Here is a 144,179-nt window from a genome sequence, read left to right on the forward strand (position 1 = left end):
CCAGCAGGAGCCGCGTCCGCTTCAGCCGCCGTACCTTCATCCCCTGAAGACGGGATGATTTAATCCCCAAAGCCACTCTCTCTCACCCGGCACCCAGCGGCACATTAGGCAGCTCATTCCTCAGTTATATGAGAGCAAGATGAGATGAAACTCATTCGTGCCTGTCCATCATAAGCAATCTTCTCTGTGAATGAGTTCCTGCTACCTTGGAGTGAGCCAGGTGAACTCTGAGACCAGAAACATAGTTGATGCTAGAATGCAAATGCAGATGTGAATGTATGAGCAATCAAGCATGCTGTCTTTTTGTGCATACTTACAAGTAGGGATGCACAATTAATAAAATACTATACTGTCGTGATTTGTATTTGTTATCTATTTTAATTTTAGTTAAATAATGTCTGAATTTATTATTTCTGTTTAGGTCTTTTTTTAAGTTTCAGTTTTATTTGAGTTATTTTAATACTTCAACAAACTAAATGAAAATGTTTGTATGTGTATTTGGTTTTCACTGGTGTGGTCAAAGACAAATTTCAACCATGGTTGATAATAAAGATGTATTGTATTGTGTGTGTATATATATATATATATATATATATATATATATATATATATATATATATATATATCTCAGTGCCGTGAAAAGGTTTTTGCCCCCTTCCTGTTTTTTTATTTTTTGCATATTTGTCACACTTAATGATTCAGATGATCAAACAAATTTTAATGTTACAGAAAGATAATACAAGTAAATACAAAATGCAGCTTTTAAATGATTATTTCATTTATTAAGGGAAAAAAGCTGCCCAAACCTACCTGGCCCTACGTGAAAAATTAATTGCCCCTCCTGTTAAATCATGAAAGAACTGTGACTAACCACATTTTAGAAAAACAGGTGCACATAAGTTTTTCAGTCTGGTTCTCATATGAGTACCTGGAGATTTGGTTTGGTCCTCACACGGGCCATGGCATGGAGTGTGACCCATAAAATATAAATATAAAAATTTAATTAATAATAGTGATAATAAGATCATTGCACTTTATTTTATTTTTTAATATTTTTAATAATAATAAACTAAATAATCAAGTGTGATAATACTAATTTATTTTAAAAATAAAAAGGGAGTATTACATACAAATGCAATTATTTTATAATAAACTTAAAAATAAAATGCTAATATTTTTATTATAATTTTTATTATTAGTATTTGAATTTTCATCATTTTCAAACATAAAATCAGCGAGCTTTTATTTTGGCAGGTTGCCGGCAAGTGAGTATATGCACTTCTGGGTTTAGCGCTGCTGATGGAGGAGCGTCAGTGTATGAAATGTCACAGTTTTGCTTTGAAAACTGCAGCGGCTAGCCTAGATTATGCTTTCAGTTTGAATAGAAATCTTATACAGTACAGTTCGTCTATCTAAAATTGTAACTGTGCATTAACAGCTGTCATCCATGTCATTCAGCTGTCAGAACTTATTTACACAGCGCATTTTTTATTTTGGTCGTGCATGCGGACCACTTATGTGCACCCAATTAAGATCTGTGTTCATGATTCAATAATAAGAAAGAGACTGGGAGAGTTCCAAGGCAAAAGCCATTGCTGACCGAAAAGAACACAAAGGCTCGTCTCACATTTGCCAAAAAACATCTTGATTATCCCCAAGATTTTTGGGCAAATATTCTGTGGACTGATGCGACAAAAGTTGAACTTTTTGGAAGGTGTGTGTCTAGTTACATCTGGTGTAAAACCAACACAGCATTTCATAAAAAGAACATCATACCAACAGTCAACCATGTGGTGGTAAGTGCAGCTTCAGGTCCTGGATGACTTGCCATAATTGATGGAACCATGAATTCTGCACTCTATCAGAAAATCGTGAAGGAGACTGTCAGGCCATCAGTTTGTGACCTCAAGCTCAAGCACACTTGGGATATGCAGCAGGACAATGATACCAAACACACCAGCAAGTCCACCTCTGAATGGGTTCAATAAAAAACTAAATTTAGGTTTTGGAGTGGCCAAGTCAAAGACTGGACATAAATCCGATTGAGATGCTGTGGCATGACCTTAAACAGTCCATTCATGCTTGAAAACCCTCCAATGTGGCTGAATTAAAACAATTCTGCAAAGAAGAGTGGGCCAAAATTCATCCACAGTGATGTGAAATGACTCATTGCCAGTTATCGCAAACGCTTGATTGCAGTTGTTGACGCCAAGGGTGGCACAACCAGTTATAAGGTTTAGGGGGCAATTACTTTGTCACATTGGGCCAGGCAGGTTTGGACAGTTAGTTTTTTTCCCCTTAATAAATAAAATCATTATTTAAAAACTGCATTTTGTATTTACTTGGGTTGTCTTAGTGTAATATTAAAATTAGTTTGATGATCTGAATAATTTAAGTGACAAACACGCAAAAAATAAAAATAAAAAACACAAAGGGGGCAAAAACATTTTCACAGCACTGTGTATATATATATATAAGGGATAATCAATGGCATTAAAGGATTTATTAATTATTAAATTAAAATCCTTTAATGCACAGCTAGCCATTGATTATCCCGTTTATTCCATGGTCATTTGCCTAGTAGCCTATTACACACGTTAAAACTTGTCTTGCTCTTTGCAGCGCAAAATTTGATCGAATGGGTAAATTTTTTTTACGTTTTGACTTATTTTTCATTTTTAATAACTTTGTATCCTGACCAAGACAAAAATAAACAAAACACTGGCAGTTAATTCAATTGATTGTTTACATTTTAATCAAGCATGGCCAGTGCAGCATCTTGGCCCCGCCCCTTCATCTACCCTCAGAAGTGTTCTGAGAAATCCAAGCAACTCCTCAGACAGAAGCAGATGAAGGAAACACCAGAAACACTGTTTGCTGACCTAGAACACAGTGTCCTGACTAACCTGCTCTTCTACTCCGAACACAGCCTTTTATGGCACATTGCTTTGTCAACATTTTCCCTTCACCAAGAAAAGAGGCATCTGTAAAGGCAGACAAATCCTAGTATTTGAAGATACTGAAAACAACAACAACGAAACACGATTCTTGACCTTAAACCTGTATCAAAATGGCAGTATCATCATACAAGGATCAAAGTCTGCTCTCAAAGTCTTCATTGAAGAATTTGAAGAAATAAAAACACTTGCACTGTCTGATGATGAAGATGATGATCCCACACAAGTTAACAACAAGGATCCAAACACTTATACCTCCCCTGGAAAATCAGACCAAAAGATCGCAATGACTCCAACAACTATAACTTCAATGTCAAGAATGAAAGACCGTTTTTCACTCCTGGAGGTAGAGGTAGTAGAGCTAAAATAATTAATTCTCTCCCACCTAAGCAACAACAACATGGAACAACTTACAAATGACATATTGCATTTGAGACAAGATATTAAATATCTGCAAAGAGACAGAGAAGAAATGTCAAAGGAGCTTCAACAAACTAAAGATGACGTGAGTGAAATAAAATCAACTTTAGGAAAACAGCTAACAGAAGTCAGAGCAGAAATGCAAGAGGAGCTCTCTGCCTTGAGGTCAATACTCCACACCAAGGATGAACTCATTAACAGTTTGAAAGAAAAACTCAGTTCTGTTCCAGCACTTAAAGAGTCTTCTCCTGAACCATCAATGTGCCCAGAGATCCTCATGAAAAATCCTCAAGCTGAACAATTAGCAATGAAGAGAGAGTCTCACAGCTCGACTGATCCAGCAAATCAGATCGATATCTCCGCTGAAGAGGACCCGAGAGAAACAGGTTCTTATCCTGATCGACTCGAATGGGAAATATGTCAATGAGAAACTTCTATTCCCAAATATGATGGCCAAGAAAATCTGGGGCCCAAATACAAAAAGTGCTTTTCAGGTCCTGTCTGATAGAAACCTGAATGAAAACTATAAACACATCATAATTCACACAGGGACAAATGATTTAAGGGCCATGAAGGGCCATGTGGCTCCTGTGATCAGAAAACTGGCAATGAGAGCCACTCAACGTTTCCCAGAGGCAAAAATAACTCTGTCTGCATTACAACCACGCACTGATGTACCATTCCACGTGATTCATGGAAATAATGTGGAACTGTCCAGAAGCTGTGCGCTTATTCCTAATGTTCATCTCGCCCATCACAAAGATATACGACCACATCATATGTATGACCATGTGCATCTCAACAAGCAATGAGTGAAAGTCTTCGCCAGAGTGATGAAAAGCACAGCCCTTGGAAACTCACCTGGAAACAGCAGAAACTCCAAGAACAAGAGAAGCTCTCAGCCAACAAGAAGCCCTCATCCTCCAACAGAGCCCAGAGCAGCTACCGGACCACCATCACAACACAAGAGCTACGCAGCGGCAGCTCAATGACCACAAAACCCTGCAGCTGCTGAACTCAACCAGATAAGATGTCTGCTGAACACTGTCTGCTCCAGACTAATGATATAACTCACACATATTTGCATATATGTACATATACACACACACACACTTTACAGACAAACCTATTCATGAAGTCTTTTAAAAGTCTTTTAAGTCACTCTTCTACTTTTGGTAACAAAGTCTGCAGACCAAGACTTACACAGCAGTGTAACAGATATGGAAATTTGTATCTTTTATGAAACGTGGTGTCGCAGTAATGAGGCTTTACATTGTCCAATAGGATACAAAATTATACAAAAGGATAACAAAATTAAATATGGCTGTGACTCAGGTGGAATACGTATTTGGCACAAAGACAATTTGAAGCACTTGATAAAAATAGTTAAAATTGAAAATTCATCTATTTGGCTTGAAGTGAAATCAGTCATATCACAGCATAATCTTTACCTCTGTGCACTCTATATTCCACCTCATGACTCTCCCTATTACAAAGAACAAAGCTTTCTAAAGTTACAGACTGACATTTTACACTTTCAGTCAAGAGGACATATTCTCATATGTGGAGACTTAAACACCAGGACCGGAAGAGAAATTGATTATGTAAATATTGTAGATAATAATCACATATCCAACGACACCATGCTTCATTGTTCATTAATTATCACACCAAGAAACAGCTATGATAGTTTAGTCAACACCAATGGAAAACAAGTGTTAAAACTTTGTAAAGGTTTAGGGCTACACATCATTAATGGCAGAACCAGAGGAGATAGATTAGGTAGATTCACCTATTGCTCCAAATTAGGAGCCAGTGTAGTTGATTACTCAATTACAGACATTGATCCAAATTTTATTAATGCCTTTATAGTTAGACCTCAACTTCCCATTTCTGACCACTGCCAAACAGTCCTTTACCTGAAACAGTCATGTGACAGGGTCAGTACTCCTCCCCTCAAACATGAAAAACAGTTCCCTTTAAAACCAAAACTCAGTTGCAACCAATCTAATGCTGAAAAATTCAAAGAAAACATGAGCAGCTCTGTTATATTAAAAATACTGGATGACTTTGTCCACAAATTTCCCTCCAGATACTAATGGAATAAACTCAGCAACATCCAATCTTAATTATATATTTCAAACTTTGGCCACTATATCTAACATTAAACAACCAAACAAACATAGAATAAACAAACAAAAAATAAAAAAGAATATGTGGTTTGATAATGAATGCAACTGTCTCAGAAAAGACCTTCGACTTGCTAACAAAAAGCACAAAGAACCAGTCAATCAGATGCTACGGCTCGCCTGCTCCAACTGTTTGAATTTGCTCATTTGCAACAAAAGAGATCAATATTATGAAGGAAAAATTGGATGAAATCGATGAATCAATAGACCAAAACAATTTCTGGAATCTCTTTAAAAAAATTGAAAGTCCCAAATCAAACACATTACTCCAGTGCGGCAAAAAAAACAAAACAAACAAAAACAAAGAGAAAACTAGAGGATTTAAAGAAAACAATAAACAATTACCAAAACCCATTGGACATGATTACAACATCAGAAATAACAGAGGACATTAAAAATCTCAAATTAAAGAAGGCATGTGGACAAGACAACATCAGTAATGAAATGCTCAAACTCAGCAGCTCTTACACAATTCAAGCTCTGGCAAAATTTTTCAATCTGATCTTATCCTCTGGTGACTTCCCTGAGACCTGGGGCCCGTTTCAGAGAGGAGGTTAAGTGAAAACTCTGAGTATGTTAACCCCGAAATCAGGGAAACTCTGGGTTTTCTGTTTCAAAATGGGAAGTTTGTCAAACCCGGGAAAGCAGGGTAAGTCAAGCCCGTTTCTGAAAGAGAGGTAACTTATACTCAGAGTCAGTTACCGTGGTAACTTACTCTGTGAACCTAACCTGGTCGGAAGCAGGTTTTCTTTGGTAAACCCAGAGTGTCTTTCCGTCTCCTCCCCCTTTTTAAAGTGTAAGCGATGTTTTAATACCGCATTCATTCATTCACGCTGCAAAATAGATTTTCTTACTGAGTATTTTTGTCTTATTTCAAGTACAAACGTTAAAAAATTCTTAAGTTAAGATGCATTTTCTATAGATGAACAAATATCTAGATATTTAGTCTTGTTAAAATATAAAATTGTTCTCCATAGGGTAAGAAAAAATAATCTTAATGCAAACGGAAACAAGAATAGGTTATTTTTTTATTTCTTACCCCATTTCCAGATAATTTGGAAAATAAAATAATATTTTAAATATATATATTTTTCCCTTCATGGAAACAAGACTAAATACCTTATAGCCTATTATTTATGTTATTATAATTTTTTTTTACACCGTATTTATGTGCATATTTATTTGAGCGGTACCATTTTAAATGGTAGTTTTCTTTAAAACATCGGTGATGCAGAGCACATTATTAGTCCTGTATGCAGAATTTAAGGAAAGTGTGCATCGCTCTCTTTCTGATATTTTTTTCCTGCACAAATCCGCCAAAGAGGAGTTTTCACAGGACTGTAGGTCAGTGGTGTAGCAATGGGTTTAAATGAGGCTAATCTGATAAATTATGTTCACTTGATAACATCTTTCTGTGACCTCTGGAAGTAACCCGAAATAATCAGAATTTCCTTCAGGATTTCCCGTGTGGTTGGATGCATCGATGACAAACATATCCCCTCCATCGCCCCTTATGAAACTGATTACTGTATGAAATGGAAGGATGCCAGATGGAGGGGTAGTACGAGCCATAACCACCATCACAGCTGTTAAATAAACAAATTATTCACAATTGTTTGGTCATCTTTATTTCCTAATACAAAAATTATTTTTACTTTTGAATTTTAGAAATCTTCCAATACTTGACCATCTCCTCTTCATCTGTCAGTGGTGCAGGTGCAGGTTCTCCCTCTGCCTTCTTGCTGTCAACAAGTCAGTAGTTAATTTTATTACTCTAATTAAGAAATGTAACAGGTTGGATTAGAGAATATTTAATTATGTGAAAAGAGTGTTAGACTATGTGGAAAAAGCTGCAGCGCATTGAAATAGACATTGAATGATATTTAATGTCAAATGTCTGTAAAGTCATTTAGCCCACACCCATGAAGCTTTCATGTTTAAAGCTTTACCATGATTGAATTGTGTTTTTATTGTGAATTGTGCCCTGCTGGAACAGTACTGTGAGGAATCGGCTCTGACGGTCAACCTGGACAAAACCAGAGTCATGGTGTTCCAGAAGAAGGCCAGGTCTCAGGGAAGCAGATACCAGTTCAGTTACGGAGGAGCAGTCCTGGAGCACAGCACCAGCTACACTTACCTGGGCATCCAGATCTTTGCATCAGGGGACTTCAGTCTGGCTGAGAAAGCCTTGAATGAGAAGGCCCGGAGGGCATTTTATGCCATCAAATCACGGCTTGACCAATTAAAATGACCAATTAAAACATGGATTAAATTATATCACGCAATCATTAAACAAATTGTACTGTATGGGAGTGAACTTTGGGGACCAATGATACATTTTTAAATTTGTGATAAAACTTCAATAGAAAAACTACAACTAGAAGTTATCAAAAACATTTTAGGGGTCCATAGAGGTATGTCCAATGATGCCTGCAGAACTGAATTAGGCTTATATCCACTGAAGATTGAGATCCAGAAGAGATGTGTTCAGTTCTGGCATCACCTCCATCAATCTGATCCTGATTCAATCCGATATAAAGCCCTCCTCACCAACGAAACCTCAGCAGAATCTCATCCTCTAAATACACTCGCTCTTCAGCTAGTCCATAAAACCCAACTCCTCACTGACTACAGCTTCAACCCAAAAACCATTATTAAAGAAATTGACAAAAATCTAAAAGACACTCATGATGAATCTCTAAAAATACACTTTGACCTTCAAAATAAACTCCATTGCTACTCAACCCTAAACAGAACCACTAAATATGCCAATTATTTATTAATGAAACCATTTAAAAAAAGACAAATCCTCTCCAAATTCAGATTAAGTAACCATGATTTAGAAATAGAGAGAGGAAGACACAGACAAACATGGACAGAGCGAGAGCAGAGGATCTGTAGACACTGTGATCTACAGCAAATAGAGGACGAGAAACACTTTCTTCTGATTTGTCCTAAATATCACAATGTGAGGGAAACATTTCTCCCCAGATTTCAAGCCCTGATCCCATCATTTACTGAACTTAGTGATACTGAGAAAATGCCCTTCTTACTTGGAGAAGATGATAACACAGCTGCACTAGCTGCTAAATATGTATTAACCATTCATAATGTTAGATGTTAAACATGATTAACTTGAAACTGACTTACTTTATCTTTTCATTTATTTAGATGGATTTTATTTATTATTTATGTTGTTATTTATGTTGTTGTTGTATATATGTTAATGTTTTGGCAACATTGTGTTAACACAGTCATGCTAATAAAGCTGAATTGAATTGAATTGAATTCAGAGAGAGAGAGAGAGGACAGTTGTGTGTACCTGCTTTCTGTGTATGCGCGTCTCCGTACAAAAAAATTACTTCAAAAACAGCGATTTTATCACCTCGTTGCTGGGGAATATAATGTACAGATCTAGTATCTAACTTTATTTTATTAATAAAAATGGCGGGGAAGCGTTGGAAGTTTATGTGTGTGTGCAGCACTATCTGCGATCTCACTCTCTCTCTCTCTCTCTCTCTCCGTGTGTGTGTGTGTGCGAGTGAGTGATGCATGTTGGTTAGTGTGCATCAATTAAAGCAGCGCATTAATATAGAATGGTGATTAAACTGACTTGGAACTACCTGTGCATTAAACGGTTATATTGCATACCTGCCAGCCAATTAGAATCCAGTATTCAGACAGACCATGGAATAAATATAATATAAAAAGTTCTGTCATAACGGTATTTGACCTGAAACTGAGTATAGAAGAAACTAATTTGCAGTTGCTAAGAATTCTTAAACTACTCGGGTGTTTAAACTATAATACTGGAAAAAAAAAATTATATGTATTTATTAATTTTTTTTTTTAATTTACACTTTTAATGAGATATTACAAGAAAAAGATTGAAATGTCCATTTGAATAAAAATCAACCCCTGGGAAATAAGTCACCGAAGCACCGAACACATGAAATTTGAGCTTGCATAGCTAAAAGCATCTGCGTTTGTATACTTGTGTACTGTATAGAGTCCTCAACTGCATATAATGGTTATTATATTGTAACACTTATCCCAATCCTGACAAGACACGGTATCGTTTTTTGTTACGGACTGAAAAGCCTGAGCTTGTCTTGTCTCAGCAGATCAGCTCTGTCCCACCAGAGGCATCACTGTCTACCCCACCACGGCCCTAGTCATCTGGGTTTCCTCTGATGAGTGGACTGCAGTTGGGGAGAGTGATTACATAGGAAGAGGGAGCCCAATGAGCTGGAACCTCCTATCATGTTCCAGGCAGCCCAAGGGATCGATGGCAAGAGGAGAGGGTCTAAACATCAGCGCGAAGGGCTCCGATTACACACCTCTCATCTAATCAATCAGAACGGCTGTTCAAGCAGCCTGCTGTCCTCCTCCTTCTCTTTCTGCAACCTCATTCTCTTGCCGTCTCCTTTCATCCTTTATTTCCCTCCCCCCTTTTTCCTTTTTTATCACGGGGTGAGACAAAAGGTATCTTCACTCACATTATTGTCACACCCAGAAAATGGGTCACTGAACACTGAATCCTGAGCTGCCCCGTCCTCACTGTCTGTAGTAAAGCGCCACACTGTCAGCAGTCCTGCTCTCGCCCGCACTAAATCACTGACTTATCCAACCAATGGCCACGTACTAAAAATCTCCTTAAGTGTGCTGACGAGCAAACAGAGCTCAGGTGAAAGCCCAGTCGAGTGATGTAGCGAGGACAGAGCCGGCCTGCCTGGAAGATAAAGGATGTGTAATCACAGCAGGCCAGACACGTGTGCTCCTGAGCTGTAAAGGAGATAAGAAAACACACTTAGGGGGAAGAAAAAAAGCAGGGAGCGTTGTGACGATGAGTGGACTGGAAAGGCTGATTTTTGCACTTCTCGCTCAAAGTGTTCTGCAATCACTCCGCTCCACTTCCGCTTCAGGTTTTCTACTTTGCATTTCTCTGTGCTCAAAGGTGAGAGAAATCTTCATGCTTTCAAGTGTGATGGGCTGTTCACACCAAGGATGATAACTATAACGATATATAATCGTTGCAATGCTATGAGAAAAGGGACGTCCACAGCACAACTACAATGGCACAGAGGAACAATATATTTCCAATCACTTTCAAATTTTCTCCAGATGATGAACAATAAAAACAATGATAGCCAATCAGAATCCACCTGAGATTGAGCTTTTCAAGAGGCACAATCTGTAAAGTCTTATAGGAAAGTCCTATATGCTGTTTTCAAAAATATCTTGAACTTCTATAATGTTTTTGTACTGTTTTGAGCATGATGCATATCTATCAGTAGTTTCAACCTGTTTGACTCCAAGGCCCCCAATAGATTAAAATAATTTTAGAAAATTACAAATGATTTACATAATTTCAAAACATTCCAAAATTTGATAGCTTTCAATAGCTAAATATTCTTCAAGGTTTACATTCTTTACACATTAATTCTTTTTTTTTTTTTACTCAAAAATTGCAATTTCTACCTGATAATATTACTAGGAAATGATTTTTAGATTTTTTTTTTTTTCAAATGAATTTGTTCTCTCACATATCTAGGTTTTCCAAGACTGTTGGAATCCTGGTTCTTAAATAAAAACTATATTTGTTGAGGGAATTACAAAATATAATGTCACTTTACATCTTGTTTTTTTGTTTTATATTATTTTATAGCTTGTTTTTGATTTGTATTTTTATAATATTTTAAAGGTGCCATAGAATGCATTGATACAATATCTATATATATCAATATCTACAATATTTAAATTGTTCTCTGATATTTACATAGAAGGTATGTGGTTTAGGTAAGGGCAAAAAATCTCCAGAATGTCCATTTAAAACACTAGGATTTGTCCCGAGAATGAAATGGTCTGTTATTACCTTATTTGGAAGGGTCATGAATAATAATGTTGAGCTCTGCTCTGATTGGCTGTTTCACAGTGCGGCTCATTTTAGTAGCTCACACAGCAGGAAGGAGACACAGGGAAAATATATGCTTCAATACTTTCTCGCGCAATTATATCATTGGGTAATTATACTGTAAATAAAATGCAGGCATCAGGGAGCCGCTATTAATATGTGGGGCACTGAAACTGCTTTGGAATGCACGATCGCTTTTTAGTTTCACTTTCACTTTCGAGATTTGTGATCGCACGTACATTTCAAATTTGCACCTAACATACCTGTACATCCTGAATTGTCTATTTTGTATATTGTGTTTGTGCTATTTTGCATATTGTCCATTTCGTATATTTGTACAAGTATTATTTTTATTTTATTTTATTTTTTTAATTATTATTATTATCTGTGTCCTGTCCTGTTGCTGTCATTCTGCCGCACTGTGGAGCTACTGTCACTAAAACAAATTCCTCGTATGTGCAAACATACCTGGCAATAAAGCTAATTCTGATTCTGATTCTGATTCTGATTAATAGACTGCACGTCTGAAAACAGAGAATAGTCTGGTTTCCATAGAATATTTTATGCAATTTATTTGATTTATGCAGTATAAAAAAATCGCACAAGTGTTGTATTATCTGTGGACCCTAAACTGCAAGTAATTACATTTAATAAAAAAAAAAAAAAAAAAAAAAAAAATCCCCAGAAGTTATGTTTCTTTCTTTCTTTGCTTACATTCCAATTTTTCAACTTCTGGTGTTGTAGTAATAAAAAAGAACAAAGAAAAAAAAGAGTTTTTGTAAATAGTCCACAATGACTATTTAGTTGTCTCTACACCTGCATACATCTGTCTTTGATCTCCACTGAATATTTTGTATTTTTGATAGTTTTCTGTCCATTAATAATATAATCTATATATGTTTATTTTCCCATTCTGGCTGCTATTACTTTATTAATTATTGCATAATGGCCCGTTAAAATGATATGCACAGCTGTATCAGAGCAATCCTGGAGCAAGAGAAAAAACAGGCACTCTGACTTTCAACCAAACCACTCCTTGCTCCAGGCTAAATCATGCAACTCCATTTCCACGCTTCTACTCTGTACTGCTCATATACTCTAGTGGGTGGAGAGGGAATCTGGTAAAGAGGATGTGCTTTCAGCTCCCAAACGCATGTGTTTAACTCTTCTTGACTTTCACCTGCAGAGCACATCCAACTGGCAATCCAACAACTGAAACGGATGGCAGAGTTTACACTGAGGCAGTAGGATCCATTTTCACCTGCTGTTTTGATGGAGAATATTAGAGGGAGGGAATATTATAGACGAGCCAGTGTCTGCAACTGCAGGAGGAAATGAACTGAAATCAGAGCGCTTATTGTGTGTTTTGGAGACCACAAGTTCCTTAGGTAACATACTTAAAGTGCAACTCTTATGAGCACAATGCATCTAAGGAGGCATCCTGCTGGAAAGAAAATCACAAATTAGGTCACTTTAGTGTATCAGTTGTTTTTTATACACCACTGAGATTAAATAGAGAGCAAATGGATACTTTTTTAAAAATATCCTGCTTTTCAAACTTTCACTTCAGTAAAACACACCAGTAATTTCACGTGTGTCCGTTAAAGCAGGTGTTTTCACACTTTTTAATGTTAATCCCATTATATTTACTAGATTATATTTTTATATATTATAATATTAATATTATAAAATTAAAATTGATATATTAATATGTATATTAATGACCCGGTTTCACAAACGGGGTTTAGCTTAAGCCAGTACTAAGCCTTAGTTAAATAAAGATATTTAAGCAACTTTTACAAAAATGCCTTAGAAGAAAATATTACAGGTGTACATCTTGACACAGAACAATGACACTGGCATATTTTAAGATATGTCAGAGCAAGATATTTTCAGTTGCGACAGCTCAAACATGCATTTTAGTCTGGGACTAGATTAAGCCTTGTCTGTGATTCCGGGGGAATATAAACTATATATAAAATGTATATAAAAAAAGTGTGATAACTTTAAAAACATGTTTAAAAATTTAACATTTGGAATTTTGTTGTCATTATACTAAAGTAAAAAATGATAAAATATTTATAATACTTAGTATTATTAGAAATATTTATTATCCTTAAATATTTACTATACTTAGTATTAATTCATATTTATTTGTATAGTGTCATGATAATTGCCTATATATATATATATATATATATTGCCCTTTTTTTTATTTTGAAAACCTCTCTAGAGTTTTAGAAGAGATTGATTAACTGTCACATTAAAATAAATAAATAAATAAACAACTTACTAGTGTGAACTGACACATTAAAAAATATATATATATATTTGTTTTTGAAAAGTCACTTATATGGAAAGGGTTAAGGCCAAGCAAAAAAAAATAAATAAAGCCATCTCGATTAAAGTCATTACAATTTGAGAAAAATGCATTAAATTTCGAGAAATGACTCAAAATAAAATTGAGAATAAACTCATTAAATTTTGAGAAAAAAGTCAAAATAAAATGTTGAGAACAAACTACGAGAGTAAATTACGAGAAAAAAACTCATTCAAAAAAAACTTTTTTCTCATGATTTAAGTTTATTCTCAACGTTTTATTTTGACTTAAAAAAAAAAAAAAATCACGAAATTTAATTACTTTAATCTCAAGAGGGTTTTATTTTTTTTATTATTGCTTGGCCCTAATCCTCTTTCGTACTCTTATGCTCGCCGAGACTGCATTTATTTGATCAAAAAGACAGTAAAACCGCAATATTGTGAAATATTATTACACTTTAAAACAACTGTTTAATACATTTTAAATTGTAATTTATTCCATTCATGGCAAAGCAGCAGTGTCACGTGATCCTTCAGAAATCATTTTAAAATGCTGATTTGATGCTCAGGTAACCTTTTTAAATAATTATCATCAGTGTTGAAAACGGTGGTGCTTAATATTTTTGTGCAATTTATGATAATTTTTTTTTTCTTGAATAGAATGAATATGGCATTTATCTCCTCATTCCCACCATATTCGACTCGTTCTGTACCCTCAAAATTTGTATGCGTTCTTAAAAGTCAAACTCAGAGCCTTTATAAATATGTATGGAGCTCTTATTCTATATTAACACTTGTCTCATATGGTTCTATTTTTATGTGTCCTAAGAGGGAGATGTGTGCGTGAATTTGAAACTGGCATTGTGTGGATGTTGCATCTTGGCTGACGTGTTGTGGCGGAGTGAGAGCTGGGGTGTGAGCGCTATGACTCAGCAGAGTTAGCGTGACGCTACAGGAAATGATGGCCCGAGCCTCGATGCCAGAATGAGAGTGGCATAATGCTTTTAGAGGACGCGGTGGAGTGGGCCGCAGATGATAAACCAGGCAGTCTTCCTCCAGCGGTGCACCCTAGAGCTCTAGAGAGGGTGACACTGGCCAGCGGCGGGTAAGCACTGCTAACACATTCTGTCAGCACAGCCTGGCATGAACCTGTACCACAAGCTCTCTGGTCACAGTGCAGCGAGACTATCACTGGCCACCAACTGCGCTTCAGACACAAACGGAGCAGACAGTCAGTGGTCGGGGTAAAAGCTAGTGAACAAGACTGTCTGAAAGCTTCATCTCTGCAGGTATCATCTGTCTGTGGCTGATTATAACAACCTGTCTGGCAGTCTGCAGGGGTCAGAGGTCAGTCCTGGGGACAGTGAGTAACTGCATCATCCATTCTGGTAAATCAGAGTCGGAAGGATGCACAGATAATCACAGGGTTCCTTGAGGGTGTAAGAGCACAGCTTGAATCAAACTGCTCCTCGTTATCTGCCATATCATTATCCCTAAATTTGGAGTATGCTAAATGTGCACCGAAGAGACAACGATTTAGATCCTGAAGTGTTGAAAATGCAGGTCTGGGTACACTCTTAAAAATAAAGGTGCTTCACGATGCTATAGAAGAACCTTTTTGTCTAAATGGTTCCATAAAGAACCTTTAACATCTGAAGGACCTTTCTGTTTCACACAAGGTTATTTGTGGTGAAAGAAGGTTCTTCAGATTATAAAAAGGTAAGGAAGAGATGGTTCTTTAAAGAACCTTTGACTGAATGCTTCTTTGTGGAACCAAAAATGGTTCTTCTATGGCATCGCTTGAAGAACCTTTTGAAGCACCTTTATTTTTAAGAGTGTACCCGGGTGTTGCACAACAAAGAAGCATTCACACATACAGAAGATGCTGATAGAGGTTGCAGAGTGGCTGTATTGGACTACTAAAAAGTAACATTTATTTACTTATTTTTAATTGCAAGCGAGTATTTTGATGTTTTACAGGCTACAATATATAAGTTATTTATTACTTATAACTTATTATAAGCAATATAATATGGTAAGATACCCCCCCCCCCATTTTTTCTTGGCACTCTTTTGTTGAATTTCATCTGAATATCAACAATTGTGAGACACAGTCAGTCAAAAAGTTTTTAAGTTAATTGATCTGATTTTGTGTGTCTGGAAAACAGCCATCTCTGACACTGTATTATGTTTAATATCAGTTATAGTTTTTGAAGTAAAAAGATAAAATTAGACCCTTGGGTTAAGATGACCCCTCCCCCTGTAAATTTTTATAATTTATATAATTAATTGACTTATTATTCAATATTTCCATTAGGGGTGGGCGATATACTGGTAAACACGTTTAACCGAAATTTGTCAACTGATGGAGATTTTGGACTATCATTCTTAAGTGAAAGTAAACAGCTATGAAAGTAAACATGTATATTGGATCCAGGCAGCTCTTAAAGTGACAGCAGTCTAATATTCCTGTCATTCATGTTAATCAATCAACAAAAGAGAGAAAATCTCTCACTGCTCTTGACTAATTCAGTTTTGTAATTTTAATAAGAAGAATTATATATTTAATTTACACAGTGAAGAATATGCAGTGTTTTTATACATTTAATTACTTTATATAATGTATGTAGCATTTCTTTATTTTTTCTACTGTATTTTTTGACCAATTGCTTGTAATTTCTTACTCTAATTTAATCGCTGACTGTTTACTTGTCTTCAGTGAGCTTGAGTGTTTTTTTATTTATTATTAGTTATTTTGTGATATTGACACTGGTGACAAGAATTATGAAATATCTATGGTATTAAAAATTTTAAAATCATAAAGATCTAATTTAAAGCAAAGAGCCTTGTCTGTCATCATGTAATGACACTAGTGTACTTCAGTGTATTCACTGTTATTGATAGAAGCGTTTCTTTTCATTTGCATGAGGTTACTTTTTTCAACTTTTTTGCTTTGAAGGACACACCCATATTGCATCCCATCAGGATTTGCTGTCACTCACATCTCTGGAAACTGCAAATTGCTGAAATCTCAACTATGTGTGAACGCCCCATCAGCTGTCCTACAGTGTCACTTTGAAACTAAACTCATATAAGCAAAACTGAAATAAGCAAGAGGCTAAATGCTGCTCATGCAGAAGAGATGCTGATGGTTAAGTGTGCTGAACCGAAAATGCACCGTCTGCAAGGCCACGTGATACCGCTTGATTACTTCCATCGTGATGAAAACCGATGCAGATCGATGCAAAAATGCACATTTAACTCACCACTGCAGTAGTTCACTCAAAAATCGAAGTTCTGTCATTATGTACTCGATTTGAGATTTAATTTGAGAAAATAACAACATATGGATGTAGAACAACATGACAGCAGCTTTAAGTTTTGGATGAATTATTCTTTTAATCTAACACCAACGATTTTTTGAAGCCTGCAGTTGTGACAGGTGAAAATTTAACTTCAGATTGAGAGCTCATTCCACATACGAGCTACAGTAGGGGGTGGCAGGGTGTGAGACAGCTCTTCCTCTGCCCCCTAAAGCAGGAAGTCTCTCTGACGTTCCCTTCCTGCTTTTCAGATAATTATAGCCGTCAGAGTTTGGACTGTCATTGCTGTTCTTCATGGAACGCTTGATTGTGTAATACGAGACTGAACAGTGGAAAAGAAGATGAAAAAGACAAGAAACATCCCTTAAGTCAGTGTATCCATCAACAAACTGCTGTCTGCTGAGAGAGGACAGGCTGAGCATTTAATCTGCACACTGATGCCCAATTCTACATTTTTCACCATAAATCAAGAGGCAATAATGTCTACTTTAAATCCAGAGGGCATTTCTGGTGACAGGCATTTAGAGCACCTAAACGTGCATTAACAAAGCCATAGAATCTTTCACACTGAGTTAGGCTTTTGTCTGTAGTTCAGACGCTCAGATCTCCAACCAGCCTGCACAGCTGAATGGGAATTCATGATTCATTTATGACTTTTTTTTAGACTGCTATCATTATCCTTCCTGGTCTTCAAAAATCAATTTCCCTCACATTAGCAGCAGTTCCTTCTGGCTGAATGTTCCTCTTATTTAATGGCGTGAGAAAAAAAAAAAAAAATGCTTTACGACTGGCAGTATGTTGAATACTGATTTTATAAAATCTTTGTGTCTGCATTGGAAAAGCCAGGTCTGGAATAGAAGCACATTTTCAATCTTTTATTGCTCACTTGACAAATTTACCATGAGATTTTGTAAATGATCTTAATAAATATGATAATGACTTCACAGATGAGCATTAATTCCCTAAAGTTTCAGAGCTTAATTTGAAAAGACATCATTAGATATAGATTTTTTTTTTTTTTATTGTGTGTTTTATATATATATATATATATATATATATATATATATATATAGCCATCAGAACCATTGATTATTATAGCTTTTATTTGACATGTTTATTTTGTTTTGGGGTTTTAAATATATTTTAATTTGAGTTAGTTTTTATGGTGCACAAGTAGTTTTTATTTTGTGTGGTGTTTTTTGAAAATTACTATTTTTAGATTTTACTTATTGCAGGGTTTCCAGGGTTTTTTTTTTTTTTATTAATTTTTTTTATGGTGCACAACTAGTTTTTTATTTTGTGTATTTGTGTATAAAAGTTTTTTTTAGATTTTACTTTTCCATTTGTTTTACCATCAATATTTTATATTTTTTGTTTACTTTAAGTTTTATTTATTTACTTATTTTAAAATACTGGACAAGATTTGATTTTTTTTTCAAATTCTTTTTCAAACATATGCCCCCCCCCCGAAGATGAATCATACTTAAAATAAGACCAAATTACTTTTTGAAGTTGAAGTTTTATGCATCCAATGCAAGGCACCACAGCATACTGCAGTTAATTAATCATGCTATAAATGGGCCATTGCTGAATATTTAGCAGTAAATTGTAACTACCGTAACTCTGGACATTTATGATTCAGCAACTTTGACTGGTTCCACTCAGGTCTGGTGTCAGTCTTAGACTGCCCACAGAGAACAATACTCTCTGATTTACCAAAAAGACTGACACCAGACAGAAACAGTCATGTGTAATGCAGGTTTATCTCACAATTGCCTTTAATTGTTTCCTTTTCTTCCTGACTCAACTTTAATTTGTAGTTTTCAGTTTCAAAACAAAGAAGACATTGTAGTAGCTGGAGTTTCTATGAGCATTTGTTGTGCCTTTGTATGTGATAAAGGTTAATAAAAATTTCAGATATGACCTTGAACATTTAAATAACTGTAATAAGTTAGTGAAGTTAGCAAAAGAAAGAGTTGACCCAAAACTATGCAAAAACACTGCAACAGTCCAGACTGCAAATGCTAATGTTCTGGTCAGCACTCTTCTTTTGGGACAATATCTCTCAGCATGCTGGCAGTTTAAAATGAAATCAGGTGTTTTTTGGCTGCTGCCCTACATAATGAAACCAACCTGGCAGATAATACACCCCTTTTGCCCATCTGCTGAGTATCAGTATGAGCGGGATGGGCCCCTGGAGCTTCTCTGATTAGAGTGTGTGCCTGTGTCTCAACATGAGAGGGACGGGCCTCTGGAGTCCCTCTGTGAGTGTGTGTGAGGGAGTGTTTCTCAGCATGAGAGAGAATGGCCTCTGTGATGCTGTGTGTGTGTCTCAGTGTACTATACACTCACCTAAAGGATTATTAGGAACACCATACTAATACTGTGTTTGACCCCCTTTCGCCTTCAGAACTGCCTTAATTCTACGTGGCATTGATTCAACAAGGTGCTGAAAGCATTCTTTAGAAATGTTGGCCCATATTGATAGGATAGCATCTTGCAGTTGATGGAGATTTGTGGGATGCACATCCAGGGCACGAAGCTTGCCCTGGATGTGCATCAACAAGAAGTTGCTCTTCTATCAGCTTGAATCAGTCGGCCCATTCTCCTCTGACCTCTAGCATCAACAAGGCATTTTCGCCCACAGGACTGCCGCATACTGGATGTTTTTCCCTTTTCACACCATTCTTTGTAAACCCTAGAAATGGTTGTGCGTGAAAATCCCAGTAACTGAGCAGATTGTGAAATACTCAGACCGGCCCGTCTGGCACCAACAACCATGCCACGCTCAAAATTGCTTAAATCACCTTTCTTTCCCATTCTGACATTCAGTTTGGAGTTCAGGACATTGTCTTGACCAGGACCAAACCCCTAAATGCATTGAAGCAACTGCCATGTGATTGGTTGATTAGATAATTGCATTAATGAGAAATTGAACAGGTGTTCCTAATAATCCTTTAGGTGAGTGTATGTCTGCATTCTGAAGGACAATGGATGCTATAATATTATAACATTAACTGGATGCAACTCAGAATTTAAAGTGGCTTAAACTGCTGGCAAACAGAAATATTAGCAATGTTTAACCACCATTAAGATACAGCACAGTTTTTTTTTTTTTTTTATGCATAAACCAAATGAAAGTCCAAACAAATGGCTTCTGTAAGATGAATTGGGCTTACAAATGCAACTTGAAATAGAAAGGACATTTTAAGAAAATGTTTTATATATATATATATATATATATATATATATATATATATATATATATATACACACACACACACACATACAGTACATACATACATACACATTTTATATTATGAATATTCCCCATTTGCTAAGGTTTGTATTCAGTGCTAAATGCAGGTTGGCAAAGCATGTTAACGGCTGTGGATTGCTGGTTCATTTACAACAAAGAAAGTTAATGTGTATGTAGCAGGAAGCCGCTTGTGTTGGGCATAGTTCGGAAACGCTGTCCTCCCACAACAGCATCCTGAGCGCTGATGTTCTACGGGGGGGGGGGGGGGGGGGGGGATGGTTACAAGACAAAAACAGCTCTTTTTTTGCTGTCTTAATGCAAAACAGACCCTTACATGAACTTTTCCTCCGCTTAATCAGAATACGCAGAGACCCACTGCAGCGACAATATAGGGAAACATCCTCTTTAATCAATAGTCTTCCTGCCTGTCAATGATTCCTCGTACGAGAGGATGTAGCTCTAATTACAATTAATGATTGTTAGATAGTAGTGATTTGGATTTCAGCTGGAGTCCTCCTGCCTAACCCCGACTCTGTTGGCATGTTAATCAATTGGTTTATTGTGAAGAGCAATTAGGGGTTGCTGGAAGCGGTTGTAGTCGTCTCACGTAGCTCGCAGAAATGGGCCAGATGCCTCGAAGTGAAGACGATAAAAAAGCGCAAGGCTCTAAACCTGACAGTTCCTCGTATGAAGATGGGTTCATTTCTGTCAACCGCGTGTGTTATTGGACAAACAGTGGGAGCTCTGCTATCTCTCTTTCTTCACTTTCTTGCTCTAAATAATTTTTATTTCATTACGAGGTTGATTGGCATGTCCTGCTAGAGGTGGTTGGGTGTATTTAGAGGCAAATGGGGTGGCAGATAAACTAAACACCACTGCTGATGCAAAGAGGACTCTGCCAGACGGAAACAAGAAGTGACTTTAATTGTTTCTAAGTGCTCACAGGTGGCAATGTTTACCCACCTCAGTCTGAATAGAAAATATCATGTTATTCCAGCCTGCTTAAATAACCACTGTAGTCTAGCATGAATTTGTGAAGCATGATGACTTATTTTTTTTTATTTTTTTTTGTTGTTGCTCTGCTTAATCAGAAAGAAAAATTAGCTTGTGAAGCAGTTAGACTGGTTAAGCTGGTTAAAAACGTCTTGCTGCTTAAGCTAGTTAACAAATCCTACAGTGTGTATCTGATATGCAAATGCACATTTCTAAGGCCTCTAATTATTTACAAGCTATCGGAATTTTATCTTACTTTTTGCCATATAAATATCAGCAACTGCAGCATATTTTTTTTGCTCTGAATAAATTTGAGGGTTATATCCTCCACAAGCAGAAATATGAGCTCCATATTCTCTTATATCCTATCTGAGCCATAAAAGCTTGATGTATCAGATATACTGATACAAAAAATACACTTTTTTTATATTTAATATTTTTTTTAACACTTAAAATTTTTTTTATATATTTTGTTCAAAGTTTCAATAAACTGTTCCATTACATGGTTACCTAAAAATCACTCTCATAGAGACCTTAGTAGAATCTTAATGCTTTTGAAGAATTATAAGATGAAATTCTGATTTCCAATAATGACTGTCTATAAAAAAAACACTACAATGTTACTCAGAAAACAGGATACAGGAGGTTTAACTCATTCAAAATACTTCTGCTTAATGTTACACTGTTAGATATGCAAAATAAATCTCTCCTATCTCTTGCTCTGGATACTGTGTATAGACCGCCAGGGCCATATACAGATTTCCTAAAATAATTTGCAGATTTCCTCTCAGATCTATTAGTTAATGTTGATAAAGTGCTAATTGTCGTAGATTTTAACATTCACGTTGATAATACAAATGATGTGTTAGGACTTGCGTTTACTGACCTAATAAACTCTTTTGGAGTCAAGCAAAATGTCACCTGGCCCACTCATCGTTTTAACCATACACTAGATTTAATTATATCACATGGAATTGATCTTACCGATATAGATATCGTACCTGAAAGTGATGATGTTACTGATCATTTCCTTGTATCGTGCATGCTGCGTATTACTGATATTAATTATATGGCTCCACGTTATCGTCCGGGCAGAACTATTGTTCCAGCCACCAAAGACAGATTCACAAATAACCTGCCTGATTTATCTCAACTGCTCTGTGTACCCATTAATACACATGAACTAGACGAAATGACTAGCAACATGGGCACTATCTTCTCTAATACATTAGAAGCTGTTGCCCCCCTCAAATTGAAAAAGGTTAGAGAAAAACGTACTGCGCCATGGTACAACAGTTATACCCATTCTCTCAAGAAAGAAACTCGTAATCTTGAGCGCAAATGGAGAAAAACTAATTTGGAAGTTTTTAGAATTGCGTGGAAAAACAGTATGTCCAGCTATAGACAGGCTCTAAAAGATGCCAGGGCAGAGCATATCCGCAAAATCATAGGTAATAACCAACATAATCCAAGGTTTTTATTTAGCACAGTGGCTAGATTAACAAATAAACAGACTCCACCCGATCTAAATATTCCCTCACAGTTTAATAGTAATGACTTTATGAATTTCTTTACAGATAAAATAGATAACATCAGAAATACAATATCAAATATAGATTCTACTGCGTCTAGTATTTCAGCTTCATTCATCGCACCCAAAGAAAAACTGCAGTGCTTTACAACTATAGGACAGGAAGAGCTAAATAAACTTATCAGTGCATCTAAATCAACAACATGTTTATTAGATACTGTACCCACTAAACTACTGAAAGAGTTGTTACCTGTAGCAGAAGAACCGCTTCTCAATATTATTAACTTATCGTTATCTTTAGGTCACGTCCCAAAACCATTCAAGCTGGCGGTTATTAAGCTTCTTATTAAGAAACCACAACTAGATTCTAATGAACTGGCAAATTACAGACCCATTTCAAATCTTCCGTTTATGTCTAAAATTTTAGAAAAAGTTGTGTCTGCTCAATTGTGCTCCTTCTTGCAAAACAAATTATCTCTATGAAGAATTTCAGTCAGGTTTCAGGCCTCACCATAGTACAGAAACTGCACTTGTGAAAATTACAAATGACTTGCTTCAGACCAAGGCTGCATCTCATTGCTAGTATTACTTGATCTTAGTGCTGCGTTCGACACTATAGACATACTCATAGATCGATTACAAAACTATACTGGTATTCAAGGGCAGGCTTTAAAATGGTTTACATCCTACCTGTCCGATCGCTACCACTTTGTTCATTTAAATGGAGAGTCATCTCAATTATCACCAGTAAAGTTTGGAGTACCACAAGGATCTGTCCTAGGTCCTCTGCTATTTTCAATATACATGTTGCCTCTTGGTAATATTATTAGAAAATACAAGATTAGTTTTCATTGTTATGCTGATGATACTCAGCTATATATCTCAACAAGACCAGATGAAACTTCTAAACTATCTAAGCTAATAGATTGTGTAAAAAATGTAAAAGATCGGATGACCAATAATTTCCTCCTATTAAATTCAGATAAGACAGAGATATTACTTATTGGACCAAAATAACATTACACAGAATCTCTTGGATTACAATTTACAACTAGACGGATGCACTGTTACATCCTCTAAAATCTGGGTGTTATATTAGACAGCAACTTGTCCTTTGAAAATCATATTTCCCATGTTACAAAAACAGCATTCTTCCATCTTAGAAACATTGCCAAGCTTCGAAACATGCTACCTGTTTCTGATGCAGAAAAGCTAGTTCATGCATTCATGACCTCTAGACTGGACGATTGTAATGCACTGCTAGCTGATTGTCCTGCATCTTCAATAAACAAGCTACAGATAGTCCAAAATGCAGCGTATCATTCCGTATCATTTACAAAATATTATTACTTGCCTATAAGGCCCTAAATGGTTTAGCTCCTGCGTACCTAACTTGTCTTCTACCACGCTACAATCCAACCCGCTCCCTAAGGTCGCAAAACTCTGGACTTTTGGTAGTACCTAGGATAGCAAAGTCCACTAAAGGAGGTAGAGCTTGTTTACATTTGGCTCCCAAACTCTGGAATAGCCTTCCTGATAACGTCAGGGGTTCAGACACACTCTATCTGTGCAAATCTAGATTAAAGACACATCTCTTTAGCCAAGCATTCACATAATGCATCTTATAATCTTGTACTGCAGTTATATCTGATCAAATGTACATTATTATTATTCTTTAGCTTGGGTTGAACAAATAATTTTTGCTTAGATGGAACAGCAGCTATGCTAATTATGTCTCTATTTGTTTCTCTCTTTCTGACACAGGATTAACATTCCATGGTAACTAGGAATTACAGAAGCTTCAGTCTGGATCCAACCCTTAAATGATCTGAGATGACCGAACACCTGAGAAAAGATAATGCCAACCCCTCAAAGGACCTCAGAGGATGCCAACGCTCAGACAACATACAGAATTACCAAAGTTTGCACTAAGTTAAATATATTAAGGTTCTGCAATATATAAATATTTTGTGGAAACTTAATTTCCTGTAGAGCTACTTTGCAACGATTTGTATCGTAAAAAGCGCTATATAAAAATAAAGTTTAACTTGAACTTAAAAAAGATAAATGTAATCATAAATGTAACATGGTAACACTTTACAATAAGGATAATTAGTTAACATTAGCTAACAACATTAGTAAACATGAACTAAGAATGAACAATACTTCTACAGCATTTATTAATCTTAGTAAATCCTGAAATTAACATTAACTAGTGCATTATTAAAATCACAAGTTGTGTTTGTTAACATTAGGTAATGCACTGTGAACTAACACGAATAAGCAATGAACAACTGTATTTTCATTAACTAATAAAGAGTGTAATAAATGCATTGGTCATTGTTTGTTCATGTTAGTTAATACATGTCAATAAATGACACCTGGTTGTAAAATGTTACCTGTAACATTGATTACATAATTGTGTGATAATGTAATTTATTACAAAATAAATGTAATCTATACAACTTCTAAAGTAATCTGATAGCAAAATATAGGGGAAACAATGTTTAATCCATGATCAGTATTCACTACAAATGCTCCCTGCTGCAGCTCTCAAATCAAATATAGCTGTAAAATGCGTCACATCTTTTTGGTGGTTGACAGATGCAGTTGTGGAAAAGACCTCCAAAACTATTTTGTGAGAAAAAAACAGCATGATATGGTACATCATGAGGGAGAGTTTTTTTTTTTTTTTTTTTTTGAGTGAACTGTCCCTTTAAGAAGGCTAATGGGAATGCAGCATCCCATGTTTCTTAGGAAGCTGTGCTTTGAGTTCAAAGAAAGATAGAACCTGATATTTTAAAATTGCAGTCATAGTGTTTAAGTCACAGACATCCCACTGGTCAACAGCACACAAAGATATCCTGCATGATTTGTCTGTGCGGTGTGGAAAGTTATGGCAGTATCGCAGTGATTTCTATTGAACTCAACAGGAGGCAGCAGACCTGAGCAGACTATGATAACTGAGGCGATTGCGTCCACTGATGTTCCCTTTGAGGACAGAACAGTAGATGTCAGGTTATGTATAAGAAATATGACCGATAAGCCGATCTTAGAGAAGACATGAGGGATAAAAAGAGATTTAAAGAGAAGGATGAAAGAGTTTAAAGTCTGTATTGATGAACACCTGTTGTGAAGCAGGAAGTATGGGGTTGTCCTTTAAAAAATAATTAAATGGCTTATAACCTTTAGTTTACAGTATAGCTTGGTAAAAGCAGAACTGGATTATTTTCTCATGATTTTGTAATTCTAAGATAGTTAGAGGTTTGACATTTTCATTCCAGAAACCATTTTGTTTAGATAAATTTAGTTTAGATCAAGATAAAGAGATTGTTTAGATCTCTTTTTTTTCATTTTAAAATTGTCCATATGTGACCCTGGAGCACAAAACCAGTCTTAAATCGCTGGGGTATATTTGTAGCAATAGCCAAAAATACACTGTATGGGTCAAAATTATCAAAATTTATTTTATGCCAAAAATCATTAGGATATTAAGTAAATATAATGTTCCATGAATATATTTAGTAAATTTCCTACCATAAATATATAAAAAATTAATTTTTGATTAGTAATATGCATTGCTAAGGACTTCATTTGGACAACTTTGAAGGCAATTTTCTCAATATTTAGATTTTTTTGCACCCTCAAATTCTAGATATTCAAATAGTTGTATCTCGGCCAAGATATATATTGTCCTATACTATCAAACCATATGGAATGGAAAGGATAGCTTATTTAATGGAAAGCTTATTTATTCAGCTTTCAGATGACGTATAAATCTCAATTTTGAAGAATTGACACTTAAGACTGGTTTTGTGGTCCAGGGTCACATATAGAACAGTAATATTGTAAAATATTTTGCAATTTAAAAAATCAGTTTTGTATTTTATTATATTTTAAATTATTTAAAATATTTATCATTTATTCTCATCACAGCCATGCTGAATTGTCAGCAGTCATTATTTCAGTCTTTAGTGTCTCATGATCTTTCAGAAAACATTCTAATATGCTGGGATAATTATATTTTAATATTATTATATTTTTGGAATTGCCATTGTTTTTTGTATATTGCAATATTTTATCAATGTCATAAACTGCCGTTTGATTTGTCAAGATGTGTGGAATCAAAAGTAAGAAGTAAAATTTGATCTATTTTTGTCTCATTTCTGTTTTTCTGCTACTGTACTTAAATGAAACATTTACATTTGTAAATGTACATACACTTTACATACACTTAAATGAAGCATACATTTACATACACTTAAATGAAACGTTAAATGGTAACTCCATTAAGTCTCCTTGACTATCAAGAGAACAGTCTCTTGGAAATATTTGAAAGAGGTGAATATCATTCAGGACAGAAACTCCACACTCACTTGTTTTGGTGTTTGGAGCCCTGGAGATGTGCGTGATACTGCTCGATGGAGTTCAGCACCACTTTACATACGCTGCATGAGTAACTCCGGCGCAGGCCTGCAACACAAAGCAAAAAACAGATTCTGACTTGAAAGCAGAACGGAAACAAGTTCCAGCTGAAATAGTTTTGTCCCATTTATCGTTTTCTTTTGAGCATTATTGATTGCTTTTTGTTTTTGAGATTGCCTTGGCTGACAAAGAGCAGATAAATCTATATTTAATCCCTGTTGTTTTGCTTCTCTCGACATGACGAGGGTTTTGTTTGAAGACCCCATTCTCAGTGTGTCAGATAAAAAACGCACCCGCTCCTAATACGGCATCTCATTCTGAAGTCTTCATGGAATCAAGTATTAGCAATTTTAGCGTCCTTTTGTCCTGATGGCCTTTTGATTTGTGGTCTTATGCTTCATGATGGTCTTTTACAGTAGAGGAGCGCCAAGTGCATCAATTTGGGTGGGAGCGAAGCAGATGTGAGCTAATTAAAGGCTTTGCAGGTGGTACCACAAATAACGAACAGCGTCGGACCAAAAATAGACGGATGTGAAGAATAGGAGAGAGACGTAAAACAGAAATGCATAGAGGCTCTCTCATCACATGTGGAGAGACCATGTGTGCTCTTTCTGGGCAATATTTCTCTCAGACATCTGCAGAGTTATTTTTGATGACAGTGTTGTCTGTTCCTCGATCTGTTCAGATCAGGCTTCAAAACAGACTTTTCACAACCTTTACATTATATCGCTGTCATATTCACATCATCAGGAACAGTTCCCAGGTTAAGAAAGATGATTACATACAGGAATGCATATGGAATTAGTATATTAATCAGACAAGCTTTTTAATGCATTTTATGTATCAGAAGATTATACTTTTTGTATAGATCCAAATCTTAATTCTGAATGAATGAGCTGCATTCAAAGCTGAATGCATACTTGTTATAGCAAATTTTACTGTTTAGTAAAGTGACAGGTTGCTACAGTGCGTTGCTTGGAGACCGTAAACAGCTTATAGTGAGGTGTTTCTAACACCACATGCAGAAGCAGTGCATATTTTGGCACCCATATTAACAGTATCCATGCAGCTTTACTGTATTCATATTGCCAGTGAAAGCACTGCAAAGCTGCATGAAGAGTTTCGTTTCTGAGTATATTTTTGACTTGGGGGAAAACACAGATTTAAACAGATTTATCAACACAATTGACAATTGTTTTAAAAAATCACATTGTTTGAAAAGACTTCTGTCAGGCTTGAAGCTCCACATGCAGTGACAGGCACACAAACACTTTCTATTCAGCAAATCTGACTAAACACAGACAATTGAAGTAGTCTGTTAAATGTTCACCATTGTTCAGAAGTTTGTGATTTATGAGATTTTTTAAATGTTTTTGAAAGAAGTCCCTTAGGCTCACCAAGGCTGGATTTATTTGATCAAAAATGCAGTAAACAAATCATAATGAGCAATATTATTACATCTTAACATAGCTATTTTTTATTTTAATATGTGTTATGTACAAATGTAAAATTAAAAATACAGTGTGTATATGTGTGTATATACTGACCCCAAACTTTTTAATACTTTATACTACTACAACTACTACTAAAATATGTGTTGATTATTAATTTTGATTATTATAGTTTAAATAAAAATAAATGTACCTATTTTTTTACATTTGTGTATTTTGATGTTGTTACTGTTGTTGTATAAAAGCAATATCTATTTTGGTTTTGTGTTACAGTGACTTTACTATAGTTAAGGGAGCTAGAACACCCCTTAAACATGGTAAAAACACTGTGATGTTCATTCTCTCATGGACTAATGCTTTATTTGATATTGTGTAAATTCACAAGACACCAATTTTCACCAATTTGCTTCCGTCGATGTCTGGAACACTTGACAGAAATCAGCTGAATGGTCATTACAAAAGAAGACACGTCAGACCAAGACTTTTCCCTATTCTTTAGTCTTTCAAGGTCTGAGGAAATTAGAGGAAACTGAGCAAATTCTGAGAGAAATGCAGAGCTTCGATACCTGCTTAATCTTTGATGGATTATGTAATTTAAAGTGGATTTCTCAAGGGCATCTAGACTTTATTCACATTTAATTTTTTTATTGCCGGTGTTTTGTCAGCGTATTGATATGCCCCATATTAGTTTAAGGACAAAACATGTATTTATGACTTCCAGCAGCCTTTTAAAATGTATTTTTTAACATCTTTACTTCATCGTCACTGAAATAGAAACACACTCACATTGTAATGATTCTTTCTGAATGCTTTCTGTGAGTTGAGAGTGATGTGATGCATGTTCGCAGACAGCTTGTGGTGTCAGTACACCAAACATATGGTGACGCCAAGTATGTGTAATGAATCCAAAACACTATTCATAGCAAGCTATTAATATATGAACAGGATGTATGGCATGACAGATAATATTGCAATAAAATTTAACTGACGTTATAAAACACACTTTACAGGCTGCTTAAATTAGTCTGAGAACAGTTTTTTTCTGCTAAACTCTTGCTACTGTGCCATATCTATTAATTAATATGTAATTTAACTGAAAATTATTCAGCTATTATATCAGTAGCTGAAGGACCAGCCTCTTTCAAAGATCACAAATGTAAGACTTGGCCTTCAGACTTCATAAGTAGCTTTACCGAGTGTTTGTTTCTGTTAAAAAGCTCTGTGTGATGGGATTTTCCTTCATGTAGGACCCCTGATGTGCTACACATAAACCAGCCTCAGAAGACACTGTGGCGGCTTCTAATCCCAGTTAATTAAACCGACCGATATGCCAAAAGAACCACAGAGAGAGACAGATAGAGAGAGATGTGGCTCAGGGTGAGATGAATGTTTACTAGGAGGAGATTCAAGTTTGCTCCTAACTGCTGGCTTGTGGGAAAGAGGTCTCGCTTATTTCCGACAATAGGCCATCAATCAGTTTCTCTTCTCTTGCCCAGGAAATTGCTACCGAATAGATGAGACACTTGTCAAATTCAACTAAATTATTAATCGTGCCCAATCAGACAGAAAGAAAGACTTGATTGCTAGTGCTGTTTTACTCAGAATCTGAGCATTAAATTAGAACTCAGCCAAAAGTGTCTCTATTTCATTAAAAAAATAAGGAAACTTTGAAAAGTAGGTCAGAATATACATAAATATGATTTATGTGGAAAAGGATTATCGTTAGGTAAGATGAATTTTGCTTGTAAACTCTGAATCTTAAACCATTCCCTGATGACAAAACATTAGCTGGTTTATCTGGTTGTTTAGTTCTGAGAAAAGGTATTTTTGTTTCTATGCCACTTTGTATGATACATTGTATGTATTTATGCATTTGTTTATGTTTATATTTATGTATTCATTGATGACATTTGTTTTTCTATTTATGTTCGCAAGCTGAGTTAGCTGAAAATATACACTTATATATTGTTTGATGCACAATATATACTGTTCAAATGTCCGTAGTTTTTTTGTTTGTGTGTTTTTGAAAGAAAATAATACTTTCTTTAGCAAGAATGTTTTAAATTGACCAAAAGTGACAGTAAAGATGATTACAAAAAGTTTCTATGTCAAGTAAATGTTGTCATTTCTAGTCATCAAAAAATCCTGAGATAAAATGTATTACGGGTTACATAAAAATATAAAATTTCAACATAATAAGAAATGTTTCTCTTATTCAGTCACACCAATAATAATCCAGTATGAATGCCAATTTTAATCCTGCCTGTCAAGGTGGAAATGAACAGAGCAGGAAGGAGACGCTGGCTTGTTCTTGACTTTTTACAGATTCTGTGAAGCACATAAACTACTCTTGCAATTTTAAACAGGGCAAATCGCTACACTTTCAATATCCCCCTTCAGCGCAGAGCTGGTATTTACATCCTAAAGCTTGTCACTCTCCCTGCTTTTTTTGTTCAGGGGGAAATGAAAACCTGTTTGCAGAAGGAGAGGTCTGTGCTGCGCTTCAATTTTCTCAGCAACAAAATATAGCCTCAGTTGGAAGGCAATTACACTGAAGTGTTCTCCACGAAAATAGCCAAGAGTCTGGGCTGAGATCCGCTATAGCAGTCACCTCTCAGATGAGCCCTACCAATGGCTTCCTGAACCTGACGAGAAGCTTGACTGGTAATGAATAGCTGCATCCCTGTGAAAAGCCATCTTTGTATTCCTCCAATTTTCTCAGTCCTTTCCTTTTAAAAAAGGACATGTGTGTGTGTTTGTCTGTATGTTGCATGTACCCTGTGTTCGTGTGCAGGCTGCTAATGAGGATGATGAATGAGAGAGGACAGGGCAAAAGAAGTCTTGACAGCTCCCTGAAGGATGACCAAACCGCAGTCAGAGCTCAGGAGATCGAGGCACTCAAGACTCTGATACAAAGCAGGGATAAAACCCAAGGTGAGTCTATCCTTATTTACTCATCTCGATGCTGTTGTATTTTCAGTGTGACCTTGTCTGTCAAGCTCCAGAATGAACCAAAAAACACCATAAAAGAACCAAAATAAGCCCCGCATTTAACATGTGGACCACATGTGGAAGAATATTTATCATTAATTCGTTCCCTCGTTTTTATTAAATTGTTGCCCTGTTTTTAGTCAAATCCTAGCTAATATTAACTTTTCATTCCATCATTTTGGTTAATTTATGGCCCACAACTTAATTAATTCACTCATTTTAGTAAATCACGGCCACATTGTACTAATTTGTTCTCTAATTTTAAATGAAATATAACAAGGGAACAAATTTGTACAACATGGCCATGATTTTCTAAAACGGGGTAACATATTAATCCAACATGACCAAGATTTATTAAAAATTATGGGATTGCTTTTTTTTCAGGTTTGGAATGACAGAAAATTACAGAATTTTGGGTAAACTTTTCCAGTATCTTACATTATATGGTATAAGTAATAATATAATTATTAATAATAATAATAAGAAGAAGAAGAAGAAGAAGAAATCCTGTTATTCTATCATACACAATTTTGTGCTCTTAGTTGTATTTATTTATTTATCTATTTATTAAATAATAATAATAATAATAATATTTTCTTGGAATATTGTCTTTGCTCTATATGATTGTTCTGTAATATTTGAACAGTAATTACTGTAATGAACATTGTGTCATTTACATTACTCGCCCTTATGTTGTTCCAAACCCATATTTTTAATGAAACCTTTGAGGTTTCTGTAACCAAAATTTAAAAGTTCCAAAAAGGTTCTGTACAATGAGCCATACAATGAATCCATATGAATAGAGTAATTTAATCTAAGTCTTGTGAAGAGATACAATTGCCTTATAAGATGAACAGAAAACACGTAGCTTGATAAAACGAATCAGATTTTGTCCAAAGCAGAAAATTAGAAAAGGTTTGCATATTCCATCTGGGCAAAATTATGACTGCATTTACATAAGCTATACAACAAGATGATTCGACTCACATTATCCAGCATTACAAACGGCTATCCTTTGGGGTCCAAGAGGGATAAGGTTTTGTGGGGATTTGGCAGGACCGCAGATTAAGCTGAACTAACAGCACCTGTACAGAGCTGTGATGTTTGGAACAGCATGATGAAAGGCTTTTGTAATCAGCAGCATTTCTGCTGATATTTCAATAGAAGTGACATTTACAGAGAAAAGCTCCTGACAAGGGCACCCTGCTGTGTCGTGGCTGGGGAAAATGATTATCTCTTATGCAGAATGCAAGTATCAATGTAAGATTTTAATTTTTGTTGTCTCTAGTCTTGACAAAGACCAAAACAACTGCAGATTCTACAGGATTTGACTTGAAAGGAAAACAATGTGCTTCTCTTCTGCATGTAAAGCGCAACAGGTTTGTCCCCCAAGACCTTTTAAATGCATGACATTATGATAGACTTTACAGGCAGGATTGTGAACAGCGGTTAAAAATAAAACATGCCTTCTTGTCTTGCTCATCCTCTGCATTGTGATTTGTGTGTTTCTGTCTCTGTTACCTGCTGAGCCTTGGCACGTTTCCACATGCTGTTTTTGGACAATACTCTTCACTGTGACTGATGTTTCTTGAGACTGACGCTCCGATTACCCTTGGACTGATCAGTTTGCAGGTATTTAAGAGAACATTAGGCCAGTCTTTCAACCCTCACACATCGGTTATCTCCATCTCCTTCTTAATACCGTTGGCATTGTTTGCTACAGAGTTTTTGCTGCACATAATGCCTAAAATGTTTACTGTAAGAGACCCATATAAGTAAAAGTGCCTTGTGCACTATATTCACTATATATACTCTTCTGAGGCTATACAATAGCTGGAGCTCTTTGGTCGTATTCAGACTTGGGTTTAGTTTAAAAATGGCACTTAAATGTGTTGGTGCATGATGTCACATGATTGTGATATGGAAGCACTGAAAAACATACAGTCCTACTGTGAAGATAAATGATTAAATTATTTCTGTCTGTTTAATACAAAGATATTATGTGATTTTGAAGACTTAGAATATAGTGCATGAGTTCTGTGGACCATTTTAATGAGACTTTTATGGTGCTTTTATAAATCTATGCAATATAAATGACCATCCACATTTCTTACTTTATGGGAAACAGAAGAATTTATAATAGTTCACCAAAAAATTAAAATGCTGTCATTATTTACTCATGTTCATGTTGTTCCAGCCATATAACACACAAAAGAAGATTTTGAGAAGAATTTTGTGTACAGTATAAACGTTCAGTTGAGATGCCAATCAATCATCATTTTATGGACAAAAACATTTTTCTTTTATATTCCACAGGGGGGAAAAAAGTCATACAGGTTTAGAACAATATGAGAGAGAGTAAATTACATTTTTTGGTTGAACTTTCCCTTTACAATCACTTATTGTGTTTTTGATTGAATTAAAATAGGATAGGGTGCAACGGGGCTAAAAGCCCACCTTTAGAAAAAATGTGCTATTTCACTGCGTAAAATGTATAATTGCAGGAAAAATATATACGTTGTATTGATAATTAATGGAGCAACAGATTTTGTGTGAAAATAAATCATTCAAGTTGTTTATTTTGTTTAAAAATCTTATAAATGTATGAGGTCGCAACAGGGGCCTTTTACCCCACACACGGGGTAAAAGGCCCACCAGCATGGGGTAAAACGCACAAGATATTGATACAAATACTTCAGCTAAAATAATGCTTTGTTTAATAATATTTAAGTTAATACTTGTTCAAAACAATCAGCTTAGCAAAGTTTGTACTGTTTTCTGCTTAATTTGAAAAAACAAAAAAGAAAATTATTATTTTTGTTCAATAAATACACTGGTCATTAAAATATGTTACTATAAAAAACATATTTTAAAATACAGAAACAAAATCATTTTAATAAGTAAAGATTCTGAAAGTATTGAAGGAGATCCAATAATAATTGAAAATATATTTACAGCAGTAACAACAAAATATATTTTATTATATGATATGAATAATATCATGTTTTTAAATATGATGGTTTCATTGTAAACATTGTGATTATCTCTAATATGGACACATACATAATATATATGATATTTATAACAACATAATATATTATATTTACCATCTGAATCTAACCATGTCATGTCAAAACATGGAAAAGTCAGTGATCTATTAATTATCATGTTAATTACTGTACGTTTAGCCCCAACAGCAGGGGCGCTTTTTACCCCCAAAACCATACTTTTACATATTCTTTCGTTATTTAAAAATTATCTTAAACAAAACTGAAAATTGTTAAGAAGACCTTTGTCTCAAAATATATGCATTAATTTTAGCGATTCTCATTTGCTACTTAAATCTACAACATTTAAAAAAAACTAAAATATTAGATCAAGTAAGTGCAGAATCAACTTTGCGCTGTTGTGCGCAATCGCGTCAAAGATCAGACAAATATACACGTGCATCTTGAAAAGCGAATGTTTTGCAAAGTGCTAAGCCACGTTTTTGTGCTATCTAATGGTTTAGATGAAAATAATATCAAAGGCACCTTTTACCTCGGGGCGCCTTTAGCCCCGTTGTACTCTGTCGTCTGTTAGGTATAGAGCTCTAAAAAGTATTAACAAATGATTTTTGTCAGTGTTCAAAAATGTCCTTGTTTCCATAACTAATTTGAATGGTTATGCAGTAAGAATTGCCACTGAATCATTCTTAAAACATCTACAAAAGAAGCCTGAATCGAACTGACTTGTTCGTTTCAGTAGCAGGTTAATCAGAATCAAAGCGCTTTTGAGTCTTAGTTCCTAAAGACAAGTGACAAGCCTTTTGCTAATTTGCCTTGGGGTAAGTAACTCTCAAGGCTTACGGATCTAGTTTTTGAGATATATCCGAAGGCAATACTCGACTTGACCTTGTTCAAACCCTTGAGCAAGCACTGCAACGTGACTAAAGGTTTATTTGAACTGGCTTATGGGATCTGTCTGGATACCTGAATCACACACTGTATGACTAACATGTCTAGTGATTACAGCACTGTGAAGTATGTATTTAAAGAGCACAATGTCACTGACAGGATTCAACAGTGGGGAGCAGAAGTAGGGGAGATATTGAACTGAAACATTGTGGATGTATGCAGGTAGCATGAGTCCTACAAAGTGCATAGATACTGAATTCCTTGTAGCTCTATTGCCTTTTTTTAGCTTTAGTTTTTTGCCGTCTTGACTTTATTTAGTGTAGTGACAGGAAGCAATGTGGGATTCGAACTCGGGATGTCTGCGGTGCAATGGTAATATATGTTGGCGTGCAAGGCTATCGGCTGTGACAACTTCTTATATGTTTTTTTTAGCCATTTATTTACACAGCAACAGCGTTCTGGGATTCTGAACAATATTTTGATTGCAATATTTTGAAAACTGGTTTCAATATGCAAGTTTTTTAAAACAATACAGTTATCTTTTCAGTAAAAAAAATACAAAAAACATGAATTTATGAAAATGGTGCAGATGCATGTTCAGTCTAAAGGTATGTGCACAGGCATACAGTGCCCTCATTCAATTAGTGGTAGGAGTTTATATGAATGTATGTCTGAGGGGAACTTTCTGTCTTTAGAAAAGTTTAGATGGTATTTTTTTCTTTTCATCTTGCCTCTGTATAATGCATATTAAAGTCCATAAGTACAGCGCTGCTTTGTTTACAGCAGAAACAAGGAAATGCTTAAAACGCCACCTGCTGGCAGAGAGTGAATCTGCGTCTCATTCAGATCGTCTGCTGTTTCTGTTGCATGCAAATATTTTTTATGGATAGTTTCACAAAACTGAAGTCAAATCATTCTGTTTTTGCTTCAAATTTCGAAATTATACAGTCTAATTTAGATTAAAAACTGCTCATGTTGCATGTATGCAGCATCTTTGTTTGGATCATGATTAAAATGCAGTGGTTGCCTGCCTCTAATTTTTAAATGGAAAGAGCACAGACAAAGCCTTATTTTGTTTATATGAAGAGATTTCTTTTACTTGTGTTACTTATTTGATTTGGGGCATGTTTAAATTTCAATTTAGTTTTGTTTTTTATATTTACATTATATTTAATTTTTTTTTATTTGGCAGACGCTTTTATCCAAAGCGACTTACAAATGAGGACAATAGAAGCAATCAAAACCAACAAAAGAGCAATAATATGCAAGTTCTATACTGCCCTACAAAGGCAAAAGACATTTACTCGCTAGAGTGTGAAAGTGAGAAAAAATAATTTAAAGTTTTTTACTTGTTCAGCCAAATTAATTATAGGTAGGACACTGGAAATTTGGCAATTCGATGTTTTAGTAATGAAAATTATCTACATTAAAAAATTGTGAGCTCAAACTTGATTTTTACCCCTATTTTGAAGTTAATGTACTCTGCCTTTGCATTATCTGCAAAAAAGTGAGAAGTCACACCAAGGCAAAAGACAGTAACTTCCACATTATCACTATTTGATTGCTGATCACCATTTACAAAATCGTTATAGTAACACCTGTATAAAATCTACTGTTCATGGGCTATCTCATATTGGCTATTTCATATAGTAATGTGACTGTATTATTTATTTATTTATGTATTTATTTTTTGGACCGTAACAAGCAGACTAAAAGTTAAACATGTGAGTGGATAACGTTTTGCAACCAATTTATTTGCTATGCTCAGTAACGTAAAACAATAGCATAATTGCTTATATTTACTTGAATATAAATATATGAAATAGCCTAACCTAAAATAACTATTTGTGGATTTATGTGAACGCCAGCAAGCAGGCATCAGAAATGTGTGTGAATTAAACATTTCCGACGACGTTCAGCGCCATGGATTGATTTTATCGGGTTACAAGAAAAGGTAGGATATGGATTTAATTGCGAACTGTTAGGCTACTGATTTTATGATTGATCAGGCTACATGCAACGACATTCAAGTACACACGCATCCAACTAGAAGTGACAGCCTGGTGAATAATCTGCATTACTAAAAGGGAAAAAATAATCTTTAAAGGTTATTCGCGATTATGTATTGCTGCCAAGGTGTCTAGTCTTTACATTGCTTTGTTATATCGAGCGGTTTGGTAGATCACAATCTAATTATATATTATATATTGTGTATTTTTTATTTTTTTGCTGCTTTGTACATTGGTACAAATAGCCAATAACATTGGTTATTGGCTATTTCTTGTTATTTTGTTTTATTATCTGTGTCCTGTCCTGTTACTGTCTTTCTGTTGCACTGTGGAGCTTCTGTCACTATAACAAATTCCTTGTATGTGTAAACATACTTGGCCAATAAAGCTCATTCTGATTCTGATTCTGATTAGTTTGTCTACACCGAAATTAAAATGCGGCAGACTTTAATGGACAGTAAAAAAAAAGGCAGAACACCGTATAACTCCAAGCCGACCCCATAACTTCATTTTGACGCGCGACTAAACAAAGGCAAAATGCCGTAATTCAATTTGAGCATTCCAAACAAAGTGAAAGAGCCGTTACTGGTGTTATACGGTGTTCTGCCTTGGTTTCTCTGGGGCTTTTCGAAGTTACGGTTGAGACGACCCATTATTTTCTCGGAAAAACAACAAAATTGACTCAAGATACTTGTACATGATAAAGGATGTCTTGAATGTCCCAAAAATATCAATAACTCAATTTTGATTATATTGATTATATTATATTGATTATATTATTATATTTCAATTTCACAAAGAAATGTTCAGCATTTTGTCCAAGCAATAATAAAAGGACACATTTAATTTATAATTTGTCTTAAATCTGATTTTGTAAAAAAAAAAAATTGTGAATCAAATTGTGAAATCAAAACCGTGAATCGAATCGAATCGAATCGTGAGTTGAGTGAATCGTTACATCTCTAATCAAGGGTGCCAATATTAGTGGAGGGCACTGTACCTAGTATAAAAACAGTGTTTTTTTTTAGTGACATTGCCAACTACTGGCCTAGCATACATAAAGCAGCTTTTTTTAGTTGTTTTTGTGGGTCCATGTGTCCATTTTTTTTACTGTAATTATGGTCAATGCAGCCTTGGTGAGCATACAAACTAATAATAATAATAAAATAAATAAAAAATAAATGTATCAATCCAAAATTGAACTGTACTTTTTTAAACACACACACACACACACAAACAAACAAAAACGCAAACTGTCAATAACTGTTTTCCCAGTGAAGTATTATTTTTGGATGACTCTTAATAACAAATAACTTATTTTGTTTTATTTTATTAATTCATTTGTCTACATTGACATCACGTGAAAGGTTTAGAACTGTGTGTATTCTTGTGGCACCATCAGACAATCGGTGTTATCATGACACGTTTTTGTGACTCCAAATGTGATTAATCACATGACATTTATGACTCAGGCGACTGAAGACTGACCTGTGCTTTCATTGGCATCCAGACTGTCAGCCAGCTGCTCCAACAGTCGCGCCCGCGCCGCATTTCTCTTGTGTTTTTTGCCTTCGTAGTGTTGCTGTGCCATAAGTGGGTTGTTAAACCAGGCGCCACACAAGCAGCAGTACTTGCCCGCCTCGCCATGATTGACCAGTGGCTGCCACAAGGGAGGGGGCGGGTCTGTGGTCTGAGGGGTGGGCGGGGCTGACTCTGCACAGAACAGAATATACATTCATCATCTATAAATATCCATCAATACAGATGAGCTTGTGAGCCTATTCAATATCAAAACAAACAATAAAGATTCAGTTGAGTGCAGCTGAAACTGTCCTGCTGGCAAACACATTGATGGCTCCAAGCCAAATCTACTGAAGAGTTATGCGGGTCAAGAGAAGGTCAGCGCATGTGGAGATGAAAATTCACCCCTGAGTTAGGTTACCCTCTTCCATCTTATGAGGAAAAAGCAAGCAAATGGATTGATCTTCCAGGTGACACTCTCGAAGACACCATGGGACTTGTTACCATGGTTACCAACCCCACATAGCCACAGGCCACAGCAATGCCGCAGGTTAGAATGAGCTAAACACACTGTGATTGTTTACTGGACTTTTTAATTCAATAGATGCTGAAGAAAGCTATAAAGTACACAGAAAAATTTTTTTTTTTTCAGTACTTTTGTGTAATTTATGAAATATAAGTTTAGTTGAATATACTTAATTTACAGTGATAGCTTTTGTATCTTTTTTATGAGTGTAAAGAAGAGAAAATGCAACAGAATCTCAGCCTGATGATATACGGGCCAACTTTTTGAGCAATGTTGCCATCAACGGGCAACCAGGTGAGATACAGATATAAATTTGTTACCCATCCTCAATGGGAAAGTGCCCAAGCAACATTGATCAAAAAAAGTTGCTCGGCAAAATTGCTCAAAAATTTGCCTCGTGGATTATCAGCCCTACTCTTTCTCCCAAACTTGAGCATATACAGAGAGGTTGCTTTCTCTTAAATGGATAGTTCACCCAAAAAATTTAAATTTTATTCATTATTTACCTTCCCCCATGTTCCAAATCTTTATGACTTCCATTCTTCTGTGGAACGCTATAGGAGATATTTTTAAGAATGTTGGTAACCAAACAGTTTTGCTGACCATTGACTTACATTGTAAGAACTGTGACATTTCCCAAAATATCTTATTTTATGTTCCACAGAAGAAAGTTTGGAATGAGATGAGGGTGAGTCTGACAGAATTTTAAGTTTTGGGTGAACGATCCCTTTAACTCTCAGAGACCCATGTGTAGTAAAACTAATACTCTATTTAAATCAGTAGAGTAACACTTTTTTTAATAGCTATGGGCTATAAGTACATATAACAGCAGTTTCAATTCTGAAATGTATCATAGCAACAAGTTTGGCAGAAAAATACTCTGAATACCAGCATGCCAAAGTCACTCAACATGACACCACTGCTGTCTGTTTTGATCAAAATTTGGCAATATCCTTATTCTTCTTGAATACATACAGATCTCTTATGGTTGCATGGAATCTTAAATTGGATGATGGTTGCTAAGAAGTTGATCATTTTATTTTGTTGATTTGTCATACTTTAGCAACCAAGAACGCATACAGTAACTACACCTCCCTGTTCTCACCACCCACATCTCACTCGCATGAGCAAAGATGATTCAAATCACTGTGCATGGATCACTTAAAATCTGCTTTCAGTGGTCTGACAAAACCAGCATACACACATTAGATATGGTTTAGAAGTTTTTCTGTTAGTCTTTTTTATCTGTAGCATTTAAAAAAAAATACAGAGGGCTTCTCAAAAAGGATTTTTAGCTTGCTGACAGTGTGCTGAACTGCCAGCATGCTAAAATCCTCTCTGAGAAGTTGCGTCTCTAAATTCATCCTCTTTAAAGCACCACCGCTGCATCCATCAAAGCACCGCTTTTGTAACAATTCACAGCATTTGACAATACATTTCTAGGCAATTATGATTGTTTTTAGGAAGATGTCACGTTAAAAATAGTTCAACTTTTAAAAACATCTTGAGACCCTTGCGTTTTGTTTCATTCTGTTGAGCTCCTTTTAAAAGCAAGAATGCATGCTGTGTGAACATTTAGCATCTGATCAGGGTCTGGTGGACGTTTTAAAACTGGACTGAATATAAAACCGTTTTGCACATCACTAACATGCATCCTGAGCACCGTATGATGTGCAGAGACAGATGTTGTAGATGAACCCTAAAGCAAAGATGGTTTTAGAGCTGGAGTGACAAGATGAGCAGAAATGGACGGGGGATGGGCAGGTAAAAAACTATCTCAAGGGCAACTCCATCACATCCGCTTCCACTGTCAAGACCGATCCTCGTCTGATGAGTTTTCCTGAGCGAATAGCACTCTGGATTTTCACAAAGTTTCATTCATCTAAGACTAAAAAATGAGACATAAAGCTGAGGGTGAACCATGATGATTGCATGCTCATGCTCACCATTGAGCGCTTGGTATAATGTCTACTGTACATGAGTACCAGGAACATTAGTGGAATTAGTTTGGAGGGCTGTAACAAACACTACCCTGCTTGATTGAAATCATTTCCCTTATGACAGGAAATGAAATTCAATAGTCATCGACAGGCTAAAGATAGAAACATATGCCTCCTGTTTGTCCTGATGCCTGCAGTAGACATCTGTAATGTGGTTAAGATCATTTTAAAGTGAAGTGTAATTAAATATGGACAGAGAGATTGAAAACGTGTTTAGACTAATTTTGTTTGACACTGAATACAGCAGCAGTTTGAGTCCAGGTTTAGTTTTTATTACCACCCACATTGATGACTTTCCACACTGGCACATATCCAGTGACCAGAGCTCAGGTGATTGAAAGTGTCCATCATAAATCAATTTAGCTTCACAGTGCAAAATCCAATTGAGAGGCAATTTGTTGTTTGTTAATGCTGATGATAATGTATAATACACATCCGTTCAAAGTCTCTAATGAGGATATGCAGTATGAGCATTAATGCATGTTTTTGATTTTTTATATATATATATATATATATGTATATATATATATATATATATATACAGTATCTCACGGAAGTGCGTATACCCCTCACATTTTTGTAAATATATTATTATATCTTTTCATGTGACAACACTGAAGAAATGACACTTTGCTACAATGTAAAGTAGTGAGTGTACAGCTTGTATAACAGTGTACATTTGCTGTCCTCTCAAAATAACTCAACACACAGCCATTAATGTCTAAACCGCTGGCCACAAAAGTGAGCACACCCCTAAGTGAAAATGTCCAAATTGGGCCCTAAGTGTCAATATTTTGTGTGGCCACCATTATTTTCCAGCATTGCCTTAACCCTCTTGGGCATGGAGTTCACCAGAGCTTCACAGGTTGCCACTGGAGTCCTCTTCCACTCCTCCATGATGACATTCATTCATTCATTCATTCGTTCATTCAAGCTGTACACTCACTACTTTACATTGTAGCAAAGTGTCATTTCTTCAGTGTTGTCACATGGAAAGATATAATAAAATATTTACAAAAATGTGAGGGGTGTACTCACTTCTGTGAGAAAATGTACTGTATGTAACTATATATATATACTGTATGAGGGTGAACACTTTTTGAATTTGAAGATAAGGGTAAATGTAACTTAATTTGTCTTATGGGAAACATGTAACTATCATCTGTAGCCTCTGAAGGGAAGTACTGAAGTAATGAAAAGTAATGACAATATATGATATTTAGGCAAAATAAGAAAAATGTATACATCTCCATTCTGTTCAAAAGTTTTCACCCCGGATCTTAATGCATGTTTTTTCTTTCTGGAGCATCAGTAAGCGTTTCAACCTTCTGTAATAGTTGCATATGAGTCCCTCTCTTGTCCTCATTGTGAAAAAATGGATCTCAAAATCATACAGTCATTGTTGGAAAGGGTTCAAATACACAAAAATGCTGGAAAACTAAAGAATTTGTGTGAACTGAAGGATTTTTCTGAAGAACAGCAGGCAGTTTAACTGTTCAGGAAAAACTTGTGAACAACTATCACTAAACAAAAACAAACAAACAAACAGCTGTGGATCATTCAGGTAAGAACACAGTATTAAGAGTCAAGGGGATGTAAACTTTTGAACAGGGTAATTTTTATGAATTCAACTATTTCTCTTGTGGACTATATGTAAACATCTTCTATGTGAAATATCTTATTCAGATCAGTACTAAATAAACAATAACATGCATTTTGTGTGATCCATCTTATTTTGCTAAAATAATTTACATTTTGCAGATTCTGAAAGGGGGATGTAACTACTACTATTATCAAGAAAAATGCTGAATATCATCAGTTGTGGCATTGCTCACCAACCATAAGCAACCTACACTTACGCCTTGTTTACACTGGGTGGGTGGTTGGGTGGGTGGATGAATGGATTGATATGGACAGAGATAGGTGGAATAGCTTTCTCTCTCTTTTATTAACCATTATTCATTTATAAGCTCATCATAATTTTCCAGTAAGTTTTGTACGTCATTGACCCTGAGTCACACAAATTCATGCTGCTTCAGGCAGTTCTTACACAACCTTATTCTCAGGCAGTTTTGTGCTTTAAACATGAAAACAGATACAAGACCCTTCTGCAATCTGATCTGACTGACTGTGTTTCTGCAGCACACATTAATGCTGTTCATCATTGTTCACGCTTCGACTCTGATAACTCAGGTGCATGAGCCTGTCCTCTTCGTCAAGTCAAGTCACATTTATTTATATAGCGCTTTTAACAATGTAAATTGTGTCAAAGCAACAGCACAATATCAAAAAAGGAAAATAGTGTGTCAATAATGTAAAATGAAAAGATTAAAAAAAAGATTTTCAGTTAAAGGCATTTCATTATTGAATTCAGTGATGTCATCATCCAGCTCAGTTCAGTTTAAAGTGTCTTTGCAATCAGGTCGACGATATCGCTGGAAATGAAGTCCCGATGTCCCAAATAAGTCCCAACTAAGCAAGCCAGAGGGGACACTTCATCACTTCGTCACTTCAAACACTGTATTGGCTGTACACTCAAAACTTTATTGGTAAAATAAATCTAATTATATGATGATGTTGTTTCTCATATCTACTTTTAACTGCTATAAATCACATTATGTCCAGTCGTCTGCAAACAACCACCGTTCTGAATTATTCATTGACAATAAGCATAGATAAAACTATTTGTTAGGATTATGAATATCATCAGAGACATAAACATCATGTTTTGATGTCAGAAGTTTATTACTGTGTTTTCCAGGCTGCACTTTATTAATATTCCTTAGGCATTCTGCTTAATGCTCTGTTCTTAACACCAACCCCAAAGTATTACATTTATGCGATTTAATTCAGATGAAATCCATTCAAATGTTGTTTTCTTGATTATTCAGCCTTATGCATGCGTGATTACGTGATTGCAATGTGGTAATGGTAATATGGTAATGTTTATTGCATTTTTTGTAGTTGTCCATTAAGTTTCTAAATTGACAAAGTTCTAGATGGACTACATTTCTATACTACTTGTGTGAGCCAAAGTTTGAGAGCATTTTAATAATTTAACAAAATAGATAAAGACAAAATACAATATTATCAAGAAAAATACTGAATATCAAAAAAATATTTATACTGAGATATATACACTACTGTTCAAAAGTTTTGGATCATTAAGATTTTTATTTTTTAAAATAACTACATTCTGCAAAGACAGATTAAATGATCAAAAGTGACAGGGAATTAATTTATAATTGTCAAATATTTCTATTGCTGTTCTTTTTAACTTTTTTTATGAATCCTAAAAAACAATTTCCATCAAAATATTAAGCAGTACAACTGTTTTCAACATTGTCGATAAAAAGACATGTTTCTTTAGCAGCAAATCAGCATATTAGGATGATTTCTGAAGGATCATGTGACACTGAAGACTGTAGTAATGATGTTGAAAATTCAGTTTTGCATCACGGGAGTATTATAATCCTATTTTTAAAACGTTTCAAAAGATTGTGGCATATAAATACACACACACACACACAATTTTTTTCTTTTTAGCTATACTGCTTAGTTCAAATGAGGCGTGAGAATAAGATTCAGCAGTGACACATGAGATTCTAGATCATTCTCATCTCATATTCTGAGCATTCTGTGATTGTCTGCCTAATGCTTATGAGAAAGACTTCCTTATCACAGTTTTGCACATTTAACAGACAGTTACTCTACAATATTCTACAGTGCAGTCGTACTGTATGTTTCTAGATGTCTTGTGTCTGTTTATCTCTGTAGGGCTGTAGTACACTCACTGGAGCTTGTGTAAAGCTTCATTACCGCTGCACACACAGCTGGGCAGACGGGCATAAACAAAGCCTGCCTGACAGAACTGAACTTTAGGTTGAGTTTAGCGCTCTGGGCCCCAAGCATTAACCAGTCACTATATTCCTACAGCTGTGATTCATAACTGTCTGAACACACCTCTGGGTCTAATTCACTACTGTATACACTCTAAAAAATGCTGGGTTATTTTTTCAACCCAAATGCTGGGTTGAGACCGCTAGGTAAGGACGTTGGGTTGTTTATCCCAATTTTGGGTTGAAAATTGGTCTTGATCATAACCCAGGGGCGCTGGGTTGGGAACGCAGACGTGAAAGAGAGCACGTACGTCACGTTAACATCGGACGACACCAGTGCGAGAAGCCGCCATTTTCTCAGCCTGAAAGAAGTGAGAAGCGAGTGAAAGACGTTATGGTAAGTAAAGATTAAAAATGTAAAGTCATCATTCATTGTTTGTGTCCGGGAGTATTTTGAGGTAGGCGGAAATAGTCCGAAAAGAGCGGTTTTCACGTCTTTTCGTCTTAAAGGCCTCTTTTACTAAACGGAAGAGGCAGTTTTAATATAATGCCCATGAGTGTCTTATGTCATATTAACATAAGATTTTACAATATCTGCACTTTTTGAGGTGTTAATAGATGGTTATTAACACATTTACATGTTAATTCGTTATATCTTATTTTTTGCGGTTAAACAATGCAGTTTCCTAAAGGAAACGGCGTTATGTAATAAAGACTAGCATAATTATTTTGAAGTGATAATTGTTAGAAGTAATGTTTTACATGTAATATTACAGACTTGTTGAGCTTGTGTCTTAATGCCCGCGCTGGGAGTTAAGGACACAGAAGCCTGCTTGTGTGAGGAGGAGGTGATTTTCTCAGCTTCAGAAGAGAGGGAAAGATGGTTTAAGGCAAGAACTGAACACCCTGACATCTGTAGCTGAGAAAAAGATCCTCGGAAAGACACTGTCCATCCTGGACAATATCCACCACCCTCTGCACCAAACCATCTCCAGGCAAAGGACCTCCTTCAGTGACAGGCTGTTGTCCCTGCCCAACTTTGGGGTTGCCTGATTTGGAAAGTCATCATTCTTGGGCTTCCTTTCTTAAAGGAATAGTTCACACAAAAAAATAATTTACTTGCCCTCATGTCATTCCAAACCTATAGGATTTTTGTCTGTCTTTAGAACAAAAATTAATATATTTTTAATTTTCTAACCATAAAAAAGCAACCCAGCATGCTGGGTTAAACATAATAACCTAACTTGTTGGGTTAAAATAACCAAATTGGGTTGTTTTAACCCAGCAGTTTTTAGAGTGTAGTGTCTCTACTCTCAGTAAAAATGGAAAAAGACCAAAAACAAGATTTTTTTCTAGCATGCTTTTATGAAGTCGTATCCAAAAAACTAAAAACAAGAATTAATTTAGTTGAGTGCCTCTTACCTGTGGGTGTAGGCAGACTTGGCGTCTCCCCCAGTACCAAGCGAACTCTTTTAGCGTGTGTTTTGCCCTGGTAGTGCGACTGAGCCACAATGGCAGATGTGAAGAACATGTTGCAGAGCGTACAGCATTTGTTTCTGTCCACCTCATTCTCTGCACTGTCCTAAAAAACATAGAAAAAACAGGACATATAGTACATGCATAGTTTTCCTCTGAGGTGGAAAATGCGTTAACGTATCTGATGCATTTACGAAAAAATATCACAAATGTATGTTACATTGAAAGGTTTTGCTTGCTGATGGTTTAAGGTAATAAATAATGAGTTTAACTTCTAAACGTTCAATCTGCACAAGTGCCTCTTGCATAGTCTCTTGCGTAAGTGATTAAACCATTTGTAGGTAATACCATTTAATTACCATTTAATACCATTTTCATTTAGGTACAGTCACACACACATATATATATAATTTTATAATTTTGTTTAGTGTATACATATAGTAAAACATATTTCAAAATTGTGTGTACATCGAATAATTATATATATTTTTAAAAAATGGTCATAAATGTAATTGGCAATGAGATGCAATATTTTAGATATATTACAAAGCCATAGTCTTCTTCCATTGGTATGTAAAGAAAGAAAAAAATAACACCTATCCTAAGATCAGACGTTAAATGCATAAAAATTGTCCAATTGCACATTTGTAACCGTTATTTCTCACATACATTTGGATTTATTCTTTTCCCACATGAGAAATGCAATGATTGCTATTCATCTTAAAGAGGCAGTAATGTGCTTAAATACAATGTTCCAAACTTGTTCCAAGATTGTGGTTGTCATCGCATTTATTTCAGATGGACGGCAGGAAAACAAACAAATATAATATTCAGCCAGTGTTCTCTGGCCATCAAAAGCTGATTAGATGTGCTTCAGATTCCAGAATCTAACAGCCAGAAGATATTTTGAATATTCATATGTCAGTAAAAAAGCACACAGACAAGCGTATGATTACGGCCACATTGTGTGTGCTGCGAGCTGCTGCCAGTGGCTTGAATTGTCCTTCTCGTCTCTGGAGACTGGACTGTGGATTACAGGGCCACTATCAATTCTAGCACAGACGGGGCCCTTGGCATTCTCCCAACCCCCCGCTCTGAGTCAGGTCCTGATCCAGTGCAGCAAGAAAGAGGTCAGCTTTAAGTAAATCAGGCGAAAAGAGAAGCCAAGAACTGTCCCAGTTCACTGACCTGCCTTTCAAAGCAACAATCCAGCTTATCATCTCTTATAAACACATCAAAATCAGTTACTGGAATGAACACACAACATTCTCCTTTCGAGCAGCCTTAGATCAGTGGATCCCAGACAGAGGTATGTGGAGCCCAAGGGATGTTTTAGCAGGTTGCATAGGGACCTTGGAAAGATTTTGGACTGTTAGACCTACATACAGTAACAGCTAAATCTTTAAAATGTAATTATTAGATCCGTTTAATGCTACAAATAAATATTGTATATGCATAGTATTAATAAATGTTGTTATTGCAATATCAGTATGTAATGCATAATTGTTGGATATTTTATTGATGTTTCTATATATAGGTATATATATATATCTGAAGAAATCTCAAGAGCATCAGTTCCAGCAAGAAAAAAATCAATAGCTGCTGAGTGCAATTAGAATCAGAATCTCAGTGAAGAGAGCAGAAAAACCTTAAGAAGTAACTGACTGATTCCTGTCGTAAAACTGAATGTGATGTAGTGTGTGTGTGTGTGAGATCTTTCCAGATTGATAGAGGAAACGAGGAGTGAAAACCCTGAGAGCATGAGGGAAGCTGCGTGGAGGGTGAGTCTAAAACAGACAATCTGTGATGTTTATGATTAAGAGTATTTCAGAAAAGATACTCTATTGTGTCAGGTTACTTACTTGCTTCATGGGTTATGCTTCAATATACCAAATATTTAATCATATACATTACCGTTCAAAAGGTTATGGTAGAGACATTTATAATGTTATGAAAGCTTTCTATTTCAATTAAATAGTGTTTGTTTCAAAATTCTATTCATTAAAAAAATTATGAAAAATGCATTATGATTTTTACAAAAATAAGCAGCACAGCTTTGTTCAACATTGATAATAATAAGAAATGAGCAACAAATCAGCATATTAGAATGATTTCTGAAGGATCATGTGACACTGAAGACTGGATTAATGGAGCATACATTTGAAAATATATTAAAATATAAAATAGTTATTGTAAAAAATATTTCACAATATCATTGTTTTTACTGTGTTTATGATCAAATAAATGTAACATTGGATAATTCAATATATATATATATATTGAATATATGCATCTCAAAAAAAATTGAAAATCGTGAAAAACTAAAAAAATTTTATTGTAACATTTCAAAAAGGGAAACTTTCATATATCTAGATTCATTACATGTAAAGTAAAACATTTCAAAAGTTGTTTTGTTTTAATTTTGATGATTAGAGCCAATATCCAATATCTCATAATATTACAATATTTCCTAAGATCAATCAAAAAAGGATTTGCCAAACAGAAAAGTTCAAGTTTATTAAAGTATGTTGATTTCTGCACTCAATACTTGGTCAGGGCTCCTCTCAACAGTGAAGTGTGGCATGAAAGCGATCAGCCTGTGGAACTGATGAGGCACTATTAAGCCTTCAGCTCGTCTATACTGTTGGATCGACTGTTTCTCATCTTTCTGTTGAAAATATCCCATAGATTCCATATGAGGTTCAGGTCAGGCATGTTGGCTGGCCATGGTCCGCAAACCACTTGGAAGTGGTTTTGGCACTGTGGGCAGGTGCTGACGTCCTGCTGGAAAAGGAAATCAGCATCTCCATAAAGCTTGTCAGCAGATGGAAGCATAAAGTGCTCCAAAATCTCCTGGTAGACGGCTGCATTGACTTTGGATTGATAAAACACATTGGACCAACACCAACAGACGTCACGGCACCCCAAATCATCACTGACTTCAGAAACTTCACACTGGACTTCAAGCAGCTTGGATTCTGTGCCTCTCCAGTCTTCCTCCAGACTCCAGAAAATAGAAAATATACTTTTATCTGAAAAGAGGACTTTGGACCACTGAACAACAGTCCAGTTCTTTTTCTCCACAGACCAGGTAAGATGCTTCTGACTTAGTTTCTGTTTCAGAAGTAGCTTGATAGCCCTTTTCCTGAAGACGTCTGAGCGTGGTGACTCTTGATGCACTGATTCCATCTTCAGTCCACTCCTTGTGAAGCTCTCCCAAGTGTTTGAATCGGTTTTGCTTGGTAGTATTCTCGAGCTTGCGGTCATCCTTGTTGCTTGTACACCTTTACCCAATTTCTTCATTCTGGTCAACTTTGTATTTAATATGCTTTGCTACAGCACTTTGTGAACAGCCTCCCCTTTCAGTAATGACCTTCTGTCACTTACCCTCTTTGTGGAGGGTGTCAGTGATTGTCTTCTGGACCATTGCCAAGTCAGCAGTCTTCCCCATTATTGTGGTTTCAAAGAACAAGAGATACCCAAAATGTATACTGTAGGAATGGTCATTTAATGAAACTCAAATGTAAATATTCTAATATTTTGAGATACTGGATTTTTGATTTTCATGAGTGTACTCAGCGTCATTGTTTTAATAATAGTACTCTAAAATGTAATAAATATGAATGGGATTGGATAATGTCAAGCTCCAAAAAGATCAAAAAGTGCCATAAAGTTGGTCTTGTGTGCTATATTTCAAGTCATCTGAAGCTATCCAATAGTTCTGTGTGAGGAACAGATCAAAATGTTCAAGCAGGGGTGCATTCAGGTAAACTGGGACACATTTTACCATTGAGATGACTGGGAAGAAAGGTTCTAATTAACCTCAGTTCACCTACTATGCATTTGTGTGTGTAAAACATTTTAATAATGATGAAAATGACTGAATGCACCTTTAGCACTGTGCTAATCTTTCCATAAAAGAAAACGAAAGAAACTGAGAAGAAAGAAAAAAACACATCATCCAGTTTGGAACAGCATAAGGGTGAGTAATGATGACAGATTTTTCATTTTTGGGTGCACTAATGTTGTTCATATTGCAAATAGCATCTGCTCGATGTGAATCAGGCATTTAAAAATAAATCTGTCATATTTTCATTCCAGAGTAGAGAAAAAGTTTGGCTCAAGCATGTTGTCTCAGACGTTTCCCCCCGCTTAGGCCAGGTTTGTATCTCTGCATTCCGCTCAACCGTCACTGCTGACATTTCTGCACTTAAAAAACGGTGCAAAGCAACACTCGGGAGGGACGCTTCATCAGAAAAATGTCTATAAAACAGCAGTCATGGAAAATCTGAGATGCACTTCCACTGGAAGGTGTGATGGTCTGTTTCTCTTTCTGTACCCCTCTCTTTCACAGCATCTCAGTTCTATCTCTTTGTGGATATTCTGTCAAATAAATATCCAGACAGCTCTCTCTGTCTCGATCCCTCGGGGCAGCAGTCTCGTTGACTTTCGGTGCCTGTAATGAAATCTTTATTGGTATTGACAGCTCTGTTCCTCTTCACCTTGTTCAGTTAGTTTGAAAACCTGGACAGCACCCATGACAGCATATTGAAGCAGCGGACACCTGACCACCACAGCAACTCTGCCACAACTCTTTAACCTCTCAATTGTTTCTCCTAAAATGCCAAAAGCGTAAATGGGGGAAAAATTTAGACTTTTGCCTAATGTTTTAGATTTTTCTCTTGAGAAGTACAGAGCAAAAATATACATTTTAAATCAATATTTTTGTCTGGTTTTAGTAGTAATATAAAATATACTACCATTCCTAAGTTTTCTAAATGAAGTATATTATGCTTACCGAGGCTGCATTTATTTGATCAAAATACAGTAAAGGCAAAAAAATTAATGGCAAAGTTGAATTTTCAGCATCATTACTCCAGTCTTCAACGTCACATGATCCTTCAGAAATAATTCTAATAAGCTGATTTGCTGCTCAAGAAACATTTCTTACCATCAACGTTGAAAACAACTGTGCTGCTCAATATTTATATGGAAAATGTGATGCATATTTTTTTTTAAGATTCTTTAATCAATAGAAAGTTCAAAAAGTATTTACTGTAACTTTTGACTTTCAATCGAATATGTTAAATAAACTTATTAATTTACGTATTAACGTAATAATGTATTTTTTTAAAAGAAGAAACATTACTGACCCTAAACTTTTGAGTGCTAGCGTAATTAAAAATAAACATAATTAAAATGATTTTAATTTAGTTTATTTTTCTTATTCCATTGGCAAATAGTTAATAATAATAATAATAATAATAATTATTATTAAGCACATATCTTACTATCTCCATGTCACCATCTCACATGGCATGTCAACTGCCTGGAGATGCTGGCCATGCTTCTAACATTTTCTCCCAGACCTAAGAGACCACCATGGAGATATGAGATATATTATTTAATTAAAAGCTATTTACCATTGGAATAAGAAGAAAAACACTCAATTCAATGTGCTTTCTTTGAAAACAAGTCTAATTATCCTACACAAGTTTGTTTCTCAGGAAAATTTTATATATAAATGTTTAGACAGTAAAAACTTTCTTAATATTTTATGAATATGTTTGTTTCATTATTTATAGCATTTAAAAGGAACACTTCTCATCAAATGTATCCAAGATTAAATCTTCTGAGTATTGCTATCCATATTAATTGTGTAGCTCTCGGAGCTCTGAAAGAACAACCACTGAGCAATACAGCGCTTCTCTGAATTCTGTCCTACAATATCATTATATAAACCCAAACCCCTCAGCTCCAAAAAAACAATACTTTTAATGTTTTAGTGTGGTTAAAGTTTGTATCAGACCTTGCAATGACAAACACAGGCTTAGCTGTGCTTTGCTTTCACATTCATTAGAATCAGCGTTTCAAGGTAAGTCTAGCCATATATCAGTGATCTCCTTCCCTTTCAGTACGTGCTGTTTGCACCTGCATTCAAAAATAATATATATCTCAGCAAAAAAATATAGACTTCGGGCCTGCTCACACCAAGGACAATAACTTTAAAAATAACGATAAAGATATACAGTTGTTAAAAATATCATTCTCAGTATTAAAGGGGTCATATAATGCGATTTCAAGTTCCCTTCCAGGAAATCGAGCTGCGCCGAAACGCTAGGGGAATGTCTTCAGCGTGACCGCGCTCTGAATCACGTGTGTAATCTGTCCAATGGAAGGGCGAGACGTCACGGGCGGGTGATGTAATCGACCAGGAAGCATAAAAGCACGTGCGGTGGAACCGGCGTTTGCTTTTTGTCATTCAGCAACTGCTACTCTGTGTGTGTGTCTGTCGATCTGTGTTGTTTGTCCCTAAGCACAATCACCCCGCGGTTTCTTCCCCCCAGAGAAAGGGCTCGACGCTCCACCTGTCTTCATCCAAGGAGGTGGATGTGAAGGACGTCGATGAGCTTTGTAAAGCTGCATTGTTTGCACAAGCATATTATGAACGAGAACGACGCGCGGTCAGCGCAAAAAAAAAAAAAAGTGGTCTGATTGTGCTCCTCCCCGTCGTACATCTGCTGAGGCACAGCGGTGAGTGAGATCGCGGGGATCTCAATCAACATGGATCTGGCGGATGGGTTAGAGACAGGTTCGCCTTATCTCCTCCTGCATTCCCCAGATCTAGCGCTCTCGCTCGTGGAAGCCCGTGGTGCGGTTCTTCCCCCTTTGAGTGAGAGCTCTCTGTTGCATTACGTCATTCTCATTCATATCAGAAGCGATGCCCCGGGTGGAACAGACGCTCGCAAGCTATCTGTCCCCTGGCGCGGCGTCGTCTCTGAAGGCTCACGGCTGCAGGTCAGGCTGGTGCGTGTCTGCACACCATGGCAGTGTTACAGGCGTACCAAGCCGACGTAGCTGCTTAGAGAGCTAGATGAGGGAGAGGAGCTCAATCTAGATTGGGGAAGAAAGGGGATTTAAGTGATTTAGACCAGCCCGTCTGGCACCAATAACCATTCCACATTCAGAGTATTTCAAAAACTGCTGATCTGCTGGGATTTTCACGCACAACCATCTCTAGGGCTTACAGAGAATAGTCCGAAAAAGAGATAATATCCAGTGAGCGGCAGTTGTGTGGACGAAAATACCTTGTTGATGTCAGAGGAGGACGAAAATACCTTGTTGATGTCAGAGGAGAACGGGCAGTTTGGTTAGAGATGACAGAAAGGCAACAGTAACTCAAATAACCACTCGTTACAACCAAGGTATGCAGAATACCATCTCTTAACGCACAACACATCGAATCCTGAAGCAGATGGACTACAGCAGCAGAAGATTACACCGGGTGCCGCTCCTGTCAGCTAAGAACAGGAAACGGAGGCTGCAATTAGCACAGGCTCACCAAAATTGGACAATAGAAGATTGGAAAAACGTTGACTGGTCTGATGAGTCTTGATTTCTGCTGCAACATTCAGATGGTAGCGTCAGAATTTGGCGTAAAGTACATGAAAGCATGGATCCATCCTGCCTTGTCTCAACGGTTCAGGCTGGTGGTGGTGGTGTAATGGTGTGGGGGATATTTTCTTGGCACACTTTGGGCCCCTTAGTACCAATTGAGCATTGTTTACATTACATTACATTTATTCATTTTAGCTGACGCTTTTATCCAAAGCGACTTACAATTGCTATATATGTCAGAGGTCACACGCCTCTGGAGCAACTAGGGGTTAAGTGTCTTGCTCAGGGACACATTGGTGTCTCACAGTGGATTCGAACCCGGGTCTCTCACACCAAAGGCATGCGTCTTATCCACTGCGCCATCACCACCCCTTTTAAACACCACAGCCTACCTGAGTATTGTTGCTGACCATGTCCATCCCTTTATGACTACAGTGTACCCATCTTCTGATGTCTACTTCCAGCAGGATAATGCACCATGGCACAAAGCTCAAATCATCTCAGACTGGTTTCTTGAACATGGCAATGAGTTCACTTTACTCAAATGGCCTCCACAGTCACCAGATCTCAATCCAATAGAGCACCTTTGGGATGTGGTGGAACGGGAGATTCGCATTATGGATGTGCAGCCGACAAATCTGCAGCAACTGCGTGATGCTATCATGTCAATATGGACCAAAATCTCTGAGGAATGTTTCCAACACCTTGTTGAACCTATGCCACAAAGAATTAAGGCAGTTCTGAAGGCAAAAGGGGGTCTAACCCGGTGCTAGCAAGGTGTACCTAATAAAGTGGCCAGTGAGTGTAGATTCAAAATAGAAATATTTTGTAAAGGTTTGGGGTCAGTAAAGTCTTATATTGTTAAAAAAGATTTTTATTTTGAAGAAATGCTTTTATTTTGAACTTTTTGTTCATGAAAGAATTCTGAACAAGTTTTCAAAAAATATTAAGCAGCACAACTGTTTCCAACATTGATGAAAAATCAGCATATTAGAATGATTTCTGAAGGATCATGTGACACTGAAGACTGGAGTAAAGGGCTGATGAAAATTCAAAGTATATTAAAATAGAAAACAATTACTTTAAATTATAATAATATTACTATATTTCTGTATAAATGTGGCCTTGATGAGCATTAGAGACTTCTTTATAAAATAAATACAAAAAAAAAAAAAAACAACAATAAAAATCATACTGATCCCAAACTTTTGAACTGCAGTGTATAAGTATTTCCTCACAGTTGTCATGAATTGTACCATTGCCGAATGCGCTGTCATGTTACGCCAGAAGTGGCGCATGCTGGCACATTTGAGTGAAATGTGAACCTGTTCTCACTGCACTCATTGTCACACAGGAGCAGACTCTCTTTTACACGTCTGGGCCAGAGCGATCGTCTCAGAGCTGTGGCTGTGTGTGTGTGTGTGTTAGGGGACCAGAGTGTTCACTGTCACCTCCCTGCTGAAAAGAAACAGACAAATAAGTTCAAACTTCATGGCCTAGTTCTGTTTTGCTGTGCCTCTGACCTGATTCCAGTGAGCCGGCCAGTGAACGTGTGTGTTCTCCTTGCTTTGTGCAGGAGAGGTGAGTGTGTAGCGCTCTGAGCTCACAGACGTGTTTTCCCATCCCACTGCTGCTCCGCTCATGTAAAACAGGCCATTTGCAGCTCACTGTCACAGCTCAGGCTGCGCTCATTACTGTATACGTGTGTGTGCATTCATTATGATTTGTGTTTTAGTGCTTCATGTGATCTCTGTGCAGTGCATGCAGCTCAATTCAGTTTGTTTTGGAAGCCCAGGCACTGTACACACTGCATAAAGGCTAAGTGTTGTTTTAAATATATATTTCTGATCAATTTGCACAATATGTTAGTACCTTATTGCTTTTGGGGTATTTTTTTTTTTTTGCATCACTGTTGGTTTATTATGATTTTTTGTTTGTTTATTTGTTAGTTTTTTTAATTTAGAGCTTTTAATACTTCTATTCAGCAAGGATGCATTAAATTGATAAAAGTTGACAGTAAAGAAAAAACATTTCAATTATATTAAATAAATGCTGTTCTTTTCTACATTCTATTCATCAAAGCATCCTGAAAAAAACATTTCTACAAAAACATATTTATTTATTAACATTGATAATTAAAAAACGTGTCTTGAGCATCAAATCAGCATATTATAATGATTTTTGAAGGATTATGTGACACTGAATATTAAAAATTACTAATAATTTACAATAATTAATATTTTACAACAGAAAAAGTTACTTAAAATTCTGATCATATTTCAGAATATTACAATATTTTTTATTAAATAAATGCAGCCCTAGTGAGCATAATAGACTTCTGTCAAAAACATGAAAAAAATCATAGTGTAGTGTATGTCAATCGATATTGGATATTTAGTTGTGCATTCTCATTTTCTTTATTTTTACATTTAGATTATCTTTGCTGTCATGATAAAATAAAAAATAAAAATAAATAAAAGAATTTAATAACATTGTTAAACAATCTTTAGCTAATCTTTAAAATGATCTGTTTTCCATACTGTACATCATAAATGTTAGTTTAGTTTATGTAGACAAATCACTAGAGAATTTTAATATTTACCATGTATTAATTGTTGGCCATAACATGAAAATGATTATCAGCTCAATATTATCATTAGTTGACTCTTAGAAAGTCGGGACACTGAGAAAAAATATAAATAAAAATATGTAAATAAATAAAATGTTGCTTTTGCATTTAAGCTGTTTGGTTGAGTGAAACAAAACCATCCTTTTCAGAGAAAATGCTGAAAATTTTCAGGATATAATTGAAGAGTTCAGATGTAAAACCTCTAAGTGCCATCTGAAATTTTCGTCTCAAAATGGATTTTTTTTTATCAGGCTCCTACATTTATGTTCAGTTATTTTAATTTAATTGCATAGAAAAAGACCTATACATTGCCATTAGAGTAAAATTACTGAACCTAAACATAGGAGCCTGATAAAAATGCTAATTTTAGATTTAAATTCCAGATGGCACTTAGGCTTTTGCATCTGAACTCTTCAATTGTTTTAATTATATCACCCGACTCTAACCGCATATGCCCTTGAAAACCATAATCAGAACAAAAACAAGATTAAACTCTTTTAAGAACCCATCAGGGCTGTAATGGTCCCCAGCGGGAACTGAAACTGTTTGAATTTGATATTTTAGTTGCTAAAAGCCTGCTTTTTCAGTGATTCTTTGCTTTTCAGGCATGCGTGTTGAATTCTGGCATCCTCTCAGTGGTCTCCAGGTCAACAGGGCCTGTGCATATGGATTACTATGATGATTATGATCCCAGAACCAGGGCAAACATTCTCCTCGCACCTCTAGAAGGGACAAGCCGAGTGTAATCCAATAAATAACACTGTGAAAATGTAAGCAGTCAGCAATATCTAAAATAAACCACCAAACACAGGTGAGAAAGACCAACAGATACTGAATAAAACTGAATTCCTGCTCGATTAAACAAGATTTTTTTTTTTTTTTTTTTTTTACAGCATTCGTTGAAGAAGATGAATGCAAGTCGATTTCATATTTCCTCTCGGTTTTTCATTCAAAAAAGTGACTTGTCACCTACACATTTGCCTGTGTACATTTACATATGACCTATTTTAGGTTTGATAATGAAAGCAAAATGAGTGTGTGAGCATGTGTGAGTGAAGGTGCTGGTGTTTGATGCTCTGGCAGTGTCTGGTCCTGTTCTGTTGTTAACAAAGAGCATTTAATTAGGAGTCTGTTTATCTCCCTCTTCCACTCTCTCATTCCTCTGTTGTAATGTTGGGAAGGGTGTGAAAACAAGCTAAAAATAAGAGCCCGAAGGAGGAAAGTCACAGAGGCACATTAATTGTGCCGGTTAAAAGTGACATACAAAATATAGATTTAGAAAAATGGAGGAGAATAGAGTAGGAGAAAAAAACTTTAACTTTGTAATTCTACCTGATGGAGAGCCACTAAAACAAAGAAAGATGTTTTTATTTTAATTTTTTATATCTCCGCACCTTTCTGACCTACTTTCCTCTTTTGTTGTTCTCCTGCGAATCTGTGTACTTCTCCTTGACATTTTTGAGAAGGAAACTCAAACATGCTTTCCACAGCCTTAGTGTAACTCACTTCCTCTCTGATATAGTCAAGGAGTCGGGAAAACAAGGCGAGTTTAACTGAGAAAGAGACTGAGTGTTATTCTCAGGGGTGGCTCTGCTTTTGCACGCTGGAATGGAATGTTATGGAAGCCTGATTTCAACTCAATGTAATTATGAGGTAAAGTTTAAAATTAGAAATAATGTCACACTGTGAGATAAAGCCACTTTTAGAGACATGAAGATGCAAAGTTACAGTTTTGTGATATTTTAAGTCACAATAATGAGAAACATGGTCACAGCTGGAAGATATATATATTTTTTTTAAACTAACTAAAACTAACTAAAAACTTAAATCATTAAAAAACCATATTCATACTTAAACATTAACTGAAATAAAATATTAAAATGTAAACATTTTGTTTAAACTAGTTGCCAAAGAAGAAACATTTCTTATTTTTGTTTAGTTTAAGTTGAACTAAAATAACAAAAACTAAAAACAAAGCTTAAAAGTATGTATAAATATTAAAAAATAAGTCAATTAAAAAAGTAAATAAATCAATACCAATAAAAAATTACAAAACACAATAACATTACTAAAACGTTAACTGAAATAGCAATGAAAGATATACAAATAAAACCTAATTCAAACTACTGACAAACTATTAATGATACTAAAGTAATGTTAATTTAATTAAGAATTAACTAAAATAATATATTAAAAAGTATAGACATTTCATCTAGTTGCATTGCAACATTTCTGTTCATTTTTATTTAGTTTAAGTTGAACTAACATAACAAAAAAAATAAAATAAATACAAATAAAAAGTATACAGACATTAAAATTAAATAAATTAAAAATAAGAAAACAAAACAATAAAATTACTAAAACTAACTAAAATCATAAAGAAAGATATACAAATAAAATCTGATTAAAAAAAACGACAAACTATAATAGTATATTAATTATACTAAAGTACCGCATTTATTTATTGATATTGATTTTTGAACTGTTAGTTTTAGAACTCTCCAGTTGTTGTAGTTTGAACAGCAAAAGTTTTTAAAATGTATTTCAGTCTTATCAAATTGCAAGTTCAGGGTTTTTTCATCATTAGTAATGCGACATCACTATAACATCAATGAGTGAAGGAGGTTTTTTTTTTTTAAACCTTCCCTCTTTCAGCAACGACGGACAATCTTTCTGTTTCTTGGCGTTGCGTTCACACCTAATTCATTATTATAGCAACCAAGAATATATTGTCTGCACTACATTTACAAAATGACAGTGTGGACAGTCCTAAAGTTTGGATTTGGGAATTGGGTCCAGTATGAACATAATGAGAAATTTTAATGTTTCATGTAATTATCGACTTTCTCTCTGATATTTTCCCTTAAAATACCTATTAAATGATGTAAAAACAGAAACATGTTTGATTTCATATTGAAATCTCTGACTTTTTATTGTATCTTGGCAAATCTGGGCACAGTTTGAGACATTAAGGTGACGCATATAAGATTACTAGAGCCTTTTTATCAGGAGTTGAAATTTTGATCTCCATTTAATCATTTCTGTCTTGAAGAAACAATTGAGTCTATGAAGGTCTGTTTCTCAGTACATGTCTGTCTTAGAGAATAAGAACAATGTCAAAGGAGATCTTGTGATTTTCTGTCCTGTGGGAGACTGCATTGACAGGGCACACGGTGTCTCTGTCTGATTCCAGACTGATAGCCGAGCAAATGTGAGAAAGATCTGCTTCAACTCATCTATTCTTGACAGAGAAGTCTGAATTGACTTGTGTGGATGTGTGGAGTGGACAAAAAAGTTGTGTGACAGGACTCAAAGTTTCAGTCAGTGAAAGTTTGGCTAGCACTGGTTTCTTAAGTCTAGAGGCTTGAACTTTCTTCATTTTGTGTTTGGTTTTGATTTGCGGCCTGTCGGCTTTGCTTGTGAATACGCAGTCATGGCCGTGGACTGCCTGGTACCAAGAAGAATGATTCATAAACAGTCCCACTAATGAGCTCTGTATAAGAGCACAGACTACGATTCAAACAGAATGGTAGCTGGGAGGTTTGATTGAATGCAAGTGATAAACTAACATCTCCACCTCTCAGAGATCCTTCAGAAAGCAATTACAAGACCTCAAGCACTTCATAACCAGTCAAAAAAACTTGTACTAGTCTGTATGTCAAATCATCAATTCCCCCTGGGATCATTAAGATGTTTTATGGTATATTCAGAACTGCCAGAAAAGACTAAAAATCCCTTAAACTCTTCATCTCCTGGTTTATAGCCTCTCAAGTTGTCTATCTGCTTCCTAAACAGCTTGTGTTAATCATGGCTTAATTCAGAGTCCATGAAGACATTAGATGACTGCTGTGCCGGTCATTTTCCTTTAGGGGAAATGCAACATTAACAATCTGTGAGGAGTGAAAACTACTGAAAAATCAAAGCTCAGTGCCTGTAATCTCCACTGTCCTCATTTAGCATTTCACCGAAGACAAAAATGTCTCTCTTGAGGTTAATCAACAAGTAGATAATCCGAAAGAAGAAAATTGCTTAGTATATATATATATATATATATATATATATATATATATATATTGATCAGTTGTTCTCAATTATAGACTGTAAAAACAATTTGTGATATTGTAAGAGTATAACATTACTTAAATTAAACATGCATGTAGTTCAAAAGTATGATTTTTCATTGCATTAGATAAATTATCAAACCACATGGCATTTAGTTTAAATAATAATAGCACAAGGTCACTTTTCAAGTAAAACATTGCACAAAATACTTGTTTTTTAGGCTTTATATTATAATAGATCATTTGCAGATGCCACTTGGATTGGTATTTTAATTAAATTGTGTTATGTGCATCCATGTTTCCAGATATACTGTATTATTAATAAGCATAAGAGAGAGGAAGACTATAATCTAACATGAAGTTTTATTGCAAGAGCTTTAGAAAATACCGGATTGTCTGGTCTCAGTCTTTTGGATGGTGGACCTCCATCTTCTGGGTGGAGCATGTAGAACAGACGCACTTTGTTGGCATGTTTCTTGCTCTGTTGTGTGTGAGAAAGAGACAGAAAGACATAATAATCCAAAGTGTTCTCACTTGATTTGGCATGAATGACACATTATCAACCATCAGGATTATACTGGACAATCAATTAATTATGAAATAAAAACATGACATACATTTATTTTATAAAAGGAAACATCAACTGATATAATAATTTAATTCATACTTGGTTCCTGCTGAAATTACTGAAAGTTCTCAAAATAAAGTTTGTTTGTATTCTGTATGGGCATTTTTGGTGCAGAGCGTTTGAGGTTGTTTGTTCCCTCTAGCTGTTATTGATTTGTAGTGTCTGTGTAGTTCTGACAATCATCTTACATATACTATATACAGTATATGCCCTGAGTTTTTTCTGTCTCTGTCAAATTTTGCAGTGCTTGAAAAGCTGCACTGTATTGATATTTTTAAAACATTCTGGTTAAAAAACTCCATTCAGACTTTGTAGTCTTCAGCCACAGCTGTTATCAAGTTTTGGGTTTGTACAGTAGATCAAAAGTTTGAAAGTTTATTTCATTTTAAAAGGCGAAAGTGCACTTTTTACCACCACTACTAGTTAGTTTTTTTTTTTGTTTTTTTTTATAAACTGTGTTAATGTGACAATGTAGGCCTATTTACAAATAGCCAATCTTATCACATTTGCCTGTGATTCAAAGATAAACATGAGAAAAGTGATACGTTTTATTCGTTATTTGCATTAATTATTTTATTTTCATATTTTGTTTTTATTTATTTTTCACATTTTTATATTATAATCGTAAGGCCTTATGTCATAGACACTTATTTCTATTTTCATTCTGAAATTTAATTAGGAATATTAATCTTACCTCTCATTTTGCCTTGCCTAGAGGACAATTTAAGTAAAAAGTGTTGCATTTAACCACATTTTCTAGTGCTGATTCTTGTGTGCAGCCGGCTGAAAATAAGACGTCTGTTGAGTGTCATGACATTTTATTTACTCTGAACCAACACACCAGCTTATACTGTTATTTTGCTATACTTTACAAGCACTAATATTTACTTCATATATGAAGGAAACAGACAGACAGACTGACTGACTGACTGACTGAGAGATAGCATACATGTGTATGTGGGTGGGTGTATATATATATATATATATATATATATATATATATATATATATATATATATATATATATATATATATATATATATATACACATATATATATGAAGAGTATATTTGCAAAAACAGATAACTCAATTTTTGAAAATTTTCAAAAACCATGTTTTTTATTATGTTATCATGTTTTTGTGTTAGTTAGTTGTATTTTTTAGTTATTTTTTAACCTAATCAAAATAACCCAACTGCAATTTGATTGAAATTAACTGTAATGCAATTAACTGTAATTTTTTGAAAAAAAACAAACAAAAAAAAAAACATGATTTTTGCAAATTAACTCTTCATATATATACACTCACCTAAAGGATTATTAGGAACACCATACTAATACTGTGTTTGACCCCCTTTCGCCTTCAGAACTGCCATAATTCTACGTGGCATTGATTCAACAAGGTGCTGAAAGCATTCTTTAGAAATGTTGGCCCATATTGATAGGATAGCATCTTGCAGTTGATGGAGATTTGTGGGATGCACATCCAGGGCACGAAGCTCCCGTTCCACCACATCCCAAAGATGCTCTATTGGGTTGAGATCTGGTGACTGTGGGGGCCATTTTAGTACAGTGAACTCATTGTCATGTTCAAGAAACCAATTTGAAATGATTCAAGCTTTGTGACATGGTGCATTATCCTGCTGGAAGTAGCTATCAGAGGATGGGTACATGGTGGTCATAAAGGGATGGACATGGTCTGAAACAATGCTCAGGTAGGCCGTGGCATTTAAACGATGCCCAATTGGCACTAAGGGGCCTAAAGTGTGCCAAGAAAACATCCCCCACACCATTACACCACCCCCACCAGCCTGCACAGTGGTAACAAGGCATGATGGATCCATGTTCTCATTCTGTTTACGCCAAATTCTGACTCTACCATCTGAATGTCTCAACAGAAATCGAGACTCATCAGACCAGGCAACATTTTTCCAGTCTTCAACCGTCCAATTTTGGTGAGCTCGTGCAAATTGTAGCCTCTTTTTCCTATTTGTAGTGGAGATGAGTGGTACCCGGATGGGGTCTTCTGCTGTTTTAGCCCATCCGCCTCAAGGTTGTGCGTGTTGTGGCTTCACAAATGCTTTGCTGCATACCTCGGTTGTAACGAGTGGTTATTCCAGTCAAAGTTGCTCTTCTATCAGCTTGAATCAGTCGGCCCATTCTCCTCTGACCTCTAGCATCAACAAGGCATTTTCGCCCACAGGACTGCCGCATACTGGATGTTTTTCCCTTTTCACACCATTCTTTGTAAACCCTAGAAATGGTTGTGCGTGAAAATCCCAGTAACTGAGCAGATTGTGAAATACTCAGACCGGCCCGTCTGGCACCAACAACCATGCCACGCTCAAAATTGCTTAAATCACCTTTCTTTCCCATTCTGACATTCAGTTTGGAGTTCAGGAGATTGTCTTGACCAGGACCACACCCCTAAATGCATTGAAGCAACTGCCATGTAATTGGTTGATTAGATAATTGCATTAATGAGAAATTGAACACGTGTTCCTAATAATCCTTAAGGTGAGTGTATGTATATATATATCTATATATATATATATATATATATATATATATGACTTATAAATTTCCCCACTTGTACTGCTGGCATTTCTGGGAACAGTTTTCTACCTGCCCTGATCTGACCCCATATTATATATATGAGTATGAGATCAGGCTATATATAAAATAATATGAGATGTAAAGTGCACCATGTTGGCAGACAGCCATTTTTTTCCCATATCCTCTTTTTAATGCAAAACTTAAGGCTGCTCTTCATTTTCAAGTTGAGCTGCGGCAAAACGCTCCACTTCACACAGTGTTTATGCAAAACCGTTTCCTAAACTCACTGAGGGAGGATATATTTCAAAACACTGCTTTTAAAATGTAATAGAAAAATGAGAGGCTTGCAGTATGACATTTCAGTTCTTTCTCTATAAAATCACAGAACATATTTACACAGTCAATTACAGAGATGTGCTTCTACAAGCAGAAGTGTCTGTTTTAGCAGAACATGTAAACTAAAGCATGGCTTTTGTTCCGTTTTATAACACTGCACAACAAAATAGAGTGGGTTGACTTTGAAAAGTTGAATTATTTTTAACTCATCACAGCATCTTAAAAACACTACACTGACTCAGGACACTCAAAATGAGCTAAATGTGTGTGGCATTGCTTTTAATTGGAATAATTTCATAGCAAAACTATTTCCAAAAAAGTGGAATTCAAACTTGCTAATTGGTTGTTAAAGGTTTGGTCTGCCACCACAACCCCTCTCTAATTAATACTAACCATTTTAACCTGCATGTATTTATGGCCTATGTTTGTTTTATGCTCATTTGAGGTTTGCACATTTAGTTTAGTAACACATAATGGCAATTTTTATTTTTTTTTTTATTTTTTTTTTCAGTGAGAAGATCTATTTCTGTGGTGTTGCTGTGTATATAGAATGCCCATAACGCCCCTCACAAGGTTCTGTTTCAGGTAGAGGTCTATGTAGGCAGTATGCAGCAAGTCAGTTAGTTTTGGAGCACAGCCACATTTGCATAGATAAGCAATCAAACCTGAACAGATTGTTAATCCTCTGATATCACTGTGGGTTTAACATGAATAGCTTGAATTTGTAATGTAATATGCAATATGTTTGATATTAAAAACTGGAATGTGAGCATCTGTGGGCATTAAAGAAGTGATTAATATAAGTTTAGACTCAGAACAGATTGCAGGTGAGTTCTGCTTGTTCAGAAAAAGGCTTGGATGAAAACGCTGACATAGAGCCAGACCCCTCACAAGAACTGAAGAGTTCATAAAGATATGACATGAGAGGTCAAAAAAATGTGCTCTTGGAACGTCCAGCTGTAGCAAGTGTTATTTTAGTATTATTTATATGATATTACAGTGTTTATCAAATATTTTCATTTAGCAGTTTTTAATTTTATTCTAAATTTTAGAAATTTTATGTGCTTTTGTCATTTTTATTAGTTTGTTGGTAACACTTTATGTTCAAAACTAGATAACAAAAGTCCATGAATGACTAGTCATATAATCATCCCTAATGAAACCATGATTCCTTGCTTTAAACAAACCAAGAAGTGGGTTTAAAATGATTTTCTGTTGCTCTATTTGTTATTTTCAGTTTGATTTATTATTATACTTCTAAGAAATGTAAAAACTGTCCTTCAATCTTTAAGGAACGTGTACTAGTTTAATTTAATCTAAAACATGATTTAATAATTTAGAAAATCTTTCATTAAATGAATTGGAATGAACCATCGGTTATTAAAAGCATTGGCATCTGCAGAAGCTTTGGATGATGCACAATAGATTTCTAATGTCATTTAAAAAGCAATAAATCCCCATGAAAACCAAAATATCCTCCTATGTAATTTATGATTGTTTGAAATGATCTCAGAAGTAATGATATTTAACAGTAAAGGGACTTAATTTAAATATGAAACTTCCCAGGTAGGTTTTAGTGTGCTGACACTCAGTCAGAATGCTAAATCTCTCTCCGAAATATAGTCTGGAAATGTATCCCCTTCAAAGCACCACGGCTGAAATATTAAAGCTCTATATTTTATATCACTCATGTATAAATAACGCAAAGCAGCCCTGGATATCCCAAATATATCTGCCACAGTATAAATCGCATACTGTAGCAAGATTTCTACTTGTGGACTCCCACAGTATGAGTTAGTTAAAGACTCTGATAGACTTGGAGGAGAGTGAAGGCACAGCTGGGCTCAGGGTGAGTTGAATGAGATGAGAGAGAGAGAGAGAGAGGAGAGTCTCTGTTGTCTCTGAGGCAGTCAGACTGGATTACACTGGTCCAGTGAAGATTTCAGTGCTGAGAGCGGATGAAAGAGGCCACTGATACACTAAAGACCAGATACTGAGGGAGCGAGAGAGGCAACATTTGGTCTGGGAAAGATTTGATAGTTTACGAGGAGACTGGGCAAATGATACAGCTATTAAAAATGTTGAGTTATTTGAATGATTTGAAATTTTGCAGTGCCAGTAGTGCAGAGCAGTATGACAGTACAGTATGTACATTTGGAGACAGAAATGTGTCAGATTGTGCTGTACCGTTCATAATGGCAAACTTTGTGATGCCAAGGAGCTAAAATGATGATCCCCTTGCAATATAATGTCAACTATACAATTTAATATAAAAATGAATACTGTGTGAGAAAATAAATAAGCCCCATATTACATATAAATTGGCTTTATACTGTCATTTAAAACAAATTATTACCTGATATTAACAGAATAATATTCACCTTGTGTTTAGACTGACAGCATATTCTTCCAACTATATAAGTAATGTTAGATGTATAAATGTCTATTTAGTTACATTTTATTTTAAGGTGTCATTTTTACAGCGTAATTATACATTTAAGTACTGAGTAATATTAATTAACTACATACTATATGGTTAGAGTTAGGATTAGGGTTTGGCTTAGGGTTACTTGCATGTAATTATGCATAATTTAATTGTTATTATAATGGTAAGTGCATGTAACATGTAACAAAGACACCTTAAAATAAAGTGCTACCGTTTATTTCTTACTGTTAATAATTAATTTATTATTATTAGTAGTAGTTTTATTTTAAGTTTTAAGAAAGCAAAATGAAATAAAATAAAATATTTTTTAATAAATGTAAACAAAATCATAAATGGTATTTCAATATTATTAATTTAATGTATGCTATTAATTAAACATAATTTATGTATCTAAAGTTAACATGTTAATTTGCAATCATAAAAATATATAAAAAAAAAAATGAATCCTTTTTTCCCCACTCAATTTTTCCATGCAAGTAAAACTGATATGAATATTTGAATATCTTCCATATACCTTTCCATAGATTAGAATATCTTATTGAAAAATATAGATAAATACTGCTTCTTATGTATTGTTATATTAGGGCGTAAATGATTGAATATTTTTCATTGACATAATTAAGTGAAAAGCAGTGTATCTTGATTTGTTTCTTTGAGTATCGTTATGAATATCCGAATTTTTTCTGTATCGTCATTCAAATTTATATTTTCTTGTTGATTATAAGATTTTGGTCATAGGAATAAAAAAATCATAAAAATGCCATGTTTTGTTTTTTAAAATTATTTTTAAGATTTATTTTTGGATGTTTTGATTGGACAGTAAGTTTACAGGAAGTGAAGTAGGAGAGAGAGAGAGGTGAGCGAGGATAGGAAAGATCCACATGCTGGGACTCGAACTCGGGACACCTGAAGCAAGGTTTGTTTTTTTGTTTTTTTCAGATAGGAAGTGAAAGCAGGTGAATGCTGAAATAAACACGTAAAGCAGAATAGAGAAATGGACAGGACAAACAATACGGAGTGATATGGAGAAGACAGAAGTGTCCAATCCAGACAATGAAGGGCAGCTGACAGGTAGCAAGGTTTCTCTCAGGACAGAGATGAGATATTAAACCCAAGCTTTTATTATATGTCTGTTAGCTATCCATCAGATTATCAGCAATGCGCACACACGCTCACATGCAGCATGTGAAATTGAAAGAGGAAAAGTCCATTAAAGTTGCTCTGACAGGTGGAGAGAGTTTGTGTGGTTCAGTCCCAGGGGAAGGACTTGTAATGCGTGCTGTGGTGAGGCAGACTCATGTTATCACACAGAACATCTCTATCTGTCTCTCTGTTTTTCTCTCATTCTCTCCCTTTCCTTCTCTTCACCTCTCCAGGGAAATGGCCGGTTGATTCGGGGCCTGAAATGAACTGGTCACAGTGACGAGTTCATCGACTTGGAGTTTCCTTGAGGACACACAGTTTTCTGGATACTTGGGATAAATGTGTTGCATTATTTGTCATCTGAGGTGTATAGTGTAGAGGGATGATATATCAGATTTTTTTTATTAGTAACATTATTTTTAAAAATCTAAATTTATTACCAATTGTGATTGGCCAGTAAGTTAACAATAGGCCAGTTTCACACTGATGAACTGATTCCTACATTAATGAGTCTCATGAATTGGCTCTTTTTAGTATATATAAATAAAAAAATGTATTATGATTTTTATGCATTTTATTTAAATGTACATTTTTTTAAATTTAGAAATTTATGATGGCATTTATTATCCCATCTCTACTGATCACTACAGATTTTTGAGTTATTAATTTCAATGAATAATTAAATTAAATTCAATTCAATTAAACAGTACCTTGAAAACATTTCCTTGTGTCATTTCTCATATATTAATATGATAAAAAAGTATTATTATTATTATGCAATATGTCACTTAGAAAATGTGTTAATATAATTATTAATAATATAAAAATAGGCCTACTATTTTTAGAAAGCAAAAGGAAATAAACATCTTATCTGATAAATGTTAAAAAAAATCTTAGGTTAAAATTATTTAATATAAAAATAAATATAAAGTTGTTGTTTTTTTCGGTGACTGTGGCTCACTCAAACTTTAACATGTGTTTATTTTTATAAGTTATGACTATCAGAATTTATTCTGTATATTTTCATATATTAAAATGCCTTATTGAAAAATATGTGTAGATAAATATTGCATTTTATGTGTTGTTACATTTGAGCATATTACAATAAATATCTTTTTTTTTGTGAAAAGTATTACGTAAAATACGTTATTTACGTTAATATACGCTATAATGTAATAACGTAATTTAACTTGGATCAGTCCTTTTCTTTAGCTGGTTGAAAAGATAGTTTCAATGACAGTCAAAAAATAACCATTTAAAGCCATTTGAGCAAAAATATATAATTATATTTAAATGAATACAAGTAAATCCAGCCTTCGTTCACGCGTAATTCAGGACATCAGCCTCACACTGTGACATCTGAGAGCATTTCTTCAAGACGAGGGATCGCAGGGATCAATGACAGAAGAGCTAAAGTGTTACTGTTGCACTGAATATAGCTCACTGGCTTCTCTTCGTAAACCAATCTGGCCAAACGATCCTGTTGAACAGACACGTTCCTTCAGCTACACTGATTTTGTGCAAAGGAGTTTGTCCTCATTAGCGTGCTCATTAATCTAGTGATTGCGTACTCTGTGGTCTCAAGAACTGCGTGAGAGATGTAAAAAATGCAAGAGGATGATTATTTAATGGTCAATCATTGGGTTACATATGAAGGGGTTGTGGGTCTGAGGAAAGGTGCACTGCATTACAACTTTAAAAGCAGTGACTAAAAGATACATGAGAGAAGCATTTAGGTTACAAATGATTATTACATCCCTGATGATCAATTGATGAGGCCGGCTTTTAACGTAATGTGTGTCACTGCTCTCTCTCTCTGTGTAGGTGTGTGTGTGTGTGTGTGCGCGCTAACCTCATAGTGTGCCACACGCTGGGACTCTGAGATAAGCTGAGCGTTGCAGATGTTACAGTAGCTCTCCGTGAAGAGTCCTTCATCACCAGCTCCGGCAGACTTCATCTGATCAAACACACACACACATAAAGAAATGTGAGACTCACAGAGCTCCTTTGTATCACATTTATTTTGAGTTTAAACTGATTTGACTTATTTTCAAGTCAAGTCAATGTTGGTTTATTGTCGTTTTTCTACAGATAGGAAGTACAAAAACATTATTTGTCCTCTCACAGCTCCACATCTATTATCAAATTCGTTGATGATACTGTGGTTTTGGGCCTCATCTCCAACAATGATGAGATCGCATACTTGGATGAGGTAGAGAGACTCACATCATGGTGCCAGGACAACTGTCTCTCTCTGAATGTGAGCAAAACTAAAGAGCTGATCATGGACTTTAGGAAGAGACAGCAGCAGTCCTACACTCCTCTTATGATCAGTGGGACCCCTGTGGAGAGGGTGAGTAGCTTCAAGTACCTCGGTGTAAACATCTCAGAGAACCTGACTTGGACTACACACATCCAAACACAGGTTAAGAAAGCTAGGCAAAGACTGTACCATCTGCGACAGCTGAGGAAATTCAGGGTCTCAGAAGCAATCCTGAAAACTTTCTATTCAGGGACCATAGAAAGTGTATTGACTCAGTGCATCTCAGTGTGGTATGGAAACAGCTCAAATCAGGACTGCGAAGCACTACAGAGAGTTGTGCGCTTAGCTGAGCACATCTCAGGGTCTGCTCTCCCCTCTCTGCAGGACATCTACCTCAAATGCTGCAAAAATAGAGCTGTCAAAATCATCAAGGACTCAAATCACCCTGGTAACCAGCTATTCACTTTGCTTCCATCTGGTAAGCGCTTCCGTAGCCTGATGGCAAAAACTGAGAGACTTAGGAGGATCTTCTTCCCACAGGCCATCAGGCTCCTAAACTCTAAATCTGTGTCATAACATCACTTGACACCATGTAAATATCACCATATCAATAAGCTATTCATAAGTTTTCTCCACCTCATATTGCTGCTATTTAATATATCCTGTACAACTTTTTTTGCACATTCTTTTGCACATTCCTCTTTATTAGTCAGCAACATACTGACCTGCACATTTATATTTATATTTTTTATCTTTTATTTTATTTTATTCTTTTATTTTTTTCTACTTTTCTTTTCTTAATATTTGTATTCTATATAATTGCACTGTCCTTGGAGCTGACCTGACCTACATTTCACTGCTGGTTATACTCTGTATAATTGTGTATGTGACAAATAAAAATCTTTAATCTTGAATCTTGAAGATTCCTATTTTTCTAACCATCCTGTAACTTCATATTTGTTATAGTTTAATTTTAGCATGTTGCTTAGTTATTGATTCTCTTAACTCTTTCCCATCCATTGGCGTAATTTTCCGTCATTTATGAGACAACGCTCCCCCACCATTGACAGAATTTTCTGGCTTTCCGTGCTTTCACAGTTATACAGTAGGAGGCGCTGTTACACATCTTTTGAAAGTGTACTGAATCTCTTAATCAGAACATGTGAAGAAGCAGAAACAAGCGATTTCATATGATTAAACAGCATATAAATTAAAACAGCCTAACATTAGTGAATGAAATGTAAACCCATGAAGTGGTATTTGACTGTAAATACGCTCCAATGGAAACACGTCAATTTTGCAAAAACGTTTTAATGTTTTTTTGCTCAGATGAGGTGGTTTTTCAGGCAATTCAAAAAAGGACTATTTCACAAAACTGCAATGGAAACCGTTTTGGCGCATTAACAGATCACCTGGTGTACGTAAAAGTCAAATGATCATACTATAACCCCCAAGAAACACCTCAAGTATAAAGGCCATTGCACACTAAGTCTGAAATTTTCGCATGCGTTTTTTCGTATTAGTCATCCTTTCCGATCAAAATGCATGCTATGGATGTGAAAATGCAGAAAATCGAACCTGATCCGAATTTTTTTATGACGGACGAAAGTTTTGGAGGCAGTGTGTAAACATGATTGACACAATGTGAGGTAATATTTATTTTTAACGTGCGAAAATTTCAGACAAAAATTTCGGACTCGGTGTGCAATGACCTTGCCATGGTTGACCATCGATTTACGATGGTGTCGCTTTTTCGTCACTTCTTGGATAACCCCTTATTTATACTGCCCACGTCTGCTGCACATTATTCTCCGACACGCTGCTTCTTTAAAGATACATGCCTGCGTCTCCTTCAATTAAAAATAATGACTAGTGCAGTGGCTTCGATATATGTAAACCTAGCAACATCAATCATTATGACTTATCACGAGAGAAAAAAAATGACATTTAAGTCACATAACATTGTTTAATGGAAATACTGTAATTTTACAATAGTTTCATTTATTATAGCTGTCGTTTATAAAATATTGTGCAAGTTTTGCGCAACTCTTCAATGGAAACACACCTTGTGTAAGCTTTAATTGATCGAAGTGACCTATTCCATCTGTGATTTAATCATCATTCTGAATCCGATACGGGCATAGTGTTTGACAAAACTAATACAAGAGGCCCTATTTTAACAATCTAAGCGCATGGTCTAAAACACACGGCATATGGTTAACTTCGGGTGTGTCCGAATCCACTTTTGCTAGTATAACAACGGGAAAAAAAACAGTCTGCGTGCTTGGTGCATGGTCTAAAAGGGTTGTCCCTATTCTCTTAATGAGTAATTGGTGTGTTTTGGGCATAACGTGCAATAAACCAATCAGAGTCTCATCTCCCATTCCCTTTAAGGGCCATGGTGGATTCAATATTTACACGGCGGAATTTGCAAGCTCAAAGACTGAACGCGTCTCCAGTAAGGAAATTGAGCTGCTCCTGCACGAGCAAATAGGTAGCCTAGTCCTGAAATATGCAATTTAATAATCTTTTAGATTGTAATCCTTAAATTTGTAATATTTGGCATGTTTGTGTGCTGCTGCTGCCCTGTGTGTAATAAGCAAAGTGTGCGTGCGTTGTGGACCCGCCTATAAGCGCATATTACTAACACGCTCTTTAAATAACAAAAATAAATAAATACTGCGTTGGCGCGTTGCTATTTTGAGGCAAATGAAATAGAGTCAATGGCGTGGTCTATTTCAGTTGCCTCAAAATAGCAACGTTTTCAGACCAGCACGCCCATGGACGTACAAATGGCCGCAAATGCATTTGCTAAACAACATGGAAAAAGTACGTGGAAATGATAACTGTGTCGGGCTGAAACTAGCAAAACACCAGACACCGCATTGTGCCAGGTGTATGATAGGGCCCTCAATATTTAAAAATATCATTAAACATCATTTTAATATTATTATATAATATTTCTGGAATTGCTTTTTCCATGAATGATACATGTAATGCTGTATTAGAATTTAGCTTAGTTTGTTTCTAATATATGCTGCATAACCATTGCAGTGGGAACACGTCTATGACACCTTAAAATGTTGTCTATGCAGCTCACTATGTTTGGGAACAAAGCTGAAGTTTGCAGTTTCGTATTCTTTCCACTGAGGTAGAAAGCTATTTTTACTGTGCTCTTACAAAAGGTGTGAATGTTTGTCAGTCCTGGCACAGGCTACTGTTTTCAAAGAGCTATGCAATGTGTAAAGTGACCTGCTTTTCTCAAGGTCACACATACACTGAGAATGTGACCAACAGTATGGAAACATGGGATGATTTTACTCCCACTCTTTTATTAAAGAGAACAACAGATTTTGATTGATGGTTGAAAAGATATTTCCCATTGTTCCTGTACGTTGATGTTTTCTTTCAAAGCCCATGAGTCAGAGGAAGAATTGGCATTTAGCATTTATCACAGAAGAAAAGTAGGCTCAGGATTCCTCAAGAATAAATAAGATATTCGAAGAAACCATCCATCAAACCAAATCCTCGATGTATAATTTAAAAGCAAAGTGTCTTAAGACTTCAACATCGCTCTTTCGCCATCTGTGAGTGAGGGTGATTCTGATGTGCAAAAATCAATAATTCAGAGTGTTGCACTTGTGAAATTCAACTGTGGTTTATGTAGCAATGTATAATCAAAAGGGAATTGTATATAAATAATTACAATTAATTATGATTAATTACAATTATTTATATCGGCCGACAGTAATAACTGTAGCAGGAATAAATTGCCATGAACTAATCTGTTCGTCCAACGAACATTCAGTGTATATTCATATCAACTCTAAGAAAGGATATTTTCTTGGCCACAGAAAATACTTTCCTAAGCATTAATACATTAGAGCATGTAGTAAGGATCAAAAATCGTAAAGGGACATTAATTTGCAAGGCAGAATCAGAAACTCATGTAGTTTGTGCACAAGAGTTTTATTGACTAAACACTAACGCAAACTAAATCACTCATACATGGGGAAAGGGCAAATGAGAGTTGATGGATGAAACCATCAGGAAACCAGAGAATGAAGCTATGAAAAGAGTCAGTTAACCACCTGAATAAAACCATCAGCACCATTTATAACGGGGTCTATAGCTTATACTAAACCTCTATTTCATTTTGTTAAATGTACGATACTTGCAATGCCTTTGTTCTTTGAACGAGTGTCTGGATGCATTCCTGGATGAAAGTTCTGATGGTTGGAAGGTTTGGTGGTGTTGGAGTTCTTCAAGTTTTTCCGGGTTTGAAGGGTGATGAACTCCAAAAGATGTTATTCTGGCTCGGTGGCATTTGGGAGTTTCTTCCCAGGTAGAAAGAGAAAAAGAGCTAAGAAAGAGATCTGCTGAGATCCGAGGATCCTTTGTTGAATGGAAAGTCAAGGCCGCAAGGCCTGGCAAAAAAACTTAAGGGTCCAGAAGAGTTCTAGCTCACATCCTCCTAATCCTCTTAGGATCTAACAGGACCGCAGACTACAGGGGCGTCACTTACGTGAGAGCTTTATCTGCTATAGAGGTCACACCTCTGGGAGTTAAAGAGCCTATGGTGACTTGAACTTTTGGAGGGAAAGTTTATGACTCTTTGTCTCCATGCATGGTAATTTGCATATGAACTGGATTGGAAGTCGATATACAAACTATTAAAGATTCTTAGAACACCTATATGTTGCATAGGTATCGAGATATAATATACACTCTCAATTAGATCATCCGAAGACGAATTTATAGAGACCAAACATAGTATAAGTGAGTTAATATTAACTAGTGTTCTTATCATAAGCATGCATAAAACAGGATACAATACACAAGAACATATACAATAACAGTAATAATATACACAATGTGTGTTCATTCAAAGAAAGGTTTTTCTATTAATTAATTAGTCCATTTTATGGCATAATGTCTCTTTCCTAAGGGGATATGAAGTGAGTGTTGCTCTGGCCTCATTCCTTTGAGCAATAAAACTAGTGTTATCAGATCGGTTGCCATGGAACCAGGGGCCTGAAGTTATTGACAGGCTAGCACCCAGTATGTGTATTGGGTGAGGGGTCTGTGACTATTTGTTAATCTAATAGCTAATTGATTTGTTAAATCAAATGCAATATTGTGTGTCTGATTGGTCCAAATGCTACATTTAATCTCGATTCTTGAAGAGCCTGCATACAGAGCTGAGGAGTTCAGGTGCAGTTAGTGTGCAAGGACTGATGGGTACACATCAACCTGACAGCATGTGTCACACCAATGTCTCAAGAGTGCCCAAGAATCTCTGATAAAGGCCAAAATAATCAGGCACTGAATGAACACAGAGTACACAATCAGATATCGGATTGTCCTTATCATGACAGCTGAGAACATACTGGACCTTCTCTGCAGTATACTGTTGAATTTATACAGACTGTCATTGTTTGATTGCTTGTATGGAACTGATCAATGATGTCTTACCTGTGGAAAGTTTTGAAGATATTCAGGTGCACTAAATAGTTATAACACAGTATTTCAATATAAAACCCGATATGCTAGATGTGCTGGTATAGCATTTCACTATGCTACAATTAAGTACATTAAGTTAGCGTATTATATTTTTTTATTTCAATACAAATGATACTTGCTAATGCTTTTTTTGTGTCAAAATTAAACATTGGTATTATTGGCAATTTTTTAAGGACGCACTGATAGCAAAAATTCTCCCTCCAACTATTTTTATGCTATGGACGATATTATATTCTACAGTATCTTCTCAAATAAATGAAAAAAATAAAAAATAAAAGTGCTAGCAAAGCATTTTTACTACAGCATTATAATGTGCATTATGAAAAGTGGACATTGATTTTAATATTTACCTATTACAGTGTTTTTAAAGGTTAACTGAGTGTTAGAAGACAGTGAATATAATCTAAATATAAAAATAGAGAAAAGCATGCACAATTAAATATGTAACATTTGTCAATATTTGATATGAATTCATTTTAAGCATGTTAATTTCCTATATTTTTACATTTAATTAATTGATATGGTACCAATAGTTTGTGCATCCCTGAAATTTTGTTCCAAATTGATTTGATATCATCAAATTGTGGAGAAGAGCATGATATCCGGACATATATGCAGACTCCAGAATACAGTTATTATTGTTAACTAAAACTATAAAAAATATATATATATATTAAATGCAAATCTAGCTAAAATAAGGCTGAAATAAGTTTAAGTATAAGCACTAAAGTTACTACTGGAAATAAATAAAAACTAAAATGGAAATATAAAAAACACAAATATTAATATTTATAAAGAACCAAAAATAAAAGCACATAACAGAATAATAAAATATTAAACTAAAATTTAAAAGAAAACTGAAAATACGAAAAATCTAATGCAAAATTTTAATATAAAATGCTAGTTTAAAATATTAATATTGTGTGTACATATATATTATATTTTAAAATAAAACTGATCGAGACACAGTTTAGTCAAGCACGCTTTTAACAGTGCAGATGAGGTGACTGAGGTGTCTCTTGCATCCTCCACAACCTAAAGCAGCACTAGGAATCAGCTTGCAAGCTAGGTAAAATTCCATGCAAACTGCGTTCTGAACCAATTTTGTAGGCGCCATTACCTGATTTGCATAATTCCTTTATGTTATCTGGTGCTAAAACAATGCTGACAATGTGTGCAAATAAACAGCATTATCAGCAAGCACAATTCATTCTTATTGAATTCCCCCTCAAGAGTGTTGTTTGAGGCACTTAGTAGCAACTGAATGAGATAAACTTGAGCACGCTCATATATTTAACTATTAGTCTCTGATTTCAGATTTACCTGAAATCATCACAAAAAGAACGTAATGTTACTGGTCACTTTACATGACAATTAATTTTTTTGTTATTGGTTCAAGATGCAAAATTAATTAGATTTAGCCTGTAGTGAACCGTTTTGCTATGGGAGACTAATGACTGAACATTTGCTTTCACTTCATGGATGCGTTTTTCAACAAAGATGCCAGTTATTAGAAAATTGATTAAAATAATCTGGAAGGAAAATGATCCTGTGGCATAATAAAGTTAATTTCTGATTCACTCTGCAGTCTCGTTAAAGACTTATTTCTATCTGAGCACCGAAAACAAGCTCTCCGTGTGCATTCAGACACAAAACCTGTTTCACACAATTTAATTTTCTGTGATTATAATTGTATTGTGACACATCAGTGATCTCTCATAGCACCTCGATGATAGTCTAATTTAATATGCTTGAGTTTTTATTTCCTTAGAACGACACATAATATGTTAAAGTGTTCAGGCAGATGTTTTTCTCTTAGCGAAAGTCTTCAAAGTGCACTTATCTTTGCCTTTCTTTCAAGGACATGACCACAAAACAAATTAACTCTACACATCCTTGAGATTTAGATTGCTTAAGTTGTGGGATACGACTGTAAGCTATTACACTATTATAATAATGTGATTTGAGATATTAATAAGGAAGACGTCTAACTATGTACATATTAAACTGTCACATTATTTTCTAATTACACTATTTTACAGAGTTGCAATATTCCTTTACTTAATACTACTACCATTGAGATGAGCCTGAACCAGTTTTTTCACTATGTGAGAGTCGAAGAATCTACAGCACTGCTGCGTTCCACTTCTTAGTTTCCTATGTAGTGAATCACTAGCCTATATCACGAACACGGACTCAGCACTAGAAAGTTCTTTCATCTACTAAACAGTGAGACATCGATGACTCAATTTCCTGCAACAAGATTGTGAACTAGGGTTCTGACTAAGACACACCAGTTATAAAGAGCAAAACCTTGTCATCACAATGCTAGAAGGATCTGAGCAGCATTGTGTGTGATTCAGTGTCAGGTATAAGCTTAATTAGCTAGATTTATTAGGTAGCAAACAAGATGGATTGATATGGGAGAACGCGATTTCACTAAGTACAACATGTTCCTGGATCAACATCCTTGTTGATCCTGGAACAACATTCCAATCAACCAATCAGAATTTAGGGATAGTTTTTCAGAAAATATCTGTTTTAGGCTTACTATCTGGGTTAGATGCTTCTACACCCTTGTTAATCAGCTATCATTTCCCACTGATTTTAGGAATACATTATGGGTAGGGTTAGGTTTAGGGGTAGGGATTGGGTTAAGTTTATATTTTTGGACAGTAAAGTTGATCCAGGATCAACAAAAGATGTTGGTCCAGGATCATTTCTTATACTCTTAAAAATAAAGGTGCTTCAAAAGGTTATTCACAGCGATGCCATGGAACCATTTTTGGTTCCACAAAGAAGCATTCTGTCAAAGGTTGTTTAAAGAACCATCTATTTTGGCCAGAAGAAACAGTTTAAAATTAAAATGCCTTACTGAAAAATGTGTTTGTTACTTCACAAGACATTGTTTGACCGACTAGAGTCATGTGGATTATTGTGATGTTTTTATCAGATGTTTGGGCTCTCATTCTGATGGCACCCATTCATGGCAGAAGATCCACTGGTGAGCAAGTGATGTACTGTTAAATTTCTCCAAATCTGTTCAGATGAAAAAAAAAACTCATTTACATCTTGGATGACCTGAGGGTGAGTATATTTTCAGCCATTTTTCATTTTTGGGTGAACTTTTCCTTTAAGCAAATATGTTGATCCTCACACAGCCAGTAGAAAAACATTTTTTGTTGCCCTGCATGCACTCCTATTTCTCACCAGTTAGTAAATCATCTCACAATCTCATGATCACACAGCCACAAATACAAAACCCTCACAAAACAGCCCACAAGATGTTTCTTTCCAGACTGCGTCCACATTTGCGTGTGTAAGTGTAAATCTACCACACAGGGATGCGTGATTTTGATTTGTGCTGATTCCCATCTGTGGGATGTGGCGCTCATCTCTAAAGCACTACGCTCACGAAAGTCCTCCTCTTCATCAGACCTCCTCCTCCCATCTGCCTCCTGCTCTCCTGACAGCTGGATGTGACTTTGTGGAGGTCATTCTATCATGACAGACATGCTGATGTTGTCCTGTTTCTTTCACAGCCCATGTGGTGAACCACCAACAGCTTCATATTCTTCCCCTCCAGCTCTCTCTCGCTTCTTTCCTCTTACCTCATGTAACTGTCAGACAGAGGACTAACACACTTGTTTTCTTGATAAAGCATGGTGCTCTACAGGGGGAAAAGGCAGTGATGGATGATGGGAGAAAGACACGGAGGAAAAATGGGCCGCCCTTCCTTTGTGGATGCAAAAGTTCATGCAACGCTTTAATCACAACTAAGGTATTCAAAGACCATTCGCTCTTCAAAAGAACATGTAGGTCCAACAAAGTAAAAATAGAGTTTCATTTATCTTCACTGCAGGTGGGCTTCAGCAGCTTTTTAACCACCTGGTCATGATTGCGACCAGGTTACGGTCAGGTTTTAATATATACAGTGGGGGAAAAAAAATATTTGATCCCCTGCTGATATTGTACGTTTGCCCACTGACAAAGAAATGATCAGTCTATAATTTTAATGCTAGGTTTATTTGAACAGTGAGAGACAGAATAACAACAACAAAATCCAGAAAAATGCATTTAAAAAAGGTTATAAATTAATTTGCATTTAATGAGTCAAATAAGTCTTTGATCCCCTATCAATCAGCAAGATTTCTGGCTCCCAGGAGTCTTTTATACAGGTAAGGAGCTGAGATTAGGAGCACTCTCTTAAAGGGACAACCTGTATAAAAGACAACCTGTCCACAGAAACAATCAATCAATCAGATTCCAAACTCTCCACCATGGCCAAGACCAAAGAGCTGTCCAAGGATGTCAGGGACAAGATTGTAGACCTACACAAGGCTGAAATGGGCTACATGACCATCGCCAAGCAGCTTGGTGAGAAGGTGACAACAGTTGGTGCGATTATTCGCAAATGGAAGAACCACAAAATAATTGGGGCTCCATGCAAGATCTCACCTCATTCAATGAGTTTCAATTGTCATGAGAACGGTGAGGAATCAGCCCAGAACTACACGGGAGGATCTTGTCAATGATCTCAAGGAAGCTGGGACCATAGTCACCAAGAAAACAATTAGTAACACGCTATGCCGTGAAGTACTGAAATCCTGCAGCACCCGCAAGGTCCCCCTGCTCAAGAAAGCACATGTACAGACCCGTCTGATGTTTGCCAATGAACATCTGAATTATTCAGAGGAGAACTGGGTGAAAGTGTTGTGGTCAGATGAGACCAAAATACAGCTCTTTGGCATCAACTCAACTCGCCATGTTTGGAGAAGGAGGAATGCTGCCTATGACCCCAAGAACACCATCCCCACCGTCAAACATGGAGGTGGAAATATTATGCTTTGGGGGTGTTATTATGCTAAGGGTACAGGACAACTTCACCGCAACAAAGGGACGATGGACGGGGCCATGTACCGTCATGGCCAGGGCATTGAAAATGGGTCGTAGATGGCATGAGAATGACCCAAAACACACGGGCAAGGCAACAAAGGAGTGGCTCAAGAAGAAGCACATTAAGGTCCTGGAATGGCCTAGCCCCATAGAAAATCTGTGGAGGGAGCTGAAGGTTCGAAGGTTTAGTGTTGCCAAACGTCAGCCTTGAAACCTTAATGACTTGGAGAGGATCTGCAAAGAGGAGTGGGACAAAATCCCTCCTGAGATGTGTGCAAACCTGGTGGCCAACTACAAGAAACATCTGACCTCTGTGATTGCCAACAAGGGTTTTGCCACCAAGTACTAAGTCATGTTTTGCGATGGGGTCAAATTCGTATCTGATTCATTAAAATGCAAATCAATTTATAACTTTTTTGAAATGCGTTTTTCTGGATTTTTTATGTTGTTATTCTGTCTCTCACTGTTCAAATAAACCTACCATTAAAATGATAGACTGATCATTTCTTTATCAGTGGGCAGACGTACAAAATCAGCAGGGGACCAAATAATTTCCCCCCCACTGTAATTTTGGATTAGGATTCCTAATTAGTTTTATAATAAAGTTTGAATTAATATTTGCATAATTTAGAATTGTTCAATATACTTGAGAAAAATTAACCTGTGAAAGTGTTTTTATTTAAATGTTTTGTTGATACATCAAATGTTACACATCAGTTTTTCAGTTTATTTTACTATTAATTATATACTCATAGTATTTATTAATATTTTGAATGAGCTTTAATTTTTATATTTTTACTATGAATTTTAGTTTGTTTTAGTAATATATATTTTTTTTTTAAATAATGCTTTTATCTTTTTATTTGTGTTTTAGTAATTTCAGTACTTCAACTTATTTTATGTTGGCTAGTTGCCAAATCAACATTTCTATTTTTTATTGAATATTTTGAATTTAAACTTGTCATTTAAAAATAAAAAATAGTGTATTTTATTTCAGCTTTATTTAATTTAACGAAAACATTTTTGAAATTGTTTTTAATTAACAGTAACAACCCTGTTACTAATTAATGAAATACACAATATGATGCAGGTAATTCATCTTTAATAATATTCTCTTATATTACAAAATGCTATTTTTAATCAGCTTTAATGAAAACACTAGTTACTATTTTGTAGAACATCATTGAACACGTTTTGCTGTTCTTGTTTCATTTACACAGCTTTAACCAGCAGATGTTCTCAGTATGCAGATTATTGAGTGCTTTGCAACTGATAATTTTGTAAATGACTTTGGAGCCCCAGGACAAAGACTTGCTTACAATGCTGATCGGTTGATACCACCACAAGAACACCTTCCTAGCGATCATCCAGAAATGTGACGTTTAAGGCAGCAGACAAGAAAAAATGTAAGTCACTTTAGAGTATATTTTTATATATTTTTAGTATAAATAAATTTGCACTTTGCATGTTGCTATAGCAAAAAAAAAACAAAAAAAACACCAGAATACTCATGCTCATGTAGCACATGTTGCAGGTTCAGTATTTTACGATGCATAATAATATCATGATTTGATCACTTTAAACAAAACTGTGAAGACAGAGTCAATCTGTGGTTTCATTTTGTCTGGCACTGTTTGCTTAGGTCCAGCACTGCTTATCAGGCAGGCAGCTTTGACTTCTTCATTAATTGAATTGTAGGAAATAATATGAATAAACACAAAAATGCCAATACAAGGATCTGAAGTATTGAAAAAAGTGTCAAGATATATGATTGTATCTACTTAGCCCTCATGAGTGACCTTCAGAGCTCAACGAGAGAACGGCACAGACATCTGCTGGCTCAGTAAATGAGCTGAAGTTTTCCACCACATGATATCATTAGGCCTCTTTAAATAAATGTGCTTATACGCTCTAGAATGGCAATTATAAATACCATTGTGAAACAGAATGTAATGCACCATGTGCTGCCATATGTATCAAATGATGCAGAGCCTCATGAAGCGTTGTTTTGTGCCTAATATAGAGAGGATTATTTGATTGTCAGCTGCAGTGAAGAGATACACATTGACAGTCGTTCTGAACGCTTTCCATGTAATCTGATAATCAGCACTATTACATGCTTTAGACAGTGTTCCAACTGTACGTACTGGGGTTACAGTATCAAAGATCATAGGTTTTTTTCACAGCGTCCCATATCCACCCAGCAGAACATCAGTCTCTGCGGGGGAAAGACTCTGATATGAAGGTAGAGAAACGTGTATGTAAATGAAATTAATTTTGGCAGGCTTGAAAGCCTCAGGCTCCCACGACCGGCACTGAATCCCACAGCCACGTCTCTTCAAAGCGACCCTAAAAAGTTGATGAGAACTTTTTTTTTCCGCCCATCCACCAGCACGAGGGAAGCATTAAAAATACATCAGCTAAAAGACGAAAGAGATCTGGGCCTCGGTTCTCCCTTCGCGATCTCTTCCCCCACCAACCCCACAGAGAAGAGCAGCAGAAATCTCTTCATCTGCTTCGCTTTCTTGTCACAATTGGGAACAATTCCGTCCCACAGGTTGACTGGCTGCTGATTAAAACATCAGGAATAGAGGTTCTCTCTTTTGCAGTGGCATTAAATGATGTGCTATATTGCTGCAAACACCGTCGGCTTGTTTCCATAACTCATGTGTGGTAAAATAACAATCATGAATGAAAGCAGCTTCACTAATGTGCCATGTCAAGTGTGTGAGGTATTTATCTGCCACACACCCTTGCATCAGAATAAATGAGGAGAGACAGAAGTGTTTTACATTCCGCTCAATCCCTACAGTGATTTCATTGGCAGAGGGCAAAGAAATTATAGAAAAATAGCTTATTTATTCTTGATCATGAAAAATATGTTAAAAATGTATTTAAAATTTCATAAAATTGTCACATTTCTCTTTCTTTGTATTTTCATTTAACCTTAATTCCAAAAATTAAGTAGGCCTACCTGTAATTAGATTATATTACATTTTAAAATTTTGTAATCAGACTACAGTTATTTTTTAAATGTTTTTATTATCTAATCCCTCTTTTTCATCTTTGCATTTTTTAAATTTAAATTGTAGCAGTGAAATGAGACATCATCATAGATTCATAAAAGTAGAGCCATATGTGCTACATGGTGGTCTTCATCATATGTTATTTGCATGCATGCTTTAATTTTAGTATAATTTATCAAGGAAACACACTAGATTCATAAATGCTTTTTTCCCCTTGAAATCAGCTAACTCTATCAAAAAGCAGTGACATTTAAATTTCAGAGCCGCAAATACGATGCACTGACCCACCTGCTCATTAAGACTGTTTGAAATGCCACCTAGCCATGGAGCTAATATAGATTATTCCCTCTCACTATTTGCATAGTCAGATACAGCGCTGTATTAACTGAGGACTCCAGTGAGCAGTGAGCTACTGTACGCTTCTATTTCAGAGGGTAATGGACCAGAACATTAGCATCACAAGCTCATTTACAGACTACAGACGGCCCCAGAAGAACGCCTCAGATGGACAGAAACATCATTAAGTCCCCAAAACACATAAACTGCATTCATTACCTCAAAAATACACATGCATGGAAAATGTGCTGTGTTGTGTTCACTAATAATCATATATTATTAACCGAACCCACACAGTAAATCATCCCCCCTGACCCGAATATACATTTAGTAAAAAAAATTAAAAATAATATACGGAATTTAACGATTGTGGATCCATAAATGATTCTTCTGAGGAAAAAGGAATATTTGGATAAAAGAAATGCAATTCCATTGCCAAATAATGCAGGACATTTATCTCAATAATAAACGTACAACAATTCTCGCAAAAAAAGATGTGTTTACTGACTTTTAAGGAATTATTATTTTTGGTCCGACATAAATTCAATCAAATACATGACAAATTAACAAACTGGCTATATATTAAATAACAATATTGAAAATACATGAAACAATTTATTAACAAACCCTATTAAAAATGCAGAAATGTGATGAGACTGGTTTGAATAAATGGTATTTGGTAACACTTTACAATACGGTCTAATTAGTTAATGCATTAATGCATACATTAACAATGAGCAAAATATTACATTATTACCCTTGGTTAATCTTAGTTAAAAATGTTCATGTTCACATTGCTCATCATTGTTTTAGCCACAAGAATAAATAAAAAATGAATTAAAAAGGTAATTGCAACTATCACAATTATAATTTTTTTCTGGTGATTGCAAGTTCATATCTTACAGTTCTGGCTTTTCTTCATTTTTTTTTTTTTTTACAGAATTGCAATGACCCTTTTCCGTAAAAAACATTAAGAAAAAATGAATTGCAAGATCGTATAAGAACTCAGAATTGAGAGGAACAACTAAAAACTCTGAATTTTTGCAAGAATTGAAAATAAAAGTCAGAATTGTACAATACGAACTCACAGTTACCTTTATATATCCCATGGCAGAAATAATATTCCATAATTTAAAAATTAACAATTCGACCTTAAAATGTATTAGGAAATGTTGAGAAAAATGTTTTACTGTAGAAGTACTTGTAAAAGTACTTATTAACTGATAGTATAGTTTACTAATGTTAACAAATAAAACTTTACTTTAAAATGTATTTTAACTTGTTCTTTAAACTAGTCACAAGTGTTAGCTAGAGGTGTGTGGTGGGCGTTCTGGCACAATATGTCTGCCGTTGCATCATTTAGGTGGATGCTACACATTGGTGGTTGAAGAGATTGCTCCTTCCATGTAAAGCGCTTTGAGTACCCAGAAAAGCGTTATATGAATGTAACAAATTATTATATAATTATGATTATAGCATTTAATTAGTATTTTAAGTGCATGTATAAATATAGTGTGCATGTAAATTATTATAGGCTATAAACATTATTACTTTTTTATAGTTAAATTATGTTCCATAAAACTGTGCAAACATCAATTGGAGCTGGAACATGAATTTAAATAGAACTGACTGAAATAAAGCCCAAACCCAGAGAGGGACGTTGCCTCTTCATTTCAGAAGTATCCCACACATCACTGCTACAGACAGTCCAAAGTCTTTGACCTTTGGGAGCATCCCACTGTCCTTACACCTGCCAAATTCATCACGCCTATCGCTCTTGGTGAGATTAGCCATTTCTAGCAGAGATGAGAGATGAGGATGGCACGGCAACAAAAGCCTCCAAGTTGGATGAACAACCCCCAACCACAGAGCTACAGCATGCCAGTCCAAATAGGAATCAGAGCCATGAGAAACGCTCTTTCAAACAGCTAGAGACACCAAAGAGCTAATGCCGCTCTGTTAAACTTGAGACTTAATGTTTTGTGCAGGCTGTTAGTGTGTAGCGCAGATATATTTTCCACGATCGCGTCCATTATTCAGTTTGTATGCGAGCTATCGCACAAACACCTCCACTCTCCAGGGTTTTTTGGTTCATTTCACAATGCCCTGGATACGGTCTGGGGCTAAATGTGGGCTGCAGCTGATATCGGAGCTTCCAAGAAAAGCCTTTGAATAAATGCCTATTTACCCCACTTTCAAGATGACAGAGGATTAGCCCTGCTTCCTAAACCCTCTCTAGGAATGATGGGACACACACATCCGCTGTATATTAGATACATGCTCTCAAACGATAACGCTGAAATCCTGTTTAATCATGTGTTTCCTAAAAGGAAGCAGTTTACTTGCACTTTAGCCAAAGGGTTTGTTCATTAGATTCTGATATAATAATGTCATAATAATGACAGGGAAACAAGCTGAGAAAAACTGAGGCAGGGTGCTTCCGACAGGGTCGCGAAACCTAAAACCTCTAGATTACACAAATATTGATTTTCATATTCAACACAGACTTCTGTTCACCGAGAGTTGGACGCTCTAAAATGCCACGCTCTTTCTCTACCACACGTCTCTTGAGACGCAACCTTCAATCCTACGTGCAAGTCGATCTAAGATGTTTCGCTAACTTCCACAGACTTGGCCACTGAATTAGACCATATTCCCTTAAAAATGCATCCTCTGAACCGGTCAGCAAAACCGAATGCTTAAAATGACCGATTGGCTAAACAACAGCTTCCTGCAGTCTCTTTTTTTGACAGGTGTGATATCTCAGGACACTTATTTTGGTGTGTGATATTCCAGAAGAAAATCACAACACTTTTGACTGCACATTAAAATTCTTATATGTGTTATGAATATGCTATCCTTTTGAGGCTCCAGGATCAGTCTTTACACCCATCTCTGCTGTCATACAGTTCATATTCTGCGATATCTCCTGTGCTTTAAAATGCTCAGTTTAGTTTATGCACAATGACAGCTGAATGGTTTATTCAAAGTCACTGGGTCACATCATGCTTTTACAGGTATTAAATCAGAGATGTCCACCCAACAAGTTTGTGCTTATTTCATTTATTTCATTTTTTTAATAATACATTTTTTATTAATTAATTTTAGCATTATAATAACTATTACTATAATTAGCCTGTATTAGTATTAAAATAAAAATCACCTATATTAATATTATTCATAGTAATAATAAAATACACACAAATATTGTCACGGTGCACACAGCGGGGAGGAACATGGAGACGAGGATGTAACTGAAAATAACAGCAAGACAAGGCAAGGTTTAGACAGACAGGAACACAGGGGTTGTAACGAGTAGACCAGACGAAAACTAACTGAACAGACAGGAACTTAAATACACAGGATGAAATTAGATAATTAACAAAACACAGCTGAACGGAATAATAATCAAACTAAACAAGGACAGGAAAATGACCAAATAAGGAAACAGGAACAAACACGGGGAAAACGAAACCAAAACAGACCATAGCTGTGACAAATATATTATTATATTTTTATTTACTTATATTATAATTTTATTTCTAAAAAATATTAACATTTTCTATGATATATGCAGTATAGGAAGTGCCTTTGCCTTTATTATTGTGGTTGTGTACCGACACTGACTAAATTCACATATTTTGTATTTACTTTTTAAGAAACTGCTTTTATTTACATGCAAGATTTGGTCTTTGCCAGCTATTTTACAGCTCTTTAACTATCTTAGATACTGCTTCCTGCATTGATTTTCATGCAAAGCTGATAGAAAACAAGATGTGCACTGAATGTCATAACGGCGGCAAGCGGCTCTGATGTGGCATTTTATCTATGCAGAACCAAAGCCTAAAACCTTTAACGCTATACTTTTCTACCTTGCTAGAACTGGTATTTCTTTCAGGAAGTGCAAACTATTCACTTTTTGTATTATCAGCCTGGTACAGGCTTTGAGAGATGACAAATAATAACAACGGTCAGTTATTGTTAGGGATTTATCTTAATTAGGATTCAAGCGAGAGCATGCTTTATTCATACAGTCATCATTAAAGAACAATTACGGCCACTCGTTTTCACACATACTGTACTTTGTCCTTTACATCAGGCTGTTATTTTAGAATGACCTTACACACGTCTTAATTGAACGTGTTATAATACTAAATGTCATGAGAATATGGCCTCAGTCAGCAATAGGACCAAAAATAGCTGAGAAGCAATAACTGTAGAGATGCATTTCAGTAAAAATGTCATTTTCTGTTCTTCACTGAAGCACCTTGCCATGTCCTTGTTTGCAAATCTGTCAATCACAGTTTTTAATTTCCCCCCTCCTCATTTCACACCATAAAGCCAAATATATGACTGCCAGATGCCTGTAAAGAAAAACCACAGTCATGTGCGTCACTTCCTGCAGGGCATTTTGTGAATTTGCATTTCCCTTCTATGTAATTCTTGGAAAGGCATGTGAGGATGAACCAGTTATGCCTACAGGATACCAGCATATGAGGACAGATTCCATAATGTAGCGAGAGCAGAAAGACTGTGTCTCCTGCTGGGGCGCTGGCACATCGGGCTTCTCGTGTGCCAAGAAGCATGGAGCGGCCCTGAAGCTCCACGTCATTGGCTTTGGCAGCTCCATGGTTACCCTTACTTGTACCTGGGTTAAAGAGATAATTCACCTACTAATGACAATTCTGTTATCATTTACTCACTCTCATGTGCTTCCAAACCCATAGAAATCGCGTTCTTTCCTGGAAAACAAGTCAAATGCTCAAGGAACACCCAACAATGTACTTAAAATTTATTTACCCTCAGGCAATCCAAGATGTAGATGAGTTTGTTTCTTAATGGTTACAGATTTGGAGAAATTTAGCATGACATCACTTACTCAACCATGGAATCCTCTGCAGTGAATGGGTGCCGTCAGAATGAGAGTCCAAACAGCTGATAAACATCACAATCCTAATCCTAATCTACATGACTTCAGTCCATCAATTAATGTCTTGTGAAGTGAAAAGCTTTTTTCATGAGCTGCAGGGTTTAATTTGGTTTTGTCTGTGTATGTTTTTTTTGACTCTCAAATAGAGCCCGACACGGGCCTAAAATTTAGGCCCTAGCCTGGCCCTGGCCCGAGACGCTCAGGCCCTAGCCCGGCCCACGTCCGACAGCTTATCAGAATTACCGGCCCGAGTCCGACCCAAGCCCGTCTTTTTTTCCCCCTTCTCCTAAAACAGTTTATACTACTGTTTCGGCTATTAAAATAGTTAAGTTTTGTGTGTAACGGCAAAATTATTATATTTCATTTAGTTTTTTTATTAAGTTAATTTAGAAAAATGTTTGGAGCATTTTTGTTCGTTAAATAGCCTATAAGTTTTAGTTTTTTTAAAGTAACGATGCAAGCAATGATCATAGCCTATGTTTGATCAATTTAGCCTTCTCATATCATCACGACTTGCCTACAATAACATCTATAGATATACTAAAACAGTTCAAATATATAACAATGTTTAAACGTTAAACCTGCGCTATCATAATAATGTGCACTAGCCTATATCTAAGTTTGTGCGGAGAGTGGAAGCTAAAGCACGCTCTGCAGGACATGGAGGCATTTTTTTTGTATTTGTATTTGTGTGCACTCAAAGGTAGTTCTTTAATAAAACAAAGAAAACAAACATGATGCGCTTTCTGCCGTCTTGAACAGGAGCGCTTCACAAAAATGAACCGAAGCTGAGCGAATACATGCCTCACAGACATGATAAATATATCTATAGAAAGCTTGAAATTATTACATAACAAAATTTAAAAAATTGAAAACAAAAACTCTTTTATTATAATCTTAATCATAATCAATAAAGATGCATTTATCTCTAAAGGCGCGTCTAATGAGGAGACGGCGAGTCAGGATCAGCAACTTCATCCTTGCGACACAGACTCAGAAAACATTAGTTTATTAGTAAATAATTCAAATATCTCCTTACTATTTCCCGCAGACACATTCATGGTTATGTTTGCTGGGGTTTTTCAGCAAGCTTTAGCCTATTGCGTGCATTTGAACGCAGAACTATTAAGTCACTTGCGCACCTGCTGCTGTTGCGGGACACTAAACACCATCGAGCTGCTCTCAGTCACGGCACAGTCTCGTGTTGTTTCCACCAGCATGGCAATTTTTTTCATCACTAATCGATAGATATCTACAATATAAAAATAAGGAGAAACCCAAAACAGGCCCGAGGCCCGGCCCGCGTCTGAACTATGACGTGGAAATTGGCCCGAAGCCTGGCCCTAGAGGTATAAAAAAGTCGGGGCCCATCGGGCCCGGGCCAAAATGCAGGGCTCTACTCTCAAAGCCGTGGGTCCCATTGACTGCAATTATATGACTGACAGACTGCAACTGTTTGAGTTAAAAATCTTCGTTTGTGTTCTACTGAAGAAACAAAGTCACCTACATCTTGGATGCCCTGGGGGTAAGCAGATAAACATCAAATTTTCATTTTTGGGTGAACTATCCCTTTAAGACAATTTAACTTTAAGCTGTTTCTCGCCAAAATACCACAAGTCCATAATCATGCTTTCTCCAGGTAAAAAGTCCTTCAGCCTGTTGTCCTCACATTTCAAAAATACACCATCATATTTGTTTAGAACTGTTATGGACTGTTTTCACTTCTAAAGAATGTTTGATCTGTGCATATTTCTCCTCTGATTCAAACAAGACGCCTTTTTCAATGGAGAAAGCAATATTATGGATAGATGACTCGTATTTTAGCCGGAAATTAAAAACGTCTTAATGATTTGTTTAGTTTTTTTACAAACTTGCAGCTTTTCACTTCACAATATGTTAATTGATGAACTGGAGTTGTGTGGATTTCCTGTGGACTGTGATTTTTTTATCAACTGTTTGAACTCTCATTCTGACGGCACCCATTTTTTATCAGCTGTTTGGGTTCTCATTCTGACGGAACCCATTTACTGCGAGGATCTATTGGTGAGCAACTGACGTTATGCTAAATTTCTCCAAAACGATGAAGAAACAATGGCTTGAGGGTAAGTTAATGTTAATCAAATTTTCGTTTTTGGGTGACCTATTCCTTTATAAATAAAGTATCCAGAAGAAGATTTTTACTAGTAATGCATTATAAGAACCATTTTGGATTCTCCAAAGTTAAAAGTACCATTTTTTTTTTCTTCTTAGTGTGACGACTCTCTCAACAATTGGAAGTACCTTTTTTCACTATAAAGTATATTTGGTGCAATGAAAATGTTCTATGGATGTTAAAATTCTTCTTGGGACCATCAATGCCTTTTTTGTGTATGTATATTATACTTTAATGGTGCTTTTGTTGCTCAAATCCCTATTCACTTTTATTAAATGAAAAAAAAATAGCCAGTACATTCTGTAACATTTCTCCCTTTGAAAAAGAAACATCATAGAAGTTTGAAACAACATAAGTGTGAGTAAATAATAATTTTCAATTCAGTTATTCCTTTAAGCGCCTGGCCATTTCAAAAGAGATAAATCAGGGCCTTTTCTTCCTTTTTCATTCCCTTTTTAGCATTCGCTGCTCAAATTTCTACAAGAACAAAGTGATGTCCTTTTCCGCCAGCAGCTGTGGTGTGGCTTACCTTGAGGTGATATCATTAAAAGCGTAAACAAAACATTAGAGAGAGAATGAGATGGAGAGAGAACAAACAACATCCTGTAACAAAGGCAGACTCACATTCCTTTCATCCTGTTGGTTCGTTCACACCAGGGCATGCGGTCTATGACTCACAGCCCTATGAGCTCCAACTCTTACTGGACATTTGAAACACAAGTGGCAGAAGACAGATAGCAGACAGAGCTGTCAACCCAGTAGCATGAGAGACATCGCTATAGACTCAAACTCAAATACACTACTGAAACAAAAAGAATATTCAGAGAAGCTGAATAGTCCGTATGTGCACATTTCTAGTGGTTCTTGCAATGTCTTAAGGGTTAAATGCTGTGTAACACTGTGTAACTCAACCTGAACTGTTTGTATAACGGAAATGAATGATATCAAATTGTGTGGCTTGTTGAAGATAAATTCTTCTATATCATTTATACCACAGTGCAATTTTAATTTATATTGCGTGCAAAACAAAGGTCTTTCAGTGTAGAAAGCTTCTTTGATTAGGAGAGATTTAATTTTCGCATTGTACATTGTAACTGCAGGATGTTTATTGTTGCATCTAACTTCATGCACTAATATAAAATTCAACTGATGTAAGGTCAGACCATCATATAATCTGCTATGTCTTTGCATACATTGGCTATTTTACAGCGGCTTCAAGCGTGTCTCTTCCAGTCATAATTTTCATTTTTTTCATTTTTCTGACTTATCATACATCTGATGAATAATATATATATATATATATATATATATATATATATATATATATATATATATATACACACTTACCGGCCACTTTATTAGGTACACCTGTTCAATTGCTTGGTAACACAAATTGCTAATCAGCCAATCACATGGCAGCAACTCAATGCATTTAGGCATCTAGATGTGGTGAAGACGACTTCCTTCAAAAGTTCAAACCGAGTATCAGAATGGAGAAGAAATGGGACTTAAGTGACTTTGATTGTGAAATTGTTGTTGGTGCCAGACGGGCTGGTCTGAGTATTTCAAAAACTGCTGATCTACTGGGATTTTCACGCACAACCAACTCAGAGAATGGTCCGAAAATATCCAATGAGCGGCAGTTGTGTGGACGAAAATGCCTTGTTGATGTCAGAGGTCAGAGGATAATGGGCAGACTGGTTATAGATGATAGAAAGGCAACAGTTACTCAAATAACCACTCGTTACAACCAAGGTATGCAGAATACCATCTCTGAACGCACAACACGTCGAACACTGAAGCAGATGGGCTACAGCAGCAGAAGACCAAACCGGGTGCCGCTCCTGTCAGCTAAGAACAGGAAACGGAGGCTACAATTCGCACAGGCTCACCATAATTGGACAATAGAAGATTGGAAAAATGTTGCCTGGTCTGATGAGTCTCAATTTCTGCTGCAACATTCATATGGAAGGGTCAGAATTTGGCGTAAAGCACATGAAAGCATGGATCCATCCTGCCTTGTCTCAACGGTTCAGGCTGGTGGTGGTGGTGTAATGGTGTGGGGGATATTTTCTTGGCACACTTTGGGCCCCTTAGTACCAATTGATTATTGTTTATACACCACAGCCTACCTGAGTATTGTTGCTGACCATGTCCACTACAGTGTACCCATCTTCTGATGGCTACTTCCAGCAGGATAATGCACCATGGCACAAACCTCAAATCATCTCAGACTGGTTCCTTGAACATGACAATGAGTTCACTTTACTCAAATGGCCTCCAGTCACTGTCCTGACTGCCTCATATGGATGTGCAGCCTACAAATCTGCAGCAACTGCGTGATGCTATCATGTCAATATGGACCAAAATCTCTGGGGAATGTTTCCAACACCTTGTTGAATCTATGCCACGAAGATTTAAGGCAGTTCTGAAGGCAAAAGGGGGTCCAACCCGGTACTAGCAAGGAGTACCTAATAAAGTGGCCAGTGAGTGTGTATATATATATATATATATATATATATATATAATATAACATTCTAAAATTATTTATACTGTAATGGAGTTTGGTTATACTGCCCCTAGTGGATCAAATGGGCAAAACATCCCAATGATTCACAAGGAAGGATGTACAGACAATATGATTGAGTGTCTTTTGACTTGGACTGGTAGGCAACCTAGACCTCCAAAAACATCCTAGAAACCACCTAGAATTTCCTAACAATACCTATTCTCTCCAAAAATATAAAAATAAAGAGAAATATAAAATAGCACAGGAAACGTGTTCGAGGAACCGAAAAACATTCAACACAGAATTCTGTCACCTCTTGAAGCTTTTGGCACGTTAGCTCACATTTTCAGCCCATATTCCTGTCAGGTGTATGTTGTTCAGCTTACACACTCTCTCACACACAAATACACACATACACATACACATACACAATGAATGTATCAGTATGTTCATCTTAGTTACCAAAGGAACTTACAGCTGAAGCAGAGAGACAGACACTTTTATATGTCTCTGGTTAACAGCATTTCCAAAGATCTTCTACACACCAGCACACTGTCAAAAACAACACAAAAGCTTTTCACCCATGATATGAGAGCAATACTTTTAAAATAGATGTTGTTTAATGTGCAAGCTCGGATTGCACATTCTAGGAGAAGAGATCAGATCTATCATTTACACTGGCAATCTTTTCATTACATCTACAACAACATATCTCATAATGATGACATGGGGGGGTTTGCATATGATTAAAGTGTGAAAAGCAAATAATGCAGTTCTGGAGATATACCAAAGATGCATGTTTTTTTTTTTTTTTCCCCTGATGGATCATCATGCCTGTTGCCATGGAGCAGTGTTGAGAAAAAAACACAACGAGTGCATGGTCAAAAGATCAGCCTGTCTTAGACAAAAAAAGAAAAAAAAGAAAGGAGGCGGCACATAATTATCATTCCCTCTGAGACAGAGCAATTATGTTGATTAGGCAAAAATATGGTATTTAAGGAGGCCACATGGGTTTTGACTCCACTCGCATTAAGAATAATCAAGGATAATAATATTGCTGTTATCTGAACTTCGTTTTAGCACACAGGAATGGGTTATGGTGGTCAACTAGTTGACAAGTCATAAAACAAACGACTAACAGCGTAATTATCCTTTAACCTACAAGTTTATATAGAAAATATGTTGTTTTGCACATCCTAACAAGCTACGGTTCTGCGTGCACACACGCACACACACACACACACACACACACACACACACACACACACACACAAAAAACACACACACACATATTAAAGGTCTATTTTAGGTCTGTTGGTATTTCTTGCATTAAATCTCTGCACAGGAGAGTTAGTCGCTCGTGTATTGCGCGTTACAGCAAATCATTTGCTCCATAAACTTCCTCTGTGCACCGGCACCGGCACCGTATCTATCATTCAGCACTGACGGGTGTCACAGCTGCGAGAGAATCCCTGCTCACCAGAGATAAAGCACAGAGGGCACAGGACAAATATATCTTCTTTAGAGAAAGCCCCATGCACCTGCCACCCAGAGGTGCAAAGTATTAAACAATACAGCCAAACCCAGAAAAAAACTAAGCAGATTATAAAAGAATGCACTGTTGAACAAAGCATACAGTATGAACCTGCTGTACATTCCAGCACTGATATGGAATAAAGGTTTAAACAAGGGTAGACTAAATTTGTAGATTAGAATACCAATCTGTTCCTCGTAGAAAGTTATTTTCTGACTGATCAGAACACTTTATACTTATACAATACAGTGCGTGGATCACAGACAGTTGTATAGTGTTTGTTAGTCTTTTTTTGAAGCTTAAAGGAATAGCTCACCCAAAAACGAAAATTTCCTTACCCCCATGTAATACAAGATTTAGCAATACAGTACATCACTTGCTCTACAGTGAATGGGTGCCATCAGAATGACAGTCCAAACAGCTGGAAAAGCAATATTATGGACAGAGGACTCATTTTAGCCTGGAAGCAATTATTTGAAGTTAAAAATGTCTTGATGGATTTGTTTTTTGCAGTTTTTCGCTTCGCAGGATTTTAATCGATAGTTTGGAGTGGTGTGGATTACTTGAGGATTATTGAGATGTGTTTATCAGCTGTTTGGACTCTCATTCTGAAGGCACCCATTCACTGCAGAGGATCCATTGGTGAGCAAGTGTTGTAATGCTAAATTTATCCAAATCTGTTCTGATAAACATACAAACTATTCTACATCTTTATTCATCTAAGGCTGAATACATTTTCTGAAAATTTTCATTTTGTTCACTTTTGCATTCCATAGGAACAAAATTACAGCATGCAGGTTTAGAACAACATGAGGGTAAGTAAATAATGACAGAATTGTCATTTTTGGGAGAACTCCTCTTGTAACTCTCTTGCACTGTATATATGATCTATTGTTTCATGCTGTTTTGTTTGTCTTAAATAAACAGGAAAAGCCGAAACCCTTTCCCAGCACAATGAGACGAGAGAGGTAAAACATAATTACGAAGCAACTGGGTTAAGGAGAAGTCAAAGAATGTTCAATTGTAAGTTCATTACCGTTTACACGTTTGCTCAGGAACGAGTCTAAATTACTTTGTGGTAATCGACAACATTTCACACATGCAGTCAATTCAGCTTCAGTTATATTTGACCACAGCATTCCTTTAAATGTGCTACAAATGGCTCAACCAATCAAAGTTTTTTGTTGTGATGTGTATTTTTGTGATTTCGCAGATGATGGGATACAGTTAGCGTACAGTTGGATTATATTTAAGCATCTACAAAATTGAAATGTAAGTCAGTTCATCCCTGGCTATAAATCTGCTCTGCTCTTTGAATACTAAATAAGACAGTGTGAAAGTTTATGGAAATATATCACAGATGGTATAAGCAGCAGACAGCAGGTCCTGCTGGACTGTAACAGAATTCTGACCTGAACCAAACAAAACACCCACACTGGACACGCTTCTAATAAATTTCAGTTTAAAAGCAAAAGACAAGGCTGGAAAAGCAGGGGTGTTAGAGTGAGAGAATGTAGTGTGTTGTAAATAACACTTGTGCGTGTAGTGTTGGCAGCATAGTGCACTCTGTGAACAGTATGAATCAAGGTGGCAGAGGCTGAAGATGTCAGCACGCTTCTATTCTTTCAATTAGTTTCAAATGCTCATAAAACAGACCTTACAGCACTCTAACATTATCTGTTTCTGCCAGCATATTCAGTGTCCTGTGATAAATGGTAATGTTCACTCTTACCTATCAATGGCTTATGTTGACAGTTACGAGATATATTTTGCATCTTGTTAACATGAACATGTTCTCAGGAGGACTAAGGTAACATAACACTGAAAGGCAGCTCTTATCTGCGGATGCGCTTATAAGAGTCTTAATGGATAAAGATCAATGCAACTTAAACTTGAACAATCTCAGGTTTCTCAAGCGCCTGCCAATTGTGCTAAATCTTCAGTTTAGACAGAGTCTTGATACTTTAACACACTGAAGAAAAATATAGTCTAATAACAGAAGTAATAACAGAGTTTTATCTGAATGATCTGAGGCTGCTTCTTTTCTGTAACTGTGGTTTGGTTTCAAACACTGAGTTTAAAGTTGTTGTAAATAAGGATATTTTAATTCATTGTACAAATTACGTGAAATTTTTAACAGTTTTTTGGCTAAATCATTAGTTTTTTGTCATTTTTGTGTGACACAATTGTTATGCTGTTTACTTTTTGCTGCCACATGTTGTGGACGATGCCATAGCTAATCTATAATAATAATAATAATAAAAGGTATTGCTCTCAAATCTGTGTCAATAAACAGCAGGTTCGGATAATGGGAACTACTGAAAGTGTGACAACATGCCCCACTTCTAACATGCGTTCAAGAATCTTTTTTTCCCCCCCTGTGCAATAATGGAAATGTTCAGCAGCTTTGTGTATCCAACACTTTAAAAAATGCTTAAATTCTGATGCTTCCCAAATCAAACCCAAGGAATATTTAGCCTACTGGAGTAAGAAGTGAGACAACTAGTCTTCTCTATTTCTGTAAAGAGCATCAGGAATCTCATCAACATCAGTCAAATCTAAACAACATCACCATCATCATTATAATAGTGTGTCTGAGCTCACCTTGCGCTAGATCTGATATGATCTATTGGAATCCGGCAGTCCAGATCTGTGTCTGTGATCATCAGCTGGAGTTAGAGAGAGATCGCACCTGTATCCGGCAAACTTCTCTTATCTCTCACGGCTCGGCTCGGAGCTCAAGCGGTGACACAGTTTCCACAGAACACTTTGGCGAAAATATTGTAGAACAAACCCCGACAATGTGCTATCATAATATCTGGTCCTCCCCGTCCATAAACCGTGAGATGGTAAGCGATGATCGGAGAACGCAGAGAGGAGCGCGCGGCGACGCCATCAAACTGCGCGTAAAGCGAGAGCGCACAGATATAAGAGCGCGGACACACACGTCAGTTATCCAGAGATACTACTAGCAGAGATATGGATTACACTTTACACACATACATACGCGCGCTCGCTCGCACCGGCATCGTTCTCACAGCTCGTTTGCAATATTGGGCGTCCCTCTTGAGAAGTGACTGTAACGGGTTACTTTTGTGGTGTGTGTTGTTGTAAATCTGTTTCTGCGTGACGGAACCATGGCACATTAATGGCAGCATATGGTGTACCAGATGTATCGCATGGTACTTGGTATTTTACCTGGGTATTTACAGTACATGGTTCTCCAAAGAATACAGTTGCGTAAAACCATAGTAGTACAATTTTAGTCCCAAACTCCCAATGACCACATTGACAGTCACAGTATATACACTTCATTAAATGACTAATTCAAAATGTTCCAGAGTTATGTCTAAAAATACTGGAAACACTTGTTCTGGCATGTTTTATTTTGCTGCATTTGTGTAATGTTTGTTATGTTTAAAAACAAAATTAGAAAGGGATTCTTCTCACTTCAAGAATGTGTTTCTTCTATAACAAGTTTTTTTTTTTCACAGTTTCCACAATTCTGGATTCAGTGACTGATGCATTAATGCAGTGATCTCTTTATGTAAGTGATGTGCATTCTTTATGAGAGAAGTATTCTAATTTAATTTGTCAGTAGATTTTCATGTGTTTGCTGAGAGCATTTGGATATTGAAGCTTGACCTCCAATGTTAGCCAAAGTAATACAATTTATGACTGACTGTCTTTGATTTGATTGTCTCCTGATATTTAAAGGGCAATTGATCGTTGAGCTCCCGTTTTACCTTATGCACTTTTCTGAACTCACACTGTTTTGAAAGAATGCCAACTGAAAACTATTCTATTCTATTCTATTCCCATTGTTAGTTATATACTGTATCTATTATAATCTTGTATACACACACAGGTATTTCCCTCTTTAATTCAGACTCTAAATCAGAACTGTGACTGCCTCTAAATGAAGCATATTATACGGGCCTAAATGTGTTTCTGTCTTCACAGTTTATTAACTCCATATTGAGACAGCATTGTTTAATCACACAAAATCTGTTCGTGCAAATTGTCACATTTTTATTTTGCTGAACACAAAAGACGGCATTGAATCTTAGAAATGAATGTCCTATTATAGTGTCTCAGCAGATATGACAGCTGCTTTTGTAGAGCATCCAAACACATCCATCCCATCACAATGCACATGCAAAGAAGACAGAGAAAGCCAGTTCATCCGAGCGCCTGGTAATCGGTGATGCCGCTGTTCATTTGTCTCAAGTGTCATGTGTAGGACCACATTCTGGCACAAGCAGATGCTTTTCATTTTGTTACATTTCACGTTGAACTGTGCACATTTGCTCTCTCAGACTCTTTTTCAATGTTGAACTGCACAAGACTAGACACAAAATGTGTTTTATGAGGATGTGTATTATTTTAAACGTCATTCGTTGTCAGTCATACATGCTGAGTGATACAACAAGACTTAAATGTTGCAAAACAAGACTTATATTGGTTTGCAGGTTGTGTAGCTTGTCTCCCAACCTGATTTTTTGTTTTTTTTTTGTTTTGTTTTTTTTTTATACTTTTTAGCTAGTCAAGCTGGAATCATATAGCTGCCCAACTAAACATTTGCTTGGGACAGACTGGGAGACCAGACAGAGCAGCTTAAACCAACTAAGACCAGCAAATCAAATTAGTGTAAACTGCTTTTTATATATATATATATATATATATATATATATATATATACATAGAGAGAGAGAGAGAGAGAGAGATCTGTTTAAAAAATAGAGAGATAAAGAATAGTTAGGAGATGATTTGTATGTTGTCATGGAACTGGAACGTCCCCGAAACATGGATGTGATTCCATTTCCATTGGTGGCAGTATTTGATTTGATGCAGCTTTAGCAGAGACCTTTCTGAAATGTGGCATTACATCACTTGTGCACCAATGGGTCCTCAGTGAATGGGTGCCATCACAATTAGAGTCCAAACAGCTGATAAAAACATCACAATAATCCACAAGTAATCTAATACGACTCCAGACAGTTAAACAATGTCTTGTGAAGTGACAAACAAATCCGTCATTGAGGCATTTTAACTTTAAACCATTGTTTTTGACCAAAATACTTCCTCCAGTGAAAAAGTCCATCTTCAGTTGTCATTTCACTTAAAATTCCACTGACAACTTTGTTTAGAACTGTTTTTGCTTGTTGACAGTGCTTGTAAAAAAAATAAATAAAAAAAAATAAAAGTTGAGCAGATTTAAACTTTTATGGCAACCAGCTTCAGCAGATTTTTGAGTTTTCTCAAATAATTTTTTAGGACATTTTTGAGTTCTCTCAACTTTTTTGTTGTATAAACTTAAAACAACAAGTTTTACAACAACTCAAAAATGTGCTGAAGCTGGTTGCCTTAAAATTTTAAGTTTGCTCAACTTTTTTTTTTTTTTTTTTGTACTGTGTGCTTATTTCTCTCCTGATTCAGATAAGATGACTTTTCACTGGACCCAGACGTTAACTGATGGACTGGAGTCGTGTGGATTATTTATAGATTATTGTGATATATTTATCAGCTCATTCTGACGGCACGCCATTCACTGCAGAGGATCCATTGCTGAGCAAATAATGTAATGCTAAATTTCTCCATATATGTTCTGATGAAGAAATAAACTCATCTACATACTGGTTGGCCTGAGGGTGAGAAATATTTAATATACAGTTTGGCTTTAAAGTGTTATACTTCTTTACAAGTGTATGTGTGCACATGCATGTTGGTTTGCACCCTGAAATGTCCTTGGCATTTACTCTCTCTCTCTTTCTCCTGGTGTCTCTGAATCAGCAGGGATGAGGCCGTGGGTCTCTCACGTGACTGTGCCACAGGGCAGGGCCGGAGGTGGAAGCCAGGCTGTCTGGACAGTGGCTGAAATCTGATGACAGCCGCTGAGAGCAGGTGCTGCCAAACGCCGGCCCGCCGCCGAGACGAGGTCAAACAGGACTCGTTACGCGCTGCTTGTATCCCGCCTTACGTTCCTCAGATCTGATGAGACAAAGATCCAGGCACAGCTCATTAGACTGCAGTAGAGAGAGAGTGAGTTCCCACCCGCTCCCGTTTAGCCTCTAAAAACAGTGAGCTAGTGTGCTTAATGGACTCTGTGTAATAGCTGCAGGGCTGAAGCACACTACTGTCGAATGCACACATCTATTTTCATTTTTAGCAGTTTTAGCAAATTAATTCCTTTGATAGCGCTGACATCTCAGTGCCTGTGTGGTGCATCTGCTTGTTTTTTGGCTGAAGTTGTTTAGAGTAGATTAGTTTAGACTGTTTGTTTTTTTAGAATCTTTTTTAAATATATTTTTTCATAAAAACATTTGCATGATTCAGTCTTTATGTAACTAAAAAAATAGATCAAGTGTAAGTAAAGCACCATGCAAACACCTCTCAAATTTTCTAAACTTTTTCCAAAAAAGTAAAAAAGGAGCTTAACATTTTTCGACCATATTTAGTTTGATTTGTAATTCAGAAAATCTGTAATTCAGAAGTCTTGTATTCATTTTCAGTCAGAATGCATGATTGTCTATTAATTCCTTCATGACCCTAACTAGGAGTTTGAATCCTGACCTAACTTCATGTAATGTTGGTTTATTTGTCATTTGCACAGCTTATTCTGGGCATTCTGGGCACTGAAATGCTTATAATTTAATTAACTTATTTTAATCAATTGTATTTGAACTAGACAATATGCAGAGTTCTATTTAAATTTTTAGCAGTTTTAGCAAATTAACTCTCTTGATGGCACTAACATCATGATGCTTGTTTGGTGCAGCTGCCTGTTTATTGGCTCACAGCTGTAGATTATTTATTTTATTATTTATTTGTTTATTCAGATTTTTTCTTTCTGAAAACGTTCGCATATGTCAGTCTTTATGTAATAAAAAACGTAATGGAAAATTGCTCATGCAAGCACCTCTCAAATTTTCTTCAAAATATGTAAAGTTTATCATTTTGAACCATTTTTAGCCTTTTGAAAAAAAATATATATATTGAAGGTGAAATTATGTGTTTGTCAAATTGAACTAAAATAAGTTTTGTTCAAGACTTATTTCTAGTGAAAATTCATTGAGGCTGTTATTGGATTGGACAGTGGATGGTGATAGCACTGCATATCAATTACCGACCAACACTTTCATCCGTCTGTAAGTTTGAAATATGAGAGGTTTATGTTAGTACTTCTTGACACCTCTGGCCCAAAAGTGAATGTTTTTCATAGTGTGGTCATTGAGAGCTGTGATAAATCTAATGCATTAATCTCTATCAGCTGTTTGGGTTTACAGCTCTTGGCAACACGCATGGACAATGTCCCACTCCAACAGACACCTGATACGGGAATGAGACCTGTCAATCACCTGTCTGCATATAAACTACCTGAGCTCTGAGATATGACACTGTGCTGAGTAAGTGTCTGTGTTTGTACTGAATGAGTTTGATATGTAATTCAAGCTTTAGGCCCTCATTAAAGTGCAAGATGCATTTAAAGAAAAATAATTATAATAAAGCGATTCATTAAGTTCTGTTTCCTCACACTGGGTGATAAACATGTAGAGAGGAGAGAAATTAACAAGATTTCAACTCACGCTGTGAGTTTCAGGACTCTTACAGTAATGCAAATGCAAGTCTTGTGATTCCAGTTGTACCCATTAGTGTGAAATATACATTTTCAGTTGAAAGACATTCAAGACACGTATTGTCTATTAAGTCCTTCACTGACCCTAACAAGGGGTTTCAAGCACTTGCAAGCAGTCCTGGTTTCAAATCTCATCCTAACATAAAGTCTGTCATTTGCACAGCTAATCACTGGACATTTAAATACTTATAATTTTATTTAATTTTAATTAAGTTGACAGCCAGTGATCACTGTCCATTTTTGTTATGGAAAATAATAACTTTGACATTTCAATTAAAAGCTACTTATTTTGTTGTCCAAGTAAACAAAATAATAATTTCTGAGTGACATTAGAGTGTGTAGACAACTACTACCCTCTTGAAACACCATATACACCCATTTTTTAGCAATCTAAAGTTTACCCTACAGAGTATTTCAATGTAAATCAGTGTTTTTTTTTTAAACACTTTTTTGTATTATTACTTTAACAATTATTATTAACATTATCTTGTATTAATTTGCACTGACCACACAGCTTTTTGGCTATCTAGTTATGTCATACAAAAACACAAAATTGCATTGATGAACTTTATATATAAGAAGAGAAGGAACAATAGAGTCAAAAAGACCGATGCTGACTTTATGTGCACTTTGAGCTGCACACATTAGATTGTCAGATATTAATGAAGGTACTGTATTGGATTTCTGTAGTGCTGCTCAATAAGTACAGTACTGGTGTCTTCTGCCATCTAGTGGAGAGATACATTAATGCCAGATTACATCTAAGTAAAATAATGGTGTATTTGAAAATACAAGTTTCAATATTTAATGAAGTTTTGCTCTAGGATTTTTTTTCTTTTTTTTTTTTAATGGATGACTAGATGTTTTTTTTGCACTGTAATGACAGTGTATGTCAAGTGTATTCAGCAAGGGTGCAGGTTAGATTTTGGCATTGGTGGGGGACAAAACGGCAGACAACAGACATTTAATTGTTTGATCAAAATTATTGCTAGGGACAGTTTGTCGCTGGATATTGTTAGGGACATGTCATAGCGTCCCTACTAAATTCTACGCCCTTAAAAATCATAACAAGCGATGTCCAGCTTTGGAAACTATCCAAAGTTCTGTTAATCCTAAAACAGTGCAAACTGCATCTCTGTTATATTAATCCTGTATGTGTCCTAAATAAAAAATAAAATAAACATAAACATGGTTACTTAGGCTACATTTTATATTATATATTGTTTATATTATATATATTTACATTTTATATTATTTATATATATTTAAATAAAACCTTAATTTTCTTAAGGTTTCTTAAGGATTTGTAGCCTTTTGATGTGTTTGGCTGTTATCGCTCATAGCCTACTAATAGGAAAAAAATAGCATGTTTGTATTCAGAGGCCCAAACAGAGCCAGAAATAAGTAAATAAATAAAAATAAAATGAAATGGTGCAGCAGCTCATATCCATGTGACTAAAAAGTATGATGCTGTTATAAAGCTTGTAACGTACAGTACATCAACGAAATGCATATAAATATCAGTTGTCGCTTTATATTTCCCAATAATGTTTTAGTAAGATGATTTTCAAATGCTTAAATACTTTATGATCAAATTTAGAGGCCTTAGAAATATCCGTATCAAACATGATACAGTGGGTTGTATAGGGTTAATAGCTGTTACTCAGCTCCATTTCATGCTTCAACAGTAGCAGTGGTATATGTTTAGTAATGAAACGTTGGCTAGTTTGCATTTTATTTTTAGAAAAATATGCACTTAACTTTTCTAATCATTGGGGGGAACTAGAGAGCTTCGCATAACACTCAGTTCGGACATGTCTGGTTGGTAACAAGCAAAAAATCCTGATTCAGAACAGCAGTTTGGCGTTCCACTGGGTTCTGTCATTAAAATTAAACATAATTTTTAGATCTGTTGAAGTGAGACAAATATTTCCACCCTTCATGAAACAGAACTCAACCAATATTCCTGACTCAAATCCCATCCAATTATCAGTACTTAAAAAAAAAAAATGCAGCGTGGGAGCCAAGCTCAGACATCCTTTGGAGAATGTTGGCCATTCCAGTCCATTTAATATACCAAGAAATATTATTATTCAGATGTTTTAGGAGCAAATAGCGATGTTTCAAGTTGTCGAATGAGATCGTTGATAGGCTGTTCTTAATGTTTCAGACAGGAAGTACATGCTTCCACTTGCTGCTGTCCTGAATGCAGGTCACACTTGTTACCTAAGTTCTTCCACGATCAGAGTCTGGGCCGCTGGAGGATGAAGTTATGAGCCGATATATCTGGAAGCAGTGGCGCAGACCTCTGAATGGACCCGTGGAACAGTTAAAGTGTATTTTTACAGTTCTTTTATGGTTCTCTTGAGTGCATCGTTTGACTGCTGTCTTTTCCATTTCAGAAATTCTCATACTGATTTTGTGTCTCTGAATCGTTGCTGCATTGTTTCTGGGAGCATTTCAGACATTTCTAATGACTCAAAGAGGACTTTCTGTAAAACCAGACTATAAAACAACAAACTAATGAAAAAGGGGCAAAAGCATGCAGTTCGTCACCCCTGGCTTTTCGTCCAGTTGTGCAAAGGGTTCATTTTACAAATCATAAAGCGTTATTCTGTGGTTGGAGAAAGTCACAGACATTTATGAGGGTTCTTTATAGTGCTGCATCTATTGTTGCTCATGCTAGCTTACCAATGTTGGCATGGACGTTTTGATGTGGCCTCAACACCTCTGTTTGCCTGCGAGTCTAATTGCATTAGTGGTTTGGGGAAGCGAATCCTCTGGGGTTGATGTTTGGGTCAGCAGCTCTTTGGTTGGAGGAGAAGGCCTTGAATGCTTCAGCCGGATGCTGGTAAATTTGCTTGGTAAAACCTTCAAACTTGATTACCGGTGAGTGCTTAGGAGTGTTATTCTCCTAATTCAATAGCCATCATTTTCAGAGACCATTTACTGGGATTTCCTTGCATGGAGATGTTTGACAATTTAGCATTAGGGATTTGTGCGTGTGTCTTCTCTGGTAATGTAAGAAGGGTGGATTGCATATGTGCTATGTTAATGGTAAGCTTTTGGAGCATTTCATAGGAACTAAAAACCTTACTGTTTGAAACTGAATATTAACAGCACAAATCTGCGTCACATTTTTTGAGTGATGCACTCTTTACAGTCAGGATTAGAGCCCAAGGATGAGATGATCTGCATTTATATCAGCAGGATTCCAGGATCATTTTTGTTAAATGGTCATTTTTTTGGTGACGTTACTTAAATATGAATTATGCCGTGTATGCATGACACCAAATGAAAGGCATAAATGATAAGTTTCCCAAAACACTCATTTTGCCCCAAATAACATGTAAAAATGCAATGAAATTGCAGTAATGTTTTTTTGTGATTTATATTATATATTTTATACAATTGCATCTTTGTCAGTTCATAATTTACTGTATTTTGGCAAGTAATATAAAAATACAAAATTATTTTATTTTTAAGAAATACAAAATATACTGATATAACTGATAGATGCAATTGCAATGTAATATTAATATCATTGTAATGTATATTTTTTCATATAGTTGCATCTGTCCATTCACAATTTAATTTTATTTCGCAAGCAATATAAAATGCAACATTTCATGGCAATTTTACAATAAATAGATATAACCTAATAGATGCAACTGTATTTTTTAAACAATAGCATTAATATTAATATATATTATTAATTTATATGAATGCATCATATTAAGTAGTGTGTAAATTTTATTCAATTGCATCTGTCAGTTTGCAATTTATGATTTTTTTTTTTGCAAGCAATATAAAAAGCAACATTTTACTGCAGTTGTACATATTCAGAAAATGTTAAATTGAAATAAATAAATAGGTTACAAACGGATAGATGCTATATGTTTATATATAGTAATGTGTCTTTTTTTTATACAATTGCATTTTTTGTGACACACTTCAAACTGAATTATGGATTTCACAAATTGAAGTGACAAACAAAAATAACTTTCTGCATTCTCTTTGGTTTTTGGACAGTAAAAAGTAAAGAGCGAGAGTAACAGTCAGCTCTGCACCTGTTCGGTTCTGCTTGTCCCTTTACTGCTCAATGAGTTCGACACCTTCAGCGCTCTTTGATTTCTCCTGCCTGTGCTGTCAGCAGTCTCATTAGAGCACCGTATATATGGCACACTCTCCATCCTCCACAACAATAGAGCTCTTTCTGTGAGGGATTTTGTGTTTTTATAGGAGTAAATGTGCTGGCCTTCTATTCCACCATACAGAGGGTTTTCTTCCCCTGTTTAAATCATCACTGGCCCTGCTCTGAGGATAAGACCATCATTATTTTGAACGAGTCAAATAATTATCCCAGTAAGGTGGCAAAGCGTCTCAATGCTGTCCTTACACGCTTGATCTATGTGCTCGGGCCTCACGGTTCTACAAGCCCTAGCTGGAGTCAATGGCCCTCTGAAGCCACATAAAAGCAATAGGATTTGGACCTTGGTGTCGCAGCAGGCAGGCAAAGTATGATTTTAATTTTTCCCAATGAGCCCCAAGTCAATTATAAAGTGCAGCCTCTAGTGTTAATGGCCTTGATAAGCCTGGACTTTGGACTCTCACCCTTTTAAAAGAGTCCATTTGGTCCTGCTTAGTTGTCCTGCTTAGAGGCTTTGAGGTTCCCTTTAGGCCTTGAACGAATTATAATGTTGACCTCAGATCTAAGAATTTTTAGTTCCCAGAACATTCTGGGAACATTAGTTATTGGTTATAAAATAAAACTTAAAAATAACCATTAGAGAATGCCCTGTATAGGTTCGCTTTAGGTTGTCACAAAAAAAAAAAACCCCTCTCAGCAGCAATCCAGCTAGAAGTATGGTTGAATTTATGCTTTTAAATTTTCATGTGAAGTTTCCTGTTTTCTGCTAAACTGTCTGTTATTCATTAACAGAATTCACATAGTTTTCCATTTCTGGATTGGGTTTAACCCAATATGTTTAGTTGTTTAGACCAAAGCAATGTTCATCACAATTCAGGTTTCTTGTGCCCAGTTGTGGTGGCACGTTGAACATAATGGAACTTTAAGACAGACAAACATGTGAGCGTTCTTAAATCAATAACCTTAAAATCAAGCAAGAAGTATAAACTATAAGAGTCACATGGACATGGTTCACAGTACTCATAATTCTCTCTTTCTGGACCAAAGAGAGATTTAAGACAACGTAGAATAATTGGACAAGATAAACAGCTAAAACGGCATGAAATTATAAGAACGTCCAATGACAAATTCACTCTTAACATCCATCTTTCTCTTGACGATTGGGAGTTTTTTTTTTTGGAGCTCATTTTTTAATCACTTGTTTCACTGAGAAATTTTTCCTTGTGTTGCATGTCTTTCTAATGACCCAGCAGTAAATCTTTCTCTGTTTCTGTGTTTGAATTGGCTCTTTAGGGGTCATATGTAAGCTAAAGATTAATGGCATTCAATAAAGTGGATGAAAGGAAAAATGTCTGCATTTCCTCGCCCTCTCTTTGGGGGCTTTAAAGTCATGAGTGTCTTGAATGTTTTCCTACATTTCCATGATTCAGCCATAGATGTTATAGAAAGCAGTCTTTAGTGTGAACTATTAAAATGGGAGTTTAGATTAATGATAAGCATAGAAATATAAGAGTAATATTTCAGAAAAAGGAGGATGTGCCCACCAGTGAGAGAACAAATCCTGGTTGCTTACTGAAAAGTAGCTTTTAAACACATCAAACGTATATATTTATATTAAAATATTGTAATATCAATATTGTAATGTTGATATAATTTAAAGTATATTATATATATCATATTAAGCAGTTTTATTTATTTTAAACTATATTATATTTCTTAAAACAATGCTACTTTGTTGTAACTGTAATGTTTTTGTATACTTTTGAGTAAATTTGATATATATATATTTTAAAATGTTAAAAATTATTGCATTTATTTCATTAAAGTTAATTAAAATATTTATTAAAGTAAAATGAATTAAAAATCATTTAAAAAAGTTCCAGGTCATGCTTTATTGTACCCTGTTTGTAAAAAAGAATTTAGAGTGATTTATAGCTGGAATTCACTAAATGAAAGGTACAGATTTCTGCCCCAGCTTGCAGTATTGATGAGTCGACTCTAGATTTCATAGTGTATAATGGCTACAGACTTTTTTAGCTTCAGACTTTAATTTCATCCAGTCTGAGGTTATAAAACATGTTTGAACAGATCTTAGTTACGTCTCGGAGCAGTCCAAGCCATGGCTCTCAGAACATTCCCAACTTACAAATTGTAATTACGAGTTCTGCGAGCACATGAACACCGGCGTTGAAAGTGTTGCCATAGAAAAGCATAATTTCGAGTCTGAGTAGAACTGTCTTTAATCTAGATTTGCACAGATAGAGTGTGTCTGAACCCCTAACGTTACCAGGAAGGCTATTCCAGAGTTTGGGAGCCAAATGTGAAAAAGCTCTACCTCCCTTAGTGGACTTTGCTATAGGTACTACCAAAAGTCCAGAGATTTGCGACCTTAGGGAGCGGGTTGGATTGTAGCGTGGTAGAAGACAAGTTAGGTATGCAGGAGCTAAACCATTTAGGGCCTTATAGGCAAGTAATAATATTTTGTAAATGATACGGAACTTAATAGGTAGCTAGTGCAGAGACTGTAAAATTGGTGTAATATGATCATATTTTCTTGATCTGGTAAGAACTGTAGCCGCTGCATTTTGGACTATCTGTAGCTTGTTTATTGAAGATGCAGGACAACCAGCTAGCAGTGCATTACAATAGTCCAGTCTACAGGTCATGAATGCATGAACTAGCTTTTCTGCATCAGAAACAGGTAGCATGTTTCGAAACTTGGCAATGCTTCTAAAAAAAATAAGTGAGTGAGTGAAGTGACATTCAGCCAAGTATGGTGACCCATACTCGGAATTCGTGCTCTGCATTTAACCCATCCAACGTGCACACACACAGCAGTGAACACACACACACACCGTGAACATACACCCGGAGCAGTGGGCAGCCATTTTATGCTGCAGTGCCCGGGGAGCAGTTGGGGGTTCGGTGCCTTACTCAAGGGCACCTCAGTCGTGGTATTGAGGGTGGAGAGAGCGCTGGACATTCACTCCCCCCACCTACAATTCCTGCCGGCCGGAGACTCGAACCCGCAACCTTCGGATTACAAGTCCGACTCTCTAACCATTAGGCCACGACTTCCTAAGATGGAAGAATGCTGTTTTTGTAGCATGGGAAATATGATTTTCAAAAGACAAGTTGCTGTCTAATATAACACCCAGGTTTTTGACTTTAGAGGACGTAACAGTGCATCCGTCTAGTTGTAAATTGTAATTCCAGATTCTGTGTAATGTTTTTTGGTCCAATAAGTAATATCTCTGTCTTATCTGAATTTAATAGGAGCAAATTATTGGTCATCCAATCTTTTACATTTTTTACACAATCTATTAGTTTAGTTTAGAAGTTTCATCTGGTCTTGTTGAGAGATATAGTTGAGTATCATCAGCATAACAATGAAAACTAATCCTGTATTTTCTAATAATATTACCAAGAGGCAACATGTATATTGAAAATAGCAGAGGACCTAGGAAAGATCCTTGTGGTACTCCATACTTTACTGGTGATAATTGAGATGACTGCCCATTTAAATTAACAAAGTGGTATCGATCGGACAGGTAGGATCTAAACCATCTTAAAGCCTGCCCTTGAATACCAGTATAGTTTCGTAATCGATCTATGAGTATGTCATAGTCTATAGTGTCGAACGCAGCACTAAGATCAAGTAATACTAGCAATGAGATGCAGCCTTGGTCTGAAGCAAGAAGCAAGTCATTTGTAATTTTAACAAGTACAGTTTCTGTACTATGGTGAGGCCAGAAACCTGACTGAAATTCTTCATAGAGATCATTTTTTTTGCAAGAAGGAGCACAATTGAGCAGACACAACTTTTTCTAAAATTTTAAACATAAACGGAAAATTTGAAATGGGTCTGTAATTTGCCAGTTCATTAGAAACTAGTTGTGGTTTCTTAATAAGAGGCTGAAGAATGGTTTTGGGATGTGACCTAAAGATAACGACGAGTTAATAATATTGAGAAGCGGTTCTTCTGCTACAGGTAACAACTCTTTCAGTAGTTTAGTGGGTACAGGATCTAATAAACATGTTGTTTGTTTAGATGCACTGATAAGTTTATTTAGCTCTTCCTGTCCTATAGTTGTAAAGCACTGCAGTTTTTCTTTGGGTGCGATGAATGAAGCAGAAATACTAGACGCAGTAGAATCTACATTTGATATTGTATTTCTGATGTTATCTATTTTATCAGTAAAGAAATTCATAAAGTCATTACTATTAAACTGTTAGAGAATATTTAGATCGGGTGGCGTCTGCTTATTTGTTAATCTAGCCACTGTGCTAAATAAAAACCTTGGATTGTTTTGTTTATTATCTATGATTTTGCGGATATGCTCTGCCCTGGCAGCTTTTAGAGCCTGTCTATAGCTGGATATACTGTTTTTCCACGCAATTCTAAAAACTTCTTATTAGCAATGTAAGCGAGATTAGCGGCAGCCATGCTGCCGATGCTAACGGGCTATAAGCTAATAGCAGACTCGAGAAATCAAAATAAAACTAGTGATAACAAGGCACTCTGATTGGTTTTGTTTTAGAATGCTACAGGGGATATAGTCATACGTTATAGAAACAAAAATTATAGTGTATATTTTTTTTTAAGATAGAAAATAGACGATAAAGAATCAACTTGATGGAGCTCAAACTCAAAACACGCAGTCACAAATCAGCGCATGCGTAACAGCCATTCATTGCTATTTTAATCTTTGAAATGAATGCGCAGCCATGAGCACATGAGGTGAAAACACCTGTGATTTAACACACTGCCTGTTCTGGCTAACTTCACTCACACTACACTGCACGTGTGTGTCTCCAGGGCCGACTGCAGCCTGCCATCTGTGCACAACCAGAAGCGTGAGCTCTCCAGAGATCAGAGCCAGACGGTGGAAACCACAGCAGCAGCAGCAGGATTGAATGTGTCCAGTGAGTCTGAATAAACCGATGCTTGTCATTATTGAAACTACAAGTTCTGGTCCCGCTATAGTAAAGACGCACTAGGAATAAAAGCTAATGCAGAGTCTCCACTCGCTGTCCAAATGTATCATCTGAAAGCAAATTTTATATATGGGGCCCCAAAAATGACTGTATTTGGACACTTAAGTCACTTAGTCACTTTAATTTCAAGATTCAAGACTTCCTCACCGGCAGACCTCAAGTGGTGAAAGTTGGCCAGTTCACCTCAAACTCCATCACTCTGAACGTAGGAGTCCCCCAGGGCTGTGTCCTGAGTCCCCTGATCTACTCTCTGTACACGCATGACTGCGTGTCCTCTCACAGCTCCACATCTATTATCAAATTCGCTGATGATACTGTGGTTCTGGGCCTCATCTCCAACAATGATGAGGCCGCATACTTGGATGAGGTAGAGAGACTCACATCATGGTGCCAGGACAACTGTCTCTCTCTGAATGTGAGCAAAACCAAAGAGCTGATCATGGACTTTAGGAAGAGAGAGCAGCAGCCCTACACTCCTCTTATGATCAGTGGGACCCCTGTGGAGAGGGTGAGTAGCTTCAAGTACCTCGGTGTAAACATCTCCGAGAACCTGACTTGGACTACACACATCCAAACACAGGTTAAGAAAGCCAGGCAAAGACTGTACCATCTGCGACAGCTTAGGAAATTTAGGGTCTCACCAGCAATCCGGAAAACTTTCTATTCAGGGACCATAGAACGTGTATTGACTCAGTGCATCTCAGTGTGGTATGGAAACAGCTCAAATCAGGACTGCAAAGCACTACAGAGAGTTGTGCGCTTAGCTGTGCGCATCTCAGGGTCTGCTCTCCCCTCTCTGCAGGACATCTACCTCAAACGCTGCAAAAATAGACCTGTAAAAATAATCAAGGACTCAATTCACCCTGGTAACCGTCTATTCACTTGGCTTCCATCTGGTAAGCGCTTCCGTAGCCTGATGGCAAAAACTGAGAGACTTAGGAGGAGCTTCTTCCCCCAGGCCATCAGGCTCCTAAACTCTAACTCTGTCATAACATCACTTGACCCCATGTAAATATCACCATATCAATAAGCTATTCATAATTTTTCTGCTATTCAAATACACTGTACAAGTTTTTTGCACAGTCTTTTGCACATTCCTCTTTATTACTATTTAAGTCAACAACATACTGACCTGCACATTTATATTTATATTTATATTTTTTATTCTTTTATTTTTTCTACTTTTCTTTTTCTTAATATCTGTATACTTTATAATTGCACTGTCCTTGGAGCGGACCTGACCTACATTTCACTGCTGGTTATACTCTGTATAATTGTGTATGTGACAAATAAAAATCTTGAATCTTGAATCTAAAAATGGATTTTCCTTGTATTAGATGCAAATACATACAAAAAGCTTCTCTCAGAACTACCATTTTAAATTATATATTTTTAACCAGTTGTTCTAAGGGTAATTTTCCATAGATGTATGAAGTCAGTTCACACAGGTGTCCTACGAATGTCCACTGGTGTAGTTCATTATGCATGATAATGTACCACAAAGTTTGACAACCAAAAAGTGTTCAAGAATTTTCGTCTTTGTTTTAAACAATATTCCTTTTATTGTTTCTTATTTTGAATTTTAACAAAAGTTTTATTTTTAAAATATTTTCATTGAAAGGTCTGATTGTCCCAGCTGATATCGTTAACTAATACTTAAACCATAGAAAATATTTTCATTACTTGGCATAAAATAAAACTTAAATTAAATAAAATGCGTAAAAGACTTATTTTATTTCAACTATTTGCCAAGGCAGTATTTCTCAGTTTTGTTTAGTTTAAGTCAAAGTACAAAAGTAACAAAAATTATATAAACTAAAAGTAAAACATATTGATAACTATATATACACATGTTGAATAGTAGTACAATACAATAGCGCAAAAATAAAATTTAATTCATAATATTAACAAAAAACTAGAATATCAGAATATCAGTGGTACTAAAATAACACTGCTTGTAAGATGTACTATATTTTTATTATAAATAGAGAAATAATTGGTGTTGGAAATATTTAGATTTTTTTGTGATGAAAAGGGACTTGTTACATTTGTACAATGCATAATGGAGCAATGCAAATAATACAGTTTATCAGTTTCATTGTGGCTTAAGTGTTAATAGGGTGTCACTCTTAAATAATAAATATAATGCAATAAGATATAACTTATTGATAAAACCAGATATAGATAAAACCAGGTGTATATGACAATACTGGTCAGCCGCAGTGGTATCTCAGATCAGCAGACCTCTTAGCTGTTATGTAATAGTTTAAAATGTAGAATACATTGACTTGCCACATACATCTCTCGGGAGCACAGATCCTCTGCCCGTGGATTTGTTCTGTTTGTTACACTGTGCTGTGAATTAGCTTCTGTCCTGCTGGGGCTGTTATGTGGGCTGTCACTGTGCTCCTCTCTGAAGCACTGAGCATGCTGGTCAATACAGCGGGCAGGTAATGACTTTCCCAGCTGGACCCTGAGGTGTGAGGGGAGAGGAGGGCTGGACAGGAGCTGACAGCACTGAAACCACAGAGTGAGTTATTGTTGATTTGTCGACTTCATAGACATGTTACCATGGAAATGTATGCTCGGATGCAATGATCTTTGCCATCCAATTCAAATGTAACCAAACTCAAGCTAACTATAAATCACAATTTATGTTTCTCCAAATGAATATTAGAGGGAATATTGTTCAGTTCAGTGGCCAAGCAGAATGCAAAGCATTAAAACCACAGAATAAAATGCTCTCTGCAAGCCATCCTGATGCATTGCACCAATGCACACACTTCCATTTGAAACTCTATCACTCCATTAATGGTTGGACATTTTAAAAAAATCCTGGAAAAAAGGCCACCTGGTTTCTTTCTTGCTTTTAAATGGGTATCAGTGATATTATGGCTGTGAAAGTAGTGACTTGAAATGGAGCAAAAGTGATATGGATGAATACGGATTGCAAAACTGGCCAGGAATTTTGTCATGCCCGAGAATCGGCATGAAAAAGCAGCAAATGTGTATTTTAAATTTTAGTTCAAGTTAAGTGCAATGCATTATGGGATCCCATATTCTGTGCAGTGTGCTTTGTTGTAGACTAAAAAAATGTGGCTCTTTCCAGCTCATTTCATCCTGTGGTGTAATACTAGACTTTCAGATCAGTCGCTCAGCCCTCACTTGAGAGAAAATTAATCAAGCCAAAACCTCACTGGATAGCATATCCTGTAAAATGTATAGTAAAGATGAATAATGAAGTCATTCAGAAATATTTTAAGCATATAAAAAGGTCAGCATCATAATTGCTCATTTCATCCAAAGACTGCCTAAGATAAAAAAAACAAAAAAAACATCAATGATTCTCAAGGTGGCTGTGGCCAGTAGAGGACAGTCACGTTTTGGGTAAAGTTCAGTGGGACATCATCTTTGCCGCCTACAGGCATGTTTAAGGGGTGGTTTCGATAGTGTTCTTTATTTGCACACATTGTCAACGTTATTTTTGCACCCTCAAGGAATTATGCAAATCAAGCTGTGGCACAAACTAGAGTTGGTCAAAATTTGCCCTGGGAAATTCTTCAGCTGGCAGGCCAGTTTTGAGTGCCACCGTGGGTTATGGAGGATCAGTGCTGGGCAGTAACTGAATAAAAGTGTGTTATATAAACACCAAGGTTATTTTAGAGTACTATAAGTAAAAAAAAAAAAAAAATGGTACTTAAAATAAAATAAGCTTAACTGAAATAAAATGAAATATATAAAAATTAAACATTTCAGCAAGTTGCCATGGCGGCATTTATCATGTTAATTTTATTTTAGCTTGATGTGATAACTAAAACTGAAATAAAAATGTATTAACTACACAGACATTTAAAAAAATTATAATAATAATAAAAATGACAAAAACAATCAACAAAACTACAATTAAAATGAGAACAAACTATAAAAATAAAACTATTTAAAATATTCATACAAATTTTAATAGTATCAAAATTATACTAAAAAATCACTGATACAAGAAGTTCAAAAGCTTGGGGTTAGCATGATTTTCTTTCTTTTATAAAAAAACCCCCTTGCATTCAGAAAGGATGCATTAAATTAATTCATTTATTCATAAATTCATGTTAACATTCAAATGGATCCTGTTCTCTGGAATTTAACTTTTAATCAAAATTCAAAAAATCATGTGACACTGAAGACTGTAGTAACGGTGCTGAAAATTCAGCTTTGCCAGCACAGGAATAAATGACACATTAAATAGAAAACAATTATTTACAATTTTAGTAATATCCCACAATGTTATTGCTTTTAGTGTACTTTTATTAAAGGGGAATCGGATGCCCATTTTCCACAAGTTGATATGATATCTTTAGGGTCTAAATGAAAAGTCTATAACATACTTTGGTTAAAATTTCTCAATGGTAGTATAAAAAACACTCTTTTTTACCATGCCATAAACAGGTCTTTTCAGAACAAGCCATTCTGTTGAATGTTGCTTTAAATGCTAATGAGCAGACTGTAAACTTTTGCCGCGAAACTTGCTAACTAGCACATTATTAGGAAATGCGAGTTGCAGAGATTCACCCTTATACTCACTTCTTCTGTAGATGAAGCTGGATCACGAATGATTCGCACAAACTAGACACATTTTGGTAGATCGGGGATCAGCGCATTCCCTTCAAAAACAAACTTAACGTTAATCCTCTGCATCTTCAGCGGCACAGATGTCAGGAGTAAATGACGACTTCTATGTTCATTATTACATACAAAAACAAAACAGCTCAATCGCTTAATCTGAGACATCTTGTCTTCCCCTGCACCAGAGTCAACACAGTGGCAGACAGCTCTCAGCTCGCTCAGGGCGGGTCTAAGGTAAGACAGCCTTGTCAATCAACTATCGTGGGAGCGGCCTGTGCAGAACTACGTCATTCTGACAGATCTCAGAACAACCTGATTTGAGAAAGGGGATTTTAAAACAGAGATTTTACAGAAACCACTGGGTGTATTTTTATCATTATAGGGTGGTTCTGTACACACACTTCCAACACACATTTTTGTTCAACCAACATGTAAAGTGAATTTAGCATCTGATGAAATAAATACAAATATATAAACATTTATTTTCCTTTGCCATATTCATGCAATCTGTCTAAAAGAAGCTTTTGTAAACAAATTTGAATATATAATCATTGAGATTATTTTGATTAATCAGCGTAAGTCATTAATTTGATTCAAAATCAAAATGACAACCCTATTAACAACACCTAAAACGACAAGTGATAAACTAAAAGGTTCTAAAAGAAAAAATGCATGCAACCATTCAGCAAATTTGCTGTCTGTCTTCTCACATCTTCCCTGTTGGTGTGGATTAGTACCATATGACACTTCCTCAGTCGACCTCCAGCCCTCTGATTCCCCCGTCACCCTTATGCATTGCAAGAAGGATTTACACCCTCAGAACTGGAAGCGGTCAATCAACACGTTGTTTGAGAGCCTCTAATATCTCTCCAGACCCCGAGGTGTGCTCTTACCCACCTCTTTCATGTCAGTATACTGTAATATATAGGGCTGATATAGCTAGGGGTCTCAAGCGACCAGCCTTATGAATACCATTCCATGTCAGTGTCCCGGCTGTTCTCTTTTTGATGGACTGTTATGTGTAGTCATATAATAATGTTCTGGCTTTAAAAACATGTAACTGAGTGTTTGGATTTGTTTACACTTACTGTGCTCAGCCGCTCTCATCAATTCCAATGGGAGATATGACAAAGCCATGGAATTTTAGGGACATGGAAAAAGCGTGCTTGCCTTCAGCTCCCAAACACATTCCAGGAAATGCTGAGGTTAAGAACACAGTCCTCTGTGGCCTTTGAACAATCAACACGACTGCGTATCCGCTAAGTGTCTGGGACTTTAGCTTTAGATCTCAACAGCTCAGTGGCAGCCTACACACAGGTGTCCATCCAATAACCTTGTGTGAGCGGGAAATACAGACTCATTCAGAATTCTGGCATGGTCTCATCAACACGGTCTTTGTACTTTGACTTCACAAATTAGTCTAGATTATTTTGCCAATACTTTTTGAACGCAGCAAGCAACACTTACAGGAATGGAGGCTATTTCCTTTCAGTTGATTTGACACTCAGTTTATCCATGCATTGCAACAGTGAACACTTCCAGATATCCGAACCGTTAAAGTAACTTCTTGGATTTTCTTAACAAGATGAATTAGAAAATAAATACTAAGAGGTCTGTGCTTCTACTACTGTGGAGGCTCACCAAACCTGCCGTTTTTTTCCCCTTCAGTTTAAAGTATGATTTTCACCCATAGCTAGCTCAAAAAATAAATTTTCCTATTTCTGTGCAGATGTGGGGCCCTTTCAGACCGATTATTTCTCATCGTGCCTAATATTGAAAAGATTAATCATAGCTGAGAGAGGCACAAAGAGGATTAAAATTCCTAGTTTTTCTTGCACTAGGCCTCACGGAGTTCTTGTTAAAAGGCTAAAATGGCATAAAAAGCATCATGACTTAAAGGGGTCATATCATGAGAAATCTAATTTTCCTTGGTCTTTTGCAGTAAGAGATCAAATGTACTGTAAAAAATATATATATTATGTAACTGAAAAACATCTTCCCCAGTCCAAAAAGACTTTTATTGAAACTAAGCTGCAAAAATGCTTATTTGGCACTTTCTAAATCAGATGAAAGATTTAATGGTAAAGTGTGTAATTTTTCCTTTAACCCTATAATGCCTGACATATTAAAGAATAGAAAATAAAAAAAAAATTTTTGAAGGGTCGTCAAACTTTTAAAAAGAAGTTTGCATGTGTGTTTTTTGTTCGGTATCATATTTGATACATCAGGCTTTTATGGTTCATTTAGTGGATATAATAAGAATATGGATCTCATACTCGAGGAGGAAAAAACACCTTAAAATTATGCAATTTGAAGCAGTTATTGTTATTTATATGTCTAAAAAGTAATTACCATTCTGATAGCTTATAAGATATTTATAATATTTTAGACTACTTAAAATGCATATATGTATCTGAATACTATATCTTAGTAAGATTATATTTACATGCTTAGTTGTATGACCGAAGCTCTGTAATATTTTATTATGGGGGGCAAATTATATAATGCTATTTAATGTAACGATGATTAAGATATGAACAATTAAATGTTCCTCAAAAGCTGAAATATCATATTTCATACATTTTTAACACAATTGTTCTGCTTTATAGTGTTAAAGGCACAAGGGCTAAATGTGTATGGTGAAAAACTAAATTATGGAGGGGAAAAAACAAAACAGAATAGACCACAGAAGGAGAAATTGTATTATTTTATGAAATAGTGACTGGATATATGCACTGAACTGCAACTCTTTTCATGCTTGATATTGCACACGTACAGTTGCTAATTTTCTCATAGATCAATAAGCCTCGTGGTCTGTATGCAGCATGTGTTCTATATGAGGGGTATACTGGGCCGTGGAGGTAATCAGTTTGCACACAGATTATTGTGGTTATCATGATCTCAGCAGTATGTCTGCTTCAGTGCTGTTCTAAATATCCTTGTAATCGTACTACAATATCAGCCCTGCAGATTTTAAAGACCAGCAGCATTTGTACTGTATTAGCTGAGATTACCTGAAAGTTGTTGTTCTGTGTAGTTATGCACAAAAGCGTGCATAGAGTAGAATGGCCTATTATATGTTAGAGGTCTCTAAAATATAAATAAGTTCTTTACCTAATTTGTGTTGGAGGACTTACTTGTAAATCACTCATTATGCTATTATCACCAAATTGGAATTAGTTTTTTTTTTTTTTTTTTTTTTGTCAAATTGTTTTCTTTCAGTTAGTATAGATTTTCTATTTCAATTTTGAGCTAACTGATTGATCTGATCTTTTTTTTTTTTTTTTTTTAGTTTTGGGTTGAAAAACATTATTTGTAGGTAATTTAGCCAATTTTCACTAAATTTTTCAAAAAAATCCTCAAAATGCACAAAAGTTATACATACTGGTCTGTAGAGACATGAGGATGTCTTTTGGTGCTCCATTTTTAACATAAAACCTATCGTATCATTATTTGCTTGAAAAGTCCTTCTGACCATCAAGAGGTCAACATGTCAAGGTGACCCATTCATTTTATGTCTCTTGAGCTCCAAACACTTTCTGATCAATTCCTGCTGTTGATTAACCTCAGGACAGTGTCGCCACTGACAAAAAAGTGTTATTAAAAGCTCTGAATATCTCATAACACAAAGACATAGTGACATGTGTACACATCACTAGTCATGTAGAGATGGTGCTTTCACAGATATCTTATCTGCTGGTTACTTCAGAAAAAAGATAAATCCATCTGAAAGGCTCTGTCCCTTGACAGGAAACCAATAAAGCCATAAGTCGATGATTACCGCAGGCCTGGCTCTCCTTGAGGTCCCTTCACCCCGGGAGCTGTTAGGAGGTGTGTTGGCTTTCACAACGCCTGGCCGTTACTCAACGGCCTCTTGATAAAGGAGTCAATGACTGCCTTTCTCTTAAGCTGAGCAGTAAAACAATTTGGAAACTGTCGGAAGTGTTTGTCATTGATACATCCATCAAACCCCCCTCAACCTGTTTATGGAGACAGGCGATGTTCTCATTGTAGTTTCTCTCTGAGCAAGTTCATCATCTCCATCAATAATACCATGTACAGACTTGAAACTCTCACAGGACTTCAGTGATGGAAAGCTTAGCAGGAAAGACAGAGGATAAGAAAGAGAGAGTGTAAATATTTGTACATTTAATTAGGCTCTTTTGGCATGTAGTAAATTGAAATAAATAAATGAAATAAAAAGCACACCAAAATTTATTTCCCAGTAATATTGCAGAGCCTAAACACATTGATTAGTCAGTGCTATGTGTTGCATATTTCATAAAGCATTCAGTCATCTAGTTCAAATGGCAAATATTGCAACAACGTTTTTTTTTTCCTGAGGTCCACTTATAATGCTAGTAAGTTTGTTTTTGCCCCAGAAAGTCATAATTTAGACCGTTTTCCACTCTGTGTCTGACCTTTAGTTATGAAACCGTTTTTCTGCTGCTGTAGACTTTTATGTAAACACCCTCTTTGCATGAGAAATAAGATACAGAGCTGTGCTGCACTAATTCACAAGCAGCATGTTTGCTGTTGAGTCCATTATAGTTTTAAAACTGGACTGTTTTTGATGGATGAGATAGTTAAAAACTACACTGGATCATTTTTTGTAAAGCTGCATTAGATTGTGAATAATAGCCTGAGTTGAATGTGAGTGGCTATTTATTGAAATGCATTCATCTGTATGGTGTCAGCATGTTTCAAATGTATGAATTTTAGAATTTTAGCTTCAATAAATGGTGTTTTTAAACTGGATATTGAGTTTAGAGTTCTGGAAGTAACTTTATGTTAGCATTATAGTATTATTTTATATCAGTATTAATGAAATGTAATTCCTCATGATATGGTCCCTTTAATATTGCGTTTGCAGACAAAATATGCCATCAGTCTTCATGTGTGGTGCCTGCAATATCTTACAGCATGGTGACAAAGTTCAGATGCATTTGTCAATCAGCTTGGGTTATGAGATTCATATTTCATAATTTATAGCTTTTAGCTGTCTAGTCGAAATGGTTGCTGCAGCAAATAAGGTTTTGTAATTTAGAAGGTTTAATCCACTGAAAAATGTGCAGGATGGTAAATGCTTTGAAATGGCAGATCCGAATGACTGGGTCAAATGCTGGAGCATTATTTCACAGGAGCGGTTCATAAAGATTAGCCATGCATTGAATGTTACACTCTACTACAGCAAAGCAGCCTAGTTTTCCTAATTCCTGTTTTAGAGAGGCCATTTACTGGTGACAGACGACAAGCACGAAAGGAGAGAGACCAAAGACACAGTCAATAATCAGCCGGCGGAAACAAACCCCTTGAGGCAGAATGAAAATCATCACTGGAATTATTATCTTGATTGAACTGTGCTACGAAAACTAGCCTGGAACATTATTTGAACACTTACTGTCTGGGCCACAGGCGAGATGTTAAAAACAGTCTGATGTTAAAAAATGTGATCTGTCCCAACATTAATTAGACCAGCCAATATTTCTTACTGGAATATGCATCTGTAAATTTTATATTGTTTGTGTGTGTGTGTGTGTGTGTGTGTGTGTATGTGTGTGTGTGTGTGTGTGTGTGTGTGAATATATACAGTGGTGTGAAAGTGTAAAAAACCCTTCCTGATTTTTTATTATTTTGCATGTTTGTCACACTTTAATGTTTCAGATCATCAAACAAATTTAAATATTAATCAACATGCAGTTTTTAAATGAAGGTTTTTTTTAATGAAGGGAAAACTAAATCCAAACCCACATGGCCCTGTGTGAAAAAGCCCACCCCCCACCCCCCCACCCCCCGTTAAAACATAACTGTGGTTTATCACACCTGAGTTTAGTTTCTCTAGCCACACCACACTCCTTGCCAGAAGTGGCCGGCCGACCAAAATTACCCCAAGAGCACAGCGACGACTCATCCAAGAGGTCATAAAAGACCCCACAACAACATCTAAAGAACTGCGGGCCTCACTTAACTCAGTTAAGGTCAGTGTTCATGACTCCACCATAAGAAAGAGACTGGGCAAAAATGGCCTGCATGGCAGAGTTCCAAGACGAAAACCGCTGCTGAGCAAAAAGAACATGAAGGCTCGTCTCAGTTTTGATCCACAAGACTTTTGGGAAAATACTCTGTGGACTGAAGAGACAAAAGTTGAACATTTTGGAAGGTGTGTGTCCCATTGCATTTCAGAAAAAACTTTCTGCAGCCAAAACACCCCAGCAAATCCTCCTCTGAATGGCTGAAGAAAAACAAAATGAAGACTTTGGAGTGGCCTATTCAAAGTCCTGACCTGAATCCTATTGAGATGCTGTGGCATGACCTTAAAAAGGCTGTTCATGCTCGAAAACCCTCCAATGTGGCTGAATTACAACAATTCTGCCAAGATGAGTGGGCCAAAATTCCTCCACAGCGCTGTAACAGACTCATTGCAAGTTATCGCAAACGTTTGATTGCAGTTGTTGCTGTTAAGGGTGGCCCAACCAGTTATTAGGTTTAGGGGGGCAAGCACTTTTTCACACAGGGCCATGTGGGTTTGGATTTGGTTTTCCCTTCATAATAAAAAACTTAATTCAAAAACTGCATGTTGTGTTTACTTGTGTTATCTTTGATTAATATTTAAATTAGCTTGATGACCTGAAACATTAAACTGTGACAAACAAGCAAAAAAAAAAAAAAAATCAGGAAGGGGGCCAACACTTTCTCACACCACTGTATATATATTAGTGCTGTCAAAGTTAACGCGTTAACGCAAATTCATTTTAACGGCACTAATTATATTAACGTGCAATTAACGCTGATAAGAGCTGACAAAATGTAAAAACTGTAACTTGAATGCAATGTAAGTCGCTTTGGATAAAAGTGTCTGCTAAATGCATAAATGTAAATGTAAATGTAACGCAGCGTGCATTTTCTTTTTAACCCGTGGCAAAGCCCGTAGTTGGAGAAATGGAGATTTTCAGTGTTGCCACTTAACAGTTAGCGACTTTGTAGACCACTTTAGCTGCGACCATTTGTTTTTTCATGTGTCTAATAGACATGAACAAGTTCTTTGAAAAACATATAGACCCTTTTTGAGTCGACGTCACGATTACGTCACAGCACAAGCTGGAGGCAAAACAGGGGGAGAACTGGAGGCGGCCCATTCAAACCAGCGCAGATTTAGCAACATAAGGAGCTTTAAATATAGTCTTGTTGTGATGTTGGGTGCCAGAATCGACATAGTAAAGGCTCTGATTTTGTATCGCTTACCTGCTGCCACTGCCAGACAAAAACGGACGACTGTGATTAAAACGCAATAAAACCAGAGGACTGGACAGAAACGACCGTCAAAATGCTCGCGTTTGCAACGCACACTTCTTGTCAGAAAAGGTTCAATAAAGTATTGTCTTTTGTTGTTATGAGTGCGTCTATAGATTTCTTATGCATCTCACGATTATGTTGTGTATGAAATAATGTCTGTGTGCATGTGTGTAAAACAACAAACTTATAAGCTTAATCATTTGTAATTGTATTGTTATTGTGGCTTGGAAGTTGGAATAATAATGTTTCTGTAAAAATAGTTGCCTGCTGAAATTGAAAATACATCTTCATGACTAGATAGACACTGTGAGTCTGTCTTAACTACACAGGTTAGATGTGAGTCAGTCAACCGGAGGGAATCCGGTCAGATCGTCCATGCTTCGAGGAAAAGCGTGCGCGGGTCGGCAGATCTGGTTTCGTCCATTAAAGTTAACCTTTTCAAATAACAATCGCGGTCCTGGACAGTGCGTGACCTTACACATGTGGGTGAAATCGGATTTTCTCCAGTTATTGTTAAAAAACAAGCTAACAAACTTCATATCTAGCGTTAGTGAAGCGGTCAGTGGAATCTTTCTGCCTCCAGCTAAGCTCCGCCCACAGAAAAACGTCACAATGTTTACTAACAGAAAAAGGGTCTATATGACCTTTGAAACATGTCTAGTCTTCATGCTGTATATTCATTACTCTAAAGCAAACAGGCATTTAATAGACGAAAAGTGACTTAAGTGGCTTTAAAAGTCAATATATTGTTTGTTTATTTATTTCCATATCATTGAACATAAGCCTATCCAATGCTTAAAAAGTTTTGTTTTGTTATATGCTATTTTTAATTGCTAACATGTCTCAAAACTTTTTAAAACAAGCAAGAATGTGTTGTGTGAACAACATTTTAAAAGTACTTTAAAGATGAAAAATTCCTTATAATGGAATTTACAATACATCCGTATGAAGAACATGAAAAAATGTATTCATTTTTTTATTTTTTAAATATATTTATTGTACTAAATCATTTTGTTAGTTTGATGGCCCAAACTAATTTCCTTCAACACCCTAAACTTTTTTAGATGAGTTTAACACTGGCAGACGTTCAGCATCAGCAGAAAGTCTGTCTGTGTGCCTTTCACCACTCTTGTTTTCATGTTTATGTTTTCATATTTGCCTTGGCTGACGAGTATCTGAAAACATATTTTTAGCCCCTCCAAAGTAAAACTGGAAGACGCTGCACAAAATTGGAATAAACTGAAACTGTTCTGTGTGTGTGTGTGTGTGCACTCTCTGTTTGTGTGTGAGAGTCTGAGTGTGTAAGGATGAAAGCGTGCAGGCTTGTACACATATTTTTGGCGGTGTAGTCAGCGTTCACAGGAAGCAGCGGATTTGTGCCTCTCCATCAACAGATCTGTTGAGCTTTCACTCTGAGATGATGAACTAGATGACACGATTAAATCGCTGTCAACTACACGTCCAGGCCAGCCAACAAGAGAGAGGCACAAGAGAGCCATACACTGATGGAGGTCCAGCTCAAGACTGATGGATTCAAAAGCATCAGTGTGGTTCATATGAATGTTACAAAAAGAAAGAAATTGAATGTCATATACACGTCATTCGTTGTATAAATACCCAGCCCTGCATCTTGTGAAAGATTTCTGTTGATTTGCAAAAAAGGAATAATATTGCCTAATTTTTCACAAAATAAGAACTGCGATTTTTCTAATTATGTAGACAAATGTAAGTTTTAAAGGAATAGTTCAACCACAAATGAAAATGTGCTCAACCTCAGGCCATCCAAAATGTAGACTAGTTTGTTTCTTTATCGGAACAGATGTGGAGAAATGTATCATTACATCACTCGCTCACCAATGGATACTCTACAGTGAATGGGTGGCGTCAGAATGAGAGTCCACACAACTGATAAAAACATCACAATAATCCACATGACTCCAGACTATTAATTATAAACACACATTTTTTGCTTCACAAGACATTAATCGATGGACTGGAGTCATGTGGATTACAGTTCTTGTGGATTATTGCAATGTTTTTTATCAGCTGTTTGGACTGAAGTGAATGGGTGCCATCAGAATGAGAGTCCAAACAGCTGATGAAAGCATAGCAGTAATCCACACAACTCCAGTGCATCATTTAAGACATTTTTAACTTTAAGCTGTTGCTTTTGGCTAAAATACAGCTCATCTATCCATAGTATAGCTATCTCCAGTGAAAAAGTCGAATGCTGTCTGAATCAGGAGAGAAATATGCATAGATTAAGCACTGTTTACAAGCAAAAAAAGGTCCAAAACTGTTTGCAACCAACGTGTCGGTGGATTTTGATGTGAGTAATGTGAGTAAGAAGAATGGAATCATTTCATTCAGCAAATATTATGCTGTGATTTACATTTGTTACTTATACAGTAAAACATTGTAAAATTGGCTTCTTATTAATGCAGTCAAAATTTCCCAGATGCCCCTGCGTTTTCCAGATGTCCCATCAATAAGGATTGAATACTTGTAGCTGTGCATGCATCAAGCAGGAAGTTTAGTTTTGAAGGTGTTCTTGTTTGATTTAGTCCATCCCAGTTTCTGATGATATCATCATCTTTGAATCTTAGGTTCTCTTTGCTGTCTAACCCAACACGCACACATCATTCCTCTTCCTGTTATATCTCTCCAGAATGCTTCTCTTTCATGATGAATGTTCATGTATTATCCTGTCAGCCAGATAGTTACACATGGACAGCAGAAGTCTTTAATCTCTCCCTCTCGTTCGCTCAGCCAAGTTCCCCCCTCCTGCCGCAGGAGTCTCTGTGGAGCCCGTCAGTCAGGTCATCAGAGAAACAGTCAGCACAGACACGGAGCAGAAGATGTATAGCCGTGAGGTGAGAGCAGGTGAGACAAAAGGGAGCATTTTTCAGTTGCTGCTGTGCCAGTCATCAGTGGGTCAGATCTCATTAGCCGTCTGATTTATGGAGACTGAGGAAGGGTCACCGAGCTGAGGGATTGGTGATTTAATGGTGATAGTGGAAGCATCATGGAATGCACTGGATAATCTTTTTTGAGAAAAGAATATAGTTGTCTTTACAAAGAAACTGCTTTTTATTCAGTCAGTCCCAAACAGCTAATTTGGTTATGAGATCAAATCCCCCCCCCCATTTTGCTTGAATTTGTCCACAACCGCTTAAACACTGGGTGTCAGTAATACAATTGAGAAGAAATACATTCACAGAAACACAGCTAGGCCCTTCTGAATTCAAATCAGATTTTTGAGCAATTTAGTATATTTATTTTTATGTTATGGTTATATAAAATATATATAAAATGTACACTCAAAAAGGTAAGATTTGTGGGGGTTTTTTAGTAGTATTAGTTAATACTATAAAATAATATTTAGCAAGGTCGCATTAAATTGATCAATAGTCATAAAAATAAAGGTGCTGTAATATTACAAAATATTTATTTCAATGAATGCTGTTCTTTTGACCTTTCTATTCATCAATAAATCCTAAAAAAATAAAATAAATCCACAAATGTTCCAATTTACACAAAAATATTAAGCAGCACTCTAGAGCCCGGCACGGGCCTAAAATTTAGGCACTAGCCCGGCCCTGGCCCAAGACGCTCAGGCCCTAGCCCGGCCCACGTCCGACAGCTTATCAGAATTACCGGCCCGAGTCCGACCCGACTATGACGTGGAAATTGGCCCGAAGCCCGGCCCTAGAGGCATAAAAAAGTCGGGGCCCGTTGGGCCCGGGCCGAATTGCAGGGCTCTAAGCAGCACAACTGTTTTCAGTGTTAAAAATTATAAAAATAAAAAAAGAAGACTGTTAACTGGAGTAATTTTTGCTGAAAACTCAGCTTTGACATCATAGGAATTAATTACATTTTAAAATATTTTAATTTAGAAAATAGTTATTTTAAATTCTATTTATTCTAATATAATTTTTTTTATTCATTATATTTGACTATTTATTATATTATATATTACATTATATTTTTCACTGTAAATACAATTTTAGTGAGCATATGAGATATGAGATAATAGGCATTTTATAATTTAATAACACACACGCACACACACACATGTGTATGCATATATAATTATTATATATGTTTGCAATGATCATATCGTAGGTCTTGAGATTGACTTAAACCAGTAATCTGTTCTTGTGCACTAGGTGATTTTTCATGGTTATGAACTGGAAGTGCCCCCTCTCATCCCCTCAGTCATTCCAAATTAACTTGAAATATCCCCTTGAGGTGAGGACATTCCCAAACATTCCAAGACAGAGAGCCAGGCCTGACCGTAGATAACACAGTGAAGCTGTCACACCCTGCCTGGACATACTGTCTCCAGATCTGGACATGTCTCCACTCACCCCTGAGCTTTGACTAAAGTCTCATGTGTCACAAACTGAACCCGGGATGTGGAAATGTGGTTATTGTGATGGAATTCATCATGTTCCATGTTTCCTGGAAATGATGGCTCCTCTGCTGCCCACTAATTCCCCCAGGTGTGATCCAGAAAGGAACTTCCAAAAGACACACTGATGTCACATTCAGCAATCAGCTGATTTCTCCAAGGAATTACGTCACCTGGTGGAATCACGTGTCTATAAACTCCTGGGCTCAGTCTAAAGCACAATACAAATGCAGGTTGGACATTGTCCTTGGCTCTGATCCCTCACATGTGGACTCATAAATGACTCAGAGTCGACTTTACCTGTACGTGACGTCCACGTGCAGACAGACGCTTAGCCCGGGGACTTATGAACTGCTTTGAGCAAATAAAGAGGCCATCAGCTCAGCGGCTTCTGGCTGCCAGCAGAATATCACTCTCACTTTATACGGAGGTGTTGAGTACTGGAGACAAAGCGAAGAGCCGGTGATTTAAGATCCAGGGAACAGAGACAGCGCTATCTATGCAGCAGTCCTACAAACAGGGTTTCGGCATAAGAAAAAAAAAGTAGTTCATGACAGATACTTCAGTATAAATTAAGATGAATCACCTCTGGTTTGAGCGCAGTGGAGAATTTCAGATAACGCGAAAAGGCGTTGGGTGTTCCTGGATCACAGAGAAAATTCCAAGCGGTTCAGACCCATATTTTAAAAACTAATTTTTCAGTGGTAAAACACTACTATTTCAGATTCAAGTTTTGAGCAGGACTATTGAGCAGGAGTTGTGTGGTCAGTGCAAGATAGGAAGAGTGTTCAGGAAACCTGTTTGGAAATTCCACTTGATGAGTTTCTGAGAAACACTGGTGTGTCAAAAACAGCTTCTTTTAAATGAATATTTCATTCAAAAATTAAAAATGTTATTATTTACTCATCTTTGTGTGTTTCCAAAACGGCACACTTCATTTTGAGGATATCTGTCATGCTGATCAAGTTAAAATTGGAATGTTTATAGCTAGCTTCCTTAGTAATAAAGTTCAGTTGAATACCATAAATATAAAGTCTAATACCAACAATAAATGGGTCCTATCACCACCTTGAGGTTTGTTACCATCCAGCAACGCAAGAATGCATGTTAAGTAATGGTTAACAAATTGCCCAGAAGCTCATTTAAGCTTTTTCCCTCTCTGCCAGAAAAAAAAAAAAGCATTTGAAAACTCATCATTTGTATTCGGAAAACATCAGATTAATGATTCCTCTCACATCTGATTTGATTTACTGAAATATTCTGATTCTTCAGTTTTTATTTTCCAGTTTTTCTTGCCAGAGTGCATTTATCTGCATTAAGTTTCCTTCTGAGTCATATTGTTCCCTTTCTGTATCCAATTTATTTCTTTCGATTTGTCTTGTTTTCTGTAATTAATAGCTTGTCATGCTGTTTTTTATTATTATTTATTAGTTTATTTATCATGCTCTGTGAAGCAGCCTTCGGTTCTATTAAAGCTGGATTTCTGAAAATGTATCGCTGCAAACTGTAGACCAGATAATTCATATGGAAGTACTGTAAACAAAATAATATATAAATTAATATATACAATTTTGTTAAAAAACAACAACAAAATAATGCCACTTTTCATTAAGCTTTTATCTGCTATAATAATAAAGATATTTTAATTTGAGGATTTTCTCAGTGAGTATTGATTTATGCTTGCGATGAATTTGTTTAATCAGCATATCATGTAATTTTATTAAAATAATAATTTGACATGTCTAATGTTTATATGAACAGTCATGCATATTACGCATGAAAGTAATGGCCCATTACTGTGTCAGTCTAAATGAAGAGGCCCTGTGTGAGGTGTGTTCAGAACATTTGTTATTTCTTATGCTAAATGTTTGTAGTATGCCATCTCAGTCACATGCTGCTACATAGAGAAGTTTTCAGACCACACAGTAGAGTACATGTGAATGCAATATATGCTGTTTTCAGTCGATGTCATTTACAGAATAGGAATGAATAGACACACACACACACACACACACACACAAAATGTGGCTGCTGGTGTTTAAAGCACATAATGCTGTATATGTACAGAATGATTGAATGACGTGGATATTGATTTAAACAAATAGCTCATCCCATTTGGACCTGCAGCCCTAACACTGCTTGTTTTTATAGCGCTATTTGCTAATCAAAGTGCATGGATCAAATGTGCTGTGTCTTTGGATTTTTGACTTGATCTATTAGACAACATCCAAAGCTGAGACAGTAGACTAATTAAAAATTTCAGGTGAACGCTGAACTCCCGAGTTAATTAACTCTAATTAACTCCGACTTCAGAAAACATTGAAAGCATAAGGTTCAGAATTCATTTGATCATCATTAGCAGAAGCTCATAATTACTCGTGACCTTGGTGAAGTTCCTGAATGCTTATATGGAGATCTAATTAGTTGTGAAAAATATGGCAACATTTATGTGAAAATCAAGAACATGTGACTTTTCTGTAAATCTTGTTAATCTTGTTCATTTAAAGGAACAGTTCACCAAGTATGAAGATTAGCTGAAAATGTACTTACCTTCAGGCCATCCACAATGTAGATGAGTTTGTTTCATCATCAGAACAGATTTGTAAAAATGTAGCATTACATCACTTGCTCACCAATGGATCCTCTGCAGTGAATGGGTGCCGTCAGAATGAGAGTCCAAAAACATCACAATAATCCACATGAATACTGTCCATTAATTGCAAACACACATATTTTTGCTTCACCAGACATTAATTGATGGACTGGAGTCATGTGGATTACAATACTTGTGGATTATTGTGATGTTATTATTAGCTGTTTGGACTCTCATTCTGACGGCGCCCATTCACTGCAGAGGATCCATTGGTGAGAAAGTAACATAATGTTAACAAACTCATCTAAATCGTGGATGGCATAAGGGTGAGCAAATTTTCAGCAATTTTGGTGAACTATACTTTTAACCTTAGAAAATATGTATAATACTATTTACATTTATGCATTTTACTAGCTGTCTTATGATTTCAAAACAAATTGAGCTCAGTCAGCAGCATTTGTGACAAGTTCTTAATTACTAAAGAAGCTAATTCTTTAAATGCACTGTGAAGAAGCAGTGAATGAGAATTAATTTAGGGCAGTGTGTTTAGAGAATCTGTATATCTTTCATGATGGCAGACGTTTTAATGATTTTCAGATAATAAGCTGCTAGAGGAAATAAGAAAGCACCAATTAAAGTATTATTAGAGAAGCACTCAAAGAGATTTAATAAAGTAAAAGAAGATTTTTTGTGTGTGTGTGCATTGAAACTGTGCACAAAGTTCACAAATTTGGCCCCTTCATACTTTGGGACATATGCCAAAGAACATAATCTAAAACTGATTTCATATCTATGTGTACTGTAGGGTGAGCTATATTTTTATGTTGACTACAGGATTCACTCATCGGCATTTGGAAACCATGACTTTTATGTGACTGGTGTGGTGAGCAAGTCGTTTTCTTGTGTGTGTGTGTGTGTGTGTGTGTGGATTCCTTTTGTGTCACGTTGCATGAGAGCATAAATGAACAAAACAGAAATAAAAATATGAATTCATCTTCATTTCAGAGCTACACGTGCCCGAATGTCCAACTCACCACCGCCACCACATTTTCTCCACTCCCATACATGACAGTCAAAAATCTTTCCTGTGTTGAGAAAGAAAGGCTTGCTCAGTTTGTGCCAACTGCTCATTAGATCAAGCACCAGGAACGTGAGGTGTTAGATGTAATCGCAGTGCTCTTTTGCCAGAGATATCAGCTAAACCTCAGATCTCTCAGATCTGGCTTGGGTTGCTGCTGTAAACGTCTCCATTGGCACTTAAAATGTGTCGCATGATTTCTTGCCTGCCTCATAAACAGAGGGGCACACTGGAACTGTGATAAGCCCTTCTGATTCCTTTGAAGTGCACCTACTCGTCTTGGAAAGAGATCATGACATTTATGGACTGAGATCTCAAATTCATAATTTGTTTAGACATAGAGAGAGTTGAGTGTATGTCAGAGAGAGTGATTGGGGTATTGAACTTCCAAACCTCTGAAAGCTGAGCAGGAAAAAAAAAAGAACAACATAGTCGCACATAAATCATTTCAATCTGTGACTTGGCTCTGCTGTACAAACACAAGAGCTCAATATTTGTGCCTCATTTTTTTCTTACCCTTTCAAAATAGGTCCTATTCTATTGCTATAATGCACTGAATTAGATATGACCACAACAGCACAAGCCAAGTGGTTCCCAAATCCATCTTTCCCTCCTATATGGTTCACAAAAAGTTGTTACAATGAAGTAAAATAAGGGTAGAAATGTTGAATTATATAGCTCATAATTTAATCAGAGCCATAGTTTTTAAATTAATGAACATTTTTAATCAACATTTAAACTTTACAACAATGCAAGAATGCAATAATGCACTATATTTTAAAGGCACTAAGTGTAAATAGCAACAGATGCTCGGCTCGAACTCGGGTCGATCAGGTCAAAAAGCATGCGCCTAACCATCTCCGCCATTGAAACTGTAACATAGTGAGCGTCTTTTTTTTAGTGTTCACTAACCCAATCACGGGTTGGTGGGTGGAGTTAGTGTAAATAGCCTTTGCCAACAAGGTGGGCTATTTGCACTTAGTGTAAATAGACACTGCATAATTTAAAACTTTTCAACTATTCAAAAAGCATGTCATCAAGTCATATATTTAAAACTAAGTTTGGCTAACATGGAAATTCAGCAGGACAGTATTCCTTTAAAACGTATAAAGTAAAAAGTATATATTAACTTGTCTCGTTGAACAAGATTAATTGAACCGGCTCATATGAGTAATTAGTTCAGGAATCAGACCACACTGATTGTGCTGTATGTTTTGAGTCACTGAAAAGAACTGTCTCATAAGATTCATTTGCTCATGTATTGGGCTGCACTGCTTTTAATTCACTGAAACGAGATTCATATGAGACATTCACTTCACTGAGACTCATATGAGTCATTAGTTCTTGAATTAGACTACACTGAATACACTGCTGTAAGTGTGTGATTCACTTAAAAGAACTGTCGACGTCTGATACGGATCATTTCTCAGAAGTAAGCCTATGGGCGAGACTTCCAGTTCATTAGCCGCTATAGGGAAATAACAAGAAGAATAACAACGTGCAGTAAATGGTAAAACTGTTCGCATTACAAAGCAGTATGTTAATAATAAAGGTAATACACTCAAATAATATGGTAAGATACACCAATTTGCAGTATCAAGCAGCAAAACAAGCGATTTTTTACAGCTGAAAATAGCTGGAAGCAAATAAGCCTGGAAGCAAGACCCAAAAAAATAACAAATGGCCGTGCCCATTTTTACGTGAAGAATAAAGTGGCTACTAGTCACAATAGATAGAACAGACACTCTCTTTTTTACTGCATCACATTTCACACTGACTGCTCACATTCACAGGTAAAATGTGACATCTTTTGTCTTGCCTATAAAGTTTCAAAAGCAAGAAACGCCATGAAGATAGGAAAAAAAAAAATTGCAACATTGGTTGGTCCAAGAATCTAACACACTCTCCTTGGAAGTTTCCACGGTCCACCTTCGATTGGGCAAGGGAAATAATCATAACTTGCTATGGCTTGGTAGCTGATAACCTTGAAGTGACACAACCGAATGGATGGATGCGTTTGGGTAAGGCAGGGATGTAAATTCAATAGTGAGAGGGAGATATTCTGACAGTGATTGAGCGTGTAATGAAAGGTTGTGAATCATACAAACCTGCTCTTCCCATCTTTCCAGATTTGCCAGCAAATTTGGGCTGCAAGATTCCTCCAGGTGGAGCCCCTGATTCAGAACAAAGATATTGCCAACATATCAGGTCTGCATGTTTTGTTTTGGCTTGGGTTTAATTATTTCGTGTAATATGCATGCTTTATACACCTTAGTAAGGTTAGACACCATATTAAATTTAACGCGGATAAAAATGCAGCAGTGAAGGATAGACTTAGAGTTTTCAAGTGGCACATGTTGTATAAAGGTCATGTCATTTTCACAACTTTCAAAACTGTTTCCTGGAGTTTTTGCCTCAAAGCCTCATTTTCATTTCATTTTAAACTCAGTAGTACAGTGGGGGCCAAAATTATTAGAACACTAGTATTTTCACCCGCTAAAAAATGGTTTTAAGTCAATTGCTTTCTTTTGCTGTAGTGTGTCAGTAGAAAATATCAATTTACGTTTCCATTCATTTTGCCATTAATTGTAATAATCCAGTGAGATTTTTGTTTGCACAAGGAGTCACAGAGATCTGATCTCATCATCATCCAGTCTGTCATGACATGAAGAAACAGAACAAACTGAGACGGACTAAATCCTGAAGAACTGTGGCAACGTGGAAGCTCCAAGATGCTCCAAGAAACCTACCTGCAAAGCTGCCTGAAAAACTATGCGCAATTGCACCTACTGTAGGGCAAAAGCTGCTTTAAACGCAAAGGATGGTCACACCAAATGTTGATTAAAGTTAATTGATAAAGAAAATCTATTTATGACATTATTTTTGACAGCATCCTCAATTTACATCATTTTTACACAAGTGCCTAAAACTTTAAACAGTACTGTAGGTTTCTTGAAGCATCTTGGAGACGTTGCCACAGTTCTTCTGGATTTAGTCTGTTCTGTTTCTTCATGTCATTCCAGACAGACTGGATGATGCTGAGATCAGATCTCTGTGTGGAGCACTGGCTGTTGTTAGACTACTTGTTAGGGTTGCAAAATTCCGGGAATTTTCAAGACTGGAAACTTTCCATTCGAATTGACGGGAATATCTGGAAATTAATGGGAATATATAGGAATTAATGGGAATAAACTGGAAATTTGCAGAATTGCAGGAACTGGGAATTTAAATGTAGTTGAGAATAATCTTGGTTAAAACAACCAGATTTAATGCAACAAAACCAACACAGACCATACACGTGATATGTGCTGTGTGTAATATACTGTGCAACTAAATTAGGCTATACCATAGTAAAAACAAATACACTGACTCTAAAAATGACCCTCCCCTACACACAATCCCCTCTAGTCACCTAAGTGGGGGATTCCCCTCCATTTTCTCTGAAGCCGAAATCCTGAAAAAAGCACAGATTAATTTTAAAAATGTCTATTAATTTGCATGCATGTGAGCCTGTGATTTGTATATGATACAGTTTTATCAATTTCCCCATTAATTACCATATTTCAAACTTGGAATATTTCCAAAATTTCCCAGACGAAGTTCCCATGGAAAATTTCCGGAAATGTTCCATCCCTTTGCAACCCTACTACTTGTGCAAACAAAAATCTCACTGGATTATTACAATTAATGTCAAAATGAATGTTTGGAAATGTAAACTGATATGTCTTATTGACACACTACAGCAAAAGATAGAACTGACCATAAAACCATTTTTTAGCTGGTGAAAATACTGGTGTTCAAACATTTTTGGCCACCACTGTAAATGTAAATGTGTTAAAAATGCAACTTTTTCTGTTTTATTTTTTTTATTTATTTTTTTCTTAAAGTGAAGTTTGCAAAGTTCTTTAAGGCTCTTTTCCTGTTTGTCAGCCTGTTTGCTGTAGGCATGAGCAACCTGATCTCAGTGCTACAGATGGAGTCCAGGGGAACACCTACAGTGTGCGAAGTGTGGGATGACAGCATTATGGCTGTTCTGTTAGTTATGGTCAGCTGTGCACTTGAATGCAGGCATTGAGGAGTGTTACTGGGTGAGAGCCAGGTGGATGTGCTTTCCTCTCTCTGGGGTCAGTGGACAGATCCATGCTGGTCCCACAGAACCAGGTGCTCACAGAGAATCTCATGGAAATCCTTTAATCCTTTAATAAATGAGACAATTGTTGGCATAGAGTGAGAGTATAGAGCTATAAAATTAAAGTCATGCTCTTTGCAAGTGATTTTACTTACGTAGTCTGATGTATTTTTAAGTGAAACAGGATATTCAACTAGAAAAATGTAGGGTGGGACTTTGATCCATTGGGAATTGATTGGACTGTGAAATGATGGAAGTAGGTGGTTTAAGGGAATGGGTTGAAAAATGCATTCATGCAATTATGTCTATAACAAATTGGAAAACACATCCATTATTGAGTGGTTGACCAAGATGTGCTTTTCAATGGCAATTTTTTTCCAAATTAAAATTGGCAACTTGATCGCAGTCTTTTGTATCTTGGAAAATTTGAGATATACAAAGTGGAGACACATGAGATTATAAGAGTCATTATCTTTTTTTCAGGAGACAAATCCTTTTAAGTGATTTCAGCCAAAAATGGAATTAATCTCATTACTGTCTAGGAGAAACAATTGAGATGCTTAACAGACCTCATTTGTGATTTTTGCTCTGGAAGACTGTATAGATGCAGACAGTATTTACTGTTAGCAAATAGATGTTTTTCTTTAATGCGACACACCAACATCTTATTTTTTAGTGGTGACTTGATTTTATCTTTCGTTTCCAGTTATGTAGATGTGGTGTCACATGCTCGTCATGATTTTTTACCACAGATTAAATGTGTTACAGCTTTGTGTCTGGCTGAAACTAGTGTAGAATAGACCATCTGTTTGAATCATTGCCATCGTCAGTGTTCCTTGTGATTTTCTCTGACATTGGACTCATAGTTCAGACAGCAGGCATAGATTACAGTGCCAGCCAATGTTGGGCAAGCGACTCAAAAAGCGTAGCTAGCTGTGCTAACAAATACTCTACAGATAAATTAGTTAAAATAAGATGAAAACAACCCTGTAGGGAAAGTATAGCAGTATCACAATGTGAAACTGGCAAGCTACTTTATGTATTTTGCCTTGTAATGGCATTTTGGTACTGTATTGTGTTAAAAGAGTCACCTGAAATGCTCAGTCACAAGTTTTACATTCAGGTGTTGATAAGATCCAGGTTTGGTTTTAGCCACTCTATTGTTTTCTGTGTTCTAAATCTTGTTACTGTTACAGAGTTATGCTGGGTACACACTAAAATATTTTTTTAAATCTTATAAGATCTTCAAAATGTGAGAGACCACAAACATGAGGGGGAAAAAATCCTAGATTTAACCGTTTTGCTCCATGCGTGGTGTCCTCGAGGTTCCCCCTACACATCAGGATTCAACATGTTGAATATTTATGAATCGTGATCGGGGCGCCTCTCCTCTTCCGAGCAGGTTCAGTCACTCTTAACACACCTCACACCACAGGAAAATCTGATTAGATAATCTAATGCTGATTTTTTGTACCCTGTTTTTGATCAAATAAATGCAGCCTTGGGGAACATAAGATACTTCTTTTTTTTTTATTAAAGAGTAATATATAAATATTAGAATAATTTGAATTTCAAAGATTGTTCATTTTTAATTTCTAATATTATTTCAATCCATCTCAAAAAGAACATAAGGGTTAAAAATGTGTGATACTACCACTTCACTATTAAGAAACACAGCTCATCTAAGTCCCCGTTTACACTAATGCGTTTTCATTTTAAAACGCATAACTTTTGCAATGGTCGTTTACACTACTCCGGTGTTTTCAACGCCGTTTTAAAATGAAAAAGCACTAGTGTAAACAGGGCCTAATAGCTTTAGTATTTGTAGACACTTCTGCCCAACATTGGTTTCCAGCATAGAGATTTAGTCCAATAGCCCATCATATACATGCTGTTTGACAGTTGTGAGTGACAGATTGATTGGCAGGTCATCAGTGGCTGAGCTCCCCAGCAGCTTTTCTCAAGCCACTTATGCATATGAATGAGGGACCTCTGGAGGAAGGAGGGTGGGCTCAACTACAGCAATGAGGGAGGTAAAGGTTAGTGAGGGGGTGGCACAACCCTAATGACCCCAATTCTACAACCCTGATAAAAAGCTGTATTTCTCCTGCTAAAGGGGCTTTGTGCTTTCCCTCCACTTGCCTCATGGGAACTTACTTTGAGTGTGTGCTGTAAGGAGTGGGTCGCAAGAGCCAGACATGGCAGTCGGCCATTCCCAATGAACAATGCCAGAGAATAGCTTTTTTTGTCAAGGATTCTTCAAGCAGTATATAGAGGAGCTTTTGGAAAGGATGAATGGCTTCAGACTGCTGGCCCACTCTCACCCTCCACTGTCTCAGCTCTATTGATTAACCCACCCGCTCAGCTGAAAAACGGGGGCAGATACTAGAGTTTACAGATTATGTCAATTAGCGAGAGACGGTGGTCCCCGTTTAACTCTTGCCTGTGCAACCCTCCCAGGCTAGGGCTCTCAGGGCCCAGAGGTCAAAGTTTGTGACCCTGCTGCCAAAACACAGAGGCTTGTCACTCTATGTGACCTTTTCAATAACCTTGACCCCTCGGGGGCCCCCGTGTTGGTTCCTCTCACAAAGCAGTGACAGAGAAGCCTTGCTGTCGATGATTCGCAAGGGAAATGGATGTATTTATCAGTTTCTGTTGTTTTTCCGTAGAAGCGTAAATCTTCCCGGTGGACATGTTTGTTCTGCGAGGCAGTCGGCAGGACTGCAGCGGCATGATGGACTTTACAGATGCTGCGCTCTTAAATTATGAGATCCTGTGCTCACGATTAATTCTGCGCTGCTGATGAGAGTCGACCGATGCATCCGCCTCAAATGATTTTTCAGGTCAGAAGCCATGAGCGCTTCCACGGTGGAGGGTCTCGCTGTATTCTGTGGAACAGAGCTCCCATTAACACCCATCTCTCAAAGCAGAGCTGTCTCACCGTACATCCCGTTTGTCCAGGAATGCAGACACATTCATGTCTCTATAGTGTAGCTTACATCAGGAATTAGTGCAAGGTCTTGCCTTCTCAAGTGCATGTATCAAATACTTATAATAATTTATAAAATTAAACGGCAGTGTTTAATGTGATTTTAGTTTGCCCATTATGATTCCTAAATATTGCTTCATTACACTAATTTAGGTTTGGCTTGTTTGATTATTTTTCATGAATCAGTTAAAACTGTCCACTTAAGTGAATTGGTTCAGGAGTGAATGATCTATTTGCATATTACTCAAAAATGTTCACTGAAGTGTCCATGTGTCCATTTTCTATTCTATTTATTGTAATTTCACATATATTCGAATATATGAAATATACATATATTCATTAAAAGGCCGAGTAACATTCATTTTTATCAGCCACACTGTATACTGCTTTGTTTATGAATTTTACTCATTTATTAAAAATGAAATGGAAATGGAAGGTTGAGTCAAGTGGATTGCATTTTGGGATACAGTAAAGTTTGAAACAGATACACTACTTTCATGCTACTGAAAAAAAAATGTAGCATTGCTTTTATTAAGTTTGTTACTCCCCAACACTGACCATCATTTCTTTGAGAGATGCTTAGCCTAGAGCTCTCAAAACATGCTGTGTTAAAACGTTTTATTGAAAAGATCTGATCTCATTGTTTCTTGAGCTAAAATCTGGTGCCAGGACTCAAAAGCATCCTGTCTCTGTAATTCCCTGTCTTACATGTACTCATCAGGCATCATTCATGAAACATGAGCAGAACGAATTTCTGTGCAAATCATGCGTAAATACATTCTTACTTAAATTGTTGCATTCAATTCAATGCAACAATTTACGTAAGGATGTATTTATGAACGAATTGCACAAAAATTTGTCGTGCTCATGTTTCATGAATGAGGCCCAATGTGTGTGGTATTGTATGAATATTTAAAAGGTTTAAATCATTTTACTAAAAGCTGCCAGTGCTGTAGAACCTGATGCTGACCTGTTTTTGTTTTGTTTTTGGTTGTTGTTTTTCAAGAAGCAAGTCAGGCAAATCATATTGAGCGATTCTGTATTTTGTCATTTGGCTCTGTATTTTGTCATTCTAGTATTTTTTATTATTCGGCATTTTAATGAGCGTATGAGGTAAAAAGAATAACAATTTTAGCGCATTTGGAAAAATGTGCCTGCATCTACAAAAATTTACCCATACATACATTATAATTTCAGAGCAAAGACTTTTTTTCATGTGGTTATTTGAGAAATATTGTATTTTTACTTCTAAACAACTAAAACATTTTTATATGTATTATATATATATATAGCTTTTCTGTCGTAGTAAACTTGCTCAGTAGATCAACTGGTACAGCATTGCACTTGCGATGCGAATCACTTGTGTACAAGTCCTGTGAAACACGAGTCATAATAATATCAATCATAATATCAACGTTTTCGCCACAGACAATGAACCTTGATTGCATTTAGAAAGACTGCAGATGGATAATGATTAAAACATTAGTTTTTGCTCTGAAGTACTCAAAAAAGTGTCGCAACAGGTATGTTGAATTTGCCCCTCCATGTCTGCAAAGACACTGGAGGGTCTGCTGATCTCTCAGCCAGTTTTTAATCAACAACGCGCCTGCAAGCACAGTAGCAGCAATTGAACAACACAAAGGCGCCATTCTCCATCCCTGCTGATGGATCCGAGATTACTGGGGTGAGATAAAACCAGAGAGAGTGAGGGTTTGGGGCCGCTCTTGGCTGGGTCCTGCATTCCCGGTGATATTAACCTTTCAAGGAAATCAGTATGACACAGAAGCTGACAGAGGGTCTAAATTATCTTTTGATTGCTGGTGTGGTGGGCTGTTTATATCATCGGTCATCTGGCACAAAGCGGAGCCCTGTTCCCCCTGTCTGCTGCCGTAAGGCCTTTTTTAATTACGGTAAGTGACCTTTGCAGTGATGCTGACAGAAGGATGAGAGTGAGGGGCCAGGACTGTCCGTTTGATAAGCTTCTATGAGAAGAATCTTTCTCTTCTGGTGTCCTGTCTCTCTCTCCTGCACTGTTCTCATGTTTACATCTCACTGGATCTTTCCTCTCTTTCTCTTCAGTCTAATTGAGCACGTCGCCATTACTTTCAAATTTGTTCATAGATTGTACAATCTGATTCAATGTTGTATGCGGCTGTTTTTGTGAATTGTATTTTTCCAGCAAAAAACACATTTAGATTGCTCCAGGAAATCGGTTCTGTCGTTTTAATTGAATTAGACGTCAATTTTTCAATAGAACTGAAGATCAAGCATCAAAATGACAAGAAAAATTGTCAAAATTACTCATATTCTACAGTATATTCCAAGTCTTAGAAATTAATCCTATGGCTTCAACAAACAGAAATGTAAGTTTTTCATTAGAAAATCTTATTCTGCTAGCTCTCTTTGACTGAGAGTTTTTAAATAAATTTATTTGGCTTAGATGTTTTCAATGAATCTATAGTCTCAGTGATTAGTTCATAAGTCAAAGTGATCTGGTTCTTGAACTTAACGCGCAGGTTCAATGATCTGCAGTGCTTAACAGCTCACTAAATGAAGGTGTATCTGTAAATAATGACTTAAATTTAATTTTGTTCATCACACAGAGCTATCACATCTCTTCAGAAGACTCGGTATATTGCACACAAGTCATATGGACCACAAGATTTCTTGAGAAGAAAGAGTTGTGAGGGGGTGTGAATGATAAACACATTTTAATAGCTTTAGCCCTTGACCTGCTGGAATAAAAAGTTATATTAGTTTAAAGAACTCTGGAAAGCCTTTAAGTTCTTATAAACAAATTGCAACAAGTATGATTTTATCAGTGAATCTTGTGATGAATCGGAAGTAGCAACAGATGTACAACCGAGTGTAACATTGAAAAAGGAAAAAAATGGGTTCTTGGTTCTATGCATCTATTGCTGGTTGGATTTTAAGATGTGAGCGTTGCACTCAAAAATGAAGGCTTGAATGTGATTCTAGCAGACTAAATTATTAGAGGAGTCCTGCATGCGTCATCAGAGAAAAGTGTATCGTTTCACTGGATAACATATTTTAAATGCATTTAGAAAATAGATACAGGGTGAATTTTTCATTTCATGCCGGCTAGTATTTTCAAACGTTTTAGAACAGGGTGTGTTGTTAGCAGATGTAGCTAAACCAAAGATACACTAAAATCTTGTTTATATGTGCATATTTCTATATCCAGAAACACATGCATATATACTGTATGTATAAAACCAAATGTGGTGCATCCTGTAATTGGACTGCGCAAATGTGTCGGTAACACCTCTGGTGATGAGCTGATGTTTAAGACGGCATTGTGACTCTGTAGAGGGAGCCCACATCAGACTGTGTTGTTGTGTTTGGTGTGATGTAATCTGCGTGGAGAGTGTTTGAATGTGAGAGGTGGGGGTGGCATGAGCTGGCAGATCCCCACAGACAATAGGCCAGTAATGAGAGGTTGCTTATCCATGAAGCACAATACCAGTATCCACTGGAGGCTGGAGGAGGCATGTGTTCCTTTATCTCAGATAAATTCCACTGCTTTTTCCAGTGCCTATTCACTTTTATAGAGACTGGCACTGAATTGGGCATTTGCCTGACTTGTTTAAACAGGTTGGCTCTTAGGTTTGTTCTTAAGAGCAACTGTTGGCAAACGGAAATGCATGTACTCTAGTGTCAGACTTTATCTGATTTTGGTGATTCAGCTATCTGATAAACATTCCCTGTTTTAGATTGAGTTCATTGCATCTCCATTTATGGTTTTGATGTGTATTTATGTCATGCAGTGTCATTATTTTAAATGAATAGCACTTTGGATTAGGGTTAGTTTAGCCAAAAACAAAAATTCTGTCATCATCAGGGAATGTTTTGGAGATGCTCTATTCCAATGAAAGTGAATGTTGTATGTATGCTATCAAATTCAAAAAAAGTAAAGTCTCCTAAAGCCAGACAGAGCCAACATTTAAGTCATTTTCCACTGTAAATTTCGACCTTTTGTGTGAAATTCAGAGGTTTGAGATGACTAGAGGGAGAGTAAATGACAGGTATTTAATTTTTGGGTGAACTATTAATTCCTAAGATAAATAACAAACTGACAAAATCCTTGTGATGTGCAAATGTGACCAACAACATAATATTGTTAAAAAGGTTCCTGATCTTTGATTAAACAGAACTACCAGAGTTAGATTTTCATTTTTATTACAGTGAACTCAGATGTAATGTTGGAAGGCTTTTTCCATACCATGTATATTTGTAACAATATATAATAATTTTAGTAAAAAATAATGTTGCCTACTGTATAGAAAACGTGAACAAAACCTCACCAACCAAACTGCTTGAATGAGTCCAGAGTCTGTCATAAGCTGGCTGATATGTTAAGCAGAGAAATGGTCCGGACTTGCTCACAGGGGTACGGTTGAAGCATTTGGGCCGCCGTCCTGACCAACACTTTACAATCCATCAGCTTCCTTACCTCCCACAATTCAAGCCACAACTGGAGTCGTGTCCCATCCTGGCACTAATGATCACGACTGTATCTTCATAGTATATAATAAAAACTTTTTATTCCTTATCTACAAAATAAAAGATACAAATAAAAACCAGTTGGCACTATGTTTGTTCTTTTTCATTCGTTTGAGTGGGATCTGGCCATTGAAATCAAATATGTGCTCATTAATCGAGTGCACTCTTTAAAGCTCTTGTTCACAATTTTCTTTTTCTCACATTGATTGAAAGGGTTGTCAATGGCTTTCCGAAAAGTCTCATAACTTGTGCTCTGAATGAGGGAACCAGGAAAGTATCACTAAAATATGCATGAGCATCATAAGTGTACTGATTGCGGAATAAACAATACATTTTATGTAGATACAGTTGCC

General features: G+C 36.3%; 2 protein-coding genes across 2 annotated transcripts in view; both read right to left on the minus strand.

Annotated features, from left to right (window-relative positions):
- Positions 1–27,277: 27,277 nt before the first annotated feature.
- Positions 27,278–70,193, minus strand: LOC306882340 (zinc finger matrin-type protein 4-like; the record flags this gene model as incomplete). Its single annotated transcript, XM_079436894.1, has 5 exons — positions 27,278–27,378; positions 39,166–39,390; positions 46,986–47,145; positions 61,516–61,608; positions 70,089–70,193. The coding sequence occupies 5 exons, from the start codon at positions 70,191–70,193 to the stop codon at positions 27,278–27,280; spliced, it is 684 nt and encodes a 227-aa protein (XP_079293020.1).
- A 73,294-nt stretch (positions 70,194–143,487) lies between these two features.
- LOC306882014 (secreted frizzled-related protein 5-like) overlaps positions 143,488–144,179 on the minus strand; it is a 14,279-nt gene continuing 13,587 nt past the window's right edge. The window contains exon 3 of the mRNA XM_079436439.1: positions 143,488–144,179. This exon is cut by the window's right edge and continues 498 nt beyond it. The gene's annotated coding sequence lies outside the window, so the exon portion shown is untranslated.

Source organism: Barbus barbus (genome assembly GCF_936440315.1).
Source record: "Barbus barbus genome assembly, chromosome: 16".
Taxonomy (NCBI): domain Eukaryota; kingdom Metazoa; phylum Chordata; class Actinopteri; order Cypriniformes; family Cyprinidae; genus Barbus; species Barbus barbus.